Source organism: Marmota monax, unplaced genomic scaffold, assembly GCF_021218885.2.
Source record: "Marmota monax isolate L192 unplaced genomic scaffold, Marmota_monax_Labrador192_F-V1.1 WCK01_AAM20220418_F8-fsc00334, whole genome shotgun sequence".
Taxonomy (NCBI): domain Eukaryota; kingdom Metazoa; phylum Chordata; class Mammalia; order Rodentia; family Sciuridae; genus Marmota; species Marmota monax.
The window spans coordinates 650,221-794,399 of NW_026692252.1; the positions used below are offsets into that span (position 1 = coordinate 650,221).

Sequence of the window (144,179 nt, forward strand, 5' to 3'; positions counted from 1 at the left end):
CTGCAGCAAATTGTGAGTACATAGCAGGATCATATGCAAATTTGTTGCAGCTATCCCTAATAAAGTCCTTTTCCTACCAACATATCTAGATTTCTCTGAGGATAATCAGCTGCTGCATTTCACCTAACCATCTCCATGCAAAATTCTTCATTGGCAACCTTCCATAATGGGTATTTTCCTGCCTTTAGCACAGCTTTACACATACTAGTCCAACCTGCTGGCATCATGTTCAAGTTGGTAATGGATTCGACAAAGCTTATATTGAAGTGTGCTTGAGGACCATAGGTTGTTACGGCCTCTTTTAGCTGCTTCACTGATTTGAAATCTAAAACATAGTGAATTCCCTTCCCTCCTACCTGTTCAAATACAGGGCATGCTAATATTTGAGGTCCTGTCTCAGGATAACATCTATGAACTACAGGGGTTTTTGGGCCCCATAGGCGGAGCTGTTGGTTTGACACTTATGCCCTTGGTGATAAAAAGGTGTTAGTAGCAGCCTTCTGTTGTAACTTTTCCCCTGATGGCTTTTTCTGCTCCAAACTTTCTTCCCCTTTCTGACTATCTCAAGAGGCCTCCTCTTTTTCCTGATCTAATATGTCTTCTACCATAATCTGAACTGAAATCTTTGGACAAGGCAAACAAAATCATATCATCATCCACAATGGCAATGTTCCAACTGGCAGAGTTCCTGGGTTTTTATTTTCCCTGTCCTTTAAGTCCTCACCATGATGGTCCCATTGTGATATATTCAACAACTCCTCCTTAAAAAGCCACGGGCTACATTTTTGTATTGTATCAACATATTCCCTGACTGTTTTTGGTTTTACTGTGGTGCCTCCTTCCTCTAACAATTTACTTAACATTCTTTTGGTTTGTTCTTTGCTTATTTCTGACCCCATATTTCTGCTACAAGGATAACACAACTCAAAGATATAACTCAAAACAAAACTGAAGCAAAATGAAACAGAAATGGAACAAAAAATCATTGTATTAATTTTCCTATTTTTTTGAAATGTATATTCATGGTCTATCTCTATCTCTTCCTCAGGACCAAACAACTTAAACCTTGAGCCAACCATTTTTCCCAGTTTTCCTGAGAAAGTTTTAGGAATAGGCAGCTTGAAACAAAAACAAAAGACATCAAAACAAGAACACATTGTTTTTTGAAATGGTCACCCATTCTCTCGCCTTTCCTCAGGGGTGAGCAATTTCATTTACCTCCAAGCTTCAGGCATTTCCTGAATGGGCCACCAAATGCTGCAGTCTGGCTGGGCACAAATCATGAGCCACTCAAACAGGAACAAACTTTATTTCCAAACTCTGTGAAAGCCACGCACGCGGCCCTCTCCAGGGACACACCACACACCAACCAGAAATCCCTCCTCCAGAAATCCCTCCAACAGTACTTTCCCAACCAATGGGAACTCCCCTGGAATTCCTGTGAGAACTCCAAAGTAGCACAAGAATTACAAATTAGCAGGCTGAGGTGGACAGCAGGGGTCTAATATACAATTGAATACACAGCTTAACATAACCATCATCATCTTAATGGCTTGCTGGCATCACTTCTCATCCATTCCATTCTGGCAAAAATGCCATGCATCATCCCGACTTGGCTGTGGCCCTCAACATACTGTGACTATGACACTTTGGCTGTAGAACATCCTGATTTGGGGTTACTTGAGGCAGTGATTGAGACTAAATTCTGACCTGTGGAGGTGCCCTCTTTCTCAGGTGGGGTGCTCAAGGTGCACTGGAAAATACCTGGGAGAAGGGGCCTGTCAGTGATTCACTGACAGTGATCCAGGGGCTGAGTTGACAATGATGGCCCACTGGTATCACTAACCAGACACAATTTTCATCATTTTTCATGAATTAAGTAAATTTCCATGTCCTTAGAATTTAGATGTGGAAATAAAAGGCTTTCCCTGAATCACACAATGGGTGTCAGGGAGTTGCTCAAACCTGCCAGGATGGCCTATTCTCCAGAATCACTATGGATTTATGGACACTTTTGGAGTGTGGCCAGGACTCCTGATCTTACAAATATGCTCAGGGGGCCCTTGGCAGGGTCTACCATTTCCTCCTTATTATAAATGCAAAACACACTTATGCCCCTCTGCTCACCCAAGGAGCAGCCTCTGGGTCAGGTAGTTGTTATTTATTCTCCAGCTTCCATGAGGTAACACAGAATTCCCTGTGGGAAGGACAAGCTTCCTGGTTATGGAGGCTCATACACTCTAAAGTTGAGAGATGCCTGATTTTCTAATTAGCAAAGCATAAGAAATCTCTAGTTGTCCTTGTGAACAAAGTATTAATGAACAAAGAGAAGTAAACATTTCAAGAGCACTTTTGATCATTTTAACATCTTAACATGAAAAGCCCCTCATGCAAAGGGGGACTCTGAGAGGACTTACTCTTGTCCTTGGGTAATGTTGAGTGTGTCATACACACCCAGGGAGGTACCAGTACTGCAGGTATCCTGCATGCATCTGATGGCAGAGGACAGAAGGAAGAAACTGATGTTTCACTGGTCTGTGGGATTGAACTATCCTTTCTTGTAAAGGAAAAAGAAATATTTTTCAATAAACCTGAAATCTATGGCATCACTAAAAGAGAAGGGAGAGTGCAGGGCAGATAATTTTTTAGCAAGAAAATATGCCTTACACCTGCATAATTTGGATTATGAATATTTTTAGTTAGAGAATGTAAGCACATAATGCATTATTGGAAGAAAATTCTAAGAAAATCATCTTCATTACATATAAAAGTGTAGTAATGAGTTACTAATATTGTTTCAGTGAATATTTTGTTGAAATATTTAATAAAATGAAATCAAGAGTTGAATCCCATTGGCATTATTAAGTAAACATTAATAAAGTGGGATGGGATATATTTACATTGATTGCATTTTCCCATTATAATTTTATTCATATTTTAGTAAGATTAACAAAATAGAGACATCAGAACGTTCACCTTGCTCACACTCATGGTCACTACCACAACTCAGTCAGTCATGGAAATTTAACATTATTTTGATTAATGACCATAACAACTTTATTTAGGTTACAGTGGGCCACAAGGTAGTGATGGGCTTGGAGAAGGCAGTGGGACAGGAAATGGCAGTGGGACAGGAGACGACATTGGTACAGGAGAAGGCAATCAACATCTTAATAATATTTAGTTTTTATGTCCATATTATTATAAAATAACTTCCCATTCATTTAGATATTTTTTGATTTATTCCATCACAATTTTAAAGTTTTCCTCATACAGATCCCTACTCTTCCACCAGTGGGTGCCTGTCCCTACTGCCCCACACTCCCTGCAGGAAGGGGTTCCTTTGGCATGCCTTTCCCTGCACACACTTAGCTCACTGGAAGCCATCTGCCCCAAGTCAAATGGGGAAATGCTGCACTTGCAATTGCCAGCTTCTTTGAATCCCCCAGAAGTGTCATATGTCAGTTTCATGAAAAGACATGAGGCTGGTGGTGTTGGCAAGTGGCAGCTACGAGTCACTTTCTGAGTAGACCAGGGTGGGGGCATCTACTGCACCATAGGGCATGCTGGGGCTCTACCATGAGCAAAGCCATGAGTAGGGCATGTGAGAGTGTATTCACTGGTCCTCATCTGGGGGATACATCCTAGGCACCCAGAGTATATGGGAGTTACTGGCCCAAGAAGCCAGGGCTGGGCCTGGCATTTGGCCTCTGCCGACCAAGTGCCAGCTGACCAGCCCACATTACTTCCTCCAGGATGCTACCCAGGAATGAACCCTGATTCTTGGTTCTGACCTGAGAATGTTCCATTGGGCTTCACCAGGGTGGGACCCAAGCCACAACTGTGGGAGCTGTAGAGGGAACCAAGTTCAGTAAGTGCCTGCTGGGGGACACTGTTCATGTTCACAGCACTCCAGGGAACTCGGCTTAGCATCCCCATCCTAAGAGGAGAAAATAAGGCTCTTAAAGGTTTTCAAAGGCTGCTTCAATCTTTTAGCTCTCCAGCAGTAGGGGACAAATCTTGCTCTTGTCTGCCAGTATGTGACATCTGGTTCAGGCCCACTGCAGCCTGTCTCTGAGCCATGCCAGGGCTGCTCTTCACTTCGTGGCCTACCCACTCCTATGCCACCCTTGTCCCTGGGCCCATCCCCTCTTTCCCTCCTGCTCTGTTACGTACTCCTGCCCTGCCATCCTCCTTGCCCTGAAGATGCTGTCTCTCTTTATTCCCACACAGCTGCCTGCAAAGCTGTCTTTTTCCTAGTGCTGCCCTGTCCCCTGTCATTCCCTTCTCTTGAACACCACTCATTTTGGCAGGTGACTGGGAAATGAATCAAGGGTCTGAGGCAGCAGAAGCCAGAGTGTGTGCCCAGATATTATGGCAGTGGTAGAGGGAGGAGTGAGTCCCAGCCCCACTGGACCCAGCAGGTCCTTCCCTCTTCCCCTTCCCTGCTAGAGGCTGAATCCAGATCCAATTGATTCTTCAGGTTGATTGGCTCTTTCTCCCTTCCAGCAGGAAGGATACTGCATGACATTTACCCATATACTTAATTGATACCCAAGTAATTTGTCATGGAGATCTCATTATATGACAAGTGGATCCCCTAAGCCATTTATGTCTGTGCCTCAGAAACAAGATCAGCAAGTTAATAATGGGCTCTTAGTCACACTGTTCCCTGCTGGCATTGAAAGAGAATTTCTGGGAGATGTGACAGGGCACTATTGAGGAGAGATGGTATCTTCCTAAGGCCTTGGGGTGAATGAAATTTTATGAGTCCCTGGAGCGTCTATACTTCTACAGAAGGCCCCAGCCTCAGTTTTCCCACCTGGTGTTTTCCCTCTGATAACAGTGCCTTGACTTTCCACTGAGAAACCCCATTTCTATATGTTGGTGGAGGCTGACTTTGCACGTGGATCTAGCCACCCTGAGCCACAGACATGCTCAGAGAAAGACCTGTGAAAGGCTGGGCCAGAGAAGGTGCACTGCCTGGGGTTTCTCCTGGAGCCACTTAGCAAGAACATCCCATGCATGGGGTCACTAGATACAGAAGTGAGGAAATTTGGGGTTGCTTCTGAGCCCCCACATGGCAGGGCTCATGTAGAGCCAGGAGGCAGCCAAGCCATACAGTGTTGGCTTACCTTGGACCCAGTTTTGCTTCAGGTGATTTCTTTGACAAATGACCTGTAAGTTCTGATTACACACAAGGCAACATTGCTAGTACACCTGCATGCTCTTGTCCCAGGATTTGTCCACTTGAGAGACTGTGAGGAGTCCCCAGGGAAGATTACAGCCTAGTCAAAGTTCAGGCCTAGAGCAGGGTATGCTTGAGGATGGTTACACTCCTCCCTCAGGGGTCTGCTAACCATGCTGGGGCCATGGGCAGGAGAAACTAACAGAAGGTGATAAGCAGTGAAGCTGGAGGAGGGTCCCCAGCACCTCGAAGCCCAGGCAGACATCCCAGTCTAGTGGTGCCATTGTTTGGACCTTGAGTGTCCCTGAGAGGCCCATGTGTTAGGCTTGGTCCCTAGCCCATGGCCCTATCCAGAGGTGATGGAACCTGTAGAAGGTGGGTCTAGTGGGCCATCCTAGGTTGCTAGGGATGTGCTCTCCTGGCATCTTTCTGTTTTCTTTTTGGCTGCCATGAAGGGAGCAGCTTCATTCCTGTCATGATGTGCTGCACTGCCACAGGTCCAAAAGTAATGGGAACAGGTGACCATGGACTGAAACCTCTGGAAACATGAACTTTCCCTTATTTTAAAGTGATTTTCTTAAGTATTTTATCACAATAACAGAAAGCTGCCTAACACAGTGGGCTCAATCCACATAAAACTGTGGGCCCAGAGGAGAATCCAGCAGGCCCTCAAAGCAGATGAGCTTCAACATGATGACATCCATCAGGGCAGTTCATATCTAGACTGTTGACAGACACCTGAAGTCTTATGCAAGTTAACAACAACAACAACAAAAAAGCTTCAGTCTTAGGTTTCCAGCTAGAAGATCAGGACTGGGGTTCTGGCTCTGAGGCAGGGGCAGATTGGGCTGGTATTTTTGCCTCTCAGTATTAAACCAGGGAATTGTCCAAAACATAGGGCTCTGTGGGATGTGGGAAGGAGGGGATGCCAACCAGAACAGACGGAAGAACTTCCCAGGCTGGAGTGAAGGGAAGTCCCTGATGGTAAATTGTGTGCAGGTGTGAAGATGACTATGACAGATGCATACCTGAGGAAGAATGGCTCCATGTTGCTTATCTTTTGCTGTGTAACAAGTTATCCCAGAACATATATTTACTATCACACAGTTTCTGGGGGACAGGAATCTGGAAGCAGAATGGTGGAGGACTCTGACTGTAGGTGTCATGAATTTGCTTGAAGCCAAGAGGACAGCCAGGGCACCATCCTCCCAAATCTGGGGGCTTGCACTCCTAGCCAAGTGGACCCATTCACAGAGTGGATTATGATGGGGCAGGGTACCTCCCTCAAAGCAAATGTCAAAAGGAGAAAGCAGAGAGGAAGAGAAAGAGGGGGATAGGCAGAGAGAAATGGAGAGGTAGAGAAAGACAGGAAGGAGGAAAGAGAAAGAGGGAGAGAAAAACAAGAAGAAAAAGAAATGGAGAGTGAAAGAGCAAAGCAGAGAGGAAGAGAAAAGGTGGGGAGAGAGGGAGAGAGAAAGGGGGATAAAGAGAAACAGGGAAAGAGTGGAAGGGAGAGCAGGGGGAGGGGAGACCACATCCAAGACAAGAGCCACAGTGTTTTCTCTAACCTAAAGAGGAGCCAGGGAGAGAGCCATGCCTTCTTCCATCCTCTGTTTGTCATACATACCCACCCTGTGCAATGCAGCACTACAAGAACACCAGTTCCAGAAGGGCAGATCACTGGGCCATCTTGGAGGTCATCTGCCACAGGCTCTAGAAAAAAATAAGCACACAGATGGACTGATGTTTTCAGTACAAAAAAGAGATTCATATTCCATTTCATTCCATGGTAGGTTTTGGGGATAAGTAATGGGCACATAGAAAATACCCTTCCCCCAAGTGAGGCAATTATTAAATCCAGGAAAAACTAGAGTTTGTACAGAGATATAATTACAACGCATTATTCAGTGGTAACCTGTGTATGCAAAGAATCATCTTGTATTCACTGAACCCTTAAAAATGGGAATGGGAGGAAACAGGATGAGTGTGCTGTGTGTGTACACATGTGTGCATGTATGCATCTGGGCTCCATGAGAGAACTTTGCCTCCCCACAGTGGGATGTCAATGGATAATTTATAAGTCTGAAAAGGAAAGGAAAAAGCAGCCATAACATTGCTATTCAGAGGTAAATACAGAAAGAACTGGAGTAAATATCAGGAGGATGGGGAAAGCAGGATACCATGCAAGAGGTGTTGGGTTCCATCCCAAGCCCCACAGAACTATCTGATCATCCAGACTGTGCACATTTATGGCTCTGTTTAAAGAAACACACCCCCCCACACACACACACAATTTAAATCACCAAAATCAAAACCCAAAGCACCCAAGCTGTCTCTTCCTGGGTCTGGGACCCCAAATGTCCTCCTCCTCCTCCTCCTCCTCCTCCTCCTCCTTCTCCTCCTCCATAGGTGTGCTAGGTCTTTCCACTATTTTCTGGATCTCATCTTGCACATCTGTCCTGCCACCACCTCCGGTTGCCCTCTGCAGGGCCTAACCACCTTCCTGCACTGGCCTCTGGTGTCAGAGGCTGAGGGTCTTGGTTGCCTGGCTGGGGTGGGGCAGAGCAGGCTGTGCTCCTTGCACACCACTTGCCTGCTACTCACTGGCATGACAGTGCATCCACCTCTGCTGTCATTAGTAATTGGCAAAACTGTACAAGTGACTTGGCCAGGGGAGTGCAAGGGGGGCCACTGGGCAGCTTGGGTTGCTGATGGGGCAGGAGGGATAGGCCCATGAGCTCCCACCCCACACAGGCCCCTAGTGGTACCCCAAGTTCCTCACCTCTATGAGGGACCAGAGACTGGGCTGCCTTGGGCAAGAGAGGGATGTTTGTAGCTAGGGAACTATGCCTGAAGGGAAGGGTGCAGACACTCCCTCTTTCCCCCCAAATACACAGCTTATTCTGGAGACACTGGAGTAGCTCTGCTGGAAAAAAGGCCTTGGGCCTTATATATCTGGAGTTCCCACCAAGCCAGGAGTACATCTCACTCTCCTCTCCTTTTGGGACCTCTCCTATGTTTCCTGCCAGTTATGAGCCACAATACTGTGGCAGGATCAGCCTGGACCTCTGAAAGCAGCCACCTGTGGGCAGCTTAAGTCTCTCCTGGTGCTCACCTCTCCTGCCCTGGTACACATGACTTGGGGTGTCCCAGGGTCCTGCAAATCTTCTTGAGAGCAGGTGTCAGACTAGAGGAGACAGAACTTGGGAATGTGCTGGCTGATTCTGAGGCAGACGCTGGACACACCCTACCTACCGAACAGCTTGGGAATGCCCTCCCACCTCCCACAGAAAGTCCTACTCAGGCCCAGACTTCAGATATCAGGTATGGGTGACACAAATGCCAAGAACTTCAGTGGTGACATCCTGATATGAGGACAAGTGTCCTAGAATCCTCCCCAAATGAGTAACTCTGTCCGGCTTTACTGGAGACATTAAACTCTCTTTTGAGGCCTCCCAGCAGAGCTAGTCTGTCCTTCCAACTAGTGTTGTCTGTGCCTCCTGCCATCTCTAGAAAATTCAGCAATGTTACCTTCTACCAGAGTGAAAGAGGGTTTGTGGATTGCAGGTGAATATTGGGACAGACCCAGGAGTGACTCAGTACCAAGTGTGACTCTCGCCTCAAGAAGCCTCCCCGATCCTGGTTCAGATGGGTTTAGCTTACTTCTGGGGCCTCATGACTCATGGGCAGGAGCAGTTAATACCCAGATGGCTCCTGCTTCAGTTAGTGGGGAAGTAGGTGAATGGGTGGTGGGTTTCTGGCAGGCAGCAGCCCAGCGTGGCAGGAGCACTTGCACCTGGAACTGTCATTGCAGCAGCATCTATGACCAGAGGCCAACGAGAGCAGCAGGAGGGAGACCCAACACCAAGACCATCTCTCACACTATCTAGGGTTTTCCTGAGGAGCCGTGTGGTGCAGTGTGTGTGTTCTAAAAATAAAGTTCGTTTCTTTTGACAAGTGGCTCCTGAATTGTTCCCAGCCAGACTGCGGCATTCTCCAACTCCAGGCACATACATGATCTTGCCTATTTTTGGTGGTCAGAGTACTTTTTATGTGGCTGACTCCTCACCTGCAAGAATGGGGAGCCACTCTCTGGTAAGTTGAGAAGAGTACAGAGGCCTTCCCAGCAGGTCTGGGATAGCACAACCCAGAGTTCTCTCAGGCTGAATGCCTCAGAAAATTTCCTGTATTTTTTTCTCGTTATGCCATTGGGAAAAAATGAAGAGGAAAGGCCTCCTAGGCCTGAAGACACACTCAGATTTGACCACCCATGTGCTTAAAACTCCAGCAATACCCTGGATGGGGAGAGAGCAAGGCTTTTGCTGGTGGATGCTCACAAGCCAACTCATCCACCCACATCTGCCCCAGAAGCCTGGTCCTGGTGGTATGTAGGCTGCTGCTGCCACCTGGAGGGCATTCTGCATGCCAGCAACCAGGCCAAGGCAGGACAGAGGCCCACTCTTTTAACAGTGTGTGTAGCCAGTCTCCTAGATGGCTTCAAGTAAACTTTATCACAAGTTACCAGCATACAGAAAGCAGTAGACTGGAGGGAGGCTTCTTGGCCATCTCTCCCAATCCTCAGCAGTCTCCATGGCTGGGCTGTGGAAAGCAGGGCCTCAGGTGCAGACCATGCCCCCATCTCCTCCCAAAGGCCCAAGGGCCTAGTAGCACACAGGGATCTGCTTCCTGAAGAAGACAGATCTGAAAGCCCTGCACTCTGGCTGCTGAGTCCCTACAGAGAGGTCTGCAATCTGAAAACTTTAGACACAAACTGGCTCCTGGTTGCTTTACACCCCCCTCCTGCTCTGGTTTAGCTGCCTGAGCATATCAAACTTCTCCCTGCCCTTAGGCTTTTGCAAATACTGTTCCTGAACCAGGTTTTCTCTCTTCTTGAGGATGGCTTCTCTTGGATTTTCATCTTATATCTTCTGTGGAACACATACTAGTATGTGACTGGTGTCCTCTCATCATGATTGTGAAGGTGAGCCATGAGCATCATGTACTCAGGTGCAGGATGAGTTCCTTCTCAGCTGAACCAAGTGGCTCATCAGACTGCTGATTCCCTGATCCTTGAGCACCAATTTAGGTGCTGGGTATGTGGCATAGCCACACCCTGCAGTTCCTGATGCCAGCATAAGTTTTCCTCAGCACTCACTCCCAGTGTTCCTGTAAGGGCCTCTGGCTGAGGGCTGCTCCTTCTGGGCTCCTGGCTGGGGACTTGTGGAGTACTCTACCATTAGAGCTGACATCAAATTATCCTCCAGACAACCTGGTACCCAAGTGCAGGAGGTTTTAGTGAGGGAGAAGCTGAGTGTTGGGCTCAGTGGCTTCTGAACAACAGACAGGAAATCTCAGGTAGAATTTCTGGAACCTCTGCATCCTCCTGCTTACCCTCCTGCCTCCAGGGCCCAATATGTCCACACCAGATTTCCCAGCAAGGGCCTCATGGACTTGCCCTCATCCCAGGGCCACATTTTTCTCAAACCACTGCTGTGTGACCTCAGCAGTCCTGAAAAGTGGTGATAATTAGAGGAGCATGTGCTGAACCCCACCTGGCTTAAGAGTTTTTGGATCCAGAACCTGTAGCAGCATTGGATCAGACACATGGCTGCCTCCAGTCTCATCTTGTGGTCCATGGAGATGTAGAGAGGCTTCTTTCTGTGGCTATGGCTCTTTAGGGCATACAGCATGGAAAGGAGGTGAGATGCAGGAACACATGCTTCTAGGTCCCAGCCAGCCACAGGGAATAGAGGCTTTGCTGAGGTCCTTGGTGGTAGCAAGGAGTTCTTGGACTCCTAGTCCTCAGGCTCCTATCTGGTGCCTGTCCTCAGGCAGGGTGGGTGAGTGCTGGCATCTTTCTAGTCACCTTTCTAGTTCATGCTGCAGGGCCACAAGAGAGAGATGCAGGGGTGAGAAAGAGTGTGGATGCAGTCACAGGCAGGAGAAGCGGTCCAGAGCCCAGGCACCTGGGATGGCATGGGGTGACTGAAGGAATAACCTACAGCAACGTATTCCAGTGTGGCAGCAGCACAGAGATAGAGATGGGAGACAGAAGAGACAATCACAGCATGGGAAGGAGTCCAGTGGCCACACAGTTTGCAAGCCACAGGATAGGATGCACCACCCAGGGCCACATGGAGGGAAGCACCCAGAGAATACCAGGTGTGCTCTACTCCATCCCAGGATCCAGGGATACAGAGGTGTCCAGGAGGTAGATTACACATCCTTACCATCCCCAGGACTATTCCAGGCACCTACTGGCTGAGCCCAGGCTGTCCACACCTCCCTGCCTTCTCCTTGTGCATGGTGCTGTTCTCCAACCCATATACCTGCAAGATATTTTTGGCCACTCCATCGCAGGGCAGCTTTGTGAGGACGCTAAAGTAGTGGGCTACTCCAAAGCTTGGCAGTGGGCAGAGGTGGGTGAACTAGGGAAGTGGGGTGGGTAGCATTAAGCCATGTAGCCAGGAGGTGGGCACAGGATGAGGGATGAGCAGAATCTCACCATTTGCAGAGCACCAGAGCACTCAGAGCCCAGATTCCAATACCCTCTCTGCCCAGACTTTATGGGTGAGGTTTAGGCAGGCCCAGTAGCCTATTTCACATGGTCATAACACTTCACCCTGTTCTTTTTTTAATTTTCTGGCAAGTTCCTTCTTCCCCTCCACTTTGCTGCTTCCCTCGAGCCTCTGCATATGTTCCCATGGACTGGGTGCCCATGCCTAGGAACAGCCTGCCTAGCATTCAGGTCAGCATAAATTTACCCTTTGGCTTTGGGTCCATGGGGTCAAAAGGCAGTGGCCAAGATGACCATCAACATCAGCACCCTCCTGGGTCAAGGTCTCTGTATCTGCAGAAAATGGCTCTCCTGTCTGATTATGGACAGAGGACAAACTGGGATGTGGGGTAAGGGTGGCTTGCACTTCTCTGGCCAAGCCACCATCAGGGATGGTGGTAAGGGTGGAGATCTCTGTGATCAGGCCCTGTGACTTTTCACAGTGGCCAGGTTGGCACTGGACTGTGGTCCTGGAGATGGGCCAGTGTAGTTGCTGTGGGAAAGAGAAAGGAAAGTATTGAAGATGGCATGAAGGGGGGCCATCACTCTTCTCTGGGTGGGGGATCTTTCCTGTGGTCTCACTGCTGATGGTGAAAACAAGTTCAGAAAGGAGCCATTAAAGCCCAGCTGGCAGCAGATGCTCTTGCAGTAGGGTCAGACATGCCCTGTTCTGGTTTCTCCAAGTGCCCACTCTGACCTTCTCTTTTGGGTGCAAGATTACCTTAGAGATAAAACATCCCATTTTTATCCATAAACAGGACCTACAAAGCCACAGAGAATCACAGTTAGTTAAGCTGACCCTCATTCCTCAGGTTGGGATGTTCATGGGGCAGCAAAAAGGGGAACTGCCTCAGGGGTCTAGCTTTTTAGAAAATCCTCTTCTTTTCTGGCTATGGATAGTAGTGGCTTGCAGAGGGCCTTCCCTCCCCCAGGCAGAAACAGAGGGTCCACTTTCCTGTTCCTGGGATGGAGTACCTTTGTGGGGCATGAGGTCTGGCTCCTTCTCCTATAGCAACTATACCAAATCCACCAGAAAGGGCAACTCTTGGAAGGCCATAATGCCTGTCACATAGGGGGCCATCTGGCTACCCATTCAGCTCTCTTCATACACCACCTGCCACCAGGCATGCAGGTCAGCAGAAGCCTGAGGCCACCTGCTTCCTGCCTCCATTTTCTCTGCACTATTGCTCAGTTCATGGCCAACAACAAACTTCTCTCTCTGCCCCACCCATGGCTCCCTTCTCTGCCTCACCCATGGGTGGGTGCAAGATAACCTTCCCTGCAAATGGTGGTAGGGATTGAGTGCAATGTCATTTTGTAACAGGGGTTCACTTGATGCTTTGACTATATCCCTTGGTTCTTTGAAACTTTTATATTTTTTTTTCTTTTCCCTAAACTTCTTTTCCTCAACATTTATTCTCCTTGATCTCTCCTCCCTAATCTAATTTTTCTCTGAATCACCTCTTTAAAAACCCACTGTTCCCCATGATGGGCAGAATCACTGGCTCTGGGATAGGATTCTCCTGTGTTTCTCATTTGCAAGCAAATCAATAAAACATTTTCCTTTTCCTCAAGACCTTATCTTTGTTATTGGATTGACATTGAGGATGAGGACTGAGCTTCCAGTTACAATTTCAAATACCTGGGATCTGGTGTATATGAGGATGCCCAACCACCCTTCCCTGGAGCTCTTCTAATGGTGGTGGCTAGCCTCACCCCTGCTTTTCCCTTGACCTTATGGGCCTCCTTGTAAGTCAACCCTCACTCCTCCACCACCTTCATGGGCTGCTGAAGCCTCAAAGGCAAGGCCCAGGAAGGCACGAGCATGAAGGCAGCATCCTGTGGACTCCATGAAGGATGGGGAAAGCCAGGTGTCCTGGAGGCTGTAACAATTAGGTGTCAATACTGGCTTTATGAAAAGACCTCTAATTATATGGAAAGGTGGGTGTGCTGTAAGAGAGGAAATCAGAGAAAATAGGGGTTTCCAGGAACAGGAGAACTTGGAGACCCTGAGGAGGAGGGTAGTGCACACTGGTGTGGAGCTGTGGGGACAGCAGATGAACTGACTGAAGGCCATTGACATGCTAGCAGGAGGTGTGAAGGACAGAGGGCCCAGATGGCCCAGGCTTTCTGGAATGGCTGGCAAATACCAAGAGAGCTTGTAAAGTTCAGCTCCCTTTCTTAGGGATTCTCTGGAAAAGAGACTGTTTTCAAATCCAAAAGACCCTACCCCAAAGAGGAAGAGGGTGGCTGGCTATAACCAATAGAGCATATAGGTCAATCTCTGCCTAGAGCACATGAGGATGGGGCTTTTAACTCTCTTTTCATTAGTTTTACTGCCCTGAGCTACTTTGCAACCTGATCTGTTTCATTCCCTACCGGGGGCCACAGTAACATCTGTAATAGGCTCCTCTTATGTCCTGGGCATGGGAAATGAGAAGGAGGCTTTCCTTTCTTGCTCACTGGTGTTTGGAGCTTGCGTGGAGAAAGTCTAATTAATAGATATCATCATCCTATGGGGGCACAGGATGCCCCTTGTGTCCCTGTGGAAAGTCATCTGTAGGCTTCAGCAATCAAGCCTGCTTGGGTTCACTAAGAATTAGTTTCACTTTTCTACCATTAGAGTAGACCCTCCTCACTTTGGGTTATTTGCAGGTAAATTTTTTAACATGTTACTGATAAAATGTCCAAGAGATAAATTCCAACCCTCTAGGCTAACACAGAAGAGTCAGTTCTCTTACTTGTGTTCAGTTGCTAATCCAGTTTCAAAAGAGAAGTAGAAATTGTGATTTAGGAGTGATCACCAAGAGATCCAGAGGATTCAATACCAAAAATTGGGGTGGAGGTAGAGGGTTGTAGAGAATGTATGTGTAGTAGGACCCTTGGACTTCAAGAATCCAGAACTGAGAGCATTACATCTCTGTTGTTTACAAGGCATCTGATTTGAGGCATAGCAGGCCAAATGGACTAATACAAGTGTGCAGAGGGCCACTCCTGGGCTTGTGGGGTGAGATGGCTTACTAGTAAAAGCAAGTCTAAACTGCATCCTAAGAGAAAAGTGGGAGCTGGCCAGGCATAGCATGGTATATGAGGGAGTCAAAGCTGAACTGAGTGGGCTGTGGATGTGGGGAGTAGAATGTGGAAAAGATGGCAGTGGTGGGAGTGCAGCCTATAGGGTCATACTAAGCAGAGAACAGATCACAAAGGGCCTTCAAGCTACCCTCAATAAGTGTGAACTTGAATTGCCTTTAGGGTGGCACAAAAAGGTTACTGAAGTCCTATTAAGAGGACTTATGGTGACATGATCTCAGTTTTTAAGGCAATCACTCTCCTAGCCTTGGGCATCAAGAAGAAGACTTGGGGTGGAGAGCCCATTCGGCTTAGTAACCTACAAAAGCACAGATTGAGACACAAACAGGAAAGGGGCCAAAGAGAGGCAGACAAGAGGGCAGATTCCAGCAAGATTTAGGAAGCTGAAAATATGGAGCTGACATTAGACAAGATGTGAGGGGAAGGGGAGAATGCAGGAAGTGACAAGAGAGTTCCAGCTTGGGCAGGTCTGGATGTGTGCCACGGAAGCTGACAACCAGATTTGGAGGTAAACATCAGACTTGGCTCTTAGCAGTCATAGAATTCCTTAGTTTACTTATTTTAATTTTCCCCCTTCAAACACTTTTCACCTGTTAATGAAATTCTAACAAAGGTAGCTGGGGGTGTGGTTTACTAGTAGAGTTCCGCAGTCTGGCTGGGCACAAATCACAAGCCACTGAAGCAGGAACAAACTTTATTTTTAAACTGCAGGAAAACACTTCACACAGCTCCCGGGGAATCCTCCCTAACGCGCCAGGAGGCTTGTCCAGGAACCCCCAGCCAGAAATGTCTCTCCCGGAAATCCCTCCTCCTGCACTTCCCCAACCAATGGGAACTCTCGGGGAATCCCTGGAAATCCCCATGAGAACTCCAAAATAGTGCGAGAACTCAAAAGTTGCGGCAGAGGCGGATAGTAATGCCTCGCCTGTCAATCAATACTGTTGGCAAAATGCCAGGGGCCATACAGACTCTGCCGTGGCTCTCAGCATCTCCCCATTTTTGTTTAATTAAACAACAAGCAATGTGGCTTAGGGACCGTGCCTGTTAGGCAGTCCAATTCAACATATGGTCCTTACCCGTCATTGGATGAACTGACCTCTAGGCATCAGCCTCCTGTCTTAGGTTGGTACCACTGCAATTGGATCATACCCGTCACTGACTACCAGTCCAGCATACAGCCATACTTGTGGATAGGCCTTTGCACCAGTGGGGGGGTGAGGTTCTTTGCCTCACCTCTGTTGGCCCCCAAATTTTAGACCATCACTAGTAGAAGGGAGGAGGATGCAAAATGCCATGACACTAAGCCAATTGAGGGCTCCTTTGAAAAATTGTACCACCGGTGACACCATCAGCAAAAATACTCCAGCACTACCACAATTCGCTGTACCAACAGATAGTTCACAATGCATACAAATGATACATAGTCCAGGCAAGGTCTGCAAGCAATTCAAAGCAGAGGAATCTGTCAATATGTCCATTTCCTCCCAAAGTAAATCAACTCCTTAATTGAGCATTACTTGTTGAGTTATTATTCATTGATGCATCAGTTTTTACAGTTTGTTGTGATAACTATCGAAGAAGCTGTATTTTGGTTTTATCTTTGTCTTCACCGGCACTGGGATGAAGATAGGAATTCTGGCAATGATGCTAAGAAAAAAATTATGTAACATTCCAACAGGCACTAAGAAAACAATTTTTTGAACAATTTACATTATCCTGAACAGAATTATTAAATATAATGAGAAGGAAAGGTGAAAGTAAACAAACAGATCTGTTAACCTCCTTATTTGTTCACATATTAAAACAATTTTCAACAGCTGTTTACCCAATCTAAATTAAACCATTAAAATCACGTGAATAAAAAATTCAGATCCATTTATTCATGAGCGCTCCTCAAATATGATATATGGACATATGCACATACAGACATACAACACAAAACAGAAGTGTGCACACATAACATACAACACATAAGACAATAGTAAAGGCCTTGTAGCTTTACCTAGGTGAAATCTCCATTGCAATACTTAAAAACTCCACAGTCAAAAAATAAAACTGATCAGAAAAACATTAACCTAGGTCTGTATGAGCTCAAAAATAAAATAGAACTTTATGATGTGGGTAAAGGCAAATAATAAAATAAATATTGAAAAAAGAATCCTGGTTAATCACTGTCGCAGATGTAAGAGTAGCCAAACTGGAGTTCTGGATATCAGCTGTTATGGATTTGAGTCAAATCATCTTCCTTTTGGCCTGTAGAAATTGTTTTAGTTAATCTCTCTGGAATCCAAATTGGCTGCTGTTCTCCCTGTGGAAAAACACAAACAGAACCCCGAATCCAGAAAATCACTGGGTCAGGACCTTTCCATTGTCCTGTTAGAATATCCTTCCAAAGTACCTTAGGCTTATGTACATTTTTTGGACACATATGCCTTTCCACAGCACTAAGCCCTGAGGAATCCAAATTTAAAAAGTTTAGAGTAAAAAGGGTTATTTTAAGTTTATCTTTGGGTGATATATACCCCTTTCCAATTCCCTCTTTTTGCTTTAGTAAGTACATTTTAATAGTTTGATGAGCTCTTTCAACTATGCCTTGTCCCTGTGGATTGTATGGAATTCCTGTTATATGAGTAATGCCAAATGATGAGCAAAATTGTTTAAAAGAGGTAGAAATATAACCAGGACCATTATCTGTTTTTAACTGTTTTGGAACGCCCACAGTGGCAAAGTTTTGTAAGCAACGAGCTATAACATCTTCAGTTTTTTTCTCTGGAATGAAGGGAGCCCATCAAAAATCCAGAAGAAGTATCAACTGTAACATGCAAATATTTTAATTTTCCAATTGTGGCAAGTGTGTGACGTCCATATGCCAAATATGGTTAGGTATCAGTCCTCTAGGATTGACTCCAAAATTAACTTGTGGTAAAAAGGTCACACAATTTTCACATTGTTTTATTATTTGTCTAGCTTGTTCCTTAGTTATTTTAAAATGCTTTTGTAAAGAATTAGCATTGACATGGAACCTTTTATGAAAATGTGTATCTTCTTCTCTTGTAGAGAAAATATGTATGTCATGTGTAGTTTTATCTGCTAAATCGTTGCCCAAACTAAGGGCTCCAGGCAATCCTGTATGTGCTCTGATATGTCCTATAAAGAATGGATCTTTTCTGTTCCAGATTAGACTTTGTATAGCAGAAAACAAAGAGAAAACAGTAGAGGAAGGGGAAATCCTGCCAGCATCTTCAAGGGATACTATAGCATTAACTACATACTGACTATCAGAGAATAAATTAAATACGGAATCTTTAAACATCACAAAAGCTTGTAAAACTGCATTAAGCTCTACATTTTGAGCTGATTGTTTGGGTACCAAAAATGTAAAAGTTTTATCAGGGGTAACTACTGCTGCTGTACCATTATTTGACACATCAGTGAATACATTTGGAGCATTCATGATAGGGGTTTTTCTTGTCATTTTTGGAAAAACTACAGGATGAGAATACCCAAAAGACAACAAACGATTAGATGGTAAGTGATTATCAAATGAAACATTAGATTTACACATGATTATTGCCCAAGTATTTAACTCATTAGCTAACTCATCAATTTGATCCATAGTATATGGAGTAATAATTTTATTGGGAGAAATTCCAAACACTCCCTTTGCTGCTTTTATTCCTTTGAGTATTAATTGTCCTACAGCCTCAGGATACCTAGTAAGAATAGTGTTAGGAGAATAAGATAAATGTATCCACAATAATGGACCTTCTTGCCAAAATACTCCTGTAGGAATATTTTTTGTTGATATTACAATAAATAATAAAGGCAAATTTATATCAATTCTATCCGAATGCATATTTTCCATATATGTTTCAATAATTTTTAATGCCTTTCTTGTTTCAGGCGTTAACATGCGGGGTGAATTTGGATCTGATGGACCTTTTAGGATATCAAATAAAGGTCCCAACTCTCCTGTTGGTATGCCTAGATAAGGCCCTATCCAATTTATGTCTCCTAATAACTTTTGAAAGTCGTTAAGTGATTTGAGTTGATCTACTCGTATTTGAATTTTTGGTGGACGGATCATGGTTGAGGATAATAGAACTCCTAAATAATTAATTGGAAAATTTAATTGTACTTTATCTATTGCTATCTCTAGATTATAATTTTTTAATAAATTTGTAAGTGTGGCATAACATTCTAGCAATCTGTTTTTATCTTTGTGTGCTAACAATACATCATCCATATAGTGAAATATTTGTAGTTTAGGATTTTGATTTCTAAGTGGCTGGATTGCTTTGTTGACATAAATTTGACACATAGTTGGGCTGTTAGCCATCCCTTGAGGGAGTACTTTCCATTCATATCTCTGATCAGGAAATTCATGATTCAGTGCAGGGATAGTAAATGCAAAATGTGGACTATCCTCAGGATGAATTGGAATTGAAAAAAAACAATCTTTAATATCTATAGCTAAAACGTACCAGGTTTTTGGCAAAGCAGACAATTGAGGAATCCCTGATTGAGCAGGTCCCATAATAACCATCTCATTATTAATGGCTCTTAAATCTTGCAATAATCTCCATTTACCAGATTTCTTTTTAATGACAAAAATGGGAGTATTGTAAGGAGATACGGAAGGTTGTATATGTCCCTCCACTAATTGTTGTTTGACCAGGTCATGGGCTGCTTGTATCTTTTCTTTAGTCAGGGGCCACTGAGGAACCCATATTGGTTTATCTGATTTCCAAGTAATTTTTATTGCCTCAGTGACCCCTTCTGAAAACCCAGTCCATGTCTATTTATTCCCTGATCTATTTGAATTGGTGCTGCTATGCCTTGTTCTCCTAATCTTTTTTCTTTCCTGAAACCTTGTCTAGCCCTAATAGTGGGCGCATTTGGATTGATGTTATTTGTTAATGTCAAACCTAATTGATTTAGGACATCTCGTCCCCATGAATTTATAGGAAGATGATCCAATACGTATGGCTGTATAGTTCCTTCACATCCTTCAGGATCCTTCCAATCTAATACCATTGCACTTCTATGGGGATTAGTCACCACTCCTAGGCCTCAAAGCGTTTGAGTGGCTTGTTGTAACGGCCAATGTTTTGGCCATTCTTGACGAGATATGATGCTAAGGTCTGCACCTGTATCCAGTAGCCCATTAAATTCATGTCCTTGAATATTTAGTTTTAGCATGGGACGAGAATCTAAATTTAAAGACAGCATAGCCCAATCTACACCTGTGGAGCCTAATCCCCTGGAAACTCTTTCTATAGTACTACTGGAAAATTTATCATGTAGGCTGGGTTTTATTAATAAATGTGCTATTCTATCTCCTGGTGAAATTACTGATATACCCTTTGGAGAGCTAGCTATAATTTTTATTTCACCTTCATAATCGGGATCAATTACCCCGGGACTTATCATAAGTCCTTTTAGCGTAGAAGAACTGCGTCCTAACAATAAGCCTACTGTTCCTTGGGGAAGAGGTCCTTTTACTCCTGTGGGAATGATTTGAACTCCCATCTCTGGAGTTAGTACTGCTCTGGTGGAGGCGCAGATGTCAAACCCTGCTCTTCCTCTGGTTCGTCTGATGAGAGATCTGGTGGATAATGTGTCCTGGGCACTACCCTGATGGTGTTGCTGGGTTCCTCCATGGTGTTTCTGGGTTCCTCCAGTGCCCCATACATTTGTGGTCATGGGCCCCGGAGCATTGGGCCCCCTTGTTCATTTTTTGGCAGTGGAGCTCGATGTCTTTCTCCACGATATCGTGGGTAAACACTTGGTCCTTGTCTGGTTTCTTTTTTTTTTTTTTTAGTGCTGAATCCTCAACTTAAACTTTATTTCCTTGTGCTGAATAGAACAAACACAGATCCATAAACAACAGTCATTCTATTAGGCAAATTCAAATTTAAACTTCTAGTTTTAGTTCAGAAACAAACCAGAGACAGATGGTTAGTCAGGAACTACACAGTAACCAGGTGAACTGATTTCCTTTCTTGGTTTTCTTTAAAAACAGATGAGAGAAAGGTGGCAAAGTACCAGAGTACCAACGTATTTCAAGAAAATATTCAATTTGTTTTCCTAACCCAAGTTAGCTACTGAATAGTCCTCTCATCCTACATGGCTCATTAGGTTCCTGTGTTTCATTGTCTGTGACAAGAAAAAACACCTTACAAATTATCCATTTATTTCAGATGTAATATGCCAGGTGGGTATTTTCCCCAAATGCTTTAACTCTTCCTCACTGAAAAATTTTCCCCAAAACTTTTAGTAATGAATGAGTACACAAACAACTGGGTATTAATCCCATGGTGCAAGGATTTCCTGCAAAGTACCTTTAATATGTTTGCATCTGCAGCAAGCTTTAGGACATGCTAAGTTTAGCACCATCAGTTAGGCTTGTAACACTACACATTAGACACAAAATCATCCCCCAGATTTATCCATATGAGCAAAAAAAAAAAAAAAAAAAAAAAAGAAAAAAAAGAAAAGAAAAACTGAGCAAAAACGTAGTTCTGATAAAGGCTGCATTCACAAACCCAACACAGTTTAAACTTTTTAAATCAAGGGCTTCTGTTTAGTATTCTTTTGTTAATGATAAATAAAAGCAGAATTATGGAAGAAGATCAAATACTTCACTGTTCTTTTATATAGTTAAATCTCTTGCTGAATAAAGTATACCCTCAACAAATCAAAATACTTCAAACCAGTGTTTCAAATACCAAAAATCATCACTATGTTACTGTTCAGCAACTCCATTCAAAAAAACGTTGGTACTGCATTCTCAGAAAAAAAAAATGCAGCTGAGCCAAATGCTTAAAAGTTTGCATTCTGAGCATTTAAAAGAATCACTCCACTCTGCATCCTTTAAGATTGCCACTCTGCTTCACTAACTTGAATCTGCCATATTTTACTTCAACAGGTAAAGCACTCTGCTGAGAATATAAAAAGTTATAAAAAGGCAATCATAAAAGATTAAATATTGGTAGGCAAGTTAGCTTTCTTTTAATAAAAACAAAAATAGTTATTGTCTTCTATTTAAATAAATATCTTTTGTTATAGAGTGTTCCAGTTATTGAAAAAGGGCCCTTAAAAAACCCAACTGCCTACATCTTTAAACCCTACCCCCTCTTGCCCCATAATACACATTTGAGGGAAGAGTCATTTAATGTGCAAATTGGCAAAACAAATGTGGAGGAGAGGGGATTTCTTGAAATGATGTGCCCAATCAATTCTTGGTTTATTCTTTTACAATATCAATTTCCAAAAAGTAAAATAACCAAAGAAGTCTTAAAAACACGCACACAAAAAAATCATATTTGCTTTCCTTTCCAAACACAAAAAAGTATGTACAGCATGTAATAATATGCAATATGCAAAAGCTTTGTGTTGCTGTTAGCAACATCTATACCCACCCACCCTCCTTATTCACAAGTGTACCTCTACTAAACACAATTACATCACTAAGCCTGTTAGTTTGAGAGGGTCTTAAAATGTGTTAAAACTGGAAAATCTTTGTGTAAGGGCTCCACTCATTTGACTCAAGGTTATAGACTTCGACTGTATTCAAAAATTCATTGCCATCAAATCCTCCCACTGCATAAATGGTACTCCCTACAGTTGTGATCCCAGCATTGCTCCTTGGTGAAGTCATATTTCCCATCATCTTCCATTCATTTCTAGTTGGATCATACATCTCCACACAACTGATAGCATGAGAACCATCAAAACCACCACCTACAAACAGTTTTCCATCAAGAACAGCTACCCCAGCTCCTTGCCTCACTATATTCATGGTATATATTCAGTGATATTCATATCACTGGTGCTCCTCTTAACATTCATAGACACCAGTCTGCAGTCTGTGAACTTGGTGGTTATCTGTACATAATTGGAGGTGCAGAGTCTTGGAATTGTCTGAACACAGTAGAACGTTACAATCCTGATAATAACACCTGGACTTTAATTTCACCTTGTCTGTTTTTTGATAACGGAATACCCTCTATGGTGGTTTGAGAACGGCATTCATTAGCCCAATGTTTCCCTCTACGGCATCGTGGGCAAATACCCGGTATTCTATTCGTTTGATATCTAGCTTTGTTAAACCCTCCTCCTATGGGGCAACTCCTTTTAAAATGTCCTGTTTGATCACAAGTATAGCATGTTTTTGGCCTGGCATCTAAAGCCTGTTGTACTGCTGCTAAGACTTGCCCTTGTTCATTAATGTCTCTACATAATTTAATATATGTGTTTAAATCTTCATGTCTCCATGGTCTAATGACCTCTCTGCAACAACGATTTGCTTGGTCATAAGCCAGTTGTTTTATAAATGGCATTGCCTGTTCTGTATCCCCAAAAATTCTGGAAGCTGCTTGAATAAGCCTATCTACAAATTCAGCATAAGGTTCATTAGTTCCTTGTATTTCCTTAGATAATTGACCTTGTAAACCTCCATGCCCCTGTAAAGTTTTCCATGCCCTAACTGCATTTACAGCAATTTGTGCGTATATGCCAGGATCATATTCAATTTGTTGCCATTGACCCTCATAAGGTCCTTTTCCTAACAACATATCTAGATTTCTTTGAGGGTAACCGGCTGCTGCATTTCGTCTAGCTGTCTCCCTGCAAAATTCCTCATTGGCAACCTTCCAAACAAATATTGTCCTCCATTTAGCACAGATTTACACATACTAGCCCAATCTGCTGGCGTCATGTCCAAGTTGGTAATGGATTCGACCATGCTTACAGTGAACGGTGCTTGAGGACCATAGGTTGTTACAGCCTCCTTTAACTGCTTCACTGTTTTGAAATCTAAAGCATGGTGAATTCGCTGCCCTCCTGCCTGCTCAAGTACAGGGCATGCTAATCTTTGAGGTCCTGTCTCAGGATCCCATCTATCAACTATGGGGTTTGAGGGCCACTCAGCTATCTCCATAGGGGGAGCTGTTGGTTGAATTACACCCTCTGGTGATAGAACGGTGTTAGTAGCAGCCTCCTGTTGTAGCTTTTTCCCTAAAAGCTGTTTCTCCTTTAAGCTTTCTTCCTTTAAATTTTCTTCCTCTGTCTGACTAGCTTGAGAGACCTTCTCTTTTGCTTGATCTAAAATGTCTTTCTCCATGGTCTGAACCTCTAACAATTTACTTAACACTCTTTCAGTTTGTTTTTTACTAATTTCTAATCTGTTATAAAGATAATGCAACCCAGTAAGATAACACAAAACAAAACCAAAACAGAATGAAACAAAAACGGAACAAAAAATCGTTGTATCAATTTTCCTATTTTCTTGACATGTGCATTTGTGGTCTATTTCTATCTCTTCCTCAGGGGTGAACAACTTCAAACCTTGAGCAAACCATTTTTCCTAATCTGCCTGAGAAAATTGTAGGGATAGGCAGCTTCAAACAAACACAAAACAAATCAAAACAAGATCACATTGTTTTTTTTAAAATGGTCACCCATTCTCTCGCCTTCCCTTAGGGGCAAGCAATTTCACTTACCCCGAAGCTTCAGACGTCCCCTGTACAGGCCACCAAATGCCGCAGTCTGGCTGGGCACAAATCACGAGACACTGAAGCAGGAACAAACTTTATTTTTAAACTGCAGGAAAACACTTCACACAGCTCCCTGGGAATCCTCCCGAACGCGCCAGGAGGCTTGTCCAGGAACCCCCAGCCGGAAATATCTCTCCCGGAAATCCCTCCTCCTGCACTTCCCCAACCAATGGGAACTCTCAGGGAATCCCCGGAAATCCCCATGAGAACTCCAAAATAGTGCGAGAACTCAAAAGTTGCGGCAGAGGCGGATAGTAATGCCTCGCCTGTCAATCAATACTGTTGGCAAAATGCCAGGGGCCATACAGACTCCGCCGTGGCTCTCAGCAGTAGAGTGCTTACTTGGCACTCTGCCAGGTCCTGGGTTCCAACCGAGCACCACAAAGAGAAAAGGAAAAAAACAAAAAAGGAAATTCTACAACTTTGCTCCCTGTCTTCAGTCTTCAGCCCCTTCCTGTCCCTCGGGTTACTTGCGCTCTGGGAGCCATCAACGAAGCACAGATGTTGACACTGTCCCCTTTCACAAAGGACACCTCAATGTTCCAGACCCTCTGCAGATCTGAGAAGATGGGGTTCCGGTGCGACACCTGAGTGTCACGGTCCACCAGGAAGGCCTTCAGCCCGGCTTGCTCCCTGGGAGAACAGAGGCATCAGCCCCGTCCAGAACCTGCGGGAACTCCGCCTCCAACTGCGCCCTCCCTCGCCAGAACCAGACCTGCGCTCTGTGCTCCCCCTTCTGCGGACTGGGCAGGACCGCTGCCAGTCTTGGAAGGGGTAGTAGCCCCGCCCCTTCCCCCTGGGCTGCAGCCTAAGTTGGCTTGGGTCACGCTCCTAAGCCTTGCAGCAAGGCATTGCTGTATCTCCTTTCCCAGCACAGAGTCTTGCAGGCTGCAGGGCCTCACCCAGAGAGGGAGAACGTGTGTGGAGCAGGAGTCTTGCACATCCAGATCAGTGTTGCCTCTTACCCCATGCTCCTCAAAGTAATGGACATTACTTCGTGCTCTCTGTGCCTGCTAGATGCTGGGGTTGCAGCTTCCTAGTGCTGCTTCACCTGGGGCAGAGATGGGTGAATAGATAGTGTAGCTGCAATTGTGCTGGGTGAAAATAATACCTCTGGGAGCTGGCTTTCATCTGGTGGTTGGGAAGGGCCTCCCACGGAGGTGATATTTAGAGGCGACCTGCAGGGTGAATTTGAGAGCATGTCAGGCAGAGGGAACAGCGGGTGCAATGGTTCTGAGATAGGAAAGAGGCGGATGTATTTGAGTCACTGAAAGGCAGCCAGTGAGGCTGAAGTATAACAATTTAACACATAGCAATTTAACTTATATTCTGAGAAATAAGAAAAGTATATTTATAAGTCATGTAGTCTGAATATAGATTTCAAGAGGATGAAACAGAACACTGCTTTAGATTGGACTAATTAGTTTTGAGTTTGGGAAAGACTTCCTATAGCACCAACAACCAACAATCCCTTGAAAGCAGGGCAAGTTCTCAGCTTAGGGAAAAGGCATGTCCCATTTCTTGAGCACCTACCCCATGCCAGACACTGGGCTGATGTTTATCTACTCTAATTTCTCACCACATAACTGGGAGGCATTTAGCAAGTGAGAAAATGGAGACTAAAAAGGATCCAGTGTCTTTCCAAGGTCACTGAGCAGGCAAACAGGAGAGTCAAGACCTATATATGCTTAGGTCCATCTGGGCTGTGGTGTGTCGCCTGGTTGTGTTAGAGTTAGGGTTCTGAGGAAGTAGCTGTCCTCTGGGCTGAGGTTTCATTGTGTCTTGGGGTACAGGTAGTGATTGGGAAGGAATCACTTGGGAATCAATTGAGAAGGAAAGACTTTGGTGGTTCCATGTGAAGGGAAAGGCAGCCCATGGCAGATTGTGGAGCCCCCAAGAAAAAGTAGCCTAAGAGTAGAGAGGGCTGCTGCATGTGCAGGGCCCTCAGTTGGTTCTCTGAAATGCTCCATCAGCTGAGAAGCAAACAGGCTCAATGTCCCTAACAGGGAAGGTCTAAGTTTTGCTAGCATTTTCTTTTAGGAAAAATCATTTAGGCTTGTTTTTCTAACTGGACCTGTGATTCTGAATGCTTGAGCATATGCTTAGTGAACTTAAAGGGGTCAGAACATTGCAGAATATGATGTGAGTGTCAATTGCTGCTTGAACCACTGGTTCTCAATTCCAGGCCTCATGGCTTCTGTCCCATCAAGCACTCTGTAGGCACTTTGACATGGCAGCCTCACCTGTTGCTTCTGGCATCATATCAGAGATACTTTCTATTTGCACACTGGTGCTCCTGGGCATGCCAGAACTTGGGTAAGTTTGGCTGGTCCTTTTGACTGATATTTTGCTTGCAGTGATTATCATTGGAAGTTTGTTTTTAATTTGGAACTGCCTTAACATTTAGGAACAGCTGAAAGATCTCATGACTGTCTCAACATGTGGAAAAATCTTGTAAGCATTTAGGATGGAAAGGACTTGAGGGCAATGACTTGAAGTTCTATTTCTTTCACTGCCATTATTTTCTGTCACCAGGAAGTCTTCTGCAACCTACAGCTTCACTGTCTGTGTTAGTTAGTTTTCATTCTTACTCCTTGGTAGCTGAAGCTGTGCTGTTTCAGTGGTGTCCCTTTAAGCAGAAGACACCACCTCCCTAGCTGTGGACTGTGGACAAGCTGTTCTGCTGTTGTTCTGTCCAGTGAAAGTTTAACATCTCACATTCTTGAGTGTGCTCTTCACTCCTGAACTGTTCACTTCACAAATATTTCTGCAAGGACATTTCTACAAAAACCCATAACAATTCCCAAAGCCTAGCTGAAGCCTACATGCCTTTCACAGTAGTATGGCCCCCAAAGAGAGGGATCCTTTAGCAGCAGAACTCAAGCTTATCTAAACAGCATTTCAAGTGTAATGAAATTTACCTGTATTAGCCTCGTGTATTTTTGTATAAATCATGCTAGATACAACATTAAGGTTTTGAAAGCAAAGCATACAAAATAAAAATTCTGAATTAAAAACAACTCATATCAGTGAGGAAAAAAATGCCCAGGCCAAAGGGAGCAAAAATGTCTTCACATCAAGGATTTACTTGACACCTGATTCCACATATGAAGGTATGGCAGTGAGGAACAGATTGGGTCTGAGTGCCACTGCTGGTCCTGAGTAGCTTCACCCCCATTCTCAGGCATGTAAGGGCAAGGTACTCAGCTCTGCATAGTCTGGAAAGTTCACCACAACTCACTAAATGCAAGCACATGTTCTGTGAAAGAAGCTACCACCTGAGGTCTGTCACTACACTTCTTTCCTCAGACACTGTGAGAACCATTCATGGAAATGGAGTGCAGTGTTCCCTTTGCATCTGCCTTTGCAGGTGTGCACATGGCCTGTGCCAGTTTACTTTTTTTTTTTTTTTTTTTTTTGCAATGCTGTGGAATGAACCTTGTGAGGCAAGCACTATACTACTGAGCTGTGCCTTTTGCCACAGTTGTGTGGCAAAATTACACAGGCCTGATTGGTTCCCTAACTTATCTGGAATGTACATGACAGACAGGACCTCCAATGTATGGATGGCTATTGTCCTGATCTCACTGCAAATGGAGCCTGAGCTCTGGGGAACAGAAATTTATCCAGAGGTTTGGGACATCAAAGTGGGGTTCAAAAAGAGACAAAACTTACAATGAAAAATGCAGAACAAGACTGAAGAAAGTTATTTTTTTTTCCTTTTTCAGAAATAGCATTGGTTTTAGCTTCACTCTGAGGCTCAGGACCAGGAATGCACATACCCAGGAAGCTAAGATCACAGCAAAACTGCATGTTTATGTACTGCAATGCTTGACAACAAATAACTCCCCATGGCATTGCCAAGAACCTGCCTCTGATCCATGCTGACACTGACAAACTTTCATTTAGAATCTCAAGATATGAGAAATGGAAAGTGCTTTGGCTGTCAGTCCACTTCATTTTATTCATGGGGACACAAGAACCCTGAGTCCCATGCTCTTCACAGAGTTGTTGGCTCTGACACTTTGGAATCTGGAAGTGACTTACCATGGGGACTGGGTTCACTTTTTGTTCTTGTGGCCTTAAGGAATGTGCAGACAACCTGGCTTTATTCATGTAGTGAGAAGAAAAAAAAGAATGTGGTGCTTTTTTCACATGTTGGAACTCAAGAAATATGAGCACAGTACTCAGAATTTAAGGTACTGGGAGAGAGAAGAAAACCAGATTCTCTTCTGTGTGTGAACAATAGAATAGGGACCAAAAAAAAAAAAAAGAAAAGAAAAACATCCCTGCATTCTGCCTCTGTGTGGCAGTGTGAGGAAGCATGAGGAAGAGGCTATTGGCCCAACACAGGTCACTGCTGAGTGTGACCCCTATTACAACTTTTTAATTTCTGTTGCTCCTAGAATGCATAGGATAGTGGTTGAGTTCCAGTTTTATGTTACTGCTATTCTCACCACTTAATATTCATAATATAACATGAAAGTTCAGGAATCTGCATGTGTTCCAGAAAAAGCTTGGCTCTCAATAAAGCTGTCAGGTGGCACGTTGAATTCTGGTCTTGAATTCAGTGCTGTGCCAACACTTTTGTTCCAAATTCCCCAGAGGCACAGTGGAGGGGAGTGGAGCTGTGTCTGCAGCACATCAAGAAGCAGAATGGAGAATTCTATTTTGCTTGGCCATTTTGTTTCCCTTTAGTTGTCACTTTCCACACAAAGACACTGCTGGACAGCAGTATCTCTTCTGGAAACTGGGATTCCACTTCTGGAATAACTTTGCTCTCTTTAGTTTCCATGTAACTCATCAGAATGTCCCTCAGGCTGCAAAATCAGGTAAAAGAGAGAGTGTTTAGAGCATCAAGAGCCTATTTGCTTTCACTCTTTCCAGGCATTAACAGGACAGAGGTGCTAACTAAGACTGGAATTACTGAAGATCAGCTTAAGATCAGCCAGCTGACATGTTTCTGAGCTGGACCTGGAGTCCAAGGCTCATGGCTTCTGGATGATGGAGCTTCCTCGATGATGCTCACATAGGCCATTTCAGGCACTCCACTGATGGGCCTGTCCAGCTGCATCACAAACAAAGCTTTGCCATTCAGAAAAGGCAAATGTTCCCTCTTATGGTTTATCTAACCAAAGGTTGCAAATTCTCCAGGAAGGGGAACTTTACTGTACACAGGTGTGTGCCATATGGCCTGAGGGTAGAAACAGCCAATGTAGCTTTACTGTCCATCCAGAAAACCAATCAAGTAAAATGACTGCCTCATACCACACATAAAAGTGAACTGACAAAAATGTGCAAGATAGAACTATAAAAGCAGCAGGAGAAAACATAGGGATGTTTTAACACCCTGGGATATGATAAGGAAGGCCTTTAGTGTATGTCCCCATTGTGGCTTTTGTTTGGGGGGGTACTGGGGATTGAACCCATGGGTGCTTAGCCACTGTGCCACATCCGTACCCCCCCACCACTTAAAAATATATATTTTAGTTGTAAATGGATGCAATACCTTTATTCTGTTCATTTATATGTGGTGCTAAGGATCAACCCCAATGCCCCACATGTGTTAGTCAAGGGCTCCACCACTGAGCTACAACCCCAGCCCCCATCTCCACCCACTTTTAATATTTTATTTTGAGATAGGGCCTTTCTGAGTTTCTTAGGACCTTGCTAAGTTGCTGAGGATGGTTTTGAACTCACAGTGCTCCTGAATAAGCCTTTTACAAATCATTAAAAAAGAGATAAGGGCTGGGGTTGTGGCTCAGTGGTATAGTGCTTGCCTTGCATGCCTGAGGCCCTGTGTTCAATCCTTAGCCCCACATAAGAATAAATAAATAAAGATATTGTGCCCATGTATAACTAAGAAATATTTTTAAAAAGAGAGAGGTGAACCGGTTGGGGATGGTAGCATATGCCTGCAATTCCAGCAGTTCAGGAAGCTGAGGCAGGAGGATTACACAGTTGAAGCAAGCCTCAGAAATAGTGTGGTCCTATCTCAAATGAAAAACGTAAAAAGAGCTGGGTATGCAGCTCAATAGTTAAGTGCCCATGGGTTCAATATCTGGTACTAAAAGTTAAGAAAAAAATGATCAACGGCTGTGCCCAATAACCAAAAGCTACCAAGATGATACCAAGAGGATGATAAACAAATGGTTATAAATTTAAAAATGTGCCCAGCCACATAAGTAGGTAGGGAAACACAGGTGGAAACAAGATACCACTTTTTTGCCACTAGATTGAAAAAATTTAAAATTCAGATAATTTTGGATATTTTAGATTTCACATATTGGTGTAGCTTTTTCTACCTAATCTAAAATGCATACCTCTTTGGCACAGTTAGGTCTACTTGTTATAATGAGAATATATGATTTCATATTTATCTTTTAAAAGTACTCAAAAGATTAAAACCAAAGAAATAAGTCTCAGTTGCTCTGGTGATGGATAATAGTAGTACAATGAAACTACCTTCATGTCAAGGGAGATGCCAAACATTTTAGGTGTGCACACAGTACCTCCATTCAGGGTTGAAGATGTCCTGGGTCTGGGTGATTCTTACTTTCAACACCATCATTTCATGGAGCTTCATGAGGAAAGCATCCAAGTTTGTGTAATACAGGGAGGTGCTGAGGAGCTTATCAATTTCTGGGCTGATGTCTGCTTTGTACCTACAACTGATTTCCTAAAATGGATCATAAAGTAGATAAACAAGTGCAATGTCAAACCCTGGGACCAGTATGCAGCTCCCTCAGTCTGAGCAGAGGCAGGGCTGACTCACTTTCTTCAGTTCTCAGTCGCAGTAGCTCTTCTGAATTACAAGCAGAGAGGAACTGCCAGAGGGCATTATCGTGTTTTAACTGACATCTGCTTAAGGCCTAGAAGAGGAAGAGAGTCCCAAGTGAGAGGAGAAGGCTCACACCCTCCCTTGGTGCACACCAAGTATTCTGAGTGGTATCCCAGTTCACTTCTCCCTAATTTTCTCCAATTCCTGTCATGAGGCCATCTCTGTTCCATTTACAAGTCTACCTGCCTCATCTTGCAAACATCTGAGAGTCTCCCCCTCCTTCAGCAGCTTGTATCTGTGAGTATCACACAGTGAGCAGGTGGTCAGTGTACTCAGTCACCTGTGCATCCTTTTCCATTAGATGGTCAGCACTGAGCATCCCTGCCTTTCCTGTCCCCATTGTGTACTGCTGTTCTGTGGACTGGTTTGGGGTGAGGTTCCTGAGGTTTCCACAGGGAATCTGGTTTTACACAGATGCCTGCACCATGCTCCTGCATGGTGTCATTCTGGCAGGAAACTGAGATGAGGTGATCCTGGTTCTCCTTGAAAAGCTCACAAGACCCACCTTTAAAACTGGAGTTGTTTGGACGCCCATTCGCAAGATGTCTTGGGCAAGCACATTCAGATGCATATTTGGATCCCCACCAGTTGTGCCTAGAAAGCCCACAGTGACCTGTGTGACAGACAGGGCTTCACAGGCATCACTATATGTCTGAAGCTCTCCACTGATGGCACCTAAGTTGTGGAGGGTGCTCTGAAACCAAAAACAAGAGTGAGGCTTGGGTCAGCTATCGCTTTTCTTACTTGATAAGAGCCTGTGAGCTGCTAGCACAGGTAGGGCCAACTATCCAGCACCTATGGTAAGAACTGATGCTTGTGCTTGAGCTTATGCAGAGTGTGGCAGCATTTCAGATTTTGCACAGAAATGGGCCCAAGCTAACTGAATCCTCCACATAACCTATGTGTATGTAGAGAGGCACAAGAGACTCTTCAACTGTTGGCCGCAGAATCTAAGGAGCAGAAGTGAGTTCTTGACCTGTAGTACCTGAAGAAGTTGCTGATCTGCTGTTGGATCTTGGTATCTGGTCATGATACCATCATTAAGGAAAAAAGCAAACAAACAAGGATTTGGTCTGTTCTCATCAAGAAAGTTTGGTGATCTGCCATCCCACTTGCCTCTCTGAGCTTTGGGCTTCCTAAGCTCCTTAGGGAACCAGAAAGCCTGGTGCTCACAGGAGACAACAGAATGAGACTGGACTGTCCTTATGTATGTGGATGGAACCCTGCAAATGAGGGTTTATCATGATCCCATGTGCCATTTGTTCTTGATATCCATAAAAAGATGTTCAAAGTTTCTGTCACATCTGCATATCAGCATGGGTATTCCCAAAGGTGAGAAAGAAAAAAAAAGTTATTTGAAATTAAAAAACATAGTGGAGGCTTCCATCTGATGCAGATATATGTATTTATATTCTTCAGCAGTGACTCAGTGGAAGTACTAAGCCAGACAGTTTATTCCTGGCCAACACATGTAGCTTTGTTGTCTCCTGATGTCTCTGTTCCACCCCCACATTTGAACACAGTAATACAAGAAATTCAGCCTGGATACAGTGGCCTTGTAGAATAGTGTATCTGAGGACCACAAGAGCAGAAGAGCACTGAAGAAGCAGGAATGGAATATGCATATTTGTGATCTATCCAGCAACACTGAGCAGAGACTGTGCACAAGGTTGCCACTCTCAGGATGAATTAAAAATGGCCTTGGGCTCAAACAACTGACAGCCTGATTGTGAGCAATGAGGGAAAAATACATCTTAGTATAACACCTAATTGGACCTGAAATGATGAGTGAAGACATGGTAATGAACAGTGTAGAAGTGCTACTGTACTCAGGGAGTCAGAAGGCAGGTCACAGGTTTTGATGCAGTAAGGAAGGAAAGGGATGGAGACAGCTGGAGGTCGGGCTGGGGCCAGGTGACAGGGCCTCTGTGCAGACAGTGAAGTGTGGTAGAGGCCATATAACACTGTTCACATGCTGTGGACTGACTTCTCCTTTCCAGGGGTGCCTGCACAGATGCTCCCTACAGGGTGGCATTCTAGCAGGAAACTAAGATGAAGTGGTGCTGCTGGCACTGGGCAGCAGAACTAACAGCTGCATGTTCTGAATTAAAGCCATTGCCATGGCAGTTAGAAGATTAGGGTATGGGGAAATCTTCATGGTGGTTCCTGGGTATGAACTTCATATGCAACTGAAGGGATAGCATATGTGATGGGTTTTCTTGTTTGTGCCATTAAATGTATTGGAAACTCAGTTCACTAGGACTTGATGCTGCTCTGGTCAACAGGTGCAGATGTTGATGGTGATGTGGAAGAGAACTGGGGACACCTCCCAGCCCAGAGAAGGTGAAGGGACTATAGACCACCAGTAGGGAGGAGGTATCAGACAAGACCCTGGTGTCACTTCTGTTCTCCCTGAAATTCATAAGGGCTGCTCATAACTGATATAAGCAAATTTTTAGCTGAGGGCCCATCCTACCTTGAGGGTCGGCCAGGGCTTGCCCTGGAGGAAGCAGTTGCTGATCTGCTGCTGGAGCTTTTCCAGGTCAAATTTCTCTAAGGTCTCCCCACCTTGCTCCACTTGATACTGGCAGTTGGAGAGCATAAGTGGAGTCAGGTCCTGCTCCACTTTGTAACTGGCAACATGCAAGTCAGTGACCTCTGAGACATCCATGGAATAGCTGAGGGACACAAGATACAGTTGTTGGTGTCCAGGGCATGTGTGTGGGACTTAGGGCTTTGAGGCATATGCCCTGCTTCTGCCTTCATAGTGTGAGTAAGTGAAAACCATTTGTAAACATGAGGCTTTCTTGAGGAAGGCTGAGAGAGGGTTTGGGGGACAGGAGCTGTTGCTGGCTGGAGTCTGCAGCCCAGCTTGGTAAAAGGGATGGTAGGTTTATGCAGTACCTATTGTTTCCTTGGAGAACTTCTCCATCGTGTGAATGATTTCATTGTGTATATTAATCAAATAGCTGACTAATGCAGTTGAGCAGAGACCCAGGCCCTGACACTGGCAGGATGACCTCAAAATCTGTGTCCAGATCCAAGTCAGAGTTGCAGTAGTCTTTAGGTAACTTGATTTCACCTTTAGAAGACAGGGTCATTCCTAAGCAGAGGGATGTTGGACCAGGCATGTGGGTCATAGCCTGGAAGCAGGGAAGGAGGAGGGCAGCCAAATGCAGCCATCTTCGGAGAGCTGGGCCCTGGTTATTAAGTTTCCAGTGCTCTCAACTCCTTTCTGATTCCATATTTATAGATTAAAGATGACTGATGGTTACTTTTGTGGTTGGTTCATGCAGCACCTCCATCAACAGGTTGCACTGTCACACACACACAGCAGGGTGCTGGCAGAGCCATGTGGAGGAGAATACTTACTATTGGTCTCCAGTGATCACCTCAGCACATTCCATGTGGACAGGAAGATGGTGATCCTTTTGGGAATAGCTGCCTTAGCTCATCTATTGAACAAAACACTTGGTAAGATCCCCATGAAAACATTGTCCACCACTACCCTGACCAGTGTCAAACCACAAGGTGTACTCCCAAGAACCTGACCCTGCACCTTCCCACACTCAGAAGCATGCCTGAGTTTCAAGTATGAAGCTGTATGAGAAGCTGGAGATTAAGAGGGCTTTCCAGCCACAGCAGTGACTAATGGCTCATCTCTGGGATTTGGTATTCTTTGCCTCATTCTCTACCTTAGGACCTGAGCCCCACCCTCATTACCCAGCCTGAATGATCCTTTTGAACCACCAAATATGGATGGTTTTCATCTTTTATTGGAGCAGACAGCGATCATACCTGAACTGTGACTGCTAATAAAATTCCTGATGGAACAGTATTCATCTTCAGGAATATTCTGGAATCATTTCACTAGATCCCCTTGCAGGGCCAAAATCTAAGGCAGGATTTCACCAGTCTCAGTTCTGCCAGCTGGAGAAGAAAAGACAGTTGAGTAACATTTCCTCTATTTAACTGAGAAACAATATGGGTTGTATAGACTTGGAGCAGGCTGGGGACTTTCTGAGTAGTTTAATTTGGTCAGTGGGTTGTTTTACATGATTATACCCTGAAGCTTGCAAATGGGAAAGGGGTAGTCTCACCATTTCCTCAAGTGGAGCCATCTCCATATATCTTCAATATGTTATACATGCCCTACACATGAGGGATTTGGATGAGGAGAACCAAGTCCCTTCCCTCTTCCAATGAAAAGCTGCCTCAAGGACTGAGCTAGGCCTCGTCTCTCAGTTTACACAAGAATCAACTATAGATGACCAAAGACACAGATGTAAGACTTCTGAAGCTATCAGCAGAAAAATAGGGAAAACACTCCAAGATATTGGCATAGGCAATGGTTTTCTGGATAGGACACCAAACCACAGGAAGTAAGAGCAAAATGACAAATGGGATTATATCAAACTAAAAAGTTTCTGCACAGCAAAGAAAACAATCAACAGAGTAAAGAGACAACCTACAGAATGGGAGAAATAGCTGCCAACTCTTCACCTGACAGCAGGTAAATATCCAGAATATATAACTAAAAAAATTTAACAACAAAAATATCAAAATATTCAATTTAAAAATGAGCAAGTGATCTGAATAGACACTTTTCAAAAAAAGAAATATAAGTGGTTAGCAAATATATGAAAAAAATGCTAAATGTCAATAGCCATCAAGGAAATGCAAATAAAAACTACAATGAGATTTCATGCCCCCACAGTTAGAATTGCTCTTAATAATAATAATAATAATAATAATAATAATAATAATAATAATAATAATAATAATATAGGTGTGTAATCCCAGCCACTCAAGAGATTTAAGCAGGAGGATCACAAGTTCAAGGCCAGCCTCAGCAAGTTGCAGGCTAGTCTAGGCAACTTAGTGAGACCTTGTGTTAAAAAAAAAAGGCAGGGGATGGGTGCTATAGTTCAGTAGTATAGTATTGCTTGCCTAGCAAGCCCAAGAAGGGTTTAATTGCCACTAGTCCTCTGCAACCAAAAGATGAACCCAAACATAAAATAATAAAGATGAAGAGAAAAAGAAAATATAATATATTGCTGATAGAAATGTAAATTAATACTTCACAATGGAGAATAGTATGAAAGTTTCTCAAACTAAGAAAATCTACCATGTGATCTAACTACCCCACTCCAAAGTAAATCAGCATATCAAAGAGGTACTGCAGGCCCATGTTTATGTGGCACCATTCACAATAAACAGGGAATCAGCCTAGAAGCTCATCAGCAGAAGAATGAGTAAAGAAGATGTGGTTTCCATACAAAATAGAATATGATTCAACTATAAAAAAGTGAGCTCCTGAAATTTTCAGCAAAACAGATAAAACTAGAGGATTTTATGTTAAGTAAAACAAGCCAGATCAGTGCAAGCCAGATCCATGAATACATGGAAATTTCACACTGATTCCCATTATGTGTACAACTAATGAATTAATAAAAATAAATAATTTGGGAAAAAAAATTTAAAAAATTGACTCTTGGGCCCACTGTTTGGTACGAGGCTGCTTAAAGGAAAGACCAAGGCCTAATGCAGTGGTAGCTGGTGTGATTTGGGGTTTTGTTCCGAAAGGCCAGGATACAGAATCCTCAGTCAAATGAAACCATGTATTGATAAGAGATCATAACACTAACATGAAGTTCTTTCTAGTGTGAGCACTAGACATTTCCAAATTATTTTGCTCCCTGCCAGCTGTCACACTGGTCCATGAGAGAGGTGGTGAGAACCTCTACTGTGGCCCAGGGGAGCTCAAGTGGATAAAAGCTGGAGATGGTTTCTGGGCCTGGCAGGTGTGACTCCACATCCTGTTGTCCCATCATGAAGCACACTGCCTCCAGCCTGCAGGGCACAGGGAGGGCTCTGGTTTGGTTTTGGTGTGCATTCTTGATTGTTCAGCAGGCACTTGCTGGTGACTACCTGCTCAGCTTCTGAGGATGAAGATAAGGCATCACATCTGAGTGACAAGTGTGATCTGTCCTTGCCTTCAAGTTCCTTATACATCACAGCTAACCTCACTCATGTGCTTGTTATTCCTAGGACTTCAGCAGATGTGTCTTAAGACCTCTGTGCTGTCCCTAAGACACATACTACAGGCCTTGCATTCGAATCACAGTGCTGATGGGGCTAGTTAGGGTTCTGCCTCTAAGAATGATGATTTTGAACCCAAACACAGAGTCTCTAAGTCCTCCTCAGGGGAAGTCTACTAGGAAAAGGGGACAGCCCATGAAGCAGACACACCGTCTGCAAGAATTCCCAGAGCATGGGCACTATCTAATTGCTTTTCTTCTGCTACACAATGTGCTGGAGGTACTCAACTGTGATCTTCTTCCTGTAGCTTCAAATCTTTGAGCAATGAACCATACTTTTCCGGGGCAGTTGGGTCAAGAAGCTTGCTGGGTCATCATATAAGATTTTCACCACAGGGTTGGAACTGATGTGCTCATCCTGGCTGATGAGCATGCTCACAGTCAGCATGATCATATTTAGATGCTGGATAAAGAAACGATAATGCATTTTGCAAGTGAGATACTGCTACAACCAACTGGGCAGCACATGGCCCCATGGTGGCTCCTTAGGAATCTGCCTGCACACACTGGATGCTTGCTTTCACTATTTATCACTGTGATTAGAGAGTTCCTTGTTGATAGTTGTTTTTTTTTTTATTTATTTTTTTGCCTCCCCAAACAGAGCAAGACTCAGGGGCATTTAGTTCACTGTCCTTTCACTTCCTAACTTCCCTGTCATGCTGTGGATAGTCGGCTCTGTGATGTTCTCAGCAGAGAAGTAATGAATCAAGAGAGATTGCCAATGTATTTCTGGAGGGTTTTTGCCTCTTAGTTTCACATCCCACTGTAAAAAGCAGTGGAGAGCAAGCTGGCACCTTCCCTGTGAGAATTCCTGATGATCTTTACCTGACTTATAACCAGTGCAAGAGGGACACCTGAGAATAGGAGAAGGAGGGCTTTCTCCAGATGGGGCCTCTGACATCCCTCCTGAGGACAGTGGGCCAACAGTGCTCAGAGATGAGTGGGACCCTCTCCTGGACAGAGGGCTAAGGAGCAACCACCACTCACCACTTACCTCCAGTTCAGGTAGAAGAAGAGCTTTGACATGTTTTCCCCAATTGTTTCTCTGTCCTATGGTTGACAATCTTGCATTGTAATTTAAATGCCCTACAAAGAAATTCAAAATGTGTCTGTTACCCAAGGGAAAAAAAAAACAGCAGTCTCTATACAGTAAAAACTGAATAATGTTAATAGAGATAGTCCTTTTTTGGGGGTGATAAGTTCCTAAGTTAACCAGATACTCACAACACCAGCCTTCTGACTTTGTGAAGATACTGTATTAACTGACAACCCTCCAGACCACAACTGTTCTTGAAGGTATTCTTAAACAAATGGCTAAAGATAGGACACAAACTGAAAAGCCTAGGGGCACAGAGATGCTGACAGCTACCAAGAGTTACCTCACTGCTGCCCCCAAACCTGTAGGCAGAAGTTGTCCTGGGGAGCTGGCAACAGTTTAGGGTTCCTGGGTCCAGATGCTGTTGAAACCACACCAGAACAAGAGGTGTTCAGCAAAATCAGTGTTAAGATTGGAAGTACATGCTAATGCTGTTTTCTGATGAAGACACACCTGAAGAGAAACAGATTCTCTGGTGGTGGTAACTGACAATTTATTGCTACTGCTAATATCTGTATGCTTTTAAATAACATTGTTCTACCATGGTTGTTTTAATAGATTTTTGCAGGTAAGCAAAAAGAAACTGAAATTCCTCCTAATGCCACTCAGATAACCACTTACAGAGTCTCCTCATAGACCTTTGCTTTTGGCATGAATTTAAATATTTAGAGTAGAAGAGTTAGCTAGGCAGACAGTGTTTTGTAGCCTCCTTTGTTTATGTAAAAAATTGTGGACATACACACATCAGGTTAGGGTACAAGTGTGACATCTCTGGAAAGCAGAAGTAGGACACATGTCACCTCCTGGGGAGCCATGTGCTCCCAGGGCACAAGGTTAATGCTGGATGCACAAGCACCAGGTATCAGTGCTGCAGGCCCCAGCCAGGCAGGTGGTGTGTGGAGGAGCACAGCATCCCCTTGAGCCCCTATAAGGAGAGTAGAGTGCTCACTCCCACTCATCTCATGCCATTCACCAGGAGCTAAGGGAGCCTGGTCTCTTGGCAGTCATGCCCAGCCCTCATCTCTTGCTTACTCTGGCAGGGAATGGGTGCTGCTATTTGAGAAGGCAGCACAGCATAAGGTGGACCACATGGGTGGTCTCATTGGCACTCTTTCCCAGTGTCTTTGTTAACTGCTCCAAGTCTCTCCAGATGTGCTGCTGCAGGAATCCTTTTGGGTGGCCCACTGGAGACTTGATGATATTTATAAAACAGCCTGTGGGGGAAAGAAAACAAGATGTGCACTGGGGTCTGTGTGTAGAGGATACAGTGAGAGGCTATGGGAGTGGAGCAGCAGCATGGGGGAAAGGGTGATTTCTAGGTGAGGTCTGGGTGCTCTCAGCATAATGCAGGCAGCAGAAGAAGGGAGGCAGGTGAGTGGAGCCAGAGACTGCTGGCTCTGATATCATCTGGGTGCAGCAGGGAATGCTTCCCTGCACCTCCTGAAGTCACCACAAGGGCACAGGTGATAGGGTCCCACTGCCGCCCCATGCCCAGGTGTGGGCAAGGACAGAGTTGTATACTCATAGTAGACTTTATGATCTGATTGTTACACATTGTATACATGTGTTAAGATGTCATACTATAATAAATGTGTAATTGCTGTTTTAATATCAGGTAAAACAGATTTTAAAAATTTTAAAAACAAAGAGGATTTTCATAATCTGAGGAGTAGTTCCCCCATTTCATCATATGTCCAAAGGGGTAAATGTAGGATCTTTAACTTTTGTATTACCCTGTGGATGAGGTAAAATCCTGAGGTGGCTGGGATGTTGTAGAAAAAAGGAATGATTGTAAACACAGCAGGTTCTTCCTATTGTAACATAAGAGAGTCTAGCAGTAGCATCTTATACCTCGGGATTTTGGGTGGCTCCCAAAAGCATAGGCAAATGAGTGAGTAGCCGGATGAGAATGAAGATGACTAGGGTCAGCTCTGGGTCAGATACCACTACAACATCTCATGTGGGTGGCCCAGCACATGGCAAGTCTTGGTTCTGTCTGTGCTAGCTCTGGAAAAGTTGAGAGAATGCAGGGTGAAGACTGGATATGTCTGTTTCTCCTCAGCTCCAGGGGCCTCACATCATAATGATTAGGTTCCCATTTTTTTTTTTTTTGTATGTTTTTGGCATGAGGGACTTAATCCAGGAGTTCAACCACTGAGCCACATTCCCAGTCCCCCCCCTCTCTCTCTCTCTCTCTCTCTCTATATATATATATATATATATATATATATATATATATATATATATATATATATTTTTTTTTTTTTTTTGAGACACTCTAAGTTGCTGAATCTGGCTTTGAACTTGTGATCCCCTTGCCTCAGCCTCTTAAGCCAGTGGGATTAGAGGTATGCACTACCACACCCAGCTAGGTTTCTAGTTTTAAAGAAAACACAAAAAGTACTGGTTATTCCAAGCCTAGATCACATGTTCCCAAGTCCTCCTCTTCAGACCCACCCTGCTGGCTGGCCAAACCCTGCAACATTCCCAGGGTTAAGTGGCTGCAGTGGGCCAAGGACACCTATAAACTCCAAGTAGACTTTATTATCTGAATGTTACAGCTCACTAATATGGCAATTAGTTCAGGGTATCAGGGTGGAGGCCAACACTTCCCTCAGGACAATGAGTTTGGAGCATTTTTGCATCCACGTAAAGGTTGTCCACATTATTCTCAATTTTGCCAAATCAAAAACTGAGATATACAATCTGGCAAAAATTTTTGAGATTCAGGGACATTGATGGTTTGTGGAAATAACAGCCTAGACTATTTTAAGCTTTGTAACAGAAGACCCAGATATATGGTGACAGTAGAAGATCCTACCTGTCACATTAAGGGAGCACTGGAAGCCACACTCATCTCAGCATCAAGAATGGGACTATGAGATCAGATTTTTATTTCTGTTTACTTTTTTTTTCAGTTCTGGGAATTGAGCTGGGGCCTTACATGTGCTAAGGAAGTGCCCTACTTCTGAAATAAGCCCCCAAGAATTTTCTATTTTTACTTTGAGACAGGGTCTCACAAAGTTTTGCAGTCTGGCTACAAAATTTCCATCATCCTGCCTCCCAAGTAACTGGGATCATAGGCATATACTATGCCTAACTAGAGGTCAGCTTCTTAACTGGTTTTTGAATCTGGTTCAGTAGACCTTCTGTATCTGAAGTTCTGTACCTGTGGATTCAACCAAGTGTGGATCAAAACTATTCAGAAATAATTGCATTTATACTGAATAGCAGCATTTTTCCTTGTTGCTATTTCCTAAAAAAATATGATAAGTGAGTATTATATAGCATACACTTTGTACGAGATAATATATATATATGTGTGTGTGTGTGTGTGTGTGTGTGTGTGCAGGAGGATGTGTGCAATGGTACACACCTGTAATCCCAGTGCCTTGGGAGACTGAGGCAGGCAAGAGGATCACAATTTCAAATCCAGCCTCAGCAACTTAGTAAGACCGTAAGCAACTTAGCGAGACTCTGTCTCTAAATAAAATACAAAAATTGTCTGGGAATGTTGCTCAGTGGTTAAAACCCCAAAGGTCAATCTCCATTACATATATAAACAAACAAACAAATAAATAGATAGATAGATAGATAGATAGATAGATAGATAGATAGATAAATAAATCTATCTCCACAGGAGGATATTTGTAGATCACAAACAAGCATTGTGCCACAACATATAAAGGAACTGAAGGTGAAGTCACATCAGGGCTCCATCCCTGTCTTCTGTTCACTTTATGGAGCAATTCACTTTAGTCCAGCAGCATATTGCTCAGCAAATGCAGGTGTTATGAGCAGTATAGGAAATGCCCTGGTGTTCCAGATAAGCTGCATCTGCTCATCCCTCAGGGCTCATCACCCATGACTCTTTCCTGTTGTCTCCAGTCCTCTGGTATCCAGCCCACATTCCTCTCTGGCTAGTGATCCAGCTGAGGGTCTCTGTGGCTGAGAGCCCTATTGCAGGGACAGAGAGTGAGGTGGAGCTCCCAGCCACCAGCACCATGGCATCCCAGGAGACTTGGGGAGTGCCTGCAGACATTCTCAGACATCACACTGGGCTAGGGGATGCTGCTTCTGGCACCCAGTGAGCTGATGCCAGGCATGCTGCTAAATATCCTACAATGCACAGAAAGACCTGCAATAAAGAATCATTTCTAAAGTGCCATTTAGATACTCAGTTGGAACATGCTGAGCAGCCCTCAGAATGTACTTCTGTCTCTCAGATGAATGAGACATTTTCTCCAGGCCTTCCTGATGGGAACACACATTTTGAGCTCCCCAAACACCAAGAGTCACCTCTCTTACAGAATATGAATGAATATTGGGACAAAATATTCAAAGAACAACAGAGCACATGTTAGTCAATGAGTTTCCACCAAATGACATATGTGGGAAGGGAAGTTGCTACCCTCCTCTATGGTCCTGACCAACAGAACACACAGCTCACATCCTCAACACCTCACCAGAAGCCTCGAGTCATGTCATCAGCTAAATTACTTGACATATTCCTGGAGCTAACTGAACACATGCCACCAATGAAAAGTGTCTGAATTTGGCTTTACACAGCAGACAGAGATTACATTCCAGACACACACCAGGGATAACTTGGTAGCAGGAGGGATAGTGTTTTATATTTATCTATTGTCTTGGATTTTTACTTTTTTTTCTATTTTGGCAAGAGCACATTTTAAAAAAAAACTTCAAAAACTAGTTTTAGAACATTATTTACTCAAGGCAACAGCACAACTCACATAAAGTCATGGGTTATATGGCTTTCCTATCTAGACTATAGGAAGCTCTCTCAGGGTCCAAAAATCCCTGGATTGTGACTGGCCTTTCAATGAGCCTCAGCATGGTCCCCAGTGGCATATTCTGCAGAGCAATAGCACAGCCCAAAGGATCTTGTACCATGACTACACAGGGAAATGATTTTGTAATTTAGCCAGCAAGAATGTGGCCTATGAGCCATCTGGCTCTACCAACTGCCAAAGGCAGTGAGAGGCAAATATCACCAATTGGCTCGCGAATGTGTGTGTGACATATAAGGGCAAAGCAATGTCTTTAAAACTTCTTTCTTTTTCGACATGGAAAAGAAACATCTGTTAATTTTACTGAATGAAGCTGCATTCTCTCAGTTTTCAGAAACTTTGCCACTGCCTAAACCTTATGGTTCAGATGGGTGGCAGAAGAAAGCAACAAAGAGGCACCCAGCTTACTTCTAGTCAGTTGATGAAGATCATGTAGAGTTTGGTCTTATCTTTAATAATGAACGCCTTCTTCTCTAACAGGGACAAGTAGGCCTGGATGTAATCTTTTACTGCATGGAAGCTGTGGAAAGAGAAATATTATTTCTGGTAATGTCAGTATGGCAGAATCACCCTACACAAAAGAACATCTATTAATCAACCATCTGCCCATATATTTCTCTGTGTTTATAAAGGTATAATACAAACATATGTAGGTATATAGATTTAACACTTTTCATTAAAAATATGTTTGCACAGTCTTGGAGGAATGTGAAATTCCATATTGCAGACAAGCTATTCTCAAATATATTGATCTCAGGCCCTATTACAGACTTGAAACTTATTAAGAACTGCAAAGACTTTTTGTTTATGTTGGTCAAATCTACACAAGCCAGAAAACAAAGACAAATGCTGAACAATTCCACTTATGTGAGGTGCCTGTGGCAGTCAGAGTGATAGATAGAAGTAGAGTGGGGGTCTCCAGAATGGCTGGGGAGTCTGTGTTAGGTGGGGAAGGTGAGTACACTCTGAAGCAGGATCTGGTGGTGGGTGGCACTACACTCAGTGTTTGATGCTGACAACTACACATTTAAAAGTGGTTATACAGTGCATTTTGTGTTATGTATATTTTAGCACACTATTAAAAATGCAGCAGTGGCCCAGTGGTGGGGTACTGTTTGGGGAAATTAGAGTTAAGACAGAAGTGAAAGCCAGTTCCCTGTGACCTGTGGAAAAACATGCATGACAGATATGAGCCATGAGAATTGGCCGCCTAGCATATTTCTCTGTAGATTCCCTACCTGCTTAACACTTCTGGTTGCCATGTCTAATCCTCCTGTCAGACCTGACAAGAAGACTTGAATACCCACATGATCTGACTGTGTTCATCTTTTACCAATATCCAGGGAGTGTAGGCTAACTGTAGAAGGCAGCTCTGAAGTGGTAGCCTGCAGGAGGTAAGACTTGAGGGCCCTAGCATCCCCTGAAGTTGCACTTAAGTTCCCAACCACAGGAAAATAGCAGCAAGATCAATGTACAGCAGCAAACCTTCCCAGGCATCATATAGCTAATGAATGGCCCTGGGGCATCCCTGGAGCTCGAAGGGGAGCACAGAATAGAGACCAGTGTACAGCACAGGCTTCAAGCCTGGGAAATAACTGGTAGCATCTGTGGCTGTGGTTACTTGCATAGAGATCTTATTAAAAGGAAATGAACCAGAATCCTGAGAAGTTTTTGAGGTCATTACATTGGGGAAAAAGTCTCCCACCACCTACAAATATGCCCATGTCAGCTTGCAGGGCCAGAAACCCATCTCTCAGCTAGCAAGCTACTTGACCACTGGAGACCACACTGGACCTGGCTGAGTGGCCAGTGTATCCCCAGAGATCTGAGGGTCCTGAATGGGACAGGAAAGACTTGGAGAGAACTGTGTCAAGGCCATGTGGGAAAGTGGTTCAGGATACCTGTGACCACAGGGACAGACACATACTCCTTTCCACCATTTTTTTCTACTTTTCCTTAAAGAACCTCTGTAACAGAAGTTCACTCCATGCTTTGAACATAGCTTTGCTGCTCTAAAGCAGATCTGTTTTCCTCTCCTCCCTGATCTCCCTAATCTCTCCTTCCTAATCTCTGGGAAAATAGGTTTGCCCTGAATTGCCTCTTTAAAAAACCCTCTGTTCCCCCTTGATAGGGGAATCACAGCCTCTGGGACAGAATCCCTTGTGTTTCTCCTTTCCTAGCAAAGCAAAAAACTTCTTTTTCATTTTTCTAAAACAACAACAACAAAACCCCTCTAAGTTCCATGGCACATATGCACACTCTGTGAAAGTTTTTTCCACTGTTTTTAAACTAGATGAGGCCAAGGGACTTAGTTTAGTTCAATGAAATATGAGCTGGAGTGTGTGTGTGTGTGTGTGTGTGTGTGTGTGTGTGTGTGTTTGTGTGTGTGTGTTGGTGCTATGTTCTTTTTTTTTTTTTTTTGTACTGGGAACAGAACTCAGAGGCACTCAACCACTAAACCTCATCCCCAGCCCTATTTTGTATTTTATTTAGAGACAGGGTCTCACTTAGTTGCTCAGTGCTTTGCTGTTGCTGAGGCTGATTTTACATTTGCAATCCTTCTGCTTCAGCCTCTCAAGCTACTGGGATTACAGGCATGTGCCACCAGCTTGGGATGTATTCTTAAATATATTGTGTGCAGGGGCTGAGGTGAGGCTCAAAGACAGAGTGCTAGCCTAGCATGCATGAGGCCCTGGCGTATATCTCTGGCACTGCCACCCCCTTCTTTTGCTCCCTAGGCTGTGACAGCAGGGATAGACTTTGAAGACAAGTAGCTGGAAGGTGGTTGTTGAAGAGGACGTAAGGTCAAGTGAGAAGCAGTGTGGGTACCAGGCACCTGGGAGCTGTGAGCAAGCCCTGGCCTGTATAGACCATCCTGCATAAGGCCTCTGATATTCTAGTAAAAATCTGGATACACTGGCATCTGGTATCTATGCAAATCTTTGCCTGGTGTGCTTGAATGCCTTTCAAAATCTGCACATCTGTCTACAGTGGCCTTTCTCAGATACCCTGACAGTGGGCACTTTGAAGGCCAATGGCCTTCTACCCATGGGATGTGCTTATGTGATAGTCACCCTAGCCCAAGATCACAGGGTGAAATAGGTGGAAATGGTGTTGTGCTTAGTGGCTATTTATGCTGGACAGCCTGGCCACAGAGATGGTGGATTTCTCTGAGGGGATTAGTAGCATTGTCATCAGCTTTATCTAGTGTTGAGGGCAGAGGCTCAGTTGTTTTCTTTTCCTGTAGTCCCGCTACAGCATGTATTTTGAAGTTCCCAGCTTTAATGGCACTCTCCTGCATCACTACCATCCTGCCTAGGATGGAGGTGACTTTGCCTCTGAGGGCTAGGCTGCTGGCCTGTTCTAGGTCATCCTGGATGTGGATGGAGCCCACTTCTCCAGCCCTTGAAAAGCATCCATAAGCAAGTTCCCTGCAGAAGTCCTGTTGTGTACAGTCATTACTATCCCTAAGTGACATGCCCTGACTTAGTAATCAGGGAGTGCCAACTCTAAAACAACTGAGCTTATCCATGCTATGGCTGTCCAATAAGCCACATTCCCTTGTGTGACTCTGTGAAAGCCCAGCACTGACCTGCAGATGAGGGTGGAGTGGATTCCTGAATTCTGCACCCCAGTGCTTACCATGTCTAGTGAGAAGATGTACTTGGTCACCAGATGGCACAGCTCAAGAATCTGGCTCTTGGTCCCCAAGAACATGTGCTCTGCCACTGTGCCCACTGTCACAATCTTGCACACAGCAAGTCCCTCTTGACTCTCATAGCCAAGCATAGGTTGGGACACTCCCCAACCCTGAAAGTCTGCTTTCTCTGACCACCCCCATTCTTTCTAGTGGCTCCCTACCACCATAGTGATTCTCAAGGTGCTGCCTGCATTTTGGTGGCCCTGGGGCACCACCCTGCATGTGGTTTTCCTCTTTCTCCTGCATCTAATGAGATGCCTGGCACTTCATCAAGTGCAGAGTGAGTGCACAAAGAGCCCCTCCCATGTCAGGAGCACCTGTTTGTCCTACTGCCAGGTGTACCATGACCCATAGTCCACTGATGAGCACAAGCCGAGCATGCAAGGGAGAGCCAGGCTCTGAGTCTCACATGACCTCTGCAGTGACAGCTCTGACTGTGCTCCTGCTATCTTGCAAGTACCCATCTGAGCATACAAGCTCCAGCAGTATTGACTGCTTCTTAACCAGCTGCAGCCAGGACTGGTGACTTGGCTTCAGGGTGTCTCTTGTTAGCATTTCAGCACAGATCATTGCAGTGAACACATCTAATGTCTGTGAAGAGGAGGGTGATCACATGACCCCATAGGTTCTCTGCCCTTCCACCCACCCTCTTCATTGGCTATGGCTCCCTTAGGCCAGAGGTCCTGACAGAGGCATTGTGTCCTTGTATTCCAGGCTTGTAACCTGCTCCTTGGGGTCTTGAGATATAGGAAGCGCTAGCCAGCTATTCCCAATACTTCTGGGCTATGCTGGCTCCCATCCCACTGAAGGGTCTTTCCTCTGATGGCAGGTCAGGGCCTGGGCCTCCTGAGGGGCTGTACCATCTCACTGCCAGCCATGTCATGCTTCTGTACAGCTTCAATGAGGATCTGCAGAAACTGCAGGTGGATGGTCAGGATTCTGGAGAAGTTGTACAGCTGGTCCTGAAATGCTGATAGGCCAGGTGCACTCATGGCAAGCAGAGCCCATCCTCAGACTTCCCTGAGGCTGCTCAGAGGTCAGACACAGGACCTCAGGGCCATCTGCAGAAATGGGGGTTTTCAAGCATTTTCAGTATGTATTTTTGAATCATAAAGAGATTTTTTTTCCTGTGGGAATTCAGAACTATTCAAAAACCACACACAAAAAAAATACAAATTAGACTTCATATCTCCCAACTGCTTTTCAGTAGAGCCTCTAGATATTTTCCTAGCCATGCCTTTCCTCAGAATCATCCTCAAATGAGGATCACTGTGTTCCTGATTTTTTTTCACTCAAGATTAGATTATGAATATTCTTTTATCACTCATTATCTATAAAAATATTGTTTTCAATAGTTGCAAACAACCATTTTAAAATTGTCATACTTTGTCCCTTCTTCATTTATTTGGACACTTAAATTGTTTCTAATTCTTTGTGATCAGAAACAAAGCTGGAAAGCCTTGCTGTGAACATCTGCTCAGAACTCACAGTATAGTCAGCAGCTATGGGGGGCAGGCTTTTCAACCACCCTGCCATGTGACCACTGCTCAACACTTGCTCAGGAGGCCTATAGGCCTACCCTTCTTTTTGAAAACTTGGTTTTGCCAGATGAGCAGATAAAAGTGGCATCTGAAGACTATTTACATTCTCATGACTTACTGAGGGGCTGAGCATATAAGCAAAGTTTTCTAGATGCCCACACAATTATGCCCTGTGTAGCTGGCTTATAATTTTTACCCACTTTCAAACTCAGGGTAATTTCTGCTCTTTTCCTAAAAACACTTCTCTAACCTTCCATTATGCTGGCCAGAATATGTTCTCACACATTTGTCACCTTCTTTTTCTGTGCTGTGTTTGACTACTAAGTATCTGAGTTTCCATCTTGGGCTGGGCTGCAGCTCTATTGACAATACTAGCCTAGGGTGCCTGAGACTCTTGGCTTTTTTCCCAGCTCCAGAAACAAAAAATATCAACCTTGCCACTGAATTTCACTTATTATTCTTACCTTAAGAGGTCAGTTACATATTTACTTTAATGTTGTCAAGAGAAACTCAACAATTTAGAGGTTGCTACAAGGAGCATGGAGAACATTTCAAGATAGTAGAACTGTCCGATTCAAGGAGGCCTTGGGAAGTAAAGTGTATTGGACCTGTGTTCTTAGCAGCTTGGAGGATGTTCTCAGCCTTGCATTTTGTAGGCTCCTTCTATTCCCCCCAATCAGCACCAGCTCTTGGAACCTGAGTTCGCATGTTTATCCCCAGTCCATACTGTGCAATTTCACCTTTGACCTTGATTGGATACCTAATTTCAGCTCATCGCAGGTGGACACTTTCATGGTCAAGAGCAGGAATTCCCTCAAGTAGCACTGAACAAGCTCATGCTGCTGATCTCCAGGGAGCTGGGCAAGAAAAATGCCCAGGGGAGTGTGCTGGAAGATGAGCATTAACTTCTATGACCATTCTGTGAGGTGAAAGCCAGAGTGGCTTGAGACCTGTGAAGCCACAGCTGAGAGAAACTCACTTCTTTGGAAGGAGCCACAGTCTGGTGCAGCACCCTAGGGTGACTTGGGGACAAAATGCCATTGGCTACCTTATGGGAATAGAGAATGGTGGATGTATATACCAGGGGACACAGAAAGGAAGACAGGATCAACATTCAATTTAGGTCACAAAAGCCACACTCACTCAAAAGGAAAAAACTTCTAAGGTGGCCTGAGTTTTGTGCTATACTTGTGCTATAATATATATATATATATATATATATATATATATATATATATATATATATATATATATATATAGAGAGAGAGAGAGAGAGAGAGAGAGAGAGAGAGATAGATATAGATATACATATATATATATATATATATATAGATATAGATATAGATATATAGATATATATAGATATAGATATATAGATATATATAGATATAGATATAGATAGATATAGATATAGATATATATATAGATATAGATAGATAGATAGATATCCCTGGGTTCCCAGGGAATCAGGACTGAGTGGGCTGCTCTTTAGGGCTGGGGTCAGAGACTATGCCAACCAGAGAGATTTACCTACCAGCAGATGGGGAGTTGGCTCCTAGCTGCATAATTTGCTGGACAAGCAGGGCCAGGCAGGGCATAGTCCCAGGTAAAGAAACACCCTCTCAGCAGGAGACAGACTGCTTCACTTTGGTTTAGGACAAGTGGCAGAATGTAGACCCAGGAAAGGAAGTTTACTTTGAACATACTGGTTCTCTAGGTAAATGTTGAAAAGATGATTTCACATGTATGTGAAAGATGACTTAAAGGGGATGTTTCATGTGTGTGAGCCTCAGGATGTGTATGGTCAACTTGCAGCAGATAGCAATCTCTGTCCCTGCTGGAATATGATCCAGTTCACCAGCCTGCTGGCCAGTGTGACACCAGAAATCACCTCATAAGCTCCCTTCATGGTGTAACTTAAAGGCTTCTGACCTACTGGAGAGTATCACTCCTTCAGCAGAAATTTCAAAATGAAGGCAGGACATGATTTGAGCTTATTCACAGCAAAGTGTGAAAACTACGAGCCCAGAATTTACCAGGTGCTAACTGCTGTCTGCCCACTGATGGACAGGCAGTATCTTTGTGGGTAAAGGCTGCTTCACCAGGCTGCATTGGACCCATCTTGAACAGGGCTCATGTTTTTTTATTTGTGATGTACTGGGCCTGGACCAAGAGCTCTTCCACATAGTCCCTGATTCTTCAGCTGAAGGGGACACTGTTTCAAGCACCCTTGGGAAGGCTCATATTGTTCTGCACCACGATGGAGGACATCTCACTCTTGGATCTGCAGTGCGGTGAGGTGAACTGAGAGTCAATTCCTGATATGATGCTCTGAAAACCAGAGGACATGTGCTCAGAAGGCACTTTGGGTCAGGAGTGGCTCTGCAGTAGGGTGCTTGCCTGACATGTGTGAGGCCCTGGGTTCCATCACCTGCACCACATCAGTGTTTATACAAATATACTTCACAATAGCCAAACTATGAAAGCAACTTATATACCCTTCAATAGATGAATGGATAAAGGAACTTTGGTACATATACACAATGGAATATTACTAAGCATTAAAAGAAAGTAAAATTATGGCATTTGTAGATGGATAGTGTTGGAGAATATTATGCTAAATGAAGTAAGCTCATCCAAAACAAACAAACAAACAAACAAAAGGCTGAAAGTTCTCTCTGATAAGTGGATACTAATCCATAATGTGGGGGCATAGGATGAGTAGAGGAACTTTGGATTGGGCAAAGGAGAAGGAGGAGAGGGAAGGGGGCTTGGGAGTAGGAAAGATGGTGGAATGAGATGTACTTCATTACCCTAGATAAATGTATGATTGCATGAATGGTGTGATCCTACTTTGTGTACAACCAGAGAAGTGGAAAAATTGTGTTCCATTGTGTACAATGAATAGAAGAGCATTCTGTTGTCATGTGTAACTGATTAGAACAAAGAAAAAAAATAGGACAAAGACAATGTACTGAGGCTGCACAGTCAGCTGCTATCTGCGTTCCTGGCTAGGGCTCCTGTGTATAAGAACTGGAGGGCCCAAAGTCTTACACAGAACCAAGTCTCCAGTGCCTGTACCTGACCCTTATTGGCCTATGTTCCAGAATTGAAATCCCTGCAATCTGCACAGGAAGCCTGGGAGGCCCCTACAGAACTGGGAACAGCATCAGGGAATATGAGAATGCTTAAGGATATGTTCTCTCCAAAGGGCATTGTTCCCACTGCACATGGAGTCCAACATGGATTTCTGAACTATACCAGGTGCCCTGAGAGAGGGAAATAAGGAGAGGAGACAGAACAAAGACCTGTCAGGATGCCACATCCTCTAGGTTATAGAAGGTGGCACAAACATTCCTTGGAAAGCAGAGTCTATGTTCTCAAGCACAGGAGATCTACTAAGGGTGCCATGTGGATTTTTTATTTACCTTATGTTATTCATCACAAGTGGAATGTTCAGCAAATTGGTATCACTGAAAATAAATATCGATAAGTCCTGGGCCCAGGCTGGTGAGTGTGGTCTGATCAGAAGCTCAAAGTTGCCACCTCTATTGATGAGAAGGATCATGCTGGCCAGCAGAAGGGTGACAGCACCTTGGACCTGCTTCTAAATGGTGTGCCTGAAGCAGAGATGGGACAAAGAACAGGAGAAAGAAGACAGTGGCTCAGCACCATAGCCACTGCCCTAAGATCTTGACATGTCCTTCCTCTGTGTCAAGGAGCCTTCCAGTCTATAAGCCAGGGCCATAAATTGAAGTTTCCATCAGTTTTAAGTACAAGAGACTCACAAATGCACTTGTCTTAAGACCAGTTAGCAGGACTTGATGGGACTTAATTCTACATCTAGTAACAGTAACTAGTACCTTGAAAAGGTGAAGACATATTCACTGTTTTGTATATAAATGTTTTTTTTTCAGAACAAGCCATCTAACTTCGATGAACAAATCAAATAATGACCAAGTTTACTAAAATAAATAGATATTGCAAGAAAAAAATCAGCTGTAAATACAATATAATAAAGATGAAGAGACCAAAGTAAATCAGATCTAGATAAAGTTAAATAAGAAATCATGTTTATTTATGGGGCTGTGGTTTTAGCTCAGTGGTAGAGTGCTTGCCTAGCATTTGCAAGGCACTGGATTCCATCCTTAGCACCACATAAACATAAATAAGTAAAATAAAGGTATATAAATATTGTGTCTGCTAAAAAAATCACATGTTTATTTGGAGTTCAGATTTTAAGAACTTTAGAATGACAGTGGTTAATTGGTTGAATTACCTATGTCTCACTTTCATGTTAACATGATATATGTTTATATAATAATAACATTCTACAATTTCTTGTAGCAAAGAACAAGAATTACTAAGTAATTTTTTTTTAGTTTTATTGATTTTTTTTTCAAATACATGACTCAAGCCGTAGCGCCCTCACCTGGCATGCATGCGTGCAGCCCAGGTTCAATCCTCAGCCCTCAGCACCACATACAAACAAAGATGTTGTGTCTGCCGAAAACTAAAAAAAAAATGAATATTAAAAAATTCTCTCTCTCTCTCTCTCTCTCTCTCTCTCTCTCTCTCTCTCTCTCTTTAAAAAAATACATCATGGTGGAATGCATTACAATTCTTTTTATACATGTAGAGTACAAATTTTCATATCATTGCACAAAGATGCACTGAGCTCAGAAACACTGTCTTCCACCTCCTGACACCCCTCCATGGAGTCAGTAATCTACCCAGCCATACTGCCTGCTAACCATTTGCAGTTTGTACCATGTCAGCAGCTTCTTGACAGGTCTATCCTGTCAATGTCAGTTTCTTGATTCACTATCTTTCTATTGCCCATGCAGTGGGGAATGTCCACATACACTGTCCTCCATTGCTTCTCTCTGTGCAAGCAAGACCAAGCTCAAGGATGCTGACAAGGCCCTACATGACATGTCTCTCCATGTATGCCATTACCACAACCCAGAACTCACAGCCTGAACTTCACACTCCGTCAGTTGTCCCCTTCTGGTCTCCTGCACAGATGCAGATTCAGACTCAACACCTGTGCTCCATGGAGCCCTCTGCTCTGATGACTACCCAGCTAGCCCTAACAGGTAGCCCAAGGGGCCTCTCAAGGATAACTGCCTGTTAGATATAGAAAATGAAAAACCTCAAAATAGTGTGGCCTGGGAAAAGGGAATAAAAAAGAAAGCCATACAATGAGAGCATTGATATGTTCCCAATACATTTTTTTCCAGTGACAAGACAAGCCCTGGGGAGAAAATATTCATTCAAGCCTAGACTGGTAGTCTCTGGGAAGAAGCCAAAGTACTGGCCCTTCCCAAAATAAGTCTTTCCTCAGTGATAGTACAATGAGACCACAGAGGGAAAGAGATAAATATTCACCACTGACATCCAACCCTCCATCTGTTCTACTGACTGCAAACCCTGGACCCTCCATTAGGCACATTCTGGCAATAATTAGGTTACCTCCCATTATATGCTATATAAGCACAAGCTTCCTCTTTGGCTGATGGCTCATTTTCCACCAGGAGAGTGGATCCATCAGAGGCATCACTCGGTTCCTGCATGAAACTTTATTCCAGAATAAAGAGGTAATCTCATCTGCAAAGTTTGTAACCAGCCAGGTTTTTTGGGCTAACACCACCTATGATCAGTGCCCCTACCTGGCTATACAGCTTTTGCCTATGACAGTAAGGGTACCTGCTTGGGAGGCATCCTCATCCATTACTCTTACATCATCAAAGGATGAGAAGCAGGCCAATTCACTTACACCTGGGGCCATCTAGCAATCTGGGGAAGTGAACATTGTGCTCAGCACTGCTCTCACAATAGAGCTCTGTTCACAACCAGGCAATAGAAGCCTAACTTAACTTATCTTCCTTGTGCCTAACATGGAGGGGACACACCCATTTCCCAGATTGCACACTGGCTTGAACAGAGTCAAGAATTCCTGGCCCAAGAAATCAGGGCTATTGGGTAAAAGAGGAGAGAGAAAGGTTGTGGAAGCGGTCACCTCTGTGAAGATGGCATGGTGCTCTGAGTCCATGTTGCAAAGTTGGGCCTGGAGGAAGTCTACAAAGGAGTGATGCTGCTGCTTGACCAGTATTCCTGCAACAGCACCTGCGTGGAAAACAAGCCCAGCATGGAGGTGCTCAGCCACACCACAGCATCTTCTGTGGCACAGTCAAGCAAGATCCATTTGGTTCCCTCAGACACTCTGTGGTACAGCTCCTCTGTAAGTGCACAGGGCCCTGCCTCTCCACAGCTGGCAGCACCATTGAGGCACAGGTGTCAGAGTGGTAGCCAATGAAGACATCAGCAGGGCTGTACTTGTGCCCAGAAAGGAACTGATGGGCCTTCACATCAGCGAACTCCTCTGCCCACTGCATGAGCTCCTGCACGATGCTCTTCTGCCACCCCTGCAGCACCAAGCTGATGTCCAGGTAGTACTTCCCCAGCCAGTTAATGAGGAGCATGGGGAACTGCTCATACACCACACTTTTCTCCTTGATGACAATCAGGCACAAATTAGGGTGGACACGACACTTGACATGATGGGTGCCGAGCCCGAGTTCCACGTACTTCTGGCCCCCAAGGTATATGTAGTACTGGTTGAGAGCATTGTACAGGCTCTCTTAGAGGTGCTGCAGGTTCAGCAGCACCACCATCTTGCCAGTCTCCATGTATATTTTCACCTGTTTGATGTTTCTGCAGATCTGGGTGCATTCCTATCCCCAGGGAAAACTGGAATCAAAGATGATCTTGGGCTGCTGGTCCTCACTGAAGAATGACTTCTGCAGGATTTGCAAGGCCATGTAGTTTTTGGTCAGTATGAAAAAGTAGCAGGATTCAGCTTCTTCCAGCTCCCCTAGTGATACACTCCTCATACCCCTGTAATTGTTTTCCTTGATGAGTTCCAGGGTGCTTGACTTCTCCTATGCATCTGGCCTCAGGTATCCTGGCCATGAAGATGTCCAAAGTGGGGATGTCATCTTTGCCACTGAAATTCTGAAGGACTGCCCATGCAATATTCTGCAATGATGATGTATTTTTAGATGCTCTGGTGATGGTGAAGACCACCTTGATGAAGCTATAATAGTCACAAAGCCCAAATACTTCCTTGTTCTGTCTGTGACAATTTCATAGGCTTTGCCAATGGGAGAAAAGTACCCTTTGACAATGTCCTGCTCCAGGCTCTCTGAAGAGCAGATCCCTCTAGCACTCTCTAGAAGCTCCTTCTCACTGGGGCTGCTGTGAGACACAAAGATGCCTCTGTTAATCTTGGCAGGGTCAAGAGCCCAGTTGGAAATACCTATGAATCTGACATTTTTTTTTTTGGGGGGGGGGCAGGATCATCTCAATGCACCCATATTACAGCAGAGGGTTCAGATCATTCAGAGGCAGTTTATGAGAATCTTCTGCCAAACCAATCCCATCCAATACCACCACAGACACATACTGCTGTAGATCCTTCCCCTGCTGGAAATGAGTGAACTTCTTGAATGTGTTTATGATGTTCTGTGGGGTGCAGTGGGGGTTACACTGGAATGACACCAGGTGGACCTGCTTCAGGCTGCAGAAGAGAGTGAAGTGTGCAGTTTTGCCTTGCATGGTGTCTGTCATGATGGTATTGGAAGAGATTTGGAGCTTCCAGGTTTTCCTACCAGGAAAAGTGATATCTTCAGCTCAATGCAGATGATCATCATGAAGACATTCTCCTTAAGAGCCAAGATACTGGCTACGGTTTTCCTCAGAGGCACCCCACTTAGGAAAAGATCATGTGCATGCATGATCTTGACCAGGATGACCCTGCTATTGTCATATGGTTCTGGAAAATACCTGCAAATGGCTCTGCAGTAGGAGTCCTTCTCTTTTAGGGAGGCATGGTAACAGACTCCCACTGCCTGCACCAGGGATCAGAGAAGAAAGTCTCTCCTGAAGTTATATTTGCTGACAGTGTTGTCACAGAGCAAGTGGTTCAGCTTCACAAAGAGCATCTCACTGCAGTCATGAAACCATGTGAACACCTTCACATAGCACTACACATCCTGGAGGCTGACAAAACTGCACTCACTTGCAGTGTTCCTCATGAACCTCTGAGAGGCAGAGAGCACTTCCGTGATCACATGAGTCTCATCCTTGCTAGTCCTGACATGGTCCACCAATATCTACACTATCTGCTGGATATAGAGCTTTACAGCAGTGTCATCCAGCTGCCTGAAGTCCCATACCAGAGGAATCAGGCTCGGGCCCGGGGCGTGGACATGATACCCCAGCTGCCTGAGAGGAATGGAGCCCAGCTTGTCTGCTGTCTCCTCTGCACTGACCCTGTAGCCCAAACCAGCTGACTCCAAATGATAGATGGTCTACTGGAAATGCTTCCTGTTAGGGTTTCAGGCAGCATTGATGTGCAAGCCTGAGTTCTCTAGGGGCTGGCCATACATGGTCTGTTATTCACATAAGACTTATTTAATACAGCTTATGACTTCTGTTGTGTTGGCTCATCAAAGAAAAAGATGGTGTCCAATTGGTGTAGGTCCTTATTGGATAAGGTAGTTTTCTCAGCCTCTAAGACTTTGTAGTGAATCATGGCTGCAGTCGTTCCTCCATGGACCATGGCCAGTTTCATGGTCTCAGCCTGGGCACCAGCATGCCACAGATCACTACAGAATTTAATGAGACTGGTTTTCCCACAACCAGTTTCTCCCATGATGCTAACTGGGATACCACATCGGAACTGCATCTCAATGGCCAGAATCTTGAGCATGTTGTCTGTAGCTCATGTGTTTCATCAGGGTCAAGAGTCTAAGAAATTCCTAGTGCTCAGCAAAGTCTCCAGAGTTTCTCATGTCTGGACAGGTTATCAATGTCAACACTGAAGGGTGTCCCCTGAAGTAACAGCCCTATGTACAGTTAGTTCTTCTGTCATGACATCTTTTTTGATTATCTTCCTATTAAGATGGTTGATGACATCAACACTATCATTCTCATTGGGCTGGAGATGGAAGCCTATGGGTGTCATTGTCTATGTGTCACTGAAGAACACATGTGGGTGAGGCTTTAACTCCCACCTGCTCTGGAGAATGAAAGGGGTGAGCTCTTCTTCATTGACACCATCCATGGTGACTGTGTGCTTCCCTGGGCTTTGATGAGAGGATGAGTGTTGGTGTGGCAAAGTCTCTTGCCATGAAAATCATGAAGATGACTATGAAGTTTTAAACCCCATAGTGTGTATCCAGTACATCCTGGATTGCAGAATGGAGAGGCTTCACAGTCCTTGAGCCCACAGTTGAGGAACTGCGCAAAAATCTGGAGCTCTGATCAGGAGGGGTGGATGATCCCACAATATATGAGGACCTGCTAAATGCTCTCCATGGGTTGCCTTCATCAGAGCCTTCTTGGTATTGAAATGTGTCCAGGTATTGTTTTTGATGGAATTGCTTTAAATATTGGTAAGGTCTTTGGAAAGTGGCATTGCAGAACTCTCTCTCATCCATTAAAATCTCTATGAAGTTTCTCTCAGGGCTCAGCTCCATGGCTATCACTTCCTTGGGAGGTTTGCAAGTGACGTTGGGGAAGATATTAAGAAAACTAAACTGGGGGGGGGCATGTGAATTCTGTAAAAGACAGACATAAATAGAAGTTAGAATTTGATTTCCAGGAAGATGCCTGTGTGTGTTAACACCCCCACACAGTTTACTGTGGATAGGCTTTTATGAAACCAATCACTTGAATGCATGTGGCTCTTTGCAGACTCGTATTCATAGAGGCTGGCATCTGCATGTTAGGTACTACAGAAGCTCAACTACGGCAGCCACATTGTAACCCAGGAAGCCATTTCCAATCCTGTGGCTCCATCTCTCTGCCAAGCATGAACATGCATGCAACAATAGAACTACCACCAACTAATGCATTTTCATGTGTGAAGTTTCCCTGCCATCTTCACTGGCAATGAGGGAGACTGGCCATCAACAGAAGACTCTCCCACACTCAGTATGGCTGAGACTCAATCCAGACACACAGAACTGATCTGTTGGATCAGACAAATCCAAGATGCTACCAATCAACATGAGAGCATTCTCATTCCAGACATCATTAACATCTAAGTCCAAGCATGCATTCCTCCTTACAATGCAGTCACTGCTTCTCTAAAGCAAAAGTGGGAAACAACTAAGATGTGTTACCCCACACCATGGGCCACAGAATCCAAAGGGTGCCATGACCACCTGCATATGCCCTGTGTACATACCAGCTTTGAAGACCTCTTTGGCAGTACTTAATTTCCTTCTGGAATTTCAATTATATATAAGTGGCATGGGTTCTGAAGCCATATTTACCCACTTATATCCATTAGGTATTGTAAAATGAGGAATTTGAAAAGAAAGATCAAAGTTCCAGTCTGCACTACAGACAGAGAAGCATGGGTTTGAAAATACACAATTACCAACCATTATTCCCAACCCCAGGACCCTCCTTCTTCTTCTACCAGGTCCCAGCCCAGACCATGTATTGAGAGAAGAAGGGTCCTGGGGGTTGGGAGGACCCTGTCTTTTCCTTGAGATAAGAGTACTGACCACAGGTAGGCAGAGAAGGGAGAAGTAGGTGGGGCCCTGGAACTTATGCTTTCTGATGTGGCCATTAAGTTGCTATATGGGAACTTACCGAAGCAGTCACATCAAAGTGGAATATCATGGGTATGTTCTAATACTGAGCATTCTAGAAAAACAGGAGGGATCCCAGAATTCAGCCTTCATCCACCTGAGCTTTAATCAACTGAACAATCTTTACAGGCACTTTTTCACTGTTTAACTTTTTTTTTCAGTTTTTTATGCAATCTCTTCATGTAGAGAGATTTCCCTGTAATGTTAAAATGAGGACATTAGATCCCAAGCCTATGGACCAAGAGGAACAGAGTTCAGAAAGATTAGAAGTTACATTTTAGCTAAGAGTAGTGGCCCATGCCTGTAATCCCAGCAGCTTGGATGGCTGAGGCAGGAGGATCACAAGTTCAAGGACAGCCTCAGCAACTTAGTGAGGCCCTAAACAACTTAGTAAAAACATGTCTCAAAACAAAACAAAACAAAAAATTTAAAAAAAAGATGGGGATGTGTCTCAGTGATAAGGAACCCCTGGGATAAATCCCCAGTTTTAAAAAAACCCAGTTAATTCTCTGTGTAAAAGTCAAAATTGATGCAATGAAACATCAGATTAGAGAACAACTCCATCATGAAGCCACAGTCCTCATGCACTCAGCTTCCTGGCATTCCTGAGAGCAGTGGAAATATAATAAAGTAAAAGCAGAGGTGTGTCCCTTGGGGGGAGGGGAGGGCAGATTTTGTTCTGACAGGGCAGAGTGCTGCTCACAGGATGAAGTGAATAGAATGGAAATCACCACCTCTTTCCAAGGACACATGACAGTGACTGAAGGGAGGGTGAAAAGGCACTTTTCTCCTGGAGTCAGGGGAGCTGCACCTCCTCTGCTCATACCAACATGACCCAGAAGAGGTAAAGGGAGTTTACACAAGAAAAAGGTGACCTGCCAAGAAGTCTGTGCAAGGGGAGGAGTAGGGCTCCCAGCAACTGCAACCTGGGTGGAAAGGGGGCCCCTTCTAGGGGAAGCACTGACAGCAGGGAGTCAGAACCTCCTGAGATTTACTTTCCCACCTGCAGAGGGTGTCATCTGAGGTGCCCATTGCTTCAGAGGCAGGGGTCACTGGGAAGACTCAGAGATTACCTGCCCACCCCAGTGCTCTCATTAACATGTCCTGTTCTCTCCAATGCCACAATTCCCACACACATCCAGTCTCTGAACATAGCTGCCACTTACAGAGTCTGTGCTGGGACCTGGTAGTGATGTGCCAGGTAGGCCTGGATGGCATTGAGGGGCACCTGGAAGATGAGGTGGACTTTGTGCTGGCTGAAGGCTGAGGACAGGTAGCAGCACTCCCATGCTGCATCGAAGACTTGTACTAGCTGGTGATCCTCCCAAGGATACTGTGTGCAGTGTGGAAAAGGGCCTTTTCCTGGAAGGCCACCTCATAGCTAAGCTGATCCATGAACAGTAGGCTGTAGACATTTTGCCCCTTGGAAACTGGAGTTGGCAGCAGTGCAAGAGCAGGGCCACCTCCTCAAATGTGGTCCCTGAGGTGCAGAGTAGCACCTCATCAAAAGGGGGCAAGGGCTGTGCAGGGGCCTGTATGTAGATGAGGGTAGCCAACAGCACCTCAGAGTAGCCACATATGACCAGATTACATTGGCCAGCTTGAGGCCCTCAGGGAGAGGCTACTCCACCAGAGGCCTCCCAATCCTGGCCAGATGAGCCAGACAATGGCCCAAGGCCTCCAGGCCCAGGCAGCCAGGCAGAAAGAGACTAATCTTCTCCAGGGCCTGTTCCAAGCCCTCAGCTTGGTCACCAGGCTGATCTCAGCAGATTACAATAGTGGTAATTTTTCTATCACTGTCTTCACGTGGTGTCTGGTGGCCTCATTGAACACCTTGGTGGCCCTTAATGTGTCACTGGGGTGCAGTGGTCTTTGATGAAGATATCATCATGAGGGCAGCTTTGCTGGGACACTTCTTCCTGAGTTTGGTGCTCAGGTGGACCAGCTTCTTGGCTGTGCAGAAGTTGAGGTAGAAGTGCTACCTGCACTTCCTGCACTCCAACTCCTTCTAGTCATCCAAGAAGTGCTCCATCTGCCTTAGAGGGCTTCCAGGAGCTGAGTGACATCCCACTCTCTATCAGCTGGTTTATCAACTCAAAGTGGAAGTCCATGTTGATGGAGATGCCATTCCTGAGGCAGCAGTAGACCTTGGCAGTCCAGGTCCAGAATAGCATATTTCTCTCAGAGTGTAGGTTCAGGAAGGCTTGCACAAGCCACTGCACATGGCAGAAAAACTGGAGGAAACAGGGGCATGGGGCAGATATCACAGTGAGTTACTGAAGAAGGATGTGACAATCTAGGTGGTAACTTTCAGATTAGAACACAGGTTCTAATTCAAGGGGCTGGGGTTTATTCTTCCCACTGGGTCACTAAGAAACATGATCAGCCTAAGGAGTGGGCTCTCATCTTTGGGAAGTGATCAGTGGCAGATAGGAATGTTGACTGTGGGCTGGGCTGTGCTCAGCGGTAGAGCGCTTGCCTCGTATGTGCCAGGCTCTGGCTCTATGCCCAGCAGTGGGGGAAAAAATGTCAATTGTAAAATGCAAATAAATTGTAAGGAAGGAACATATAACACAAGAGAGAGACTACTAGACTACTACATAAACCAACAACCTATTTCAACAATTATTTCAGGATTTTTTTTTTTTATTGGTATTTGGGATTGAGCCCAGTCACTCTACATTGAGCTATGTCCCCAATCCTTTTATTTTGAGACAGGTTCTCACTAAGTTGCTGAGGCTGGCCTCTAACTTGCCATCTTCCTGCCTCTCTCCTGAGTAGCTAGTGTTAGAGGCATGTGCCACCACACCTGGCTTGGTTACTTTAGTTTTGATGAAGAGTGCCCATTAGAATCTTGAGGTGTTTGATTTTGCCAATTTACAGAGTAAATAAAGACATTGGTTCTTCTTCCTAAGAACTATCTACTTGGTCACCTCCTGCTAAATGCAGCTGATTAACCACCAGTGGTGACAGATTCTTCTGATGCTCTTAAGAAGGAGCTTATGCCTCCAGGGCCTGTCCCACCTCAGATGTAGCTCTAGGCAAGGTGCACCATGCATACCCACCAGCTCCACTCTCAGGAGCCACTCTGTCTACCAGAGGCCAACCCCTGCTTCTTCCCCTTTGCAGGCAGAAGGGCAGTGAGCATGCCCAGCCTGACACAACAGGAGCACCTTCTCACCTCATAAAACCTTCCCACTTCCATACTCATGTGGTCTTTCTTGCCAGAAATCAGCATCAGCTTGTTTACGATTTTTCAGATCTTCCAAAGAGTAGAAGCAATCTGGTTCCAGGCCACTGTGACCCCCAGGGAGGATCAGGCACAGGATGGCATGTGGGGAAATCTGGGAGGCACAACATGCTTAGAGGCCATTTTCTGGTGGCTGAAACCATGACTCTGCAGCAAGCCAGTGCACACCACCAACACCACACCAGGAATCTGGATGCCCTGATCTCACAGATGCCTCTGCTGTTCAATGCTGTGGCCAGGGACAGGGACGAGAACTTGATGGACCCATGGCTTTTCTTCACTCTCTTTAGCCACTCCAAGTTCCTGGCAGAATCACTATGTTGGGACAAAAGCAGAGAATATGGGCCTGGGTTTGTATGACTGTCTTCCTCAATTGCTGGGCAAACTCCACCCACCCTCCTCCAGGGCCCCAGTTGTAGCTGCTCACCCAGTTTCTGCAGCTATCTCAGGTGCCTCTACCTTGTTCCTCAGGACCTTGGCCACTCAGTGTGGCTATGCTGGTATCCCATTCTTACTTAACACTTAGAGTGCATGTGACCTGCACTTATGGATGATTGGATGCATGGCAAAAGGCTGCACTCCCAGATGGGATGCCTCCATCCTGCTGAGTTCCCAGACCACAGGCCTTCTGAGAAGAAATGCTTGACTGAACAAGAGCCCTAAGTTCTTAATGTCTTGCCATGTTCTCTGAGAATGACCAGAAGAACTTAGGAAAAAGTGGAACAGAATGTGAGCTTCCAGCAGAAAAACTGCAAACTGCAAACACTTTCCATTTCCCCACCATCCAACCACATGCAGGACCAACCATCCTAAGGTCAGTGCAGGACATCTCTAGACATCTCTGCTCATTGGGCAAGTTATGTGGTGTAAGTTAACTCAGACCCTGGTATAGGCAGTTTACTTGAATGTTTATTTTTCTGTTAAAAAATAATCAATATCAATTGTGAAAAGTATTCAAAAATAACAAGATGAAAGGACAATTACTATTGTTCAGAGAAAATCACTGCACAGCCTTTCACACACATCCTACCATGCTCTTTCTACCCTTGTCCTGTAGAGTAGAGACTGCACTTTACATGCAGTTGTGTAGCTCCCTTCCAAACCAAGACAAAGAAAGCAATTCCATACATTTAAAAAAGCTGATTTTAAGCATCAGTTTAAATGGCTGCCTACATGCCTCTATGCCTGTGTGTCCTCAAAGCACAGTCACTTCCCAGGGCTGCAAGACCTTGGAACCAGGAAAAAAATCTCACCAGCTTACTGGGCAGATAAGGGTCATTTTGCAGAGCCTTCCAGAGTTCTGTCAGCAGTTCCATGGACTCGATGAAGCCTGCCTTCTTGTCTGGCTTAAACAGCAGAGACATGTTGCCCTGCACAGCATCATGGAAGCAGGCCACCCAGTCCACATCAATGCTGTTCTCTCTGGCTGAAATGAAGGTCAGATCCACAAATACCTGGAGTTTGGTGATGCCTGGGGCAGAGAGGGGGTAAGCACAGGACCACTCCACAATGCTGGACAACTCACACCTGGTCACAGCCCCTAGTGAGACCATCAATAAACACTAAGTAAACATCTAGGGCCTGCTCCACTTCCTGATTTAAGTTAGGACTCCAGCAAACCTTTTCTTTTGCAGGATGACACCACTGACCAACATCTAACTTTTACCAAACAATGTTCTAGGCACTGTACTAGGGTTGCATGGACCTTATTTCCTTTAATCCACAAATATCATCGCTTAAACCAAAACAGGCTTACTTGGTTAATAATATTCTGAAAATTATTTAAAAAACTCAGGTAATTTTCCTAGGGTTAATTATTAATCGAATAATGTACATCAAAAGAGACTCAGGAGTACAAGGTGGAAGAAGCACAACTTTGGGTGAGAGCTAGAGCCACTGCAGTCTCAGTGCCAGCAGGAGGTGGCCCTCCAGGCCTCTCTAGTGTGTGAGTGCTGCCTCTGCTCCTTTTTGGACTTTCTTTCTACCTCTCTTCCCTTGCTCTATCTAATCCACACAACCTCTTAGGCTGCCCAGCCCTAGGCTGGGAGAGAAATGTATAACTTTTGCAAGCATACTGCAGCAACACCCCTTTGTGGGCAAGAGCTTAACTAGGCCTCTGGCAGAATGAGCTAGAAATAGCAAAAGGAGTCAGCATGGTTATGAAAACAATGCTGGCATCCATAAATGGAGAAAGCAGCAAAGGAAACAGTTTTAACCAGAACCCTGAAAAGTGGCCCTGATGAAAACTCCACTGCCAGCCTGGAAGCAGACACTAACCTCCAACTAACCCATACACGTGATTGAGGAGGGAACCACACATCAGAAAGAGCACTAATCACTAGGAAATATAAAGAACTCAAAAAGCTAGACACCAAAAAAAAAAAAAAAAAAAAAAAAAAAGAATAACCCAATCAATAAATGGGATAAGGACCTGAAGAGATATTTCCCTGAAGATTATATACAATCAACCAACAAATATATGAAAAAAGTTCATCATCTCTAGCAATTAGAGAAATGAAAATCAAAAAAAAAAAAAAAAAAAAAAAAAAAAAAACTCTAAGATTCCATCTCACTCCAGTCAGAATGGCAACTATTATGAATACAAACAACAATAAATGTTGGCAAAGATGTGGGGAAAATGTACACTCAGAAACTGCTGGTGGGACTGCAAATTGGAGCAGCCAATATGGAAGGCAGTATGGAGATTTCTTAGAAAATTTGGAATGGTACCTCCATTTGACTCAGCTATCCCTCTCCTTAGTCTATACCAAAAAGTCTTAAAAACACATACTACAGGGATAAAGCCATATCTATGTTTATTGCAGCACAACTCATAATAGCTAAATTGTGAAACCAATCTAGATGCCCTTCAATAGATGAATGGATAAAAACACATGTGGCATATTTACACAGTGCAATACTACATAGCAATAAAAGAGAATAAAATCCTGGCATTTGGGTGAATGGATGGAGTTAGAGAAGATAATGCTAAGTGAAATTAGCCAATCCCCCCAAAAATAATGCTGGATATTTTCTTTGATATAAGAAGGCTGATTCATAGTGGGATAGGTAGAGGGAGCATGGGAGGAATAGAAGTACTCTAGATAGGAAAGAGGGGTGGGAGGGGAAGGAAGTGAGCATTGAGTAATTAATGATGGATGAACGTGATGATAATTATTATCCAAGGTACATGTATGAAGACATGAATTGGTGTGAATATATTATGTATAGAACCAGAGATATGAAAAATTGTGTTCTATATGTATAATAAGAATTGTGATGTATTCTGCTGTCATGTATTTAAAAATAAAAGCAATGAAAAATTGGACATAAAAATCACTGAGGTTATGCTCATAAAGAAAAGAATTAATCCCTCCTCCCCTCTACCCTGCTGTAGGATCATTCATCAGTTTTCATGATAAAGAACAGACTGTAAGCTCTTGTGTGGAGAGGACAGTTTGAAAATACACATACATTCCACTCCATCCAAAATTCCACTTAGAAATTGTTCAACTCTAAGTGGATCAAAGACTTAGGCACCAGAACAGAGACCTTGCACCTAATATAAGAAAAAATAGGGCCAAACCTTCACCATGTTGACCTAGGATCTGATTTTTTAATAAGACTCCTAAAGCCCAAGAAATGATATCAAGAACCAATAAGTGGAATGGATTATAGTTAAAAAGATTCTTCTCAGCAAAGTAAACAATTAATAATATGAAGAGATAGCCTATAGCTTGGGAGAAAATTTTTACCACATTCACCTCTGAAAAAGCATTAATCTCTAGGATATATAAAGAACTCAAAAACTTCACACACACACACACACACACACACACACAACACACACACAAAATAATCCAATCAATAAATGGGCTAAGGAAATGAACAGAAACTTCACAGAAGGAGAAATACAATTGATCAAAAATATATGAAAAGGTGTTCAACATCTCTAGCAATTAGAGAAATATAAATCAAAATTACTTTAAGATTTCATCTCACTCCCTAAGAATGGCAATCATCAAGAATACAGGCAACAGTAAATGTTGGAAAGAATGTTGTGAAAAAGGTACACTCATACATTGCTGATGGGACTGCAAATTGGTGTAACCACTATGGAAATCAGTATGGATATTCCTCAGAAAACTGGGAATGGAACTACCATATAACCCAGCTATCCCACTCCTTGGTTTATACCCAAAGGACTTAAAATCAGCATACTATATGATGCAGCCACATCAATGTCTATAGCAACTCAATTCACAATAGCTAGACTATAGAACCAACCTAGGTGTCCCTCAATAGATGAATGGATAAAGAAAATATACTCATAGTATATTACTCAGCTTTAAACAAAAATGAAATTATGACATTGCCAGTAAATGTTTGGAGTTGGGGAATACCTTGCTAAGCTAAAAAAAGCCAATCTCATAAAACCAAATGCCAAATGTTTTCTTTATTATGTGGCTGATAATTCACAGTAATGTAGGGATTGAGGGGGTTGGGGACATTAGGGAAGAATAGGGTTACCTTAGATTAGGTAGAGAGAAGTGATGGGATTGGAAAGGGAGGGAAGGGATAGTAGAATGAAACAGACATTATTACTGTATGTATATATGTAACTATATGACCAATATGATTCTGCAACATGTATATTCAGAAAAATGAAATTATATCCCATATATATATATATGATATATCAAAGTGCATAAATGCCTTCTAGTATCATGTATAACTAATTAAAACAGATTTAAAAAAAGATCATAACCAGTAGGAATGATGAGAGTAGAATAGGAACCTGATAGTTATGCTAGCTGGAAAGTGGAAAGATGGCCACACCAGTGGCAAACAACACTTGGGGCCTGAGAACACAGACTCTGAGGCCATAGCAGAGTGAGCTCAGCCAGGCCTAGCACACAAGAGCACTAGCTGCTGGGGTCACCCTAGGCTTGGAGGCAGAGAGGCAATAGGAAGTGGGACGAAAGTCTGTTTAAGAAGCAGTTGGTGAGAGTCCACCTCCACCATGGAGGCAGAAGAGGGCTGCCCTCCACGTGGCAAGGGGCAGGAAGGATCACCTACAGGGCTTTCAGGCCTGGAGGATACTTCTAGACAGACACCTATCTTGGGCAGCTACAGAGGAGAGGGAATATTCAATCTAAAGACCAAGAGGACACAGCCACCAGGACAGGAAAGCAGGAGTAAAAGTGGGGGCCCACCCTCCTCTTTCCCCTCTTGACTCCAGAAACCTGGCAGCAGGCAGAGGCTGCAAATGTGACCAACCCATAAGAGAAGCATTTAAGGACCAGGTCAATTCAAGGGCAGCCACAGAGCACCATGGACCTTGTCCCAGAAGCACTCAGTCTGTCAATTCACTTGTGGGGACTATCTTCATAGACACAGATAAACAAAAATCTCCAACCAGAATAGGAAAAGCTTTAAAATGGGAAACAGATACAAAAACCCCAACAGGGCTGGTGTCTCAGTGGCAGAGTGCTTACCTGGCAAAGGCAAAAGCCAAGGCTTGGGCTGGGATTGTAGCTCACTGGTAGAGTGCTGGCCTAGCACATGTGAGACACTGGATTTGATCCTCAGCCCCATGTAAAAATAAACAAAATAAATATATTGTGTCCATGTATAACTAAAAACATATTTAAAGGGAAAAAAAAAGAAAAGGAAAGGAAAGCATAGGTTCCATCCACAACATACAAAAAAGAAAAGAAAGAAAGAAAGAAAAAAACAAGCCAACAGGATGAAATGGGAAACTATGCAAGGAAAAGAAACAAGAAAACCTTTAAAAATACCAATAATCTCTGAAAGAAAACATACTGTAATCACAAACCATGAGAACAGCATAGTATATAAACAAATCTTCAAGGAAAATGGGAGTGCCTTTAAATTTACTATATGTGAGAGCTGAAATGAAAACTTCAATGCCAAGTCTGCAGGAGGAGGTTGAGAAGGCTCAGGAAGTGAAGCCCTAACAGGAGAGATGTTACAGGAATCAGGAAACCATGCCAGGAGGCCCAGAATCTGCTGATGTGAATCCTGTAAGAGGGAAACACAATGAACCAATTCAGAAGAACACCCAAGAGCTCTAAGACTAGATCTTCAGCTGAGAAAGATCTGCCAGTGCCCAGTCCTGGAGGCAGAAAAGAGATCAACAGCCCTGCACAGTTTTATGACAACTTCAGGACACCAGGGCCAGACAGCTCTCAAGAGCATCCACAGAAAGACAATAAGCCCCATACAGAGGAGCTTGTGAAGTATTGAAGCTGCATCTGATCCTAATGCAGCACTCAGGCAGTGCATTGAAGTGGGTACTACAGCAGGGGCACAGTTCTGTATCTGGCATTCTGTGCCCCTGTCCCAGCAAGTAGCAGATGCTATCCTCTGTCAACGAGGAGTCAAGCACAGGCCAGAATGCAGAACTTGCCCTACCAGACCAGAGGCCAAAGCAATGCTCCCAAGGTAAGGGGAGGTTGAGGACCACTTCCCCTCCAGGGAAGATGAGCCCCCTGTCCTGGGAGACCCTTCAAACACATCCACTCAGACAGTTGAAAAAGGAAATAACAAGACAAGAAATGCAATTCCACCAGCTAAAGAAACTGTGTGCCATGACCATGGAATAGCCATGGTCCACCACATGGCACACCTATGAATCCTGTGTTCATCCAACGGTGAAGGCTGACCCTGAAGAATGTGCCAGTAACTAGGGACACCACTGGAAGTGACAGGGCATCAAGCAGCTTAGCGTGCTGGGCACAGACTGGAGTGAAATCTACATCTCCCCCCATGGAAATCCAGCAAAGGACCCTGACACTAGGAAATCAGGGACATTGACATGTGTGGAGTCACACCAACAAGAACATACTAGGTGAAGCTGCTTCCTCAAGAAAAGCATTGAAAACCTGGCTAATAATGTTTCTTACAAGCTTCTTTCTACAAAATAAGGCCCCACTATTTGCAGCCCACTTCCATTCCCACAAAAACTCGCAAAGGTGACCAGTACGACTGCTAGAGCAGTGCCGTGGATGAGGTGCTTTACCTTCCCACACAGCCTTAGGAGGCTATCCACCTGTCTCTTCTCTCTTAAGAAATATGAGTTCACCCCTCCTCCAGTCCAGTGTCTCTTCCATGTCACATTTTTTTCTCTTGGAGTGAAAAACTTTTTCTCTCTGGAAAATGATGACAAAGTCAGCCAAAGGAAAACAAATATTGTGGTACCCCTTTCTCTCCCTGAGAGTGCCCCACAGTCACCACCAAAAGGACAGGAGACCGCCACTCAGTGGCCTGGATGAGGAATGCCAGCACATACGTGAACATGGCCATCTTATCAGCCTGGCCTCAGCTCACCTAACTGCCTCAGGTCCAGAAACTAACTTTCATGCTTCAGGATCAGCTCCAACCTTCCAACCAATATGGACTCCAGGACATCAATAGCAACCTTCCTAAAGACAGAGCACAGCATCCATCACCTTTTTGGCATCCTCTGTGATCTTGGGTGACAGCTTCTCACCCGTCCCTGATCAGATGAGGAGAACACTGTGCCCATGGGCCTTCTAACTCCTTGCTGCAAGAATCTCACACCCAGTCCCATGCCCATACAGGATCAGACCTCTGGTGTTTCCAGATATCTGACATCTCACTCAGCTGTGACTGTACCTGTGAGGTTAAAGTTTTACAATAGTGCATCTCCTGACTGGGAGGAGGAGACTCCTAATTGCCAAAGTCAGCCAAGAGAACAACAGTGCTCAAGATTAAAGACCTGAACCCATGCTCCACTGACCATATTTCTTGGACTACACATGATCTCTTTTGAAATTCACCTGTCTTGAGAATCCCTGCAGTAGTACAAAATAAACTGCAACAGGACAAGCTCACACATCAGAGACCATTCCAAGAGTGCAGCAAACATCTGCACAGCACCCAGGAAGGAGACAGATCTATGCTGCAGCTTCACATTCTACCTATATTGTCTGTGGGTCAAAACCTGGAATGTGAGGTTTTGAATCAACTTTGAGGGCAACATTTTAAAATGTGCTTAGTTTAAATGCCAGACTAATTATCTCACAGTAATATGAGGCTCGTATATTATAATGAGAATATCAAGTTTACTATTAAAAGCAAAGATAACAGGGCCTAGGGTGCAGCTTGGTGGTAGGGTGCTAGGCTAGCAGGCATGAGACCCTGAGACCCTGATTCAGTCACCAGAATCACACACACACACACACACACACACACACACACACAGATTTTCATTCATAATTACAGAAACATGGAGGCAGCTGAGATGATCTTTACTGGGAGAATAAAAGAAGTTTTACTCAGTGATAAAAAGAACAGAGTGAGGGGAGGGGGACTGGTGGTGGGGAGATTGGTGTCAGGGGTTATGGCTCCCTGGTAGAGTACTTGCCTAGAATGTGTGAGGCATTGGTTCAATACTCAGCACCTCAGAAAAATACAATAAAGTTATTGTGTCCACATACAACTTAAAAATAGATGTTAAAAAAAGGGAATGGAGTCATGAAGCCAGGAAAACATAAGGAGTAGCCTTAAATGCATACTGCTGAGTATATGTAGTGTGGACTTTAAAAGTATACTCTTCCCCAGCAAGCTGCTATGGCCACTGCAGACAGCAGCCACCTTCAGACCACAAGCTACTCTTGCCTCTCTCCTGGTGTAGAAAGGTGCAGTTGGTTTGGCTGAGACAATCATCAGCCCTGGGTTTTTATTGCCACAACCAGTGCTTTCCCACTACAGGAACTGAATCTGAATCTAGCAATTTATACATAAACCAGCACGACCATTTCCAGGGAAATGAATAACACTTGGGAAAGAGATGGCGGAAGACTCACTTCATGTTTTGTTAGTTATCAGTATTGGTCTTACAATGTGACAGATGGACTTCACAGCGGGGTAAGCTGGGTTTGGATTTGAGTTCTAAACACTTGTTATCTTTGCGATAGTAAGTCTCAACACCCTTGGTAAGCAACTTGCCCTGGCACTTCCAGTCCTTCATCTGGAAATCAAAGGACTTGGAGAATTTCAGAGGGGCTGTTTCAAGTGGGTCTCCCCAGGAAGATATGTCGAGCAGGCATTCAGCAGATGGTGGCTCTGCTGTTAAATGTTCTTTATTACATGTGATGCTTAGCACCTGCCTGAGTACCTCTGCCCATACCTGAGCACATGAAGGCTGAAGATCAGGTCAATCAACTTGCCCTGTTTTGATGCCTGAGAAAGGATAGCAACACCAACTAGCCCTACACTAATTGTACAACTTGAAGAGCTGCTTCACATCTGGCCCCATTAGCAGGTGTTAAAGAATCTCATCCATGCTTGCCATGGCCTCTCTGCTGTTCCTGGGCCAGGAGTTTGGGATCACAGCAGACACAAGTCTGCCAAATATCTGAAACTCATGACAAGAGACTCCCTCCAGAACACTAATATGAGACTAAAAGAAAATGAATTAAAAAGAATGAATTTAAAATATTTTATTGATTTTTTTTTTTTTTGTGTGTGTGTGTGTTTGTGGTGCTGGGGATGGAATCCAGGGCTTTGTGCATGTAAGGAAAGTACTCTACAACTGAGCTATATTCCCAGCCCTGGATGTTGTAAATATGCTTATTTAATTTATTTATTTTTATGTGTTACTGAGACTTGAACCCAGCGCCTTGCATGTGCTCTACTGCTGAGCCACAACACCAGCCCCCCCGGGATTTGTTTTTAAATGACACAATTTAGTACCCAATAGCATTTTACTTTATTTTTTTTTAATTTTTATTGTTGGTTGTTCAAAACATTATATAGTTCTTGATATATCATATTTCTTTTTTTTTTTTTTTAACAAAAGAGCAGGAATTTTATTAAAACGGGAAATGAAAGAAGCACTCAGAACCCCTGGTGCAGTGTACCTAGAAGGGGCTAGAATTCTCTTTAAAAAATAAAATGAATGCCCTTTAAGTCTTACAGCATTCCTCTATCTGTCTATCAATGGATCTATTTATTTATTTTAGTACCAGGGATTGAACCCTGCAGTACTTAACCACTGAGCCACATCCCCAGCCCTTTTTATTTTTTATTTGGATATAGGGTCTCACTAAGTTGCTGAGGATGGCTTTCAACGTGCCATCCACTTGCTTCAGCCTCCAGAGCCGCTGGGATTACAAGTGGGTACCACCAGGCCCGGCAGGCATTCCTTCTCTTAAAAGCACCTAAGGAGAAGTTGATAAGCTCCTTTTGATTACTTCTTTTTTTTTTAATTTTTTATTGTGCGTTGTTCAAAACATTACAAATTTCTTGACATATCATATTCCACACTTTGAATCAAGTGGGTTATGAACGCCCACTTTCACCCCATACACAGATTGCAGATTCACATCAGTTACACATCCATTGATTTACACATTGCCAAACTAGTGTCTGTGTGTTCTGCTGCCTTTCCTATCCTCTACTATCCCCCCTCCCATCCTCTCCCCTCCCCTCTTCTCTCTCTACCCCCTCTACTGTCATTCATTTCTCCCCCTTGTATTATTTTTCCCTTTCCCCTCACTTCCTCTTGTATGTACTTTTGTATAACCCTGAGGGTCTCCTTTCATTTCCATGCAATTTCCCTTCTCTCTCACTTTCCGTCCCACCTCTCATCCCTGTTTAGTGTTAATCTTCTTCTCATGCTCTTCGACCCTACTCTGTTCTTAGTTACTCTCCTTATATCAAAGAAGACATTTGGCATTTGTTTTTTTAGGGATTGGCTAGCTTCACTTAGCAGAATCAGCTCTAATGCCATCCATTTCCCTGTAAATTCTATGATTTTGTCATTTTTTAATGCAGAGTAATACTCCATTGTGTATAAATGCCACTTTTTTTTTTTGATCCATTCGTCTATTGAAGGGCATCTAGGTTGGTTCCAGAGTCTTGCTATTGTGAATTGTGCTGCTATGAACATCCATGTAGCAGTGTCCCTGTAGCATGCTCTTTTTAGGTCTTTAGGGAATAGACCAAGAAGGGTAATAGCTGGGTCAAATGGAGGTTCCATTCCCAGCTTTCCAAGAAATCTCCATACTGCTTTCCAAATTGGCTGAATCAATTTGCAGTCCCACCAGCAATGTACAAGTGTACACTTTTCCCCACATCCTCACCAGCACTTGTTGTTGTTTGACTTCATAATGGATTCAAATCTTACTGGAGTGTGATGGTATCTTAGGGTGGTTTTGATTTGCGTTTCTCTGACTGCTAGAGATGGTGAGCATTTTTTCATGTACTTGTTGATTGATTGTATGTCCTCCTCTGAGAAGTGTCTGTTCAGGTCCTTGGCCCATTTGTTGATGGAGTTGTTTGTTATCTTATTGTCTAATTTTTTGAGTTCTTTGTATACTCTGGATATTAGGGCTCTATCTGAAGTGTGAGGAGTAAGATTTGTTCCCAGGGTGTAGGCTCTCTATTTATCTCTCTTGTTGTTTCTTTTGCTGAGAAAAAACTTTTTAGTTTGAATAATTCCCATTTGTTGATTCTACTTATTAACTTTTGTGCTATGGGAGTCCTATTGAGGAAATTGGAGACCAACCCCACAGTATGTAAATCGTAGCCAACTTTTTCTTCTTTCAGATGGCGCGTCTCTGATTTGATATCAAGCTACTTGATCCATTTTGAATTAACTTTTGTGCATGGTGAGAGAAAGGGATTCAGTTTCATTTTGTTGCATCTGGATTTCCAGTTTTCCCAGCACCATTTGTTGAAGATGCTATCCTTCCTCCATTGCATGCTTTTAGCCCCTTTATCAAATATAAGATAGTTGTAGTTTTGTGGATTGGTTTCTGTGTCCTATATTCTGTACCATTGGTCCACCCACCTGTTTTGGTACCAGTACCTTGCTCTTTTTGTTACTATTGCTCTGTAGTATAGTTTGAAGTCTGGTATCTCTATAACGCCTCATTCACACTTCCTGCTTAGCATTGTTTTTGCTATTCTGGGTCGTTTATTTTTCCATATGAATTTCATGATTGCTTTTCTATTTCTACAAGAAATGCCCTTGGGATTTTGATTGGCATTGCATTAAACCTATAGAGAACTTTTGGTAATATTGCCATTTTGATGATGTTAGTTCTGCCTATCCATGAACAGGGTATATTTTTCCATCTTCTAAGATCTTCTTCTATTTCTCTCTTTAGGGTTCTGTAGTTTTCATTGTATAAGTCTTTCACCTCTTTTGTTAGGTTGATTCCCAAGTATTTTATTTTTTTTGAAGATATTGTGAATGGAGTGGTTGTCCTCATTTCCATTTCAGAAGATTTGTCGCTGATATACAGGAATGCCTTTGATTTATGCGTGTTGATTTTATATGCTGCCACTTTGCTGAATTCATTTATTAGCTCTAATAGTTTCTTTGTAGACCCTTTTGGGTCTGCTAGGAATAGAATCATGTCATCTGCAAATCGTGATAATTTAAGTTCTTCTTTTCCTATTTTGATGCCTTTAATTTCTTTTGTCTGTCTAATTGCTCTGGCCAGTGTTTTGAGAACTATGTTGAACAGAAGTGGTGCGAGAGGTCATCTCTGTCTTGTTCCAGATTTTAGAGGGAATGCCTTCAATTTTTCTCCACTCAGAATGATGCTGGCCTGAGGCTTAGCATAGATTGTTTTTACAATATTGAGGTATGTTCCTGTTATCCCTAGTTTTTCTAGAGTTTTGAACATAAATGGATGCTGTGCTTTGTCAAATGCTTTTGCTGCATGTATCGAGATGATCATATGGTTCTTATTTTTAAGTCTATTGATGTAGTGAATAACATTTATTGATTTTCGTATATTGAACCAGCCTTACATCCCAGGGATGAATCCTACTTGATCATGGTGCACAATTTTTGATATGTTTTTGTATCCAATTTGCCAGAATTTTATTGATGATTTTTGCATCTAGATTCATTAGAGATATTGGTCTGTAGTTTTCTTTCTTTGAAGTGTCTTTGGTTTCAGAATCAGGGTGATGTTGGCCTCGTAGAATGAATTTGGAAGTTCTCCCTCTTTTTCTATTTCCTGAAATAGCTTGAAAAGTATTGGTATTAATTCCTCTTTAAAGGTTTTGTAAAACTCTGCTGTATACCCATCCGGTCCTGGGCTTTTCTTAGTTGGTAGTCTTTTGATGATTTCTTTTATTTCCTCAATTGATATTGGTCTGTTTAGGTTGTCTATATCCTCCTGACTCAATCTGGGCAGATCATATGACTTAAGAAATTTATCGATGCCTTCACTACCTTCTATTTTATTGGAGTATAAGTATTCAATATAATTTCTAATTATCTTCTGTATTTCTGAAGTGTCTGTTGTGATATTGCCTTTTTCATCCCATATGCTAGTAATTTGAGTTCTCTCTCTTCTTCTCTCCATTAGCATGGCTAAGGGACTGTTAATTTTATTTATTTTTTCAAAGAACCAACTTTTAGTTTTGTAAATTTTTTCAATTGTTTCTTTTGCTTTGATTTCATTAATTTCAGTTCTGATTTTAATTATTTCTTGACTTCTACTTCTTTGGCTGTTGTTTTGCTCTTCTTTTTCTAGGATTTTGAGATGAAGTATGAGACCATTTATTTTATTTTTTTTTTTAAGGAATGAACTTGAAGGAATGAATTTTCCTCTTAGAACTGCTTTCAATGTGTCCCATAGATTCTGATATGTTGTGTCTGTTTTCATTTATCTCTAAGAATTTTTTAAATTTCCTCCTTGATGTCTTCTATAACCCATTGATCATTCAGTAACCTATTGTTCATTCTCCAAGTGATGAATGATTTTCTTTCCTTCTTTTATCATTGATTTTTAGTTTCATTCCATTATGATCAGATAAGATGCATGGTATTATCTCTACTCCTTTATATTGTCTAAGAGTTGCCCTGTGACATAATATATGATCTATTTTTGAGAAGTATCCATATGCTGCTGAGAAAAAAGTGTAACTTCTTGATGTTGTGTGGTATATTCTATATATGTCAATTAAGTCTAGGTTATGAATTGTGTTATTGAGTTCTATAGTTTCCTTATTCAACTTTTGTTTGGAAGATCTGTCCAGTGGTGAGAGAGGTGAGTTGATGTTTCCCATGATTATTGTATGGTGGTCTATTGGACTCTTGAACTTGAGAAGAGTTTTTTTGATGAACATAGCTGCACCATTGTTAGGGGCATATATATTTATGATTGTTATGTCTTGTTGGTGCATGGTTCCCTTGAGCAGTATGTAGTGTCCCGCTTTATCCCTTTTGATTAACTTTGGCTTGAAATCTATTTTATTTGATATGAGTATGGACACTCCTGCTTGTTTCCGAAGCCCATATGAGTGATATGATTTTTCTCAACCTTTCACCTTCAGTCTATGTATGTCTTTTCATATAAAATGCATCTCCTGTAGGCAGCATATTGTTGGGTCTTGTTTTGTAATGCATTCTATAAGTCTGTGTCTCTTAATTGGTGAGATTAAACAATTAACATTTAGGGTTATTATTGAGATATGGGTTGTTCTTCCAGCCATATTTGTTTATTTATATTACTAAACATGGTTTGTTTTCCTCTTTGATTATTTTCACCCCATTTACTGTCCTACCTCCCACTGTTGGTTTTTATTGTTATTTTCCATTTCCTCTTCCTGTAATGTTTTGCTGAGGATGTTTTGAAGGGATGGTTTTCTAGCTGCAAATTCTTTTAACTTTTGTTTATTGTGGAAGGTTTTAATTTCATCTTCATCCTGAAGCTTAATTTCGCTGGATACACAATTCTTGGTTGGAACCCATTTTCTTTCAGTGTTTGAAATATGTTATTCCAGGATCTTGTAGCTTTCAGAGTCTGTGTTGAAAGATCAGCTGTTATCCTGATTGGTTTACCCCTAAATGTAATCTGCTTCCTTTCTCTTGCAGCTTTTAAAATTCTCTCCTTATTCTGTAAGTTGGGCATGTTCATTATAATGTGTCTAGGTGTGGATCTCTTATGATTTTGCACATTTGGCATCCTGTAGGCTTCTAGGATTTGGGATTCTGTCTCGTTCTTTAAGTCTGGGAAGTTTTCTCCTATTATTTCATTAAATAGATTGCTCATTCATTTGGTTTGGACCTCTATACCTTCCTGTATCCCAAAGACTTAAGTTTGGTCTCTTTATGTTATACCATATTTCTTGGATGTTCTGCTCATGGTTTCTTAACAGTTTTGCTGAGCTGTCTATGTTCTTTTCAAGTTGAAATACTTTGTCTTCATTGTCTGATGTTCTATCTTCTAAGTGTTCTACTCTGCTGGTAGTGTTCTCAATTGAGTTTTTAAGTTGGTTTATTGCTTCCTGCATTTCTAGGATTTCTGTTTGTTTGTTTTTTATAACCACTATTTCCCTGTATAGTTGATCTTTTGCTTCCTGGGTTTGTTTATGTAATTCATTTTTGAATTGATCTTTCATTGTCTGAGTTTGCTATCTAATGTCTTCCTTGAGATATCAGATCATCTGAAGCATGTGTGTCCTTAATTGTCTATCTAACATTCCATCTGCTGCAGCTATTACCTCTCCTAAAGTTGAGTTGACCTGCATTGCTTGTGGTCCTTTCTGTCCTTGTGTTTTCATACTGCTCACATTTCTTTCTGCTTAGTGAAACTGTTGTGTTTTTGAAATTTTCCCTCTATATATTTATATTGCTCTTGTATAGTTGAAAAGTCTCCCTTGCAGGGGCCGGCGGTGGCTGTGCTCCTCCTCCAAATGGGGTGATCTGTCTACCACGCTGAGGGGCTGCTGGGCCTGTTCTGCCAGTTGGTCACAGGTCTGCCTACTTTGCAGGTGCAGGTGGCGGCTCTGTTCTGCCCCTCCTCCAATTGGTGTGACATGTCTACCATGCCCGCGGACCGTTGAGCCTGTTCTGCCAGTGGGTCACAGGTCTGCCTACCTTGCGGGCACGGGCGGCGGCTCTGCTCTGCCCATACTCCAATTGGGGTGATGTGACTACTGCCCCGGTGGGCCACTGGGCCTGTTCCAGGTGTGGGTGAAGGCTCTGCTCTGCCCCTACTCCAATTGGGGTGATGTGTGTACCACACCAGCAGGCTGCTGGGCCTGATCCAACTGTTGGTCGCAGGTCTGCCTACCTTGCAGGCGCTGGAAGTGGCTCTTCTCTGCCCCTCCTACCATACCTGTGGACCACTGGGCCTGTTTTGCCGGTAGGTCACAGGTCTGCCTACCTTGCGGGGGTGGGTGGTGGCTCTGCTCTGCCCCTATTCCAATTGGGGTGTCGTGACTACTGCGCCGGCAGGCCGCTGGGCCTGTTCTGGGCACGGGTGGTGGCTCTGCTTTGCCCCTCTGGATTGATGACAAAGTGAGAGAGACTTGGGTGTTTGTGACTCACTTTGTTTACCAGGAGACCAACTGTTTCTGTCGCCGCTGGTATTGATGAAGTTCTCTCCTCCACCACTTTCTGATGACATCAGATCTCTGCCATGTTGGTATCCTATGCAAATGGCAGCATTTTGTTCCCTTTGCTGGGTGACCAAAGCAACGGCTGAGTCCTGACTGGCCATCACAAGCCCCATCTCAATCCTGTTGCCACTGCCTATGAAGGCTCGGTTGGTATTTACCTCCACAGTATTCAGCAGGGCCCAGACTGAGAAGCAGTTTCTGAGGGTTCTTTAGCCCTGGGCCAGAGCAGTTCTGGGAGCCAGAATTTGGCTGCTCCGGGCTCGGTGTATGTTTTGATAGGAGCAGGCTCCAAGAAGCAGTTTCTGCAGGTTGTTTAGTACTGAGCCTGAGTAATTTTTCTGTGAGACGCAGGCGAATAGCAGCCTGAAATTACCTGATCTATGGCTGAATGAGCTGCAATCAGTCAAAAACAGGGATGGTGACCCCCAATAGCATTTTAGAAATCTACTTAAAGTAGTTTTATAGTGCCAAAAAAAAAAAAAAAAAACAGAGGATAGGGATATCCTCCTGATAAAGTTAGAGGAGGCCTGGGTTTTATTCCCAGTGCTTCAAAAGAAAAGAAAGGGGAAAGCATAAAATACTTAATATTTCCTATATCATCTTCATTTCCATGTGGCCTGGCACCTTAGGTGAGATGCCAGTGATTGAAGGTGCACACACACAAAGGAACACACCATGACAACCCCAAGATCACTACCAAGTTCCACATTTCTCTTTGTCTTGCTTGTAATGAAAAATACCAAAAAGAAGATGAGAAAAACTTTACCACATTGTGTACTTTATGTCCTGGGCTGTGATTCTCTTAAAGACTGCTCTCAAAACCACAGATAATCCAATCCTCCTTCTGATGCTTCACTAAGAAATGAAACATTTTTCTTCTTTGCTTTCACAATTTTGCAAAACATTTTCAGTAATCAGTAAAAAACAAAGGGTTAACTAACAAGTGATACTTTTTTGACATTAAAGGACAAAAAAAAGTAACTAGCCACACATTTAAAGTTATAGACTGAACCAGGGTTGTGGCTCAGTGGTAGGGTGCTTGCCTAGCATGCATGAAGCACTGGGTTTGATGCCCAGCACCACATTAAAACAAAACAAAATAAAAACAAGCAAACAAACAAACAAAAGTAAAATAAAATAAATGTATTGTGTCCACTTACAACTAAAAAAAGAATTTAAAAAAGTTACAGACCATATGAAGCTGATTTATCCTAGGGATAAAAGGACATTTTAACATCAAAAATCAGTTAATAATCTGAGTGTGGTGGCACTCGCCCATAATTCCAGCAAATTGTGAGGCTGTGGCAGGAGGATCTCCTGTTGGAAGCCTGATTCAGCAATTTAATGAGCTCTGTTTCAAAATGAAAAAAAAAAAATGGCTGGGATGTGGCTCAGCAACAAAGTGCACCTGTATTCAATCTCCAGTAAGACATACATACACACAAACACACACACACACACACACACACACACACACACATATTAATACATCATACCCCTCCCCCCCAAAAAAAAATAACACAACAATTTTAATGGACACAGAACAAATATCATACAAAACTCCAAGAACAAGACAAGGATGGCCTATTTCACCACACTCATAGTCCCAGAATTGCTATCCATGGTAATTAGGTAGGGAAAAAACAAAACAAACAAGAAAAAAGGTGTTGGGGCTGGAAAGGAAGTAGAATCTTCATAGGCAGATAACACAGTCATCTACATCAAAATTTAAAGAAGACACACTCTCTCACATACACCCTACTAGAGCCAAGAAAAGAGTCTGCAAATCTGCAGGACACAGAGACAGGTACAGACTTGTTTCTGTATGCAAGTGATGAAGAATTCAAAAATAGAACTGAAAAAATAATTGTTTACAATAGCAAAGGAGTAAATTTCACAAAAGAAATGCAAAGGTCACCATTTGAAAACTGAAAACCCTCATTGAAAGAAATTAAATACCAAAATAAATGGGAAGACATTCCAGGTTCAGACACCATGACATGTGATATTGTTAAGAGGTCAACACTCCCCAAACTGGCCTATAGATTCAAATTCACCCCTGTTAGAATCCTAGCTGTTTTCCTTGTAGAAATTGACAAACTGATTCTAAAATTTATATGGTATCCCAAGAGATCTAGAATAGTAAACAATGTCAAAAGAGGATAACATCAGGAAAACTCATGCTTCTTGATTTTATGACCTACTGCAAAGAAATGGCAGTGGAGACATGGATAGATGTGACACCTCACAATAGAAAAATCCTCTTAGCCACAGTTAACAGACTTTTTAACAAGAGTGCCAACATTACTAAAGGGGTAAAATACTGTGCCTTCTTATAATGGTTTGGAACAGCTGGATCTCAATATGCGGGAGAATGTTCTTGGACCCTTACCTCATACCACATAGAAAAAGGAACTGTTGTTAAGAGCTAACACTCTAGAGCTTTCAGAGGAGGTTGCCCTGTGAGCAAGCACTTATTAGTGTAGGGCCCTTGGTTAACACCCTTTGCCCAAAACAAAACAAAACAAAAACATTTTAGAGAAAGACACAGGTAAATCATCATGACCTAGGATTCAGCACAAGATTCTTTGATGTCAAAATTACTAGCAAAAAAAAAAAAAAAAAAAATAGACACATTGAATTTTACCAAAAGTAAAAACCTTCCCAGGAGTGGTAGGGCACACCTGTAATCTCAGCTGCTCAGGAAGCTGAGGCAGGATTATTGCAAGTTTCATGTCAACCTTGGAAGATTTGTGAGACTATGCCTCAAAATAGGAAACAAAAAGGGCTAGAGATGTAGCTCAGTGATAGATCACCTCTGGTTTCAATCCTACCACCACAAAAAAACAGGGGGAAAAAGAAATTAACAACCTCTGTACTTCTAAAGAAACCACAAAGTGAAAACAATCCAGAGAATGGGAGAAAATACTGGGAGATCACATATCTGACAGTAGATTTTTACCTGATTATCCAAAGAAATCTCATAATCAACAACAAAGGAAAGGCATACAGCCCAATGAACAAAATGGTCCAAATATTTAAACAGATATTTCTACAAAGACATAGAAAATAGGAAGAGCCAATAAATGTAGGAAAAGGTGCCCAAGGTCATAGCCATCAGTGACACCTGAGAAACCATAGAGGCACCCCCTTTCTCACTGGAAAATCTGAACTGGGCTTCTCAAGAAATATTCATCAAAAAGGAAAAAAAATGATTTTAAGACTATAAGTAAACAAGTTTCTGCAAAAGGGTTCAATGTACATTCTCATTTTGCCCTATTTTACTTGGCTACTAGCCTGGAAGACATAAGCATTCCAGGAGCTGGACACCCCCATACTATTTTTTCAGAAATATTTATGCAGTGTAGAAGTTTCTAGAAATATGTAAACAAAGCCTCTGGTCTTGAGCTGGAGTTTCACAGAGATGTCTACATTTCTAAGATAAGAAAAGTTACCAATTGGGCTCCATGGTAACAGCTGGCAGGGGGAGGAAAGAAAAAGGAGAAAAAGCTCTCTCCTACTCAGGTGCTGTCCTTCAAGAGTTAACTTGCCCAGAACAGTGAAAGAAAAAGCTGCTTTTATCTGAACTTCTGTATACTGTGAACTTCTGAGCCCTTCCCCTTACATGCTGGGTATAAAATTCTGAAGCTACCTAAACTCGGGGTTCAGGGGATTGATTTATTAAAACAAAAGCTGTGCCCTCTGTACTTGGATGCAGCCAAATAAAACTATTTCCTGCTAACTTTGGTGCCTTGCTTCAACTCTCCCAACAACAAAACCACTCTATACCTCCTAGACTGCACTGTCACAGGCCAGAGAGTGGCAATAATCACAATGGCCATTGGAGACGCAGTATGCCAGATCATCTGCACCAAAGCTCATGATTGTGGCTGCGGTTTTTCATAGGGTACATGGCTACCTCTGTAGCAGGAAGCCAAGTTGCATTTCAAGTAGTGGGTAGAAAGCACTAGATTACAGCATGGGGCCCAAGCCAGGAAGAGGGTACCAAGCACCCAATCCTGATCAGCACAGGCCTTGTACAGGCAGGCACTTAGGGCCTGGAGCTGGTTAAATCAGCAAGAAGCTGAGAGCCCAAACATATTTCTAAATAAAATTTGGTCACTGAGAGGCACAGCTCATGGCTTCAATGATACATTTCTCAAAACTCTTGGCCACACTGTCCTTGAGGTCATTGCTACAGAACACAGAAATATGGGAGAGAGCCATCTCCTGCAAACATGGAAGCAGGTAGGGGTGTGAGTGCCTGAGTGTTCGGACTCCCCTCCTCCCTGCCCCACACTAAGCATGTCCTCTATGCCCCTCACCAGAGGAGCAAAGATGAAATCAAGTTAGTGTCTTCCCACGCTGCAAAAAAGCAGCCAGAAGAGCACCTTGCAAAAACATGCAACCTTGAAAAATCAGCCATTTTACTTTCATTTTGTCTTCCTAAAAATATCAATTTAATGAGGTCTATATAAAACACTCATACAGAAACCAATTTTTCAGGGTCACAGGCCTTCATTCAAAATGAATCACAGTTTTTGTGTTTTCTCCATGTCATCGTATTTAATAAGGCTCCTGTCACCAACAGCTTCCTTGGAGTACTTGTACATGGAGGGCTTGATGACACATGTATAGGGCCCCAGTGGCAGCAAAATCCCATTTCCTGACTCTTAGGAATGTCACACTAGAACTCTGAAATATTTCTGTGGTCAAACTACAAAGGCCTGATCAGAAATGGAAATGCAAATCTGGGGTGGATCCCAGGGCCTGCACACACTGTGCACTAGGGGGTGTGGGGGGTAGGTGAGTAGGGATGGGAGTTGGTGTAGGTGGGGGGTGGGGATGGGGGTGGAGGGATGAGGGGATTTTAGTGAGCGGGTAGGGATGGGGGTGGGAGGATAGTGCCACAGTCTGGCTGGGCACAAATGCCACAGTCTGGCTGGGCACACAATCACGAGCCACCACACAGCTTGTAGATTCAAACAGCAACTCTTTATTCCCGAACTCACACCAGCCATCTACAATCACGTTCTGGGGAAATCCACGTTCTCTTCCCAAATCCACGTTCTCTGCCCAAATCCACCTCCACTGGGCTTCTATCTCCAAAATATATTGTCTGAATCCCGTGAGAACTCAAGGGGAACTCAGGCAGCAGGATACGCCCTATTCCCAGCAGGAATAATCTTAAACCTTAAACCTGGAACCTAAACTGGGAACGCCCTAAACACGATTATCTTAAAACCAGGAACACCCTAATCTGCCTTGGTCCTTGAGCAAGGTCACGTACATTCAATGTCACTGCAACATGGGGTACGCTGGCAAGGAAATTGTCATACCTACTTGGCTAATGGCTCCCAGCAGGATAGGGCACTCCATACATGGCAGTTACCTGTGCTCGGAAATGATTGCAGTGCTGTTTTCATGTTTAATTCAGATTTATTTTAAGTTTTATACTTACTTTGGATTTAAAAAATATTTTTGTGTGGTATGGGGGAAGCAACCCAGGGCCTCATCCATGCTAGGCAGGCCTCTGCCACTGAGCAAAAGCCCAGCACCCTACAATTTTTCTTGTCTAGTTGTGCTTTCCACTTCTTCTCTGAAGAATCTTTCCTCACTCCAAGATGACGTCATTTAGAAGCATGCTGCTGAACATTCAGGCATGCTAAGAATTTTACAGAGAGCTTGGGATGCAGCTCAAGTGGTAGTGTGCTCACGGGCATGCACAGGGCACTGGGTTCAATCCTCAGTAGCACATAAAAATAAAGATGTTTTGGCTACCGAAAACTAAAAAATAAACATTAAAAATTTTCTCTCTTAAAAAAAAAAAAAAAGAATTTTCCAGAGAACCTTCTGCTCAGATGTTGTTAGGAACCTGTGCCCTTGGACTGCAGCACCTTCAGGGTACTGAGAGTGGTCCAGCTCAGAATGAAGTCATCTTGCTGTATGTGCCCACAGGCACACCTGAGAAGGTATGTGTCCTGCTTTGCTGGGCACTGAAGCCCCTGGGTGCTACCTGGGTCTGGCGGCACTGCAGCTTTCTCCCCTGTACCACATTCATTCTCCTGCCACTTGTTCCATCAGTCACTGAAAAGGAGGCCCAGAACTCCACAGGTATATGGATCTGCCCACTCTTCCTCTTGGGCTCTTGGTTTGGACTTGGATTTGATTCTCCACCCTGTAGTTTAGTCCTACTTTGTACCTTTTTTCTCTATTTTTCTGTGACTCCTGCTCTGACTTTTTTCTTTTTTGTGATCTGGTGATGGAACCCAGGTCTTTGGCCAAGCTAGATAAGTGCTCTGTCACTAAGCCCTAGCTCCAGTCCTGCTCTGTTCTGGCCTTTGCATATTGCTTAGTATTCCAGTTTATCGTTTATTTAGCTTGAAGTTTTGCATCTCTGAGCCCCCTTTCTCCTGCTGAAGCACAGTTCTCAGTGGGGGCAGGGGTGATCCAGCCCTCCTCCCACCCAGGGGGGCCAGGCAATATCTGAAGACACATTTGTCTTTGAGAAGGGAAAAAAAAAGACCAGCAGTACCTTCCAGGTGGGAGCCAGGCACACTGCTCGACATCCTATGGTGTACAAGATGGCCTCCACCACACAGAACGGCCTGGTCCTCAAAGTACAACAGTGCTAAAGTCAGGAAATCATGCCAGAATTACATAGACAGTGATTTTTAAAAGTGAATTATTATTATGATGATTTTTTGGTCATGAGGAGTGAACCTCTCTGTACACTCAACCACTGAATCACATCCATGGCCCTTTCTTAAATCTTATTTTTTGAAAGGATTTCATTTAAGGTGCTCAAGCTGCCCTTGAACTTGTGAACCTCTTGATTTGACCTCCCAAGTCTCTGGGATTTCAGCAGTGTGGCACCACACCTGGCTTAAAAGATTTTCTTTGTTTGTTTGTTTTAATGGTAGTAAACTCAATTTACCATTTTAACAATTTTCCAGAATACACAATGTGTCAATGGTATCACATTGTCACACAACCAAAATTCAGATTGTTTTTCATCTTGCAAAACTGAAACTCTGTTTTCATTAAACACTAACTCCCCTTCCCTAGTCCCTGGAAAGCCACAATATTTTGTCTCTGAATGTGAGGATGCTAGGGACCTCATGGGTGGAATCACATGGCAATTGTCCTTTTGAAGTATGCTTTGTTCATTAGCTAAATGTCTTCAGCATGGGTCCACACTGCAGCATGTGACAGAGCCTGCCTCCATGGCAAGGCTGAGCAACCTGTATAAGTGCCACCTCTCCTTCCTTGATTCTCCCTTCCACAGGCCTCTAGATTCACTGAGTCTTTTCTCTAGCTGCCTTCAAGACTGTCTTTCTTTGATGCTCAGCAGCTGTGACTGTGCTGGCTGGGAAGATCAAACACAATCCTTCATCTTTCCTCTGGCCTCTTTCTCCTCTTTACTCACCTAGTTTTCACCCACAGACCTCAGAAGATCTGTTCTGCTCTTTTCCCCTCTGCTCCTTTTCTATGTGAGCATGACATTTCTACTGCCCAGTCCTCTTGTTCTTGGCCACTTTATTCTGCTGCCTCCAGGTAGTTGCTAAGCCATCAAGAAGACGCTCCATCTCCACTCCAGGTATTGTATTCCCACTCACCTATTTTCTTTTCGAGAGAGAGAGAGAGAGAAAATTTTTTAATATTTATTTTTTAGTTTTCGGTGGACACAACATTTTTATTTTATTTTTATGTGGTGCCCCACACATGCCAGGTGAGCACATTACTGCTTGAGTAACATCCCCAGCCCCAACAGCTATTTTCTTAATACACATAGTTTCCACTGATCATCTGAAATTTCCCACCTGTTTGTAACATTGTCCACTTTTTCTGAAGGTCCATTACAATATTCCTCACAGTTGTTCTTTTTTAAAAATATTTTATATTTTAGTTGTAGTTGGACACAATACCTTTATTTTATATATTTATTCATATGTGGTGCTGAGGATCAAACCCAGGGCCTTCCACATGCTAGGTGAGCTCTCTGAGGCTGAGCCACACCCCCAGACCCTCACAGTTGTACTTAACACCTTCTCTGAAACTTTCCACCTGGGCCGTCTATGCATTTCACCCCATATTTCCTCCCTGGCCATGCAGCAGCCTCTTCTCAGGTCAGGGGTTATGATGGAGAGGAGCCAGGACTTTGTTGTAGCTTTAGTGAGACTCAGTTCATGGAAACATTTCACCCTTTGATGGCATGGCCATGGTATCCCTGGCAGAAGCCAGAATCTGAGGCATCCACAGCAACTGGCTTCTATCTCCTGCTTCATCCTTCAGCAATCTCTGTGTATCCATGTCTCAGGAATAGTAACTTTGCCAGTTCTTAATCCCTCTCCCCACTGGATATCTACTACCTTGTATACACTGCAGGTCCCAGTAAGCCCACAGTCATTGTGACTGTACTCTTGCTTACCCAAGACTCGAGGGAGGCCTGAGACTCCCACTCACAGAACAGTGTTCCACCCTTGCAATCTGAGAACAGAGAGAGTGGAAGTCCTTTGTTTCTTCTGGCCACTTCTCTGACCTGAGCCTTATGGCCAACAAAACAAGAAGCTTGCTCTGAGCCCTACCAAAAATGTACTCCCCACTCCAGCTGAAAGACAAAGTCAGAGGCCATGAACTAAGGTTTGCCATACTTGGGGCTATGTCCTGGGACACACAGAGGTGCTAAGTGTCTGTTACATAAATGAGTAAATACATTAATACAGTCACATGAGAAAGGCTGCCCAATGCAGTCACCATGCCTATGATTCCAGTTGCTCCAGATACAGGAGATCACTACTTCAGATCATGCCAGGCAACTTAGCAAGACCCATGTCAAAAATTAAAAAAATTTAAAAAGGACTGGGGATGTAGCTCAGTGCAAAGTGCTAAAAAATAATCATCATTATAAGATGCACTTATGTAAGTGCAGCTTTACAACTTAATCATTTAGCTTTTTTTTTTTCCTGAAACTGAGAGAAGGAAATTACCTTGAGGGCAGCCCAGATATCCTCATACTGGCTCACAGAGTCCTTTCTGAGAGAGGGTAGTTGCATACAGTAGTGCAGGACAAGGAGGTTGCCCAGCCAGTTGATGATCCTTACAGCTATGCACTTTTGGCACAGGTTGACCAAATACTCCTGCCATCTAGAAGGGAACAAAGACCTAATGTGAGCTGTGAATGGCTGCTTCCAATCTGCACTGTGGTCTGATGTCCCAAGAAGGATGGGATGGCTACTTGTATCCAGCAGCAGAATAAGCATGCTGCATGCCTATAACAAGTCCCAGACCAGGAGACACAGGGTGGAAAGGGGTACCAAGACATCACAAATCCTAAAAGACTCCCACTGGGGTCATATCTACCCTCACCACACAGCTGAGGAATTCAGGTCCTCGGTTTCCAGACAAGGAATTCACATAAGGCCTAGGATCTGAACCAGACAGTCTGTGAATGGTGATGGTAGACATAAACACAAAGCAAACTGTTTTTTTTCTTTTTTTGAACTGAGATTGAACCCAGGGACACTCTACCACTAAGCTACATCCCTAACTTTTTTTATTTTTTTGAGACATGGCCTCCATAAGTTGCTGAGATTGTCCTTGAATTTGTGACCCTCCTGCCTCAAACTCCTGAGTCACTGGGATTATAAGTGTGTATCACTGTGCCCAGCTACAAAGCCACTTTTTAAAATAACAAACACATGGTGTTTGTCCCACAGGCACAGAAATTTATACTTCTTCCTTCTCTTATACCCCCAAACACATAATTGTAGATTTCTTTACCATTGTTCCTTTTTCACAGAGGGTGAAGCAAATGCCTGTTTCTTTAAAACTTGGGAAACCCACAAGAGCTCAGGAAAGGCTTCCTGCTATTACCCAAGCTCAAACCAAACAGAAGCAGAAGAGACCCTAATTCTCTGAGCACAGCAGCTCAGAAGAGGTCTCCTCTACCACATAAAAGGCCATGGCTGACACAAAATGGACAATGTCCTTTTAGAGCTACTGGCACAGGTGGGACAGCAGGGACAGTATCCCTGTGGGTTCTTCAGCTGTCCTAGGTGACAGAGAAAGAACTGCCAGAGGACCTGAAGTGGTGCAGAGGGTTCTTTCCAAGGACTCAGCAGGTCAAATGTGGAAGCCACCAGCAAAAAAATGAAAAGGACAAACAGCAGAGGCCAACAGGGAGTCTCCTGATAACCTGTCCTGCTTCTGGTCACCACCTGGAAGCCTCCAGGAAGGCCATCCAGCAGCTCCCTGTTCCCTGCTTTGTCCCAGAGTCTGCCCAATACCCAGTTCCAATCTGCACACAGGCCCTGCCCTTCCTCTGGCTTCATCCACTCTTCTTTCCATTTCCTCTCTCACATAAGTTAAACCACAGCAAGGGTAGCACACAGCAGAGGACCCATGCAGACCAGGCAGTCTGCTCTGTACAGCAGCACCCAGGCCAGGACACAGGTGCCACAAGAGAGGCCCTTTACCACCAGAGTGCAGAAGGGAGGACTTGACACATGGGCAGCAGTTCATATGCTCACCTGCCTTGTGTGGATGCTTGATGTACTCATACACCACAGTGCAGTTGGAGCCATGGCCATGCTGAAGAACATACTTTTAAGGGATGACTCTACCCAGGCTCTGCCTGGGAATGACAACACTGTCCTTGACGAGAGACCCATTCTTATATAAGTCCCTGCAAATCAACATACATGACCAGTTATTAAGAAGTCTTATCTCAGAAGATTTATGTCTCAAACACATCAAGACACAGAGCCAAAGCTATAATGGACACTGACAAAGATGGCATGTTTAGAATAGGGCTACATTTCCAGTTAGGACAGAAAAAAAGAGCCATGGAAAAATGAGACTAAGAAATGAATGCTGGGAATATCAAATACATGCTAATACAGGAAGCAGGGTCATCATGGGGACTCACTGATCACCCCTAACACATGCTTGGGGGGACCAGAACCCCAGGAATCACTCAATATAGTACATCTCACAAGCTTCACTCCATCCAGGCTTTATGAGCTCTTCCCCTTCCCTGATGAACACAGTGTGAATCTTGGGGTCAAAGGTGACATGCTTGGAGATGATGGCATGGAAGTGCATAATGACACCATCCTTCAGGTTCAGCCAGCTGGAAGAGGGAAGGGAGTACTATGGCAGCTGACCACTCCTGGCATGCCCACCTCTTCCATTCTCTACTGGTCATTTTCACATCTGGCTAGTGCCCACCATGAGTGGCCAAGAAGAAGAGAAGAGCATGTGGGACCCTGGTCTGGCCAGCCTGCCTCCCTGAGAAACCTCCTCTGCTGAACACGTCACAGTGGCTCTCAACAGGTGCAGCTGGCATCACTGTACCTTGGGCCTGGGCAGGTCTGCCTGGTACCTCACGGGAAAAGTCTACATGCTGGCCTTCTGTTTTTTTTTTTCATGTGTGTGCCTTTTCCTTTGTCACAGCAGCTGCATACTTTTTGTCACTCCCTTTTGGCTTCATCAGGTCTTTGGGTTCTGAGCTGATTTTATGTATTTTTTTTCCAGAAGCAGCCAACCTGTCCTTGCTCTGAAATAAGTAACCAAGCCCCAACCCAAAAGGCTGCCCCTCAGCCAGGCATCTCATAGCAGCCTGGGTGGACTGTCCAGTCCTTCCAGGCCAATCCGATGGCCTCTGAGGACCCTCTCCAACCTTGCCTGGCCTTTCCTCCCTCATTCCCTCCTAGGGACATTAGTTCCTTTTGCTGAGAACAGGCCAGCACAAGTCACTCCAGGGTCTTGGCATGCCCATCCTTCTCTCTGAACATGTTCCTAGGGACCCACAGCTCACCCTTCACTTCTTCTAGCCTCTGTTCCCACAGCAGAAAACTTGTACTTGGTAGCATTCCTTGGAGGCAAGGAGACTTGCCAGCAGCTTATTTGCTGACTGAACCTTGTCTTTCATTTCTATCCCAGCCCTGTTAAATGGATTATATGGCTCACCTATAACATCAAGTCCCTGAAGGAAATAAAGACCTCAGACTCCCTGAACCACAGAGACAAATGAAAGGGCTGCTCTGCCCCAAAGGGCTTAAGATCAGCATCAGCCTTCAACTCAGAGTGGGGTCAACAGTCCCTTTCTGCTACCTGCAGGTAGCAAGTCTCAGTTGCCCTCCCAGATGGAAAAATCAATGTCTCACCCACAGAGCACACCAAAGGTGCTAGAGCCAGTCATGTGGCCCTCAATACCACTCCCTGATATTGACCCCAGAGGTTGGGACCTCCATGTGCTGCCTGGCCCTCTGTGCTTCTTTCTGAGGCTTAGAGTCTCCTTTGGACTCAGGCAGCTGGGCTCCGTAGGCAGCATCTTCAGCCTTAGCCTGGGCTTTGCAGGTAGATATTGGCAGGCTAGATACTTCCTGGGAGAGGTCTCTATCCCCAGAGGGTGTGGAGATCCTTTCCTTCCATGTGGTTCTGGAGCACTGGGTTACCTTGAGCCTCCTCTCCTGTGGCTGCACCCATACCCTGGACAGCTGGACCAGTCTGCTGGGCTTGGCTTTGGTCCATGCCTGTGTCTTCAGAACAAGGATATGGAGGCAAATTTGGACTCTGGGGAATGGAAGGCAATGGGACCAAGAAACCTGGCTCTAAGGAAGCAGAAGTGTCCTGATTTTTCCTTCTTTTCTTCCTTTTGAATTAAAAAGAACAAAGATATCAATCTTATTTTTTAGTATTACTACAGCCTGCCCCACATTTCCCTCCCATTCCACAACCCTTCAATTTCTTAAGTACAGCAAGCTTAGCTCTGCTGAACCACTTATATCTGTCTCCCCTGCAACTTCTTTATCATGGGCAAAACTGAATTAAGAAACCAAGTATGGAGAGTGGGTTAGCCAAGGAGCAGAGGCCAGGCAGAGAGCCTCCTGTAGAGTGGTTGTAGATGTCACTGTGAAATCACTCTTGGACACTACAGCATTCATGGGCTGCCCATGTGACACTCTTCATCATATGTGTCACAAACAGAAAAATCAGAATAAGGGAGAGGAGGAGACTGAATAGTGCAGAGGATCAGAGAGTCTTCTCCTGTGCCCTAGAAGTCTTGGGCAGCTCCCAGGCAAGACTCCAGCCTTGGGAAGAGGAACACTGCCTGTGAGGAGCAGGCCACTGGAAAACTAGTCGCAAGGGCTGTGATGGTCTAGAGAAGACATCCTGAGTCCTGGCTCTTTGTGGTGAGGCCCTTCCACCCAGACAGCTGGGGATCAACCCATACCTGCCCCTGCATCCCCAATCCTGGGGTTAAGCCATCAGGAGAAGGAAAGAACTTGGGTACATCTGTGTCTGGGGTGTGCAGCCTCCTTCTGGGTTAGTCTGCAGCTTCTCCAAGAATTCCAGCTGATCTTGCAGAACTACCAGATGCCTGCAATAGCCCCCATGGCACCCAGAGGGCTCCTAGCCTGATTGGGAATCAGTGCCCACTGTGTGAAGTAGAAAGGCTTTAAGAGATTTTCTCTTTTTATGGTGCTGAGAATGGGACCCAGGGCCTCACACAAGAAAGGAGATTTAAAGACAGAAACTTCTACATCTCCCAAGGGCCCTTTTGCAGTTTAGGTGGGCCCTAGGGTCCTCATTTCCACAAACTCCATGAAGGCCAATGCCACCAGCCCAGGCCCAGTCATAAGCACAAGATATTGTAGCAATTGGTGGACCCCTCCATGACACCTCAGGGTCACCTGGAAGCCTGAGACTGACAGGACAGGCTGGGGTCTCCTAAACTTAATGGCCTCCATCATCATCCTGATGGTTCCAAGAAGTTGTTGAAACTACCACATCAGACCAGCACAGGCTCCAGAAGGGACACACTCCCTCAGCCCTTCCCAGAGTCCCTGAAATTTCAGCCCTTAACTCAAGTGGTGCTGCCTCCATACTGAGCCACTAAGTGGCATGGGCCTCTTTGAGACCCATGGACCATGAGAGTATGAGGGCAAAACAAGGCCATGTCCCATGACATTGGAAGCATGATGAGGCAGGCTAAGACACATCATGAGACATGTCGAGGACAAATCCAGCAAGGAGGGTACAGTGGGAGGTCAGAGGCCACCCTGATTCAGAGGCTTCCTAGAGACAGCCTGGGGTTGAGTCCGAAAGATGCAGAATCTCTAACCCAGCCAGCTATCCTTCCCCAAGACTCCCAGGTCTTTGTGCACAAAAATGAGCCCTTCTTCCCAAAGCCTCCTGCTCACCTAGAATGAAAGCTAATATCCAGCAGAGGAAAAACCCATGAAGTTTAGGCCTGCTCACTGCCCTCACCCAGTGCAAGCAACACATCTGGATGTGAGTGGGACCTGGACACAGGCATTGATGCTGGCAGCATCTGGGGGCAGCACTGAGTGCAGAACAACTGAACCAGGGCACCTCTGAGTGGGACACAGCAGGACACAGGCACATGGGAGCCAGGATCCTGGGTGTATAAGGACAGGTGGGCTTGGAAAAGGCAATCCACCTGCTCAGCAAACAACAAGCATATGGCTAGGGACTGTGCCTGTCTTAGGTTGTCCAATACTACATATGGTCCTTACCTGTCATCAGATGAGCTGACCTCAAGGCATCAGCCTCCTATCTTATGGTGGTACCATTGCAATTGGATTTTACCCGTCATTGACTACCAGTCCACCAGCATACAGCCACACCTGTGGATAGGCCTTTGTACCAGCGGGGGGGGGGGTGGGAGATTCTTTGCCTCACCTCTGTTGGCCCCCAAATTTTAGCTGAATGACCATCCCAAGCAGAAGGGAGGAGGATACACCAAGCCAATTGATAAATCATTTTGGAAAAAATTGTACCACCAATGACACCATCAGCAAAAATACGCAAACACTACCACAAGTCACTGCACCAACAGATAGTTCATAATGCATACAAGTGACACATAGTCCAGGTGAATTCTGCAAGCAGTTCAGTGATATCTATTGCAGATGCTGTAGATTGCTTTTATCTTTGTCTTCTCTGGGATAAAGATAGGAATTCTGGCAATAATGGCTAAAAAAAATACATAACATTCCAGTAGGCACTAAAAGAAAACAATTTTCTGAACAATTTACATTATCCTGAACAGAATTATTAAATATAATTAAAAAAAGGTGAAAGTAAACAAACAGATCTGCTAACCTCTTTTTGTTCACATATTTAAATGATTCTCAAGAGCTGTTTACCCATTTTAAATTAAAACATTTAAATCACGTGAATAAGAAAAAAAAAATTTGGATCCATTTTTTCATGAGCACTCATTATATATGATATATGGAGAAAAGTACATACAAACATACAACAAAAAACACAAGTGTGCACACATAATATAATACATACAACACATAACATAATAGTAAAGGCCTTATAACTTTTACAGAGGAAATCTCCACTGCAATGTTTAAAAACGCCATAGTCAAAAAAAAAAAAAAGAACTGATCAGCAAAACATTAACCTAGGTCTGTATGATATCAAAAAACAAAATAGAATTTCATGATGTGGGAAAGGGCAATAATAAAATAGATATTAAAAAAGCATCCTGGTTCTGTTGCAGATGTAAGGAGAGCCAAGCTGGAGTTCAGGATATCAGCTGTTATGTACTTGAGCCAAATCATCTTCTTTTCAGTCTGTAGAAATCACTTTAGTTAATCTCTTTGGAATCCAAATCAGCTGCTGTTCTCCCTGTGGAAACACACAAACAGACCCCCAACTCCAGACAATTACTGGGTTAGGACCTTTCCATTGTCCTGTTAGAATATCCTTCCAAAGTACCTTGGGCTTATGTACATTTTTTGGACACATATGCCTTTCAGCAGGACTAAGCCCTGATGAATCCAAATTTAAAAAGTTTAGAGTAAAAAGGGTTATTTTAAGTTTATCTTTGGGAAATTTACACCCCTTCCCAATTCCCTCTTTTTGCTTTAATAAGTACATATTAATAGTTTGATGAGCTCTTTCAACTATGTCTTGTCCATGTGGATTGCATGGGATTCCTATTATATGAATTATGCCAAATAATGAGCAAATTTTTTTTAAAAAGGTAGAAGTATAACCAGGGGCATTATCTGTTTTTAACTGTTTTGGAACACCCATAGTGGCAAAATTTTATAAGCAATGAGCTATAATATCTTTAGTTTTTTCTCCGGCATGAAGGGAGCCCATCAAAAATCCGGAAGAAGTATCAACTGTAACATGCAAATATTTTAATTTTCCAACTTCTGACAAGTGTGTGACATTCATCTGCTAAATATGGTTAGATATCAGTCCTTTAGGATTGACTCCAAGATTAATTTGTGGTAAAAAGGTCATACAATTTTGACATTGTTTTATTATATGTCAGATTGTTCCTTAGTTATTTTAAAATGCTTTTGTAAAGTATTAGCATTGACATGGAACTTTTTATAAAAATTTGTAACTTCTTCTAGTGTAGAGAAAATATGTATGTCATGTGTAGTTCTATCTGCTAAATCATTGCCCAAACTAAGGGCTCCAGGCAATGCTGTATGTGCCCTGATATGTCCTATAAAGAATGGATCTTTTATGTCCCAGATTAGACTTTGTATAGTGGAAAGCAAAGAGAAAACAGTAGAGGACGAGGAAATCCTACCAGTATCTTCAAGGGATACTATAGCATTAACTATATACTGACTATCAGAAAATAAATTAAATACAGAATACTGCATTAAGCTCTAACTTTTGATCTGATTGTTTGGGTACTAAAAATGAATAATTTTATCAGGTGTAACTATTGCTGCTGTACCATTATTTGACCCATAGTGAATATATTTGGAGCATTCATGACAATTTGTCTTGTCATTTTTAGAAAAAATTACAGGATGTGATGGCAAAAAAGACAATAAAGGATTAGATAGTGATTATCAAATGAAACATTAGATTTGCACATGATTATTGCCCAAGAATTTAATTCATTAGCTAACTCATCAATTTGATCCATAGTATATGGCATAATAATTTTATTGGGAGAAATTCCAAACATTCCCTTTGCTACTTTCATTCCTTTGAGTATTAATTGTCCTACAGCCTCAGGATACGCAGTAAGAATAGTGTTAGGAGAATAAGATAAATGTATCCATAATAATGGACCTTCTTGCCAAAATACTCCTGTAGGAATATTTTTGTTGGCAGTACAATAAATATTAAAGGCAAACTTATATGAATTCTATCCAAATGCATATTTTCCATATATGTTTCAATGATTTTTAATGCCTTTTTTCCTTCAGACGTTAACATGCAGGGTGACTTTGGAACTGATGGACCTTTTAGGATATCAAACAAAGGTCCCAACTCTCCTGTTCGTATGCCTAGATAAGGCCTTATCCGATTTAAGTCTCCTAATAACTTTTGAAAGTCGTTAAGTTATTTGAGTTGGTCTACTCATATTTGAATTCTTGGTGGATGGGCCATGGTTGAGGATAATAGAAATCCTAAATAATTAATTGGAAAATTTAATTGTACTTTATCTATTGCTATCTCTAGATTATAATTTTTTAATAAGTTTGTAAGTGTGGCATAACATTCCAGCAATGTGCTTTTATATTTGTGTGTTAATAATACATCATCCATATAGTGAAATATTTGTAGTTCAGGATTTTGATTTCTAAGTGGCTGGATTACTTTGTTAACATAAATTTGACACATAGTTGGGCTGTTAGCCATCCCTTGAGGGAGTACTTTCCATTCATATCTCTGATCAGGACCTTCATGATTCAGTGCATGGATAGTAAATGTAAAACCTGGACTATACTCAGGATGAATTGGAATTGAAAAAAAAAATCTTTAATATCTATAGCTAAAACATACCAGGTTTTTGGAAAAGCAGACAATTGAGGAATCCCCGATTGAGCAGGTCCCATAATAACCATCTCATTATTAATGGCTCTCAAATCTTGCAATAATCTCCATTTACCAGATTTCTTTTGATGACAAAAACAGGAGTATTATGGGAAGATAAAGAAGGTTATATATATATATATATATATATTTTTTTTTTTTTTTTTTTTTTGCTAATTGTTGTTTAACCAGGTATTGGCTGCTTGTATCTTTTCTTTAGTCAGAAGCCACTGAGGAACCCATAGTGGTCTTTCTGATTTCCAAGTAATTTTTATTGTCTCAGTGACCCCTCCTAAAAATCCAATCCATGTCTGTCTGTTCCTTGATCTATTTGTATTGGTGCTGCTATACCTTTTTTCTTTGTCTCCTAATCTTTTTCCTTTCCTAACACCTTGTCTAGTCATAATAGTGGACACATTTGAATTGATGTTATTAGTTAATATTAGTCCTAATTGATCTAGGACATCTCGTCCCCATTAATTTATGGGAAGATGATCCAATACATATGGCTGTATAGTTCCTTCACGTTCTCCAGGATCCTTCCAATCGAATACCATTGCACTTCTATGGGGATTTGTCGTGACTCCTAGGCCTTAAAGCGTTTGAGTGGCTTGTTTAATGGCCAACGTTTTGGCCATTCTTGATGAGAGATGATGCTAAGTTTTGCACCTGTATCCAGTAGCCCATTAAATTCATGCCCTTGAATAGTTAGTTTTAGCATATGGCGAGAATCTAAATTTAAAGAGACCATAGCCCAATCTACACCTGCGGAGCCTAATCCCCTGGAACCTCTTTCTACAGTACGACTGGAAAATATATCATGTAGGCTGGGTATTATTAGTAACTGTGCTATTCTCTCTTCTGGTGAAATTACTAATATACCCCTTGGAGACATGGCTATAATTTTTATTTCACCTTCATAATCAGGATCAATTACCCCAGGACTTATCATAAGTCCTTTTAGAGTAGAAGAACTGTGTCCCAATAATAACCCTACTGTTTCTTTGGGAAGAGGTCCTTTTACCCCTGTAGGAATGATTTGAACTCCCATCTCTGGAGTTAGTACTGTTCTGGTGGATGTGCAGATGTCCAATCCTGTGCTTCCTCTGGTTTTTCTAGGGAGGGATTTAATGGACAATGTGTCCTGGGCACTACCCTGATGGGGTTGCTGGGTTCCTCAAGTTCTCCGTATATTTGTGTTCTTGGGCACTGGAGCACTGGGCCCCCCCTGTCCATTTTTTGGCAATGGAGCCCGATGTCTTTTTCCAGGATATTGTGGATAGACACCTGGTCCTTGTTCATTTTTTGATAATGGAGTACCCTTTTTGTTGGTTTGAGAATGGCATTCATTAGCCCAATGTCTCCCTTTACAGCATCATAGGCATATACCCAGTATTCTACTCCTTTTATACCTAGTTTTGTTAAACCCTCCTCCTATGATGCAATTCCTTTTAAACTGTCCTGTTTGTTCACAATCATAGCATGTTTTTGGCTTGGCATCTAAAACCTGTTCTACCGCAGCTGCCACGACTTCCCCTTGATCATTAATGTCTCTACATAATTTAATATATGTGTTTAAATCTTCATGTTTCCATGGTCTAATGCCTTCTCTGCACCAACAATTCGCTTGCTCATAAGTCAGTTGTTTTATTAATGGCATTGCTTGTTCTGTATTCCCAAAAACTCTGGTAGCTGTTTTAATAGCCTATCTACAAATTCAGCATAAGGTTCATTAGCTCTTGTATTACCTTAGATAATTGATCTTGTAAACCTCCATGTCCTTATAAAGTCTTCCATGCCCTAACCATATCTACAGCAATTTGTATGTATATGCCAGGATCATATGCAATTTGTTTGCTGCTGATCGTCATAAGGTCCCTTTCCTAACAACATATCTAGATTTCTCTGAGGATAACCAGCTGCTGCATTTTGCCTAGCCAACTCCTTGCACAATTCCTCATTGGCAACCTTCCATAACAGGTATTGTCCTCCATTTAGCACAGCTTTACACATATTATCCCAATCTGCTGGTGTCATGTTCAAGTTGGTAATGGATTTGACCATGCTTACCATGAAGGGTGCTTGAGGAGCATAGGTTGTTACAGCCTCTTTTAGCTGCTTCACTTTTTTAAAATTTAAAGCATGGTGAATTCACTGCCCTCCCGCCTGCTCAAATACAGAGCATGCTAATATTTGTGATCCTTTCTTAGTATCCCAACTATCAACTGCAGGGTTTTTGGGCCTCCCAGCATATGGAGGTAGTGCTGTTGGGTGGACACTTACACCCTCTGGTGATAGAAAGGTGTTAGTAGCAGTCTCCTGTAGAGGTGGTGCTGTTGGTTGGACACTTACACCCTCTTGTGATAGAAAGGTGTAAGTAGCAGTCTTCTGTTGTAACTTTTCCCCTGATGGCTTTTTCTGCTCTAAACTTTCTTCCTCTGTCTGACTAGCTTTAGAGACCTTCTCTTTTAATTGAATCTTTTCCTCTGTCTGACTAACTTGAGAGATCTTCTCTTTTACTTGAATCAATATGTCTTCTCCTTCCTCTGCCATTGTCTGAACTGAAGGCTTTGGATGAAGCAAACAAGATACGAACATCCACAATGGCAATGTGCCAACTGGCAGAGTCCCTGGGCTTTTCTTTTCTATTCTTTTTAAATTTTCACAATGATGGTTCCATTGTGATATATTTAACAACTCCTCCTTAAAAAGTCATGGGCTACATTTTTGTATTGTATCAATGTATGCCCTGACTGCTCTTGATTTTACTGGGATGCCTCCTTCCTCTAACAATTTACTTAACACTCTTTCAGTTTGTTTTTTACTAATTTCTGATCCCATATTTCTATTATAATACAACCCATCAAGGTGACACCAAAGAAAAACAAGACAGAATGAAACAAAAATAGAACAACACAAAATCATTATATCAGCCTTTCTATCATCCTGAAATGTCCATCTGTCCTTTCTCCCTATCTGTTCCTCAGACACAAATAATTTTTCCTCAGATGTGAATGGTTTTTCTTCCGTCTCACTCATCTCCAGGGACAGGCAACTTAAAACAAAAGAAGAATCTTGAAATGGCTACCTATCCTCTCTCCCTGCCCTCATGGGCGAGCAGTTTATCTTATCACTTACCCTCAGTTGTTCCCCGTGCAGCCCACCAAATGCCACAGTCTGGCTGGGCAAAATTCAGGAGCCACTTATTAAAAGAAATGAACTTTATTTTTAGAACACACACACCACACCACACAGCTCCTCAGGAAAAACCCTCAGAGCCCAACTGCCAGCACCGGATTCCCACAAGCCTGTCAACCTCCCACTCCTCCTGCTCTTGAGGCCAAGTGGCTGGGTCGCATGGGCGGAGCCAAAAATGTCCCCCAATGAGCAGCTCCATGGTCTCAAAGGGTGGCAAAACAGCCCAATGAGCATCACTGCAGAGGAGCAAATCAGCTGGCATCTGGAAGTTTGCTGGCAGCTGGAAGTTTGCTGGCAACTGGAAGTTTACTAGGGCCTTTTTAGCTGTGGCTCTCAACAATCCAGAATACATAAGAACTATTACAACTGAACAAGAAAAGGACAGCTCAATTTTAAAATTGGCAAAGAATCTGAATGGACACTTGTTTAACAAAGATAAACAATGGCTAAAAAGTACATAAAGATATTCAATATCATTAGTTATCAGGGAAATGGAAAATTCAAATCAAAACCACAATGCAATTCCACTTCATACCCATTAGAATGACTACTATAGAAAAATACCATGGCAAGATGTTTGTAAATATATGGAGAAATGGAATCTTCAAACATTGCTGATGGGAATGTAAAAATAGTAGTCACTTTATAAAACAGTCTGGCAGAGTTACTTATGGCCCATAAATTTCATTCCTAAGTATCTACCCAAAAGAAAACATAAGTCAACTCAAAAACACAAATATTAATAGCAGCATGATCATAAGAACAACAAAGTGAAAGTCACCCAAATACACATCAACTGATAAATGGATAAACAAACTGCAATACATCCATATAACAGAACACTATTTAACAATAAAAAGAGAATTAAGTTCTGGTATGTGCTACCTCAAAAACAGGCTAAGAAGCCAGACACAAAGGGCCATATATTGAATGATTACATTTATATATCATGTCCAGAACAAATAAACCCACAAAAAGAGAAAGAAGATTCATACCTATATGGAGCAAGAGTGAGTGGAGAGTGACTGCTAAAGGGCATGGGTATTCTTTGGATATGACAAAAGGGTTTCAGTATAGACTGCAGGATAGGCACACAACTGTGTGAATATACTAAAACTCAGTGAATTGCACTTTTAAAGAGTGACCTTGATGGTAATGTGAATTATATATCAATAAACCTGTTATTTTTTGAAAATGGCTGCACAGTCTTATAATAACACCTGTGCACAAGGGTTTGGTTGAATCACACTGCCTGTGACAGGATAAGGGGTCATAAAAACACACAATCTGTTCAAATGTGGAAATAATATATGCTCCTACCAATAAATCCCTATTGCAATCAACCATAAAACCAGATCCAAAGTAAAAAGAGAAGAGAAAAAAAAGAGCATGCAATTCACAATTACCTGGCAGGTTACAGAATGAAACTAACAAAGACTGTCTACCCAACATTCCAATCAAATGATCAGTTACTCTGCCAGTTTAAACTAACCTTTATTCCTAATATAGGAAGAAACTCTTTCAAATGAAGAAACTCCAACCCATGTGATATGTAATAAAGTCTCTTTTTTTGGTGGGGGCAGGATTGTAGATGGACATAATTTCTTTCTTTCTTTCTTTCTTTTTCTTTCTTTCTTTCTTTTTCTTTCATGTTGATGATCAAGCCCAGTGCCTCACACATGCCAGGCAGGTGCGCTACCATTGAGCTATAATCTCAGACCTGTAATAAAGTCTTAATATCTATTTAAATGTAGTATAAAACTTTTAACAAATAAAGGTAAAAGGAAAAATAAAGCAGAAAGCCTTCATTTTAATTACAATTTCTATTTAATCCTTCACTTTCCAGGAATATTTTAATGCATTTTAGGGCACACAATTAAAAAAATTAACTCATCAGTAAAATGAAAGGCAGTGTGTAAACAAACTTCTGTATTGTCACAGAAAAGAGATTCGAAAACCTAGAATTTCAATATTTTAGAAAATAAATAAGATTACATCATTAACCATAATAGGATGCCAGAAGGAAAAATCCAGGAAAATCTCATTAATTTGGCCCAATAATGAGGACTCAGAAATTTCAATTTTGCCTTGATATAATTTCAGATTATATATTAAGAAATAATTTCTAAGGGCTTGGGTTGTGGTTCAGCAGTACAGTGCTTGCCTGGCACATGTGGAGCTCTGGGTTCAATCCTCAGCATCACATACAAATCAATAAAAGAAAGGTATTGTGTCCAACTCCAATTAAAAAGTAAATATTAAAAAAGAGACAATTGCTAGGCAAATTAAAGTGCAAATAAATATTGCTAAAGGATTATTTAATCGATTTTAAAAGGTTCACATGCAAATGACTTCTGCAAAAATACTGATTAAAACTAGTTACATGCAGTCTTTAGAATCCTGTATTCCAATAGAAATAAAGTATATAAAATAGAGACAAAAATACTGCTTAAATCTATTAGATTATTAAGTTACATCTCTCTGTTTACTTTGGCTGTGAATAACTGGTTTAGGAGTCAGAAAATCTTCACAGGCAGGTCCCAGACAAAAACTTTTTCATTCTACTCAACGTCTGGCAATCTAATTCTCTGTTTTTATTTTAAAAAATGTGAACCATGTAATCTTTATTGAGGGGGGGGGCATTTGCTTTATCCTTATTTTCAAACAACATATTATGAAAAATATTGCCATGTCTATACTGGGAAACATAAGCAGATCTTACACAAGATCTAGTAGCATACCTAGTTCAGATACTTACTCTCTCCCTAATGGAAAAAAAAATGATTTAAAATACAGTACTTATGTGATTGTTAAAATTAAATACAATGTATTCCAAATCCAAATTTGAAACAAAGTACCATCAAATGTTATGGCAGAAAGTGCAATAGAGTTATTCACATCTAAATTTAAATGAAACAATGTTAGTCTTCTCTACATTAAAATGTACATTATTCTCTTTTGCATCTTTATCCTAATAATGACAATATACATCAACCACTGGGAGGTTGAGGCTGAGGCAGAATCATCCTAAGTTCAAGGCCAGCCTTAGAAATTTAGTGAGGTTCTAAGCAACTTAGCAAGAACCTGTCTCAAAATTAAATAAATAAATAAATAAATAAACAAAAGGTCTGGTGATATATTTCTTTGGTAAAGTGCCCCTAGATTCAATCCTCAGTACCAAAAATATTAACAAATAAGTAAATAAAACTTTGGGTGTCTGTGGATGCCCACCAGGTAGGTAGGCACTCAGTGCAGAATGAGAACTGGTGAATAAATCACCAGTTAGACCATATGGTCCCAGTCTTGCGGTATTCAGTAAACAATGTTAATTGAAGTGTAAAGAAAAGCATACTCAGGAAAAGAATCTTGATGTACTTTATATACAGAAGACAGTTTAATTTTTTTAAGCCAAAGAATAAACAGTAGGTCAATGACAAAGTTGTGAATCTGCTTCATGTGAGGCCATCCTTATATATAACTCTTATTTGATTGAAATAAAATCAAAAGCAAACATAAAATTAAAAATTATATTTACATCAGGAAGTGATAAAATCTTTTGGACAGAAGAGATACACATAGGTTTACACATGAATGCACAATCACATAGCTTACATAAATCCAAAACACTATATTATCACCCAATTATGAAATCATATTCCGTATGCTATTCAGTCATTGGTGTCCATGTTTGAAAATTGTTAAGAAATTTATTTTGAAAGTTACTTTAGGTTTCCCTTCAGGTGAATAAAACACAAAAGTACTGCTCTTTGCACAGGAAAACATTCTATATTCAAAACAATTATAGCTGGTTGATTAAGTTTTCAATTTTTTTAAATATTTATTTTTAGGTTTTGTGTGTGTGTGTGTGTGTGTGTGTGTGGACACAATATCTTTATTTTATTTTTATGTGGTGCTGAGGATTGAACCCAGTGCCTCATACATTCTAGGCTAGTGCACTACCACTTGAGCCACATCCTAAACCCTCAAATTTTCAAATTTTAATAATGAGTTAAAATCAAGGCAAAAGACGTACAAACAACTCAATATATTTAAATATTTTCATCACATTTAATACCTATGAATATCTGACATTTAAGAATCACAAGAATTTTCTTAAGGAAGAAAATGCTTTATGTTAATAATAATATTGAATGAAGAAAATCTTTGAATAACCAAGGTTTTCTTCAATAGTTGGGTGCAGTGGAACACACCTATAATACAAGCCACTCAGGAGACTGAGGCAGGAGGATCAAAAGTTCAAGGATAGCCTCAGCAACTTAGCGAGGCCCTGTCTCAAAATTAAAAATAAAAATAAAAGGTGATAGGGATCTAAATTACTGTTGAAGTGCTCCTGGGTTCAATCCCCAGTACCAATAAAAAGCATGTTGTCTCAAAAATGTACTTTTTTTGTCCTATTAGATTAGCAAAGATTAACAAAACTTGGTGTGATCAAGGGTTTTGAAAATAGGATTCTCATGGACATTGAGGGGGATAGTTTTTACAGATAACAGTTTAGCCATATTTATCAATATTTAAAATGTATATAATCTTTGACCTGGCAGTTATACATCTAAGAAGATAAATGAGTAACTATACTATCATGAAAATACCATTATTCACAAGAAGGAAAAAAAAAATAACAATCTAAATCATTATGAAATGTGCAGCTAGATAAAGTATGATGCCTCTAAATAATGGAAATCTAGGAAGCCAGGGCTGGGGTTGAAGCCCAGTGGTTGAGCACTTGCCTGGCACATGTGAAGAACAGGGTTTGATTCTCAGCACTGCATATGTAAATATAGATGTATTGACAATTAAAAAAAATAATTAAAAAAAAAACAAAATTAGGCTGCCAGTATAATGATTACCCATGATTATGCACATCAGTTTCAACTCACAAATATATATATATATATATATATATATATATATATATATATATATATATATATATAGAGAGAGAGAGAGAGAGAGAGAGAGAGAGAGAGAGACAGAGAGAGAGAGAGAGAGAGAGAGAGAGAGAGAGCACATTAAAAGTGACCACATAGCTTCATATATATAGAGAGAATGCTATTTATTTAAAGTCTTATATATGCTTTCATATCCATCAATACATTTCCAAAAATGAGTTAATGGTGGCCATTTCTTTGTGCAGGAGTTGAGGGCTTACTATGTTGTTTTATATGGATAAAAATTTTTCTAATTATTGTAATAAAAAATCACAACAAACTTTTAAGATAAATATGTGCATCCATATCACCAAAATTACTTCAAATCTTTTCAACTTCCTATTTAAGAGGAAAGAATTAATTGAATGTTGCAAGTAGATGTAATACAGGATCTGCTTCTCATACCACACTTTAAAATGACATGATAATAGAAATTAAAATATTAGGGTCAAAGAGATAAGGAAATACAAATGTCATTATTCAAACAGCCCATATTATTGGCATACACCTTACCACCCACAGGTTCTATGAACTCAAACACTCCTAAAACAATATCCCTTTTACAACTTAAATAAGCAGACTTTAAAATAATAATAATTAGAAAATTTTTAAGATGTAAAATCATAAAACACTTACCACAGTAAAAATATTTAATTATTTTCCTGTCTTACAATCTTTCATAGCATCTTTATTAAGAACCTGAAAAAAAGAAAAAAAAAACGTTTGGAGAAGTTAAATGGATTCTAAATGTATACGTTTAATCTGATGTTTATTTCTTTTAGATTTCTGATTTTTTGGAACTAGAACAAAACAGTTCAAAAGTACTCATGGAAAAATAAGCAAGCAAGAATTCCCAGGAATATGAAAAGCAACAAGAGGAAACTAGTTTTAAAAGATATTAAAACTTTTATAAAACCAATAATGTGACACTGGTATATGAAGAAAAAGACTAATAGAATACAAATCCCAGAGACAACCCAATACATCCAAAAGTTAACAATACCATAAGAGTATTCAAAGAAGGGCTCTAAAATCAACAGGTGAAAATAACAGGCACCCAGAAAAAAAAGTTGAACTTTTGCATCATTCTGAACACCAGAATAAATCCTAGTTTGAACATTAAAATGTAAAAGCGATACCATAAAAGTACTAAAAGAAACTATAGGCAAATTTTAAAAATCTTGGAGGTCTTTCAGTGACTTAAGCTGCAGATACCTGGGCTGGGGCTATAGCTCAATTGTAGAGTGCTTGCCTAGCACTTGTGAGGCATTGGGGTTGATCCTCAGCACCACATAGAAATAAAGAAAGATTTAAAAAAAACATCAAGATACCATGATGAGTAATGTAAACTGTAAAATTTAAAGGAAAATGTAAGACTTCTGTATATCAAAATATGTAAAGGTAAATAAAAATAAGTGACAATCTGGGGAAAACTATAATTTATATCACACAGGGCTAATCTCTCCAATTTATAAATTTCTAGAAATTGGTAAGGGGAAAAAAGCAATCCAAAACAAAAATGTGAAAAAAAAAACACATGAATAGAGAGTTCACAAAAAAAAAAAAAAAAAAAAATACAACTAGTTTTTAAGCATAAGATGCTCAGCCTCATTATTAATGCACATTAAACTACTCTATATTGATGATTCTCATCTACCAAACTGTTAATAAATTCAAGGGTTGTACACAGTACATTGGAAAGGCCCAAGAAAAATAGGAACTCTCTCATATACTGCGATCTACCTTCTTGTATCTGTGGTATTCAGACTAGATTCAACAATCATAGGTGAAAATATTTAAAAAAAATTGTCATGCTGAACACATACCAACTTTTCTGTTGTCATTAGTCCCTAAACAATACAGTGTAACAACTATTTACATGGCATTTATATTGTATTAGGTCTTCTAAGGAATCTAAAGATGATTTAAAAGTATGTGGAGAAAGTGCATAGGTTATATGCAAATACTATGCTTTTTATATAAGAGACTTAAGCATCCTTGAATTTCAGTACTCACAAAGGGGTCCGCAAACCAATCCTCCATGGATAACAAGGAGCAACTGTACTTGTAGGAGTTTAAAATGGTGCAACACCTATGAAAGGAAGCATTTAACTAAATTATAAATGCACTACCCACTGGCACAGTAATCCCACTTCTAATAATGTATCCCACAGTTGTACCTGCACATGTATAAAATAATTTGTATGCAAGCAGTTTCACCACAGTATGGTCTGTGATAAACCTAGAAACCACCCAAACACCAACCAGGGGGTGGCTGGTAGAGTAAACAAAGCACTTAATAGACACTGTTTAAACACAGCTGTCTTTTTAAAAAGTATTTTCTATAAATAAATATTATATTCTTTCTGAATAAATACTAATAGGAAAAGATCTCAAGAACATATAAAGAAAAAGCCATGGGACAGAATTACTTACATAGTATACTACATTATATAAAAGAATATATTACACTGGCATTTCTCCTACTATAAAAGGAAACAATTGACATCTATAGGAAATAAATTAAAGGTGGTAATCTATGAAAGAGGGATCAAGGGGGGGGCAAAGCAGTTGGAAATTAGATTTTCCCAAACATGCCTTTGTCATTTTAACTTTTGAACCATAAGAGCATGTTATCTACATTAAAAGAATTTTTAAACATTAAAAAGAATACTTACAGAAAGAAGAGAAAGAGACACCTAGAGATAAGACTTAAAACCAAGCTTTAAAGAGATTTTTTGCTCTGAAATTAGATGCTGAAAAGAAAACTTAGTGTGGTCATTGCAAAAAATAAATATGCTTTTTCCCCCTTCAGTCAAGTTAAAGGATATGATAATCTGTTTTTAAAAAGCTACTTGAAGGATTAAGAAATTAGGAAAGAGGAGAAAAATGTACAATGAGGACACTCTAGTATAATGATTCTCCAAGTATGGTCCCTGTAACAGCAGCATCAGCATCATGTGATAACTTGTGAAAATTAAAATTCTCAGGCTCCCAACCAGACTCCTGGATCACAAACTTTGTACTAGTCCAGCAATCCTGGTAATACCTTCAGGTCTGAGAGTCACATATATTGTCTGGTGCCACCCACAGGTTCATGTACACCACCAGTCTGCATTTCAAACAAGCTCCAGGACATAGGACCAGATTGGATAAGCAAAGCTGAAGTTCTCCTTGGGGAAAAAGGTATGTAACCTTCATATGGTTGAGTTTCCCATGAAACCTGTCCTCAGTATCATATGGAAAAAGTCCTTTTTCATCCCGTTTGCTAGTAATTTGAGTTCTCTCTCTTCTTCTCTTCGCTAGCATGGCTAAGGGTCTGTCGATTTTGTTTATTTTTTCAAAGAACCAACTTTTAGTTTTGTCAATTTTTTCAATTGTTTCTTTTGTTTTGATTTCATTAATTTCAGCTCCGATTTTAAATATTTCTTGCATTCTACTTCTTTTGCTGTTGTTTTGCTCTTCTTTTTCTAGGATTTTGAGATGAAGTATGAGAATATTTACTTGTTTGTTTTTACTTTTTTTAAGGAATGAACTCCAAGCAATGAATTTTCCTCTTAGAACTGCTTTCAATGTGTCCCATAGATTCCGATATACAGAAGATAATCAAAAATTATTTTGACTCCTTATACTCCAATAAATTAGAAGATAGTGAAGGCATCAATAAATTTCTTAAGTCATATGATCTGCCCATATTGAGTCAGGAGGATATAGACAACCTAAACAGACCAATATCAATTGAGGAAATAGAAGAAACCATCAAAAGACTACCAACTAAGAAAAGCCCAGGACCGGATGGGTATACAGCAGAGTTTTACAAAACCTTTAAAGAGGAACTAATACCAATACTTTTCAAGCTACTTCAGGAAATAGAAAAAGAGGGAGAACTTCCAAATTCATTCTACGAGGCCAACATCACCCTGATTGCTAAACCAGACAAAGACACTTCAAAGAAAGAAAACTACAGACCAATATCTCTAATGAACCTAGATGCAAAAATCCTCAATAAAATTCTGGCAAATTGGATACAAAAACATATCAAAAAAATTGTGCACCATGATCAAGTAGGATTCATCCCTGGGATGCAAGGCAGGTTCAATATATGGAAATCAATAAATGTTATTCACTACATCAATAGACTTAAAAATAAGAACCATAAGATCATCTCGATAGATGTGGAAAAAGCATTCGACAAAGTATGTTCAAAACTTTATGTTCAAAACTCTAGAAAAACTAGGGATAACAGGAACATACCTCAAAATTGTAAAAACAATCTATGCTAAGCCTCAGGCTAACATCATTCTGAGTGGAGAAAAATTGAAGGCATTCCCTCTAAAATCTGGAACAAGACAGAGATGCCCTCTCGCACCACTTCTGTTCAACATAGTTCTCAAAACACTGGCCAGAGCACTTAGACAGACAAAAGAAATTAAAGGCATCAAAATAGGCAAAGAAGAACTTAAATTATCACTATTTGCAGATGACATGATTCTATTCCTAGCAGACCCAAAAGGGTCTACAAAGAAACTATTAGAGCTAATAAATGAATTCAGCAAAGTGGCAGCATATAAAATCAACACGCATAAATCAAAGTCATTCCTGTACATCAGTGACAAATCCTCTGAAATGGAAATGAGGACAACCACTCCATTCACAATATCCTCAAAAACAAAATAAAATATTTGGGAATCAACCTAACAAAAGAGGTGAAAGACTTATACAATGAAAACTACAGAACCCTAAAGAGAGAAATAGAAGAAGATCTTAGAAGATGGAAAAATATACCCTGTTCATGGATAGGCAGAACTAACATCATCAAAATGGCGATATTACCAAAAGTTCTCTATAGGTTTAATGCAATGCCAATTAAAATCCCAACGGCATTTCTTGTAGAAATAGAGAAATCAATCATGAAATTCATATGGAAAAATAAACGACCCAGAATAGCAAAAACAATGCTAAGCAGGAAGTGTGAATGAGGCGTTATAGCGATACCAGACTTCAAACTATACTACAGAGCAATAGTAACAAAAACAGCATGGTGCTGGTACCAAAACAGGCGGGTGGACCAATGGTACAGAATAGAGGACACAGAAACCAATCCACAAAACTACAACTATCTTATATTTGATAAAGGGGCTAAAAGCATGCAATGGAGGAAGGATAGCATCTTCAACAAATGGTGCTGGGAAAACTGGAAATCCATATGCAACAAAATGAAACTGAATCCCTTTCTCTCTCCATGCACAAAAGTTAACTCAAAATGGATCAAGTAGCTTGATATCAAATCAGAGATGCGCCATCTGATAGAAGAAAAAGTTGGCTATGATCTACATACTATGGGGTCGGGCTTCAAATTCCTCAATAGGACACCCATAGCACAAAAGTTAATAACTAGAATCAACAAATGGGACTTATTCAAACTAAAAACTTTTTTCTCAGCAAAAGAAACAATAAGAGAGGTAAATAGGGAGCCTACATCATGGGAACAAATCTTTACTCCTCACACTTCAGATAGAGCCCTAATATCCAGAGTATACAAAGAACTCAAAAAGTTAGACAACAAGATAACAAACAACCCCATCAACAAATGGGCCAAGGACCTGAACAGACACTTCTCAGAGGAGGACATACAATCAATCAACAAGTACATGAAAAAATGCTCACCATCTCTAGCAGTCAGAGAAATGCAAATCAAAACCACCCTAAGATACCATCACACTCCAGTAAGATTTGCATCCATTATGAAGTCAAACAACAACAAGTGCTGGTGAGGATGTGGGGAAAAGTGTACACTTGTACATTGCTGGTGGGACTGCAAATTGGTGCAGCCAATTTGGAAAGCAGTATGGAGATTTCTTGGAAAGCTGGCAATGGAGCCACCATTTGACCCAGCTTTTTCCCTTCTCAGTCTATTCCCTACAGACCTAAAAAAGCATGCTACAGGGACAGTGCTACATCAATGTTCATAGCAGCACAATTCATAATAGCAAGACTGTGGAACCAACCTAGATGCCCTTCAATAGATGAATGGATAAAAAAAATGTGGCATTTATACACAATGGAGTATTACTCTGCATTAAAAAATGACAAAATCATAGAATTTACAGGGAAATGGATGGCATTAGAGCCGATTATGCTAAGTGAAGCTAGCCAATCCCTAAAAATCAAATGCCAAATGTCTTCTTTGATATAAGGTGAGTAACTAAGAACAGAGTAGGGTCGAAGAGCATGAGAAGAAGATTAACATTAAACAGGGATGAGAGGTGGGAGGGAAAGGGAGAGAGAAGGGAAATTGCATGGAAATCGAAGGAGACCCTCAGGGTTATACAAAAGTACATACCGAAGGAAGTGAGGGGAAAGGGAAAAATAATACAATGGGGACAAATGAATGTCAGTAGAGTGGGCAGAGAGAGAAGAGGGGAGGGGAGGGGAGGGGAGGGGAGGGGGGAAAGTAGAGGATAGGAATGGCAGCAGAACACAACAGACACTAGTATGGCAATATGTAAATCAATGGATGTGTAACTGATGTGATTCTGCAATCTGTATATGGGGTAAAAATGGGAGCTCATAACACACTTGAATCAAATTGTGAAATATGATATATCAAGAACTATGTAATGTTTTGAACAGCCAACAATAAAAAAAAATTAAAAAAAAAAAGAAAATGTCCTTATACAGGCTTCCTTGCCAAGAGATATCATGGAGCTAGTTTCCCACATCAACTGTGTACACAGATAATAAATGTTTTCAAATACATTCTTATAATACAATAACAACTATGAATCATCAAAATTCAACTTAAGGATGTCTCACTTGAGAAAAATTGTAAGTGAAAAAATTATAAGTGCACCTACAAACTTTCAGAAATAGGACAAAAAACAAAATACTCCATATTTCATAATTTCTGCTTGTGTTGTCTGAACAAATTAACCTCAAATGCATTAAATGCCCACCATGTGCTCTCCATGGAAAAGCACCAAGAAGTTAGTTTCCCTCAAACCCTTTTAAAAAAAAAAATGTCCTCATGTTGATGAACACTGGTCTTCCATTTGTTTTACATGAAGAGAAAGATCTCTATAGGAATCTTCTGAATAAAGAATTCTAGTTTGGCAGAGTGCAGCACACATGCACAGATGGCGGGCAGCTTTGGAGTAGCAGCGGCAGCAGGGGGCTTGGGACCTGAGGCCTCCTCCAGTCCTCCCCAGCCCCCAGCTTCCCCACCCCCCACCCCAACCCCCCCTCATTGTGCTTGCCCATCTGTCCCCAGCCCTGTGGTCCAGCCCCAGGCCCTGCTACCGCTGCTCCCTGCTGGAGTTGCCCTGCACCCCGAGCCCCCTGTGGCCCCTCACCTTCCTCTTCCCTGTGTGGCCTCCAGCTTTCTAGCCACCTGCCACCAACCTGCTGGCCACCATGTGGGTGGAACTGAAGGAGGCCCTGTTGCCCACAGGTGCCAAGGGAGGCATTGGGGAGAGGGGGCGCACGTGGGTGGCAGTGGAGGGGCGCGGTGACAAGGCCCATGGTGACCCCTATCTTAAGAGCAGCCACAAGAAGAACCAGCCGGGCAAGTACAGCCAGCTGGTGGCAGAGACTTCCGCATGCTGGGCGAGCAGTAGCTCCTCACTGGCATGCATCTAAGCGGAGGTGCCCCTGATTTCAATCCCTGGTGTTCACCCCCCCCAAAAAAAAGGAGAAGGATATAGAAATGTGTATCTTATTTTAGAAAGTCACTTTTGAATAGTTTTTAGTGCTAAAAATTAACCAATGTGCTGACATTTTTGTATATTTTCTATTTCATTATCTCTGAGATGCCATCACCTTTAAGACACTTAGAACATTCTTATTCTATGTACCACTCAGAAGAAAAATTGCCATGTGGTTACAACATGCCAATTTTAAGATTCCATCCATTTCAGATGTGCATCTTAAAAATCAATGAAATGCCTTAATTATAAACCACAGAATTATATGGTAAATTATTTGTTTTTCTTCCAGTTAACTCTTATGTCTCTCAAATGTAAAACTCCATAAAGGCATGAATGTTTTATCCATTTGACAAAATATTCTCCATGCTTTGAAACTGGAACATTTTCAATAACTTTGTAACTCTTTATGTATTTAATTTACTTAGGAACATGTGAATATGAAAAAAAAAATAATGATTTTTAACAGTATTTTTTAACAGTACTGATGTCTTTTACTCTGGGACATTTTACTTGCTCAAAATAATAAAAATTAATTATTTTCAATTTGGCTGACTTTTCAGGTCAAAGGATTCAATATATTTCTAGACAATTGAAAATATATTCTCTTTCGAGAAGTCTTTACTTACATGTTTGTTTCCACAGCACCTTTCAATAGTAATAAGCAACAAACACCTTACAAAATTTTTAAAAAGTCAAAATAAACATCCTCTTTAGAGTTAAACAAGTTGAAGAAAATTTGTTACACTGTAGCTAGCTTGAGCTAAGCTCTTTTAAATTTTTCTCTATCATAACTAGCACTGTTTCAAATGAAAAGATAATTTGTACTGAGGACTGGTATATGTACATCTATCTACATTTTCCCAGTTTGCTAATATTTACACCAGTAAGCAGAAAGGGTTATTTTACAAGTGATTACAGCTGGGCATGGTGTGGCTTGCTTGTTAATCCCCACAATTTGGGAGGCTGAAGCAGGAGGATTCCAAGTTTGAGACTACTTCAACAGCTTCAGAAGATCCTCTTTCAAGAAGGGGAGAAAGGGCTGGAATTCAGTGGTAGAGCGCCTCTGGGTTCAATCCCTAGTAAGTAACCCACCCCTCAAAGTGATGACATGAATGAATATTCCACTCAACTCAGACCTGCTATCATACAAACTGCTGTCACTTCCCAACTCTGTTCTCATATCAAACTGCTAAAATATCACTAGTGTTTAGATATCAACATTTCTAATATGAATTCCCATTAAACACAGACAAATACAACCTTGCCTTCCAAGATTCTAGAATAATTGACAAAGATGTCACTAACCAAAATCATGTCCTTTTTTATATGTCAGACACTTCAGAAAAAATAATTTTCCCAGAAAGAAGTTATTTGTCACTCTTTTCATGGATGGAATCTTTAAAATTAAGTAGATAATGGATATGTTTTAATAGTATTCTCAAAGAGGCAGAACAGTCCTTAAGGAAAATTTTTAGTTATCAAAGAGATTGGGGGACACTCAATATAGTATTTGGGGGCATTTGGTGTTTGGGGGCAGGATCTAGTCTTCACACAATGCTTGAGTGGGATGGATCTGTATCATCAATATTCATCCTGGTCACAAGAATTTTGATATTAAAATGGTTTAATCAAGCCCATTTAAATGAGCAATACTTTAAGACACAATATTTAAAAGTTTTTAAAGGAAAACCCACCCCCCACCACTTGTCTCTAATTATGTAACACAAAGTAGTAAGGGGTGTTTCAGGAGAATAAGAAAACTGAAAATTAGTGCTAATTTCTCCACACTATACATTAACTCAAGATAAATTTAAATTATAATAATTAGTATACACAGACTAGCATATATGCTAACAGTATGAGATGGCACGTAAATTTTACCCTAATGAGTCTAAAAATTTCAATCTTATTAATATTTTACTTGTTATTAATAGCAACTGAAGGAATTCATTATTATTCCTTCAAGTAGCAGTACCTCAAAGCACAAGACACAAAGAATGTGCTCCAACATTGTGGGGAAAATAAGGGATCCATGCAAGTACCATAGTATGACTTGTGGTAAGACTGAGGCAGCCTGTAATTGACCTTGGCATGTCATCCCTACTTCAATCTAGCCTCTCCTTTTTATTAGCATAAACAATTTTATCCCAACACTAAGTGTGTTCTCCCTAGTTTCCATCTTCATCTCCCTATTTGATTTTCTTGTTTGAACTATATCCTAATATTTTTTTCTTCAACCAACTCAAACTTCTTTATTAGCAACAGATTCAAGCACTCCAATGCATGTGTCTTCCTCCACAGCTGCAAGTTCTGGTTATAAGTGAGACAGCAATGCATGTCATATATTGTGTCCCTTTATTTCTCTTTTACATGTAAATGAAAGTATTGCACCCACTTTCACGTATGTGTGTAGGCAGGTTCCGTTATTTAAGAACCTCATTGCTCAGTATCCAAGTGGGCTTGACAAAAGTTCAACACCAAGCAGAGGAGATTGGTTCTGTGGTTGACAACCAACTGTTCCAGACTGGAATCACCTGCTTCAACAGGAATCAAACTTGCCTTAGCCTGAGCAAGACTTCAGCTCCAGTATTCCACTTTTGTTGGGCTACTGACCCCACCCCTGGGGTACAAAGGTCACTCTAATCCCACCTCTGTTCTCTCACACAGGGCCAAATGATAGTTTAGAGGTGGAAGACCTTCTGGGAATCAGACAAAAGGCATGGAAAAAGCCTGTACCAAGGAAATCACATACTATGCTGTATCCGATTTCAGAGGAGTCCCAGACACACCCTTGGCAGCCCCACCAGGGCTGAGGGGACCAGCTTTGAGCACCACAGGTAGAAGGACCAGAGGAAAGGAAGGGGTGCAGAGCCATGGGTGTTGGAAGCCCATCCCACCATATCCCAGCAGCGTGACTTTGGGCAGGGTGCTGTACCTCTCTGTGTAGCCCAAGAATTAGAGCACACAAGTTAAGTGCCTGGCACAAAGCAAAGTGGTGCTGCCATGGCTAGAAGCACCAACCCCGCTGCCTTCAGAAACCGAGGTGGCCATGTAGTTGCACAGAAGTGTGAGGACTGACTGGCCACGGGGACTGGTCAGACAGCCCGCAGTCCTGGCCACCCTGCCCGGGTCGGGTCCCGGAACAGTGCGGACCTGGGGGCACTGCTATAGCTGCAGGCACCCTAGGCTGCCTCTGAAGACACAGGCAAGCCAGCCACCCCACTCCCTTAACCTGTGCCTCAGTCTGTGCCACTCTCACCCTCCTTAGTCCCCAAGGGCTGCCTCTGCCTATGCTGCCACCCTCTGTTCACCTCTTGGCCACCGCAGCCACCCCTACCACTGCAGTGAGATCTCAGGAGACTTTGCTTCTTCCCACACTCCCTGTCCTCACTGCTGCCCACAGACCCGGTCTGGAACCAGCTTGGGGTGCTCCCCTTTACACTACCCACCATGCCTGGAGGTCAGGACTAGCCATTGGAGACTTTCTATTTGTATCCATGCTCTGGAATCCCCTCCATCCACCCCTGTGACCACAAAGGATTAAAACCCAGGTGCTAGGTGTGCCTGCATTGGTCTCACCTGGGGAGCTGGGAGTTTGTGTGCTTTCGGCTAGATGGGACCCTGGATCAGGTGGGCACAGTCAAAGTAGTAATCTTAGCAGTGAGAACTTTAATGACTCCCCTTGGGTCTTCACAACTGCCCTAAGAAGAAGGTATTACCCTCCTCCTTATTCCACAGAGGAAAAATTGGCATGGCAAGATTAAGCAATGGGCTCCATGTCACACAGCTAGGAAGTGGCTAGAGCCCACGTTGAAATCTGGGGTCCTCTGGTGCCCAAACCAGCACCCTCCATGACAACCCCCAGGTTCTTTCCCTGCTTGCACCAAAGGTGCTGCCTCTTGGTCCCAGAGACATGTAAAAAGAGACATGCTTAGGAGGTCATTTGCTATAATACTCCTTGTCTCAATAAAATTTTTATAAATAAAATGTGTCAGCTTTATTACACAAAATTCCTAAAGTCTCCAATATACATGATGTCTGAGAGAAGACACATGGAACTTTTTCCAGGGGGAAATCTTAATAATTGTTTTCAAAAAGAGGAGCTAACATTTTTTGAAGGCTTATATTCTTCCAGTCCTAGAGATGAAGAAACTAGCATAAGTATTCATAACATAAGTGTTAATCAGAATCTGTACCTGAGTTTGATCCTGTTCCACAGGATAGCATAGATTACTTCTTCTGGATCAGCTTCTGTAAAACCATGAGCCTCAAAGGGTCAGTTTACCCCGTTGTAGGGGTCTTCCTGGGCTAAGGCAGCTTACCTGATAGTTGACTTACAGTAACAGATGTGTCATTCCATGGTCAATGGTCCCTGTGACTTTAAGCCTGTGGTGAAACAGCTTCACAGAAAAAAGCCCAGGGCAGACAGACCTGTTCATTTCATGGCTGGGGACAGAGGGAGAGAGGAAGAGAGGCCCATGTCTCACAATGTCTTTTGGAGGTGCAGCCCCAGTGACCTAAACACTCTACTAGGCACCGCCCCCTCAAGATCCCAGCCCCTTCCAATAGTGCTCAGCTGAGGGTCACCTTTATTCAATTCCTGGGCCTTTGGGGAAATCTCCAGGTCCATTGCAGGGGAAGAACAGGGAGGAAGACAGACATGGAGTCAAGCTGCTCTGACAAAGCTGGGAAAATAATATCAAATGGACAAAGCAAGAAAGACTGTGGGGAAGGGTGGAGAAGGGTGTGTTCCATGGTTACTTAAAGACTAAAAATTTTCTTTGCTATAGAAAAATTTAAACACGTAAAAAAAAAAAATGGTCAAATGAAACCCAAGTAACCATATACCCCTCAACAGTGTCAACCCATGGCCAATTTTATTTTCTCTGGATCCCCACCAGCTCTGATTATTTCATTTTTAAATATTTCATTAAGTATTTCCAAAGAAAAAAAAAGCCATTTTTTCTCTCATTGTATAAAACCACACCACTTTGATTGCATCTAAAGACAACTTCCTACCATGTGGTAATATTTCAGGTTTGGAGCTTTGAGGAAAGGCCCCCAGAGAGATGCATATTTTAATAAAATCTGGGTGAAAAACAAGGCAGCCATGGGGATAAACAGGATAACACAAAATTTATTTATTTTTGTTTGTGATATTTATTTGTTTGTTTATTTGGTGCTGGGGATTGAACCCAGGGCTCTTAACCACTGAGCCACAACTCCAGCATTTTTCATTTTTTGAGATAGGGCCTCACTCAGTTACTGAGGCTGGCCTTGAACTTGTGATCCTCTTGCCTAAGACTCCCAAGCTGCTAGAATTACAAGCATTCACCACTGTGCCTGGTGTTCATGATTTTTGAATCAATAAAAATATTTATGAGCTATAGGAAAAAAGTGGATTACTCAAAATCAATTCTGATTTTTTTCTGTAAAATAGTTCACTTATATAAAACTTTACCTAAGGAACAAACAAATCTATGCTTTTGATGTACTGTGTGCCAAATTTTATTCTCCTTGTTCTTCAGATGACAGATGGTTGTAGCTAAAACTGCAAAGGAGTTTACATGCCTCAGATTTATAACATGAATACAGAATCCACTGGAGACTTAACCAAAGCAGGACAGGTTTTAGTCGCAATGAATCTTCTGTGCAGGATAGCAATATGCCCCCCAAAAGCCTGTTCCAAAGCTTCTTATTAAATCCTGAAGCCTGGTTCTTTTGTGATTTCCTTTTTAAAAATCCACTTAACCAAACTGTTCTTGAATCAATGGATCAAAATTCTCCTAAAAGCCATTGCATGACCTCATTCACTCTGAGAAGCATCTCTGAGCGTCTTGTTCTTTCTCTGGATGCAGATCAGCCAAGCACAGGAGCAGCATGAATCATACTCTGCTGGTATTTCTATCCATTGGCTGCAGTATGACACATGGCCAAGCCCTCCTCTGTCCATGCAAAATTTAAATCCCTTGAATCAGACTCAGTGCCACCTTTGTCCTTAAACCTCAAAGGCCCCAGTCCACATCTGTCTGCTAGAAATTATAAAGGCACATATGAGGGCATAGAAAGAATAAACTTTGTTGAAATAACATCCAGGGTGGTTGTGAAATAAATTCAGAAAAATGAAGACATTCCCTGTTAAGCAGGACTCTGTCCTCAAGTCACCTTCTGGGCAAGATGTGGGCAGACAAACAAAAGTTGGAGTTCTTACTGTTCCATTATAAGCTCAGGATTTAGATCTTCAATGACTATTTGTGCTGAAAAAATAATGTGACTTTCCAGTGTTTTGTATCCTGTGAGTAGCTCATGCAGGCTTTCAGAAATGGGAAGAAAGTGGGTCTATTTTCCAATCCACCCACATACACACTCCACTGCCTTGGCTAATTGCTCTGGAAACCCTCCTGCTCATTCCACATCTGCAATGTGGGACTTATGCAGGTTTGGATCTTAGGGTAGTTTTGAAGATCAAAGAACAGGCTGTGGGGATGAATGGGAGACACCTCATAACTGGAAGCCTTGTAAAACTAAGGTATGCCCAGGAATCATGGGGCTGCACTTTGGTGATAGATATTAGTATGCAGTGTGTGGCCCGATTGGCTTCTGGGGGAATTTAGCAGGGAACCTACTCTGCATTTAGCATGCATGTTCTGGTGCCAATGAACTCATAGATAAAGAAAGGGTCAAGGAAAATGATTAGGCCATGGTACACACCCAGACCACATGTCCTTAGCAAGGTTAACTTCTTTACACTGACTCCTTATTAGTAAATTTAAAGAATATGACCCACGTCATGGAACTTTCAGGAAGACTGAGAGGTATGGGTGGACAAAGCATCGAGCCCTGTGTCTGGCACACAGTAAGCCCTGTAAATTTTATCTGTGTTTTAGAAGACAATATATTTTTTTTTTCCTCCATAGACAGTAATATCCTGATATTTTCTCTTTCTGCTTTTAGAAGAGTGGACTCACTCTGACCATCCATAACTCAGCTGTAACTGGAGCCACAGAGGTTCCTGAAAAAAGAGTGACTGCAAGATGAACCTGGGAAATAAAGACAAGGAGGGGAGGCCATGGATAGGAGGCTCAGGAAAGGCAGTATTTTAATCACTCCCAAAGGCATGCATGCAAAGGGCCACTAAGAAATCACAGTGATGGAATGCCTGCTGAGGCAAGGCCAGAAGGACCAGGACCAAAAACACAGGACTTGTTTTTATATATCCACTTCCCACTCTGCTCAGTGTTTTACCCTTGGCCAAGGAGGGCAGCATGACCAAGTAATTGCAGTCTTTTCCACTGAGTGAGCACTGTAAGGGTCACTGCCTTTGACTGACACTTGGCACAATCCATGTGATCTCTCTAGAGGAGATAGGTTCCAGAAGGGAAGACCATAGATTTTCCAGGAGTGGGAGCTAAAAAAGAGAAAGAGAAGGAATGAAGTGAGAAATATCAAGATAAAAAGACCAGATACTCTCAATTCCCTGTTCAGAAAAGAAATCTGGCCTCTCACCTGAGCACACAGGATAGAATGGAGCAATATCAGGTGAAGAGTAGACAAATTTAGGCCAGTCTCTGAAAAATCACGTTAACTGTGTTAGCCAATAATCCATTCCTATAACAAAATACCTGAGATAATCAACTTACAAAGGGGAAAGATTTAGTTTAGCATAGAGTTTTGGAGGTTTTAGTCTGCTGTTGGTTGGACCTCTTGCTTTTAGCTCCCTAGCAGGGGGCAGCACATAATGACAGGAAAATGGCAGAGAAGATTCTTTCACCTCCTGGTTAATAACAAGGGAGAAAGACAGCAGGGCCCCACAGTCTTATTTGGGGGTATACCCCATTGACCTAAAGCCTCTCATCAGGCACCAGCTTTCACATACTCTACCCCCACCCCTCCAAGATCCCCCTACACTAGGATGAAGCTGTCAACACATGGGCCTTGGAGATACACTCAAGATCCAAACACAGCAATTGCAAATATTTCTTGAACCCTTCTCTGGCAGGCACACTGTGAGCTACATCCATGACCTTTTTCATTTAATCCTGACTGTACTACTGTGGTGTTAGCCACAGCAAAACCCCAGCTTGTGAACAGGAGAAAGAGCCAAAGGCAGCCATGTTCCTCAGTCATGGAGGTGATTCAGGTAGGGTGACCAAGCCCAGCACTGCCCACACAGAGCCTTCTGAACACATGAAAGACACAATTAGCACATAAGCACCCCATGAATCAAAAATGCAATGGACTTTGCACTGAAACCCAGAGCTTAATATTCACTTATTTTCAAACACAGAGTTTTATGGCCATCAAAATTGAGGAGGAGTGGAACCACTTCTTTTGGCACATGAACCAAGCACCAAGAGCTCTAGGATATCCTATTCTGAAAAAGAAAGTGAACCCCCTTGTGTCCAACAGAGACCCGATTGCAGGCACCACAATGAACACTTATTTATTTGATGACAACATCCACTTTCCCATTGCCTGCTGCTGGTTGACATGTGGTAAGAACAACAGTAGATGCCTGTGTTTATGTGAGTTTGGGCATTTGCTGCATGTGGGTGGGCATGTGTGCATGTAAACCTTTTGGTGGCTTTTCCAAACACAGATAGAAACTGCACCAAATAACATCTCCAAGGAAGCATCTGAGCAAGGGCTTAGAAGGATCTGGTTATTGTGTCACATTCCTTTGATTCATTCTTTTCTTTTTGATTTCAAGTGTCAGTCTAATTAACCAACTACTACAGCTCCAGAGAGCAGGTGATGTATTCTTCAAAAAGAAAAAAAAAAATCAGAGGATTTTGTAATCAGATGTGATTTCTTAATAGATGGAGGTGTAAGATGTCCAAAAGAAACACAGTGTGGGATATTCATACCCCTGCCCCTGTTAAATGAGATTGTTTACTGATAGATGGGAGTTTTCAAAAGCAACCCATTTCCATGCAATGGCACACATGTAAATGTTTGTTTATTATAAAATGTGTGTCTTTTGGGATTTTTTTTTGCTTTGAGATTATTATCAACATCAACTGTAATCAGTCACTTGTAGAAAAAGGTGGGAGGACCTAATTTATCTCTGATGATGCACAGTTGAGAAAATTCTTTCTGTTTAGAATTCAATGAAACTTCTTTATCAGTTTTCTGTGAGGCCAGAAAGGACTCCTGGGATAGAATTTAGAGGAAGACAGTATTTTCTACCCTTAGCCCCCTTTTCTAAATACTTTAACATTTAGAAATAACACTGGCTAGCCAATGGAAACACTTCTTTGATAAAGATTTAAGATTTAAGATAAAAAACAGCTGGGCAGGTTTCTACATACACACACACACACACACACACACACACACACACACACACATACTCACACACAGAAAGCACTTTGAACAACACAGAGAGTGTCATTTAAACCCAAACAGATGTGGTTTAATCTTGCTTTTTATCCTCTGGTAGATTTTCTTCAAAATGGCCACATATGCATAGACATGATGACTTTCAGATGTTGGGACCTAAATTATCTCTGTTAGAACAGCACCTAGGTCCATAGATCATGTACAACTTGGGCACCAAGCCTTCGATCAGAGACAGCAGGGTACCAGGTAGAATATATGCAGGACTTTTGTTTTGGTGCAGTAATCCAGTAAGAATCTAAAAAGGGAGGAAATAAGCAAGGGTGCCTACATCATGTCATTTTGAAAACAAGGAAGTCACACTTGTCCCCTCTGGTGTCAGTAAATCATGGCAGAGTCTCTGCTCCTCAAACTTGGAAATGCTCCTAAGACAAATTGTATCATGATGCTCTTATAGAACCATGCATAGGGGATTCCTATAGCTGTCTGTGTCCCTTCTCTTTATCATCAAGATTTCCCAATATTATGGCTGGAGAAGTAACCCCTGGAGCCAAATTCATTCAAAACACAAAATGTCATTGTTAGTCATCCTGTAGAGGGACCTGCTGAAACACACTGACTTTACTTTCAACCTCAAGGTGGTAAGAACAGCCACCTCAGGCCTTAGGAGTCAAAGACTCAGACAGATACAAACCTTGTAAGGTTCCCTTGTCCTTCTCCCTGCTTCCCTACTTGAATGACTCTCATGGTGAACCAGGAAAGCTGTAAGTGAAATGTGGTGGTCCTGTCTCCAAAGGTATCCTCAAAAAAGAGAACTCAGGGGGAAGAGGATGCTGGGTAACTAACACCTAGCACCATCAAAGGACCTGGGGGAAATCCATGGGCAGCCCTTTTCCAACTGTCTCTCACTTCTCCATGTCTCCTTCTTAGTCAGTGTCATTTCCTACATGGTCATAACCATTGAGAAGACTGAAGAAGCCAAAACCAGAGGAGAAGGAAAGAAAGTGCTTATGTTTGTTGTGTGGGATTGTGTGTGTGTTTACAAAGACATGCATATGTGTGTGGGTGGCATGTGGCAGTTGCGAATGGGGTGAATGAGGTGGATGGTGGTGGCCTTGGTGGATTTGTGATTAAGGACTGGGAAAGTGGTCAAATGGCCCCAGTCTAAACACAAAAGTGGAATCCAATTCATCAGTGGTCAGACACTTTCTAGAACTCTGCTGGCTCTCAAGCAACACACCATTTCTCTGTATTATGTCCTGCCCTATGAGAAGCCTCCTCTGGGTAACTGTGTCATATGAGGCCATTGCTAGCCACAATCTAATCTACTGCAGTCATCTACCATCTACCATGTGAATGCTTATTATTTAAAAAAATGCACTTGTGTTTACATGGCTGGAGTCTCAGGGTCCTCCTCCTAACCCAGTTGTGCTATCTGTCTGGATGTGTTTCCTGGTCTCTGAGGAAGCTGCCCCTCATCAACCCTACTATAAAATAAAATAGGAGACTCCCACAGCCTGTGTTGTCCTGATTCCCATGACAGGGGTTTCCAGTGTGATGTTGCCTACCAAGCATGATGGCGGCTGCAAGAGGATGGGAAATGGGGACACTGGTTCCTTGATAGAGCAGTAGGGCAGTTCCTGCAGGCCATGAGGAAATCTAGCCACTCCTGGGGAAGCACTGGGGTGGATACTGAGGCAGGGACAGAGTGGAGGACAGCACTGCCTTCCTCAGAGGATGCTTGGGTCCTGCACTCAGAGCATGGGGACTGAAGGACACAGTCCTTTTCTCTGGCTTTAGGAGCAGGAAAAGAAGACAGGAGAATGGCAGTGTGACTTCCGAGACTTGGAAGGCAGCTGAGTAAGTGTCAGAAAAGTCACGGACCAGAGGGCTACACTGCTGGGGTTTAGTTCTGGATCTTTAACTGTGTGCTAGAGACAGGCCACCTTTGCTTTCCTTACAGACCTGGTGCAAAACAGAAAGGTTGGATAGGAAGGCATAAAAGATTCTTCCAGCTGGGGAACAATCTGAGCAGGACAGTGTCCTGTCACTGCTATGACTCCACAAACATAAGCAATTTAACCACATGTATGGCAGAAAACAGAAAGGGTAGGGAAGGAGGAGAGGGACACACCAGGCAGAATGAGCACAAATGAAGCCACATGGTCACTGGGCCTGACATCTATGAGAGCACATCAACCAAGGTGCCTTAGAAGACACAGACTGCGCATCTAACACGATGGGTCCCAGACCACATTTTGCCCAACTGAGAACCATTCTGATACTTAAACAGACCACAATAACCATGATAATGGCTTCAACTATTGTCACCACTTTTGGTTCATCTGTGTCCCTAACACAGGCCCACTAATCCATCTGTTACTCAACAGAAGAACAACCAGTCTCTTAATATGGAGGAACACCTGAGCTGGTATTAAAGAAAACTAGCAAGTGAGTCTTCACAGTAAGTTTTTCTTAAAGACTTTTCAAGCATGACTGATTTGGTTTTCTGTGGCTGTAACTGAATACCACAGATTGAGACTTTATAGAGAACAGTAGTTTATTTACCTCAGAGTTCCAGGGGACAGAAATTCCAAGGTGTGTAATCTGGTGCATCTCTGGCTGCAACACGACATGGCAGATGGTTTCCTGGGCAAGACAGGTGCTAGAGAGAGCTCACTCCAAGCCTAACCTATTAAAACATTAATTCAGGAATGGTTTCATCCACTCATACAGGAATGGATTAATCCATACATGAGGGCTTTGTATCTCAAAAGCCATGCCTCTGAACACTGTGAAAATGGTCACCAAGTTCCCTGTACATGAAACTTGGGGAACACATTGGAACCACAGCAATTTGTAATTCAAACTGTGTTTGCTGATCTTAGAAATACTGAGACTATACCCATGGAAAATGCCTTGTGTTGTGTGTGCATCTCTGCTGTAACCTGGGAGGCATCCTACAGAGCTAAGATTTGAGTGGAGTCACCAGTTCAATCTTTCCCTGGGAGTCTCATGACAGCAATACAAATAGCTAAATTGTATGGAGCTCATTTATTTTTATTGCCCACTACTGCATGCTAGAAACTCTCCTGGGCTCCAGGTAGACAGCAACAAGTAAAATCAATCAAAGTCTCTGCTGCCATGGGGTTTCATCCTAGTAAAGGAGAGAGATGATAGATGCATGTCATGATGTCAGGTGTTCATGAGGCCTGTGGGTAGAAACTGAGCATGCCAGGGAAGTGAGAATGACAGAAGGAAAGTTGGGCACTATAGGGCATTCAGAGAGACCTCTGGTGAGGGCAAAGAGCAAGAGACCGAGTTCCAGGTCCAGGCAGGGAGAGCAGCAGATGGCCCCTTCTATGGAGGAATACCCAGCAGCTCCAGTGTCTCTTATTTAATAAGAGGTGATGATACAACTACATCCCAACATGGTATCTCTTCCCAGACCAAAGAGATGTGGGTGAGGAACAGCTGGGACCACTTAGGGCAAGCAGCTCTGCTTGCAACCCCACACATTAGGCCAGTCTCTTAATGCCAGTAACCAGCCTGGAGACTGCTCAGGGTGGCTGAGCTCTTCTGCTACTTGGGGCCAATGGAGTAAGAGCCAGATAAACTGACAAGACAGAGAGGACCTGCAAAATTTTCTGGTGTTTTTTTTTTTTTTTTTTTTTCTCCTTTGCTACACCAGAGCCTCACGACAAACAAAGAGATACTGGAGTGTGATTTTCAAACAGTGAAATTTTCAGTGAATTAATGCCCAGACCAGGGACTCTGCAAAAAGACATAGGGACTTTTGCCACAGGTGACAGGGAGCTCAGTGACTGGAACTCCAGGCTGCTCTCCAGGGCACCAGAACCTGTGCTGCCCCACAAGGACTTTGTAAATCAGATTTCTGGGATTGGCACCACGTTTCACCAAGAGTGAAAGTGAAGGCTCTCCCTCTGAAGAGTAAACAGAGACATTTGAGGGCAGGGACTTAGCTCAGGTACGACACTGGTCCAGTATTCCCAAGGCCCTGGATTCTGTCCCTAGCACCACTAACAAATTGATAAAAACAATAATAATAATAATAATAAAATAAAACTTAAAAATTGTCTTTAAATATAAAGTTTCTGATAAAGTTTGCAATGGAATTAAAGCCTCCAGGGGCAGATTTAAATCTAGATGGTGGGCACAGAATTCTTCAGGATGAGGATGCCTCTTTTCCAGGCACTCTAGGCAACTCTGATCCAAGGTTTGGAGGGGCCAAGGGGACAAGATCACCAGGCAGCCACACCCTTTTCTCTCTCCCCCCTGCTCTGATGGATATGATGATGGGTGTTTTGGTTTTGATGTGAGGTGTCTCCCGAAAGCTCCAGGGTTAATACAGGTGAAAAAGATAAATCAGTCAGCCAATTTCACTGTGGGCCCTGCCAGCCAGGCCAGCCCCTGCCTATGTGCCCAAGGTGGTGCCAATCCATGGCAGGGTAGCCTATTAGAAAACAGTCTCTGCTCTTATTGTCCATTATATTTTATCCTCCCCCTACAATTTATGTAAACACTGCAGCTCCTGAATATTTGTTTTGGGCAAGCAGGAGGGAAAAGAGGGTGGAGACCTAGGAAGTGCTACCTATTTCAAGAAAGAAGGAGGAGTTTGTGATCCAGAATTTTAGCTGCAGTGGGAGAAAGGTCTGAATACACTTCCAGGGGAAAAGGAGTTATGGTGTGTGTGTGTGTGTGTTTTAAGTCATTGTGGGAGTGGAGCATCATAGTTTGTTCTTTCATTATTGATTTATATGTTTTGAAATACCTTTAAGTATAGCATGTTCCTCAATCTCCACAAACCCTCTGTCCTGGAAAGACACTTCATACATATTGTTATGTTTCAGATATGAGTTGTCCAACTAAAGATCATGTTTTGAGAATACAAAATGGTTTAGAGGGGATAGGATTGGATTATTAAAGTCTTAACACAATCAGTGAATTAATGCCCAGACAGGATTAACAGAGCTGTAACTGAAGGTGGGTATGGAGTGGCCAGAGGTGGTGGGTCATTAGTGGTGTATCTTTGGTATATATATAGTTTCTATCTAGGAGTGGAATCTCTCTCTCTTTCTGATCCTCCTATGAGCTGCTTCCCTTAGTCACACTCTTCCTCAACCATGTTCTGCTTTACCTTGAGCCCAAAGAATGGAATTAGTCATTTATGAATTGAGACCTCTGAAACTGTGAGTCCCCAAATAAACCTCTACTCCTCTAAAATTGTTCTTTCTGGTTTTTCAGTTACAGCAGTAAAAAAGCTGATTAAAGCAAATAAATCTAAATATGCAAAAAATAATAATAATTAGTTCTAGCAAGGGGAAGATGAGACTTAAACCTACCCAGAGGACAAGGCCTGCAGGTAGTACAGCTTAATTCTACAGAGACACCATGATGTCACAGTTGCTGTGGCCTGAGAAACTACTTCACTAGTCCCCTCCCCCATAAATGAAAGGCACACTTTTCCCCTAAGATCTCAAAGAGCTGGTTCAGCTTACTCCACTGCTCTGTTTTGAAAGATGGAAGCAATTTCCATTCTTCAGGGGGAACTTTGCATAAATGATGTCCAACCTAAGGTTACCAAATATATCAGCTGCATCATTATGCAATATTTATTCATAAGGAAGATGCATTTTAAAACGGGGAGGCTTAAAATATTGTTTTAAAAGTCAACCCTTGAGGTCAAATAGCTCTTAGAAACATTACTTATTCTTAACTATTAAGAATAGTTAAGGAGATAAATGAAATAGCTAATGCAAAATGTCTCTCCTGTTCTCTCTCATTCATGTATAGATATAGTTTTATTTATATAAATATATTCAGATACATATATAAAATCAAACAATCTATCTATCTATCTATCTATCTGGCATACTATCAAGGAAGGCTAGAAAGCCCTCTCTCTCCCAGAAAATACAAAACAGGGAGGACTGTGATGTGGAAACCCAGATGCTTTCTGAGACTTTGATTCTCCTGCCAAGTTCCTTCTCTACCTCTTTCCAGGAATCTCATATTTTCATCAGTTCTTTCTCCTTCTTTTTTTCCATCTATCTCTTCTTCTTTGCTTCCTAAGGACTGGCTATGTAGAATTCACTTTAGCTAGCACTTCTTAGTTATTGAATTGCTGTTGTCATTATCTATCTGTCAGAGCATCTCTTTTTGAAAATGTCATAATTTTCTCTTTTGTCTACTTTTCCTAATTCTACTGCTTAACCTTCCCACCATTTGATTCCAATTAGTGTATTAAATGCATCCCCTGGCAATCTACCTTTACATGTTTACTTAAATAATTACACATGTTTTAAAAATAAAGAGTGATTTGGGGGCATTTAATTTTCCATAGTTGGTGCTGTGTTTTGGGATTTCCTGTCCTTTTCCTCATTTTTTCCCAATGTGTTTCTGCAATCTATTTATGTGTCTTTATGCAAATTTAACTCATTGTGCTTGACTACTCATAGTGTATGACATGGGCTTTAATATGCTTGTTACATTTTATGCTTCATTCTTCCACTCATAGGTAGGTACTCTACAATGTTTAGCTGTGCTGCAATAAATATCCTCTCACCTGGTTCTGTTTTGTTGTGCACCTGTTTTGAGTTCCACTATGGAATGACTGACAGGCCTTGCTGAAAGTAGGTTCTATAAATTCTTAGTTTTAGTAACGGCCGCTGAATTGTTCTTTGGAATGGCTCTACCAGTGTAGATGCACCCAAGCTATTTTCATTTCTACCCTTTTCTTGTAGCATGCAAAATTATACAATATTTAAAGTTTTTCCCACATAATGTATGCAAAATGGATTGACTGAATTCAAATTGTAAACTAGAAACATTAGGTAGTAAATCCTTTCTGTAAGAATTATTTTCTGAGTTTGTGTTTCTGCTGTAAGATGTCCAGGCCAGTAAGTGGCATTCCTGTGCTCAGACTGCAACCCTCCCTATATCCACCCCTGTAACCATGACATCACTTCAAAATTGCTTCCACAAAAAGTAATGTGATTTCCTCTGATTGAAAGCTTCCTTTGATGGTAAGCTCAGCAGAAGTGACACAGTGTTAGTTCTAAGGTGAGGTTTTAAGAGCAACAAGAGTTTCTGTCCCCCTTTTTTGCACTTCTGACATTAGCAGGAGAAAAAACATGCCCTAGATAGAATATTGGGCTTTCTATTGCACTGATTTACCTTAACAAACCAAAAACCTCACCCACAAACCTTAAAGCAACACCAATTTACTCTTTACTGTTCTGCAGCTCCAAAATGGGTTATACTGGGCTAAAATCAGGGTGTCAGCAGGACTGTGATTCTTCTGGAGGCTCTAGGAGCATCAGTTTCTTTGTCTTCTGGGTCCCTTTTCTATCTTAAAAACCCACCACATCAAGTTAAATTTGCCTCATGCTGCTGTTTCTTCTATTTTTCTTTCTGTTGTCTCCCTGTTTTGCCTTCCATCTTCTATATTTAAGAACTTTCAAGATTATAATAAGGTCAGAATTTAAATAATCTTGTCTCAAAATTATTTAATTTTCCACCTTCATTTAATTGACAGCCTAATTCTCTTATGCTGTCTAACCTAACTTTTATGGGTTCTGAGAAATAGGATATGTACACTTCTGGGTGACCATTAATACCTACCACAGATAACTCTTAAAAATGAGAGCATTGTTATTCTGTGGCACACGCCTGTAATCCAAGCAGCTTGGGAGGTGAGGCAGGAGGATTGCAAGTTCAAAGCCTATCTCAGCAAAAGCAAGATGCTAAGCAACTCACTGAGACTCTGTCTCTAAATATAAATATATACAAAATGGGGCTGATGATATGGCTTAGTGGCTGAGTGGCCCCAAGTTGAATCACTGGTACCTAAGGTGGGGGAAAAACCAAAAGCATTGTGGAGAAGTTTTCAATCTAAACCCTGACCTGGAGCCTTGTGCAGCAGAGATCAACATTTTAGCCCCAAATGACCTGCAATAACATGACAAAACATAATATCTATTATCATATCACTGAAATATTGGAGTCCTTTGCTCTTGTGGCAATATGTGACTAAATCATCTACAAACTCAGCATAAAATTTTAACCTGGTTTTGTAGAAGCCAAAACATTTTCTGATAATTTCTCATTATCTTTTCTGGGCTAAGAATGCACATTATTTTATCCTTTTCCATAGGATCTTAATTTATGGAATAATACCAGATTACTGTCAGTTCTTACCACTGCCATTTTTCTTTTTTTCTAGAGAAAGTATTGTGTACTGATTGAGTTCTGATTTGACAATGAGTAGCACTCCAATAAAATTTTGAAGACAGAAAAGAATGAATAATGATTAATCTTTGAAGGTGGCTCCAAATATGGAAGTGAGCAAAGGAGAGATACTTTCATCTTCCATCCAGTCATGAGATCCATTCTTTTTTTTTAATTTTTTTAAAATATTTATTTTTTAGGTGAAGATGGACACAACACAATGTCTTTATTTTTATGTGGTGCTGAGGATCTAACCTGGGTCTTGCCCGTGCTGGCAAGCGCTCTACTGCTGAGCCATAATCCCAGCCCCTGGAATAAATTTTAATCATTTAACCCTATTCATATTTTCTGACTATCTTTTCAACAACTTAATTCATTCTGATTAGAAACTCAATTTATTCCTTTTTCTTAAGAGAACAAGCACTGCCATAAAACCCATTGTTTATATTTTATTATTATTATTTTTTAATTTTTTATTGTTGGCTGTTCAAAACATTACATAGTTCTTGATATATCATATTTCACAATTTGATTCAAGTGGGTTATGAGCTCCCATTTTTACCCCATATACAGATTGCAGAATCACATCAGTTACACATCCATTGATTTACATATTGCCATGCTAGTGTCTCTTGTATTCTACTGCCTTTCCTATCCTCTACTATCCCCCCTCCCCTCCCCTCCCCTCCCCTCTTCTCTCTCTGCTCCCTCTACTGACATTCGTTTGTCCCCCTTATATTATTTTTCCCCTTCCCCTCACTTCCTCTTGTATGTACTTTTGTATAACTCTGAGGGTCTCCTTCCATTTCCATGCATTTTCCCTTCTCTCTCCCTTTCCCTCCCACCTCTCATCCCTGTTTAATGTTAATCTTCTTCTCATGCTCTTCGACCCTACTCTGTTCTTAGTTACTCTCCTTATATCAAAGAAGATATTTGGCATTTGTTTTTTAGGGATTGGCTAGCTTCACTTAGCATAATCTGCTCTAATGCCATCCATTTCCCTGTAAATTCTATGATTTTGTCATTTTTTAATGCAGAGTAATACTCCATTGTGTATAAATGCCACATTTTTTTAATCCATTCATCCATTGAAGGGCATCTAGGTTGGTTCCACAGTCTAGCTATTGTGAATTGTGCTGCTATGAACATCGATGTAGCAGTGTCCCTGTAGCATGCTCTTTTTAGGTCTTTAGGGAATAGACCGAGAAGGGGAATAGCTGGGTCAAATGGTGGCTCCATTCCCAGCTTTCCAAGAAATCTCCATACTGCTTTCCAAATTGGCTGCACCAATTTGCAGTCCCACCAGCAATGTACAAGTGTACCCTTTTCCCCACATCCTCGCCAGCACTTGTTGTTGTTTGACTTCATAATGGCTGTCAATCTAACTGGAGTGAGATGGTATCTTAGGGTGGTTTTGATTTGCATTTCTCTGACTGCTAGAGATGGTGAGCATTTTTTCATGTACTTGTTGATTGATTGTATGTCCTCCTCTGAGAAGTGTCTGTTCAGGTCCTTGGCCCATTTGTTGATGGGGTTGTTTGTTCTCTTATTGTCTAATTTTTTGAGTTCTTTGTATACTCTGGATATTAGGGCTCTATCTGAAGTGTGAGGAGTAAAGATTTGTTCCCAGGATGTAGGCTCTCTATTTACCTCTCTTATTGTATCTTTTGCTGAGAAAAAACTTTTTAGTTTGAGTAAGTCCCATTTGTTGATTCTAGTTATTAACTTTTGTGCTATGGGTGTCCTATTGAGGAATTTGGAGCTTGACCCCACAGTATATAGATCATAGCCAACTTTTTCTTCTATCAGACAGCATGTCTCTGATTTGATATCAAGCTCCTTGATCCATTTTGAATTCACTTTTGTGCATGGCGAGAGAAAGGGATTCAGTTTCATTTTGTTGCATATGGATTTCCAGTTTTCCCAGCACCATTTGTTGAAGATGCTATCCTTCCTCCATTGCATGCTTTTAGCCCCTTTATCAAATATAAGATAGTTCTAGTTTTGTGGATTGGTTTCTGTGTCCTCTATTCTGTACCATTGGTCCACCCGCCTGTTTTGGTACCAGCACCATGCTGTTTTTGTTACTATTGCTCTGTAGTATAGTTTGAGGTCTGGTATCGCTATACCACCTGATTCACACTTCCTGCTTAGCATTGTTTTTGCTATTCTGGGTCTTTTGTTTTTCCATATGAATTTCATGATTGCTTTTCTATTTCTACAAGAAATGCTGTTGGGATTTTGATTGGCATTGCATTAAACCTATAGAGAACTTTTGGTAATATCGCCATTTTGATGATGTTAGTTCTGCCTATCCATGAACAGGGTATATTTTTCCATCTTCTAAGATCTTCTTCTATTTCTCTCTTTAGGGTTCTGTAGTTTTCATTGTATAAGTCTTTCACCTCTTTTGTTAGGTTGATTCCCAAGTATTTTATTTTTTTTGAAGATATTGTGAATGGAGTGGTTGTCCTCATTTCCATTTCAGAGGATTTGTCGCTGATATACAGGAATGCCTTTGATTTATGTGTGTTGATTTTATATGCTGCCACTTTGCTGAATTCATTTATTAGCTCTAATAGTTTCTTTGTAGACCCTTTTGGGTCTGCTAGGTATAGAATCATGTCATCTGCAAATAGTGATAATTTAAGTTCTTCTTTTCCTATTTTGATGCCTTTAATTTCTTTCGTCTGTCTAATTGCTCTGGCCAGTGTTTCATGAGATCCATTCTGTTCAGTATCTCAGGCTTCCCAACCTGTCCTTCCCTCAAACTCTTCCAATGGTTTTAAAGTTACTTTCCTGGTATAAAGCTTTGGAATGCATGGAATGAAGTTTCTTCCTGACAAACTAGACAGAAAAAAATGTCCACAGATATGAATTGAGGACATACTACCTTCCAATCAGTATGCATGGTGCTTTATGATTTATTTTCATCTCTACCCCTTTCAAATTGTGATTTCTATGTGGATGCACACATTTGACCACATTCTCTTCATTTCAAGAGACTATGACAATATTTTATGTTAATCTTATTATATCTAGTATTATGTTGACTTCAGTAATCTTTCAGCACATATGATTATTTATTACTTAAATACCATCTATATGTTAAGTGATTTATTAGAAGGGACCTTATGATAATACCTTCCAAATACTACTTAATATAGTCTTTCAGGCAAATGCAAAAACATTGCAATAACCCAGGTTCCAAATCCCATGAAAGAATAACCACTTTCTTAGTTCATGTGATAGTCATCCATGGGTTACAAGTAAATGATTTATAGAAATTTAAAAAAGCTTTATGAAATAAATTATGTAAAAATGTGGATGTGTAAATGATGTGATTCTGCAATCTGTATTTGGGGTAAAAATGGGAGTTCATAACCAACTTGAATCTAATGTATGAAATATGATATGTCAAGAGCTTTGTAATGTTTTGAACAACCAATAAAAAAGTGAAAAAACAAATTAAAAAAATAAGTTAATATTGAATTCATTGAAATTGATGTTGCTGTATTTAAAAATAAAACAAATTGTAATATTTGTATTCAATTCTTGTACATCATTATGACAATTCAAATTTTGTTTCTTCAGATTCATTGGCATTTATATTTGTTGACGTTTGGCATTTGTTACTATGTTAACATTTGATTGTCATCTCACATAAAGGAAGTGTATATGATGTATATGTTTGGCCAGCTCAATGATATATCTATTTCTATCATGTCCTCCATCATGTTTTACAAATAAAATGCTATGATTTGGATTATGATTTTAAATGGTGATTCAAATGATGATCCCAACATACAAAACAATCAAATCCTTCTTTCACCAAACTCCAGTGAGATTTTGGAAGGTTCCTGCCTTTTCAGATGATTATTGCATTTGTCTAAAATATATCTTTCTTTCTTCCCTTCCTTCCTTCCTTCTTTCCTTTATGACTTTTTTAATGTATTCAAATTTTTATTGGTGTATTAATATTATATATGATAATTGGATTCACTGTTACATTTTTATTTCTCTTTCCATTCACATGAACCACTTACTAGGCATAGCCTTTAGACTTTGGAATATCCTTGTCTGTAATTACCACCTGTTCCAATAAAAGATTTTCATTTTCAAAGTTATTAATTATAGCAGACATATGTGGCAAGTGCATTTTTACTAGGGCTCCTACTTGTACCCCAATTTCATGTTCCTGTATTGGTGATTTTGTATGTGTGCCTTTCCCACCAACTTGCTTAATATTTTAGGTTCATAGTTTTCTAGGAATCTGGAATTTGGTCTATTGCATTAACTTGCTTTCTAGTGACTGGCTGCTCTTTTATTTCATGACTTTTTGAGTTGTCCCATGGCTTGTGTTGCCCTTGAGCTTCAATGTTCACATTCCTCACTGCCTTGCTTTGAGCACATGGCACTCTGCAGCCCAATTCTGTATGTTTTGGACTTATTCAAATTTATTTCTTTAATCTTCCTACCTTAAAGAGAGTGAATATAATAAAATGATTTCACACAAATAAACTTTAAAGTGACAAAAACCTTCAAATTTTAGCAGTTCATCATGTTCAAAGCACAAATTGAAGTTCTGAGTTTAATATGTAAAAACCTTTCACAATTAAAATGTTTTCATGCTTCTGAATATTTTATGGTTTTGGTCCTAATTGGAAATGGATTCTATCCTTATTGGAAGAGGTGTATAAAATCAAATAACTGAATAAATTATGCTCTGGATATACAGCAGCCTTTTTCTAAATGTAATTCATGTTGTATTCACTGATACTAGGTGAATAAAACCAAGATTGTGTTTGCAAAATTTAAGAAATACTGAAGTTTATCAAAGTTAGACATTTTTTTTTAAAATTTAGGTTTTCTCTGAACCACAGGGCTGTATAATATGCAGGGCCAGGAGCTAAAAGCACTGACCTACATGATGCTAGACCTTAGAGAAGTTGGCAGCACCAAAGGAGCCCCATGCAACTGCTCTCTCATAGCTTCTGTGGTGGTTGTGTGCCACTCTGGCCCTGTGGCTCTGCACACTGGAAATGGACAATGGAAGGTGGATATGCAGCAAGCTTCCTCACTGTGTAAGTAGGAAGTGTGGGTAACCCAAGTCTAGAAGGACCCAGTGGAAGCACTGAGGAAGAGGACAGCATGAATGCTAGTTCTGCCTCATTCTGACCAGATGGGACACATGTGGAAAATATGGTGGATGTGTGTGCTCTTGGGATTAGAGTGTGACAGACCTAAAACTAATAATGCACAGCAAGGAGCCTGAGGAGACTAGTGCCAGCTCTTGGTTTCTATAAGCTTTCCCACTTCAAAGGAATGTGGCTTTTTAAATAAAGGACTTCACCAGGAGATACCCTAATGGTTTTGGAGTGTCAGTGTACCTCAGTGTACATCAGTGCTTAAAGAGAAAAGCAAATAGTAAGGAACCTTGCTTCCTGAAATACAGGAGACACCTGGACATGCTCCAAATGTCCAAAGTTGGAAAAATTAAGCAATTGAATAACAAATAGCCAAGTGTCTAAATAAACAGTCTTACATTCATTTTGGTGTAAACATATGTCTGAATGGATAGGCTAATGTGGAGTAAAGCCCCAACTCCCATGTCAGTGAATTCTCACATTGATGCTTTGCTTTCAAGGAAGGAAGTAGAACCCTTCACTCTTCCTGCCTGAGAAACCAGTACTCAATGGAAAATAGACGAGTCACTTTCCTTGAAGGTGTGTGACAGATACCTCAGTCAGGTGATCAGGGCGAACATCAGAAGGGATTTCCCCTTAATTTTCTGTGTCCAGATCAGATGTGAACAGAATTGCACTTTGTATCTGGGTATTCCTTCTCCAGATCCATAATCCCAGTCTACTTCTGAGAAAAGCCAAAGCAGCAGCCATTGAAGATCTTTCTCCCAGACACCTGATCTGGATCCACCTGGAGAAACTGTGAAGTGGGGATCCTTGTTTATAAATGTGATCGTGGTTTTGTTGACTGTAAGAGGCCCACTATGCCAATATGAGAAAAAAAATAGGAAGAGAGAGAAGAAGGGAGAAAAGCTGAGTGGGGAGCCTGGGCATGGGGGAGTCCTCCCAGCCCTTCTGTGAGCCTGTCACTGTATAGAATAAGAGCTGAGGCTAATTCAAAGCTTTTCACTGTTCTACAAACACCTAATAGAGACACAAGGGAAAAAGTCAGAAATACTAGCTTTCCACTGCCATTACCATCAGCAGGCTGATGCTTATTTTGCCTTCATTGGTCTCACACACATTCACATAATGTGTGTGTAGGGTGACACTTGTGTGGACTGCCTTGGTAGTGTAGAGGCCCTGCTCCTCCCAAGTCTTGCATTTTTGAAGTTAAACCACACTGACCACACTGCTCAGCTCATTTTATACTGCCTCCAGTGACCACATCCCACTTGTCTCCAGGTCTCTGCCTCTGTGTTTGTCTGTGAGTGACATCTCAGACAACATTCTAATCCTGCAGTAACATTGAGGACTGTGAATTATTAGTGATTTTAAAAAATCTGTGAGTTGACAGTTCAAATTAATCTTTCTTACTGGGTATTAACTTTTGCTATAACTAAATTTTCAATGACTACTTCTCTCTTTTCTAAAGATCAATCCATAATCATTTTTCAATCTATTTTTAATAACTGATCTTGTCAAATTTCCAATTCTTCTTGGATCATTTTTATAGTGATCATTTTACCAGATAATTGCTTCAATTTTCCTATTTCCCTCCTAGAGTTATGCTCAATATTTGATTCTAATTATATTAACTCTTATATGTTTAATTGTGTATCTATGCTCTTAGGGTTGCCAATTTGTGGGCTGGAGGTGGAGCACTTGCCCAGCATGCCCAAGGAACTGGCTATGCCCCCAACAGTGCTTCAGACTGTCACACAGAGAAGATCAACACTCTGTGTCTGACTGAGACTCATGTGCATCTTCATTGTGTTGTCAAAGAATCATTTTAATAAATCTTATTATTTCTTTATTATATTCATTTTAGGGACATATATGTGTATGCATAAACACACAATTATATTATATATAAATTCTTATATATTTTATGTATAACATTTATATATATATATATATATATTTTTTTTTTTTTTTAAAGTGCTGAGGAATAAACCTAGAAGTGTTCTACCACTGAGCTACATCTCCAATCCTTTTCATTTTTTCATTGAGATAGGTTTTACTGAGTTACTGGGGCTGGCCTTAAACTTGTGATTCTCCTGCCTCAGCTTTCTGTGGCACTGGGATAATACGCATGTGCTACAAGATCTGGCTTCCAGTTTTTAATCATTTTTGGCCTTATTTCATGGTCTTTTGTTGTTGTTTTGTCTTTAGTTTTCTAGTTCCTCAAAACTAATATACAGACCCTTAATTTTGTTTCTTTTCTCTTGAAGCCAAACCTCAGACCTTTTGTGGTACCCTGGGTGTTCACATATAAGCTTCTACTAATTGCTTGGAAGGTGATCGGTAGCTTCAGGAGTCTTGAATGCTTATGTTTTGTGAATCTGGAAAGAAAGTGTACTTAGGAATCTGATGCATGTTAAAACATTGATTCACCAAGTGTGAGCTAACAAAGTAGAATTTGAGGAAGGTAAAAAAAAAAAAAAAATACTCACATTTTTTTAAACCAGAAACTACAACCAAATAAGCTGTTAGACTTGAGAAATGTCTAGAGTGATCCCCATGATTTTTGATTTTACCAAGTGCCTCAGTTGGCTTCTGTGGGGTTCCTGGTGCCCCTCTTGACTCCCTGTGCCAGAACCCTTCCTGCTTCCCCTCTGCATCCCAGACCTTGCTGGAACCTGAGAAAACTTCATAGCCATTATGTTCCCAAGTTTTTTTTTTATAACTATGATTATTATTAGTTTATATGACCTATAAATTCTTTAACATTGAAAAACTGGTAGGGTTAAGTCAAATTATCTGTTTGTTAACAACGTAATCTTTTATGTAGAAAGCCCCATAGTTTCTATGAAAAAAAAATGGATAGAATAAACAAATACAGCAAGTTACAAGATAAAATTCATCAACAAAATTATTTTTAATGATACAAGTGTACAATCCAAAAAGAAAATTAAGAAAAAATTTATTCATAATGCCATAAAATAATAAAATTCCTAGACATAAACTTAAAGATTTGAAAAATTGGTACACAAATGTCATAAAATTTCATTGAAATAAATTAGAGACACAGATAAATGGAAGACATAGTGCACTGAGAAACTTTCTACAAATGTTGGTGCCACCAAAGCAATTCAAACATTTTATGAAATTCTGATTAAATCCAATTTGTAAGCCAGGCATGGTGGCACATGCATATAATCCTTGTAGCTTTGGAATCTTAGGCATGAGGATCATGACTTAAAAGCCAGTCTCAGAAACTTAGTGAGGCCCTTAAGCAACTCAGGAAGATGCTGTGTCTAAAAAAATTATTTTGAAAGTCTGTGAATATGGCTTAGAGGTAAAGCACCCCTGGGTTTAATTCCCAGTACCAAAACAAATACCATTAACATTCTCTAATGTGAAAATAGATCCATTCAAAACATTATATGAAAACTGAAGGGACCTTGAATAACTAAAACAACCTTAAGGAGAGCCAGGTTAGGGGGAAACCCCTGATTTCAGGGTTTCCTATGAGCCTCAGGGAGCAGGAGGGCTGTGAGGCTGACAGGAAGGAAACAGGCACATGGGGTGAATGGATAGATCAACTCTTGTGTGTACAGCCACTGACTTCTGAAAAGGACACAGGATATGTCATGGAGAAAGGTCAGTCTTCAGCAAATGATCTTGGGAAACCTGATATCCACAGCCAAGGAGTAAAGCCATGCCCTTCCTCACACATGCACAGAAGTTAGCTCACAATAATCCAAGATTCAGGCTCATGACTAAATTATACCCTTCTCAGGAGAAAGCAGGTAATTATTTATGAGGCTATATTTTTGATGACTTCTCAGATATGACATAAAGAGCATATGGGTAAATCCAAAGGAACTCCAAGAAAATCACCACATCCTGCATGAGCACCCCAGGACATGATCCACACAGACCAAGCAGGAAGCCCACAGGGAGAGCGCCTTTGCAAATAGCTCAGCTGTCAATAAGTTAATATGCAGAATGTATGAAGACTGCCATAAATCAGCCACAGCAAAATAATAATAATAATAATAATAAATAAAACTAAAAATACCCCATTTAAAAACTGAGCAAAGGACTTGAATAGCCATCCTCCCATGGAAGACACACAAGAAATCAAAAGGTAGAGTAGGAGGCCCTCAGGAGTCACACCAAACCACAGAGAAGCATAACCTCTCAGTTATAGGATGACAACAAGAAACAATGTGAATAGTGATGCATTAGGATGATTAGGGAGCCTGGGCCCTGTGCCCTCTTGGTGGGCATGCCCAAATACACAGACACAGTGAAATGCAACATGGAGTTTCATCCAGAAATTAAGAGTAGGATCACCATGTTGTGAAGTCACACTGATCCTGGTACCCAGCTAAAGGACTGTTTTTGAAGAGACACTTGTGCACCTGTGTTTGCAGCAGTGTATTTTCCACAGGCATGTTGTGGAAGGAGCCAGGTGTCTCTGGATGGAGAATTGAAAAGGTAAATTGTGCTGTCAGTATGATGGAACATTATTTGGCTTTAGAAATGAAAAAAAAAAAAAAAAAAAAAAAAACTACTTCCACAGTTTCCAGTAATTGAGGAGCCTTGAGCACATTGGCTGAATGAAATAAGCCAGTCCCTAAAAGGTAAACACTGTAAGGTTTTACTTATGTGAAGTTTTAAGAGAAGTTAAACCCTTGAAAGTGAGACTTGAGCTGTTTGTCAGGAACAGATGGAAGAGGAAGCAGATGGTTTTGGAGAAGGGAGCTACTTCCAAGGTCATTACTTAATATAAATGTGATGTCAGGAAAATGTCAGGACTTCATTGAGAGTCAGACTATGCAACAAGGATTCAGGGGTGCTGTTTTTGTCAAAAGAACATTTGGAACATGATGATACTTGCTGAACTGGACTGCATTAAGCTGCCACAGTCCTGCAGTCTGCAGTCTGGGGGTCCATCCTTAGAGTGACACTGGTGATAGAGATAGTATCAATTCCATAAACAGTGAGACTGCCACTGTCCCCAAAGTTGATTCCAGGATCCAGCCAGCTCCAGAATTAGCAGAGTCAAGGGATTCCCAGGGGAGTGCTCATGGAGAAGAGAGGATTGCCTCAGAGAGCTTGGCCATGTGTTTTGAGGGTTAAATGGGACCGCAGAAGACTGCAGATCTGCTCACTTAATGCCATCCAGACAGTGGCACCATGGTCCACATCGAGCCCTTCACTCAGCTCAAAGCACAGGAGGCTGAGCCGACATAAGCTCGGGAGGGTCTGCACCTCACTGGTAATACTGACAACTTCCTATTACTCTATTTGCATTTATTTGGTGGTATGTTTTATGGTCTTTATTTTTTTACTTTATCTTATCACTTTTAAAAATATCTTTTCTGATAGCCACATGGCATTTCAAATGTTTAAACCCAATCTTAATAATCTACTTTTTGTAACAAATTTACATTATTTTATTTGATCCACTTTATTTTATCCTTATTAATCCTTTGTGTGTATTTTCCATTTTTCCCACTTTTGTTAAAATAACTCTTTATTCCCATTGTCCCACTGTTAACATTTTCTTGGCTAAATTTCACCCTTGGAGCCTCTGTGCCCCATGGTCTTGGCATGGTCCTGATCCTCTGCTCTGTTCATTAACACCTGATATTACTGCTTCCATGGCCAGAGAAGAGACATGTCATGTCATGCCTCTCAGGGAGCCTATCCCTGGGTAAGGGCAACTTGTCACTCCAGAAGCTGTGCTGTGATCCCAGTTTAGGGTGGACACCGTGCCTCACTGTGTGGTTTTTGCACACACACCATTGTGTTCATTATTTAAATTAAAGGAAATGGAGTTCCAGGTTGTTAAGCTATATGCTCAAGTTTAAGTCTTTGGAGGTTTTTTTTTTTTTTTTTTTAAATCAGACCCAAGCAAAGAAATCCCCCAATGCAAGCTCTCCACTTAGGTGTCTGCCTCTTCCATTTCTCCATGAGCCACACTTCTCTTTCTTCCTGCTGTCTGTGATTCTCACTGCCCAGACACAGAGCTGAAGGCTGCACATGGCCAGGCCTACACTAATTGACGTTTTGGCCCTCTGGTTTTATATACACTGACACTGTCTCTAAATTACTTTGACCTACAGGTTGGACAGGAAGCCCTGTGATGGAGTCCTTTCAAAGTCTTCTGGATCCTCTGCCTGGGCACACGCTGAGGCTCCGTAGATGCCAGCCAGGTGGAGACCCTGGCCCAGCTTCTCTGTGGCCCTGGCCACACAGCACACTGACCTTTCTAGGGTTTCCAGCAATATACCACACTCTCCCCAGTGCCTTCTCTGAAGAGTGCTCATTTTTGGAAGAGAAATGCACAAGCAAACAAGATGGTGCTTTGGATGAGATATTGGCAACATTCTGGTGCAAACTGATTCCAAATGCTGGCAGAAGGTGTATTAAAATTTCAGTGCAACCCTGAGCTAGTAAAGAATAAATAGACAGCATCATATATGCCCAAATGTCCATGTCTAGGCATTGCTGTAAGCAACACCTGGGGCTTTCTATGGAGACTGGGATGGACTCCTCTGGCACCCACCAACTTTCACACTGGAGCATCATATGTTGACCACATGGGAAAGATGAACTGTTCTGAGAGCACTGTGGCTCAGGTTGGGAGACTGTGACACTCTACAGTAGACCCAGTTGGGGTCCACACAAACAATGAATTTTCTTGTCTAAGTGAATCCTGTGTAGTATGGAGAGTAAGATTCTATTCATAGTCTTTCTGAAATCCAAATGGATATTTTGTATTTTATCTGATAATCCTACCTGACCTATAGAACATGATGATAAAGAAAAGTGTCTGTTTCTCATTTATGTGAGAAGAACCAAAATATGCCTCTTAAATTTCCCCATATCTACCTGTCAAGCAGGAGTGTTCCAATACCTAAGAAACTTGCCTTAAAGGAGGCTCTGTAGTGCATCTGGAGAACAAAGAAAAGATCTTTTATGAGGGAAAGAACATTCACAATAGGCCTCAAATAATTTCTGCAGAAAATGTCTAAGAAACATAAGCTCAGTGTCTGCAATAATCAAAAATCTAGCAGGGAGAGGAGCAGTAAAAAGCACAGAATCATACTACAAATTCTGCAGATTTGGGTATACTTGCAGAGAGTATTTTAAAATACATACCTAATTCCTACATTTTGCAAATTACCAGACAAAGAACAAAGTTGGAGGACTGACACTATGTGACTCTGATAATTACTGTGATCTTTAGAGCATTGCACTTGACATAGAAGATGACTCAGATAACAGAAGAGGCCCACACAGGTATGATCACAAAGGAGTAGAGGCAACACACTGGAGCAGAGATGAGCTTCCAAACATGGTGCTGTATGAACTGTGCATCCGCAAAGAAATACAGAGATACAAATCTGAAACTCTCCACCAAACTCAACTCAGCATGGGATAATAAATATGTAGGATTATAGGCCTAAATGGAAAATACAAAACTACAAGACTAGAAGATAACATAGGTTCTTTCCCTCATAAAAAAATCATGGCTTGGTTCTCCATTGCACTATAGAACTCCATATAAGGCAGGTTTCAGCTTAGGTCACTGAGAACACTCCTGCTTGACAGATAGATGTGGGGAAATTTCAGAGGTCTATTTCGGTTCTTTTCACATAAATGAGATAACATAATTAGCTTGCTTTGTGTTCCAAATCCATGGTCCAAAATCAAGCCCATGAAATATAAGATGCACAGGTAAACTTTATTAAAATTAAAACTTAAACTGTGAAAGACACTATGAAGAGAATGAAAATACAAGCTACAGCCTCAAAAATTTTTTTGCAAAATTCATATGATAAAAGAATGGAATTCAAAATATACAAAGAACACTTAAAACTTTTCCACAAAGAAACAAACAACCCAGTTACAAGTTGGGCAAAAGACCTTGACAGATGCCTCAACAGAAAAATATATAGACAGCAAAAAAGCCCCAGAAAAGCTATTCCACATCCTGTATCATCAGGAAAATTCAAGTTGAAACAATGACTACCACTGTATGGTTGCCAAAGTGGACCAAATCCAGAACACCAGTAAGATCAACTGTCAGGTAAAAGGCAGCATGACATGAGGGCTCGCTTGCTATTGCTGAAAGTGAACAGCTGCTGGGAAGAGGCAGCCAAGGGATCACAAAGCCAAGACGTGCTTACCACATGATCTAGTGATCACTGGTTATTTTCGTAAAATATTGGTAAGTTACATGCACACAATTTTCTTCCCATGAGTGTTTATAGAAGCCTTATTTGCAGTGGTCAAAATTCAGAAGCAAGAAGGATGTAAGTAATCAGAAAAACAAACTGGGTTATCTGAAAGGGAAATTGATTTTTTTTGTTCTATTTGTTATAGAACTTTATGTCTTTTTACTGGAGAATTTACCCCATTAAGGTGGTTCTTGACAGGTGAATATTTTCTAGTGTCATTTTGTTTATTGTTTACTACTTGTGCTGTCTGACCTTTCTTCCTCTCTTCCTGTCTTCTATTTTTGTTATCTTATTCTACATAGATTTGTACCACAACTCTTTGAGAGTTGAAAATGAAATGAATATGTAAATCTAATTGATACAGCATGTGCAGAATCAAAAAATTAAAAGGTCTGAAGAGGCTTAGATTTCTTACCTGTGACAGTATCTACCCTCCTGACAAATACTATTTACTCTTTTATGTTTGCTTATTTCTTGTTTTTTTTAATTATTATTATTATTATTATTATTATTATTATTATTATTATTATTTTATTAATCTTTATACATCTTAATACTATGCTTTAAAGAAATATGTATTTATTTAAAAATATGTTATAAGTAAATAACAGTGGTTATTTAGGGATCATAACACTAACCTATAAATCAGTTGAAATAAGAAAAAATTTGATTTTAAAGCT

At 41.9% G+C, this 144,179-nt stretch overlaps 1 pseudogene; it reads right to left on the reverse strand.

Moving 5' to 3' along the window:
* Positions 1–11,442: 11,442 nt before the first annotated feature.
* Positions 11,443–91,363, reverse strand: LOC124086180 (E3 ubiquitin-protein ligase RNF213-like; annotated as a pseudogene).
* Between the last annotated feature and the right edge of the window lie 52,816 nt (positions 91,364–144,179).